This window comes from Rhizophagus irregularis, chromosome 12 (assembly GCF_026210795.1).
Source record: "Rhizophagus irregularis chromosome 12, complete sequence".
NCBI classification, from domain to species: Eukaryota; Fungi; Glomeromycota; class Glomeromycetes; order Glomerales; family Glomeraceae; genus Rhizophagus; species Rhizophagus irregularis.
This window is the reverse complement of record NC_089440.1, coordinates 2,798,819-2,913,616: the sequence shown is the minus strand read 5'-3', so window position 1 is coordinate 2,913,616 and position 114,798 is coordinate 2,798,819. Positions and strand designations below refer to the sequence as shown.

The window sequence follows — 114,798 nt, the reverse complement described above, 5'->3', positions numbered from 1 at the left end:
ACATGCCTTCTACCCGATCTGCAGCTAATTTTGTACGTCTTTGACTATAAAACCACCCTAAAACTGAAAATGAGCGCTCACAAGAAGCACTATGTGGAGATACGGCAAACAGTCGAAGTGCCAAAGCTTGTAACTCCCATTCTTCTTTTGAATTTTGAGCTGTCTCCCACCAAATAGTAGGTGTATCTGATTTATAATTATAATTTTGGTTAAATGGCGTTTTCTTTTTCATATATTTTCGCAGTTGAGTAAGTAGCTTTGCACATGAGTCTTGATTATGGCCCCATATCCTTTCAAATCTGAGCTGCTTTGAGAGTGATATTATGAAATTGGTTCGGATTTATACCATTTCCTAAAATAAAATGATAAATTATGTTAAAATATTAAATTAATTAATTTAAATACCAAATTTTGAATCTCAACTTACCATGATAATGAGGATGCAAAAAAAAAGCCAATAGAAAAAGATCATCAGAAAATTCATGAAATCTTTCGTTAAATTTAATTATACAATGATTTTTAAATTGAATGTTTTGGTTTGACATTCGATAAATAGCACTTGCTAATAACAATAAATGAACATAACAGTCTGCAAGCGTTGAAGTTCTTGACTCTAGGCATCCTACAGTCACCTTAAGAGGATGAAGAATAGATGCAATTATTCGACAATTTTCATAAAAATTTCGATCATGAAGAATATCTTTTACCCGATTTTTAATATCATTTTCATGTTCCGAAAGAACCTAAATAAATAATATAATATTATAATAATAAAATAAATATCTTAATAAATTATAAAACCATAATTCATAAATCACATTAATTAATCACTTACCCTTGCAAAGGCAAGTTCAAGTCTTACAATAGAGCTAACACAATCCCACATTGTAGACCACCGTGTCTTTGTATAACTTTTTAATCCTTCTCCTTTAATTTGTAAAATTTTGACAGAATCTTTAAGGAATTGGTATGGAGCATGAGACATTGTAAAATACTGGTGAACAATGCCAACTTTTCGAATTGTATCTACAACAAATGAATGTTTACACAAGTCCTTTGTAATCAAGTTAATGCAATGAGCCATACAACGGATATTTAAAATGTGGGGATATTTTGCACAAAGAATTATTTGTGCAACACGCGCATCTGGTGCATTATCTGAAACTACAGCTGCCAATCTTTCAGGTCCAATATTATCCACAATTTTAATAATTTCGTCTCCAAGAAATGCACCAGTGTGATGAGGAACATTAGAATAATCCTTTGAACACCATAAATATTCTTTACGATCTTCAGTAATCAAACAATAATCATATATTGATTGTCCAGTGGGTTGGTCCATCCATTAAAAGCAATGGTCATATTATTTTCTTCATTAATTATTCTGTTTACTTTGAGGTTAATTCTAGAAATTTCTTGAATAATAAGAGTTTCTGTTAGGACCTAACGGCTTGGAAGATTATAGGTAGCACATAAAGTTTTAACAAATTCGATAAAGAAAGGATGCTCAATAAGAGCAAACGGTAAGTTGCAACATACAAACATTTTAGCCAATGCTTTGTTAATTTGATCTTCTTTACCCAGTGGAGTAGGAAAATTTTCATAATGGTCATCAATATGAGTTTGTGATCTATCATTTGATTTTCGTTTCTTAGATTTAGTGGTTGACGTTGTAGAAGTATCATAACTATTATCTTCTGAATCATCACAGTTATTAGTTAGCATCATTAAAATGCTGATTTTGGTATCAGAATCAACTTTGGTACATTCATATGCGAGATGTTTCTTAAGTTTTGCCACCTTAACTGTGAACCAATGATATTCACAAAATGAGCACGTCGCTGAATAATATCCTTTAGAATTAGGCACTAGATCACCTTTTACAAACCACTCCCATATCTTACTAATAGGACGCCCGCCTACTTTCCTTAAAGAACTGGACGACATTTATTTAAAATTTTTAATAGGTTATATTGTTATACAGTTATAGTGTTTAACTGTTTATTATAAGAGAATAAGGTGGAAAAGATGAGTAAAGGAAAAAAAGACTGTAGAAAATAAAGAAAGTATGTGGGTTTATAGGTTATAGGACAAACAACAAACTACAAAGAAAAATGTTTCGTGAGAAAATTTTTATGTAGATTTAGATTTTAGATCGATCAGTTGATCGATTTAATGATCAATCATCAATATTTCTATTTTTAGGTTTCGGACTTATAATAATAGGTTTATTTCGACATAGTTTCAGATTTCGCTGGGCTTTCGTTTCGAAAAGCAGTTTTTGAATACCAATACTGTCCGAAACCTGAAACTGAAACTAGGCCAAAACTAGGGGGGTTTCGGCTACAAGTATAGGTCATGGTATCCTTCTAACGTTCCCTATGAGGCCATTGGCATGTGCGCAGTCCTGTTCTTGAGGTCACTACTATACCTTGGGGGGACTTCCTGTTCAGGTAGTCACTTTACGATACCACTTGGGGTCAGTAATGGCTAGATGGTCGTCCTAGATGGTAAAGCTGAGGGTGCAATGTCTTAATGGTAGTTTGACCTTCTGTTAGGTCTTAGACCAACCACGGTGTTCATGCACAGAACAGATAGCTTGGTGATTGGGTTCAATTTCCTTCTCTGATGGGCCCTGGTTGGTGATTCCTGGTGGTTGATACCCACCATAAGGGATGATCCTGGGTAACACCTACAAGCTTACTGTCCAGATGGTCACTACAAAAGTATACCACTTGGGGATTACAACTGTACTATCGGTGGTGGGAATCGCGGGCTGTAGTGGCCTTTGAGTGAGACCTGTTACCTAATATGGTGGTATGGAAGGGGTCTAGATGTTTGAAGGTTATCTGACGAAAGTCCTCCGTGACAGTAGTAGTGGTGAGGGGTTTATAATAGTAGCCATTATAGTATCATGCAACGGATTAAAGGACGAGTAGGGTGGTGTTCAGCAGATTCGAAGGCCTTTGGGTCTCTGGGATAAGTCCTTGCGTTTCAGTTGTGGTGTTGAATTGTCCCTGTTTAAGGTGGTGGAGATGGTTACATCATGGCTTAGTGAGGATGATGCTACGAACGACCTACCTCCATAACCTTCAATAGAGGGTGCGGAAAGTAGTGGCCACTAAACGTACAATACACTTGTAAAATAATCACCAAATATGGACTGTCCCAAATGTGTGACTATAAAGAGAGTTGACTGTATATATTAAAAATTTGTATCTCAACTTTAAACGTAAATATCTCCAGATCTAATGATCCAATCGGCAAGCTCTTTTTTCGATCATATAGACCAGATCAAGGGCTTTCCGAAGAGCCTAAATTTATAAAAAACGGATCAGTGGATCCCAAGATATTTGCATTTAAGCATGTTAAAAAGTTTGTACCTCAACTTTAAACGTAAATATCTCTGGATCTAATGATTCAATCGGCGAGCTCTTTTTTCGCCTATAAATTCCAGAACAAGGGCTTTCCAACGAGCCTAAAATTATAGAAAACGGATCAGTGAATCTTGATATATTTGCGTCTAAAGATGGTAATATAAATTCCGACATAAAATAATTATTTTTATTGTTTAAAAATATCTATTATGATACCATCTTTTATATGATATTTTTATTATACTTTTATAAACATTTATAGCTACTAAGACTATATAAATTTTTATTTTACTTTATATTTTATTAAAATATGCTTACTTTTTAATAATATATGTTAAAAATTCCACTAAATTGGGGAACTGATCTGAAACTGGCTCAAAATTCGGTTCAGTTCGGTTCGGATATTAGAACTGAAAAACTGGCGGTTCAGTTCAGTTTAATCTGATTTTTTATAAAAATGTGAAAAATCCAATAGACGCCCATCTAGTGATCGTACAAAGCCGAGCCATATATCATTGGATTCGTCTCAATGAGACGCGTCGAATGGTGGTAAGATCGTATCTCTAGCATCAATAGATCACACGTTAACCCACGCTAAATAATTTATCAATAATTGGAATTATCAAGCTATCTATCGATGCTAGAGACATGATCTTAGCGTCATTCGACGCGTCTCAGTGAGACGAATCCAATGAATATAAATTCGTTTGTGTATGACTACTGGATAGCGAATAATGTCAAGTTTCGCATTTTTTTAAAATTTTTGAGCGTTAAAAATTAAAAATTAATACATGGGTATTCATTATCCAATGGTCGTACAAATATGAATTAGGACTTATTGGATTCGTCTCAATGAGACGAGTCGAATGGTGGTAAGATCACGTCTCTAGCATCGATAGATAACTTGCTAATGCCAATTTTTTATAAATCATTTAGTGTGAATTAACTTATGATCTATTGATGCTAGAGACATGATCTCACTACTATTCGACTCGTCTTATCGAGACGAATCCAATGAGTTCTAATTCATATTTGTACGACCATTGGACAACGAATAAATTTATGTATCGGAATTTTTAATTTTTAATGCTCAAAAATTTTAAAAAAATGTGAAACTTAACATTATTCGCCATCCAGTGGTCGTACATGGACGAATTTATATTCATTAGATTCGTCTCACTGAGATGCGTCGAATGACGCTAAGATCATATCTCTAGCATCGATAGATAGCTTAATAATTCCAATTATTGATAAATCATTTAGCGTGGATTAACATGTAATCTATCAATGCTAAAGACATGATCTTACCACCATTTGACGCGTCTCATCGAGACGAATCCAATGATATATGGCTTGACTTTGTACGATCACTAGATGGACAGCTATTCAATTTTTCACATTTTTATAAAAATCGGATTAAACCGAACTGAACTGCCAGTTTTTTGGTTCAGTTCTTATGGATTTTAGCTCTAATCCGAACCGTCTATAATCTGGACCAAACCGACCCGTTCAGAGCTTTAATAAAAATATCTTAATTAGACTATTAATAATATAAAATAAAAAATTATATAATAAATAAAAAATAATTAATACATATAATTGTAATATTGAATACTAATTGTGATTTATAATTTTTGTTATTTAATGTTCAATAAATAATATTTAATAATAGTATATTGCATTTTACAAAAAAAACATAACATTTTATTTAAAAAAATAACATTTTAATAAAAAAATGTAATATTTGACTAAAAAAAATATGAAATTTACTAAAAAATATAACATTTGATAAAAAATATGGAATTTTCATAAAAAATGCACTATTTATCAGAAAATCAGAATATTTGACAAAAAAAAAGTAAAATTTGATTAATAATATCTTTATAAAAAGTATTATATTTAAAATATATTTAAAATATATTTAAAATATACTTAATTTAAAAATTGCAAAATACTTATAATATATTTTTAATATATTTTAAGTATATTATAAGTATTTCGCAATTTTTAAATTAAATATATTTTAAGTACTTTACAGAAACTTACCATTTTTAATCAATATAGAATCGATATCATTAAGTTTATCTTAACGGTATCATTTCAATATCATTTCAATATCATTTTAATATTGATTTACTTAAAGATGTTGTTTCAATATCATTTTTATTATCATTTTGATATCATTTCAATATCAATTTAATATCAAAATGATATCGCAGTAATAATACTTTATTTCGATATCGTATCGATATTAAATCGATATTGAAATGATATTGAAATGATATTGAAATAATATCACTTGAAAACTTAAAGTTTCTGTAAAGTATATTTTAAATATATTTTAAATATATTTTAAATATAAATACTTTTTATAAGGTATTATAATAATATTATAAAATATTATGATGATATTACATTTGAAGTTTATAAAATTTACTAAATTGGATAATATTATAACAATACTATTCCAAAAAATTGTTTAGCGTAATGCAATATTTCTACAATTTTCCATTATTTTCCAAAAAAATGTAGAATTTAAATTTTTTGAAATTTAGACAATAATACTTTTTTAATCTATGATTATATATACCTATTACTTTGCAATAAGAGTAATATTTTTAATTAGGATATTGCTAAATCTCACCAGTAGTGATTATTACTACTGACAATTATCACTATTTAATTCTGGTTAAAAATTACAATTTGATCAGAGTTATAAATACTGGTGCAAAATTTTAATTTAAATAATAAATATATTAATAAATATTGATTTAATATTAATCATGACAAAATTTTAAAATTTTTATTAAAAAAAAACTTTAATAAAGTGAAATCAAATTTTGCATTTTCTTAAAAATTATTTTTTTTAATCTTAAACAAATTTCTTCTTCTTATAAATTAACTGTTTAATATGTGCAATTGATTAGGGCACTGTCAGAAATTATCTAATATCACTTTAATATAAGAGTTTACCTCTCCCCCCTTAAGTAAGATATATTATATACACTACCCTACAAAAAGTATTCAGATTTTATAAATTTTACTTAGTAAAACATAGTAAAATTGATGATTTTCAGGTTGCACAAAAGTTTACGGATTTTCAGTAAATCCGCCTGAAATTTTTTTTATTATGAAGCTGATCAATTGTAGTTTTAAAGTATTGAAACAAAAAAAGAAGTTTTTTTTTAACATAAAAAAATGTTCTCATTGTAAAATATAGGTAACAATTTTTATATATGTTTTTTGCGTTTTTACATATAAAATTATCCTGTCTATTACTTTATAGACTAACATTTTTTTGCATTTTAAAGATAAAATATTTCTGATTATATTTTTAAAAACTATAATTGATTGGCTTTCAAATAAAAAAATTTCGGATGGGTTTTACTGAAAATTCACAAATTTTCATGCAACTTGAAAATCATTAATTTTACTATGTTTTACTAAGTAAAATTTATAAAATCTGAATACTTTTTGTAGGGTAGTGTATATAATTCCTTATATAATATTGTATGTAATTTAAGATTTTTAGTTACCTCCCCTTCCCCTAAAATATTAGGTAATATCTGACAGCACTTAATATTAATCTTATAAAATTAAAAAAATTGAAATAGTAAAAATCACCTGTAGTGATAATTACTACTGGTGACATTTTGATATTTTCTTTTAATTTTAGTCAAAATTATGTGATTGTTGCAAAAATTTTCTTTTTTAGAAAATTTGCAAAACTAAATTTTATTTTTTTCAAAAAGAAAATTTTCTTTTTTTAAAAGTTTATATAATATTACATAAATGAAACAGTTCTAACAATATTTTCAATTTTAGTTAGAATTATATAATTGATACAAAAATTTCTTTTTTAAAATACTTGTAAAATTAAAAGCATATGGGCTGATTTGTTTTTGTTATTTGACTTAAAGTAAAGGTTCACATTTAAGAACCTATTTATAGCATGGTAGTCCATAGGTACATTTAGTTGACTAACGTATACCAACCAACTGGTATGCGCAACCCTGACCAAATATCACTACAACTGCCATTTTAGTTTGACCTCAGGATAGTCCTATTCATCGACGGAATACTAACTGGCTAGCTATAACCCTCTACTTATCCTTTATCCATTCTAGAGGCAAGACAAGCTCGAATTTATATTATGCCATTCTGGCCTGTCTTAGTAATGGAGGACTTTCAGTATCAGATGTAATGGCAATCATCTAGAAACTCTTCTGTACCAACATTCACACTTCAGAACTGAACTAAGGCTCACTCAAAGCTGTTACAACCCTACGATTCCTTATTAGCCCCAAGGTACAGTTGTGAATCCCCCAATGGTTTAGTAGTGATCACTGAGACAGAGAGAATATGAGATAGTACAGACTCGCTTGTTTGGGATTATCCCAGTGGTGTCCTACCATCCAAGCTGCCATCCAGTACCCGCCTAGTGAGGAGTTGAACCCCATACCTCACCTAGTACACCTGTCTGTTTGGAAATATCCTAGTTGACCTAAACCTATTAGAAGGTAAACTACCACAAAGTTATTGCACCCAGAATTTTACCATCTATAATAACCATCTAGCCATATTGGACTCCAAGTGGTATCATTTGAGTGACCACCTGAACAGGAAATTACCCCCAAGGTATGCAAGCAGTGACCTCATAGACAGAACTCCAAACATCCCAATGACCTCATAGAGAATGTTAAAAAGACACCATAACTTTTTGTTGAAATGTGCGGCCTAACTGTACATACTAATTCACCATGGTGCAGTCTAACTACCTAATTCCTGTATCTTCACGCTATTAGTGGTAGCGTCCACAGTAAAATTCTTTTTATTTCCATGATCATGGGAATCGAACATGCGACCTCACCATACTCAGGCTTAATGAGGGTCTCAGTAACCAACTACTGATTATAAAATTGCTACGAATCACTAACAGTGATCATCACCAGTGGCATGTGATTTTTAAAATTTTGGCCAGAATTAAGTGATCTACATAAAAATTACCTTTTTGGAATCTTATGTAACACATTTCTCCATTTTTTAAGTATAGCGGGCTTTCTTATTTATCACGTTAATTTGCTAATCATTTTCTGATTTTATCACATGATATAAAATGCTATTACAAGACATTGCATAAAATTCTACATATTAATATGACCTCAAATATTGCAAATAAATTTATTGCACTTTAAATTTTAATCATACAAAGTTTTATTCAAATTAAATTATTATTGACCGATTTTTACAAGTAGTAACTTTTAATTTAATGCATTTTACGTAATTTTTTAATATAAACTAGGAAACGGGAACCGTTGTAAGTTCGGAGCGAAGTATAATAAATAAAGATTTAGCGATATTCTACTAATTAGTAGCATAACGCCTTGGAATTCTGGTAATTTTCTGCTGATTAGCAGCATAACGCCTTGGAATTCCTGGACAGAGAAACTCACGTGATTGAAAATTTACACGTTATTTCCATAGATCATCATAGTGCGTAGACATATATAGTCCTTCGCTTCGCTCCGGACAATGACTGGCAGATTTAAAAACTTATATAATAATTGTACTTTAAATCTTGCAAATTAATAAATATTAATAAAATATATTTGCAAAAAAAATTTTATTAGAATCTGAAATAAATTCAAGAATTTTTATATGTACCTTCCATATAAATTAAAAATCCATTATAATTCCTGTTGCTAGAAAAAATGAATTTATATTTATTTGAAAGGAGAGAATGAGATCTATTCAAAAAGTTAAAAATCGCATTGATTGAATCATTGGTTCCTTAATAAATATGCTCAACACATTTACTATCAATTTGACATAAACTCTTGCATTTAAATGTAAATATCTCCTTATTTAATGATTCAATTTGCATGATTTTTGATTCCAAAATTAGAGCCCATTTATACCTTTCAAAGGAATATAAAATTATTCATTTAGCATATATGTATGTTGATAAATTAACGATAATGTCATTACAATCAAAATCTGACCCAAAATTTAAATTATAGTTCTTACCAATAATTGTAGCCATAAAATTCCTTTCACTTTATTTAAAGGATGTTGTTTAAGCAGGACCCCGGATATCTCCAAAACAGGTCATAAGTCACACTTTTGGGCAAACATGGCATAGCAGCCTTTATCTTTATTAATTATTTATCAAACTTTACAAAATTACATAATAGAAAAAGAAAATAAAATAAAAACTAACTAAAAACAAAGCTATATAGTCTCCTAGAAAGAAATTAAAATTAAAAGAAAATTCAAAAGAAAAATCGCTAATACTAACACTTCCTAGATCTCTCCCCTTGATATATTCCAACCAAAGTAGAAGCAACTATACTAACATAATAACGAATGACGCGCCCACTATTAAAATCGACACTCCATCCTGCAAAAGCGGTTATTAAGTAGCACCGTTAGATGACCCATAAAACCCGAAATGTGATCAAACCAAGATAATCCATATTGCATCGAGTTTTTTAACCAATCGGTTCCGGAGTTACGTGAATCAACATGGGTCGGAGGTGGTAAAAACGAGTAAGGTAAATAAGAAGATTTGGGCAAACCTTTAGGCCTTGAAGATTGTTTAAGTTTTGAAGAAATGTTCATCGCATGTTCCCATAATCCTTTATCATACAAACGCGGATTTCAAATTCGTTTACAGAATTTGTTGACAAAATTGTTATGTATGACGGCAACCACATTCATAGCAGTGAGGCGAGGAATACCTAAGTTTTCAAAAACTTCCAAAAAGGCGGTAGGCAAACAGCCACAGACAAGACTATAGGAAGACCAGTTGTTAGATGAAAAAGTCTAACAAGGGAGGGAAGTAACTCTATCAACTAAAGAAGAGTAATCGCAATTGGCATTATCACCCGCTTCTTTAATTTTTTGGGTAAGGTGGTGGAGATATGATGTTAAAATTTGGTGAAATTTAATGCAGCGCTTTTTGCATAAAAATAAGTGCATAAAATCTTCTAGGTGGTCTTCACAAGAACGACAAGTTAGGATCTCTACGTATAAATCCGGGCGTGTCCTTTTCAGTGATTCTAAAGTAGGTAAGTCTTCCAGAAAAAGTTGAAATTTTAACGTGTGATGTCTAGAGACATTTTCCTTGGTAAAGGAATTATCAAATTTAGGTTGGAACATTAACGTATGCCAGGTAAGAGCCCAATCAACCACGTATTGGGATGGATCTATTAAAAGAGAAATAAAACGGAAGCGAGAAAGGGCTAAAAGGTCTTTCATATACAACATCTGATGATATTGTTTGAACAGATGTCTCGGATTGGATTCACAGACTACGTCATCATAAATCATAATATAATCATGAACCGTGGCAAGATCGAGACGGGAGATAAGAATAGCATCGTCAGATGTATAGGCAGTATTGGCAAGAGAGTTAGCGAAGTCATTCCAATAAAAATTAGAGTGAGTTTTAACCTTGAAAGGTAAAACTGAAAGTTGTTTATCCACAATCAGTTGTTGGATAATGGCCCAAAGTTCAAAATTGGTAGTCTTATAATAAAGACAAGAATCTGAATAATCAGATAAGAAACAATATTTCAAACCCTCGATGGAAGACTGTGAATCTGTATAAATGTGAATTACGGAGTTGGCAGGAGAAGCTGATAAAGCAGCATAAATAGCAGCAGCTTTGGCTCGAGAAGAAGAAGGCCAAGCACGAATAATACCCCGCTTATAAGTGGCAATAGAATTAAGAAAGCCAGAATCTTTGACAATTTGAACCCAGCTCCATCCCATAGAAACATCACTAGTTCCTAAATTGATAAGAGAACCATCAGTGTAAAAAATATATTGTGAGTCTGGAGAAAGCACGACCGATGATGATGCAGCAACATCGCCAGCCGTAAGTAAATGTGAAGTAGGCGAAGCCTTGTCAACAGTATCAAAGGAAGTATGGGGAATATCAGCAGCAAGCATCGAGCGAACTGAAGGATTGCAAAATGAAGTAACAAAGTCCATGATTTCCGCCCATGACACCGTAGCAGTCAAGCTGGATGTGTGATTCAAAATGGATGATTTCTTCATAGGTAAGATCCATGACTGATGAAGAGAGGCCGAATAGGAACAAGAAACAGAACCAGTAGTAACTGATTTCTTTGAATAGGAAGATTTATTTATATTTAAATTGCAGCCAGGACAAGGTTGTAGAGTAATCAAATCGCTCGGACGAGATAAACAGTCTGAAATCCAATATACAATAGTACAAGTGGAGCGTTTGGGTTGGATCTGGATCTGTTTACTGAATAAGGAAAGGCTATTATTATCATTCATCGTGATAATCCAATTCTTCTTATAACCAGAAGGAGGAATGCAAGGAGCAAGTTCTTTTACAATCTGGCTCACAGGTCGTTGTTCAGTCATAAATCGGTCTTTTAACAAACCAGGTTTATCTGGAATCGTGACATTAGCAAAAAGATTTTTGTACCAATTGGGAAGACGGGCATTACCACGCTTTTGAACAGAATTAGCATATATGACAGACCAAGAGAGCAAATGTGTTCCTTGAGATGTCAAAAGTTGCGAAAGGTAAAAAAGGCCATGTTTTCGAAGTCTTGTTAAATTGGCTTTAAATACATCCAAAGAAAGACATTGATAAATGGGAGTATGGCCATTGGGGTAGGTTAAATCAGGCACAGACGATAAATTAGCGCGTGACAAATGAAAGGGAGTTGAGAGTAACGAAGCTAGAGTATTAGCAATATAATCTTGTTTAAAAATTATAAGAGAAGACCAACAAGTCCAATCCAAAACCATCAAAGGAGAAATAGGAATTAAACAATAAAATTGAATAAATCTCAACCTATAATTAAATAGTGATTTCATAAAAACAGAAGAAGAATTTGCTAACAAAAATAAATTAGTAAAATGACTTTGTTGTTGAAATGAAAATAAATTGATCAAACCCAAGGCATGTGTTAAATATAACACCACATTAGGAATAGAGCGTGATAATTTGGCCTTGTGCTTAACTAAGGCACGAACTGAAGAAGTAATAGTAGAGCATTCAGCCTCAGATAAATGTGTAACTTGCATTCGATAATCCAATTTCAGAGTCAAAACAGTATTATAAAGATACACCACTTGTTGAACAGTCAGTTTCGCAGGGCGAAGAATTGCAGAGAAAGAATTACATTCTCGTTTAAGTTGTTGTCAGATAAAGTTCCTTGAGCCGTTAATATTAAACCAAACTCCTAAAAACCGGAAAGATGAGGACATAGGGATAGGAGTAACAATAATGTTGGGCGTGGAGTTGAGCGATGAAATCGATAAATTAAAGGCTATAGGAGATAAATCTTGAGAAACAGCAACTGCATTAGTGGCTAAAACATATTTGTTATGATTGGCTGAGGTATTGTTTAAACAATAAAATTCTTCAGTAATAGACAACATATGTTCCATTCCTTCTTTAAAAGAAGAAATCAAAGTAGAATCATCCATGAACACCAAATTATTAATTTCTAAAACATCAAGAGAATAAGAATTTGATGAAGCAGTATAGGGAACCAATGGAGAAACCAAATGATAAGAGTCTTTCTTTTCATTTCTGAGAGTTGTAAGCAGAGGGTCTAAATAAATAACCCATAAAAGCGGAGAGATAACTTCACCTTAGTCTATTCCAATTCTAACTCTATATGGTGAAGTAGGGCCATGTGCAGTAATGACACGGTTAGAACGTGACATAAATAAAGAGAGTAAAAATTGAATTGTATTTTGAGGCAAACGTAAACGTTGAAGAGCAAAATGCAACATAGATAAATCTACAGAATCAAATGCTTTTGAAATGTCTTGAGAGAGAATCCATAAGGGTTGTTTAGTGACTACCGAATCATGGATAATAGATTCCAAAGTAATAATAGGATCACAGCAGGAACCTCCAGGTAAACCTGCAAAGTTACCGCCTTGGAGAACATAGTGGGAGGCAAGCAAAGGAGCGAGACGATTGTAAAAAAGTTTAACCAAAGCCTTACGAATCACCTCCAATAAAGTGATAGGACGTATATTTTTAAGTTGGCATTTCCATTCATGCGGTTTAGGAATAGGAAAAACAGTAGCTTGTCTTCATAAATCGGGGATATTTGCTTCTGATAAACAGGCACAAATTAAGTTGAAAAGCAAAGTAGAAGCAGAAGGACCTAGGTGTTTTAACATCTCATACGAGATCATAGAAGGACCTGGGGCTTTATCATTAGGCATGGAGGAAATTGTTGAAGACCATTCATCAAGGGTAGAAGGATCCATTAATGAATCAAAAATAGCTGGAGAAACATCTGCAAGTGGTGCATAAGTATTAGACCATCGATCAGGCAAATCCTGTATGGAAAAAGGAGGAGTAGAAGTAATTGGAACAAAGTTTTGAAAATGTTCAATAACTTTTTGATCAATAGCATCTGGAGAAGTTAATAAAGTAGGGTGTGTTGGATGATCAATGAAGACACGATCAAAAATGATTCGTCATCTGGTTCGTGACAAAGCAGATTCAATAAAAGTGGAAATATCATTGGTGAAATTATCATTCCGAGCATCAATTTTTGCCTGAATAGAGGAAGCTTGGAATTCTTTTACTTTAAGCAAAAGTAAGCTTCGCAAAAGTAAAGTCATATTTTCTAACATACGAAGCAAATTAGCAAAATCATCAAATCTTTCATCTCGAAGAAGAGGAGGAAAAATAATAGGTGTAACAAAGGTTTGTTTATAAAGGGATAATATATTATTAAGACGTATATAATATGAAGACCACTTGGTTTCATAATGCGTAGAGTATGAGATAGGGGTCTTATGAAGGGAACGGATAGTTTTAACCACTTTAGACAAAAATCTATAAGACTGGCATAAACTTTCCAAGTCTTTAGGCTTCTTTGGAACATAGGTATTGCCCACAGTAACTGAAGGTAAGGTGGAATTAGCAGCTTTGATAATCCTAGAATGGAGATATTCACACTTCTGATTGAGAGGCCAAGCGTCAAAAATAAGTGGATCAATTGGACATAATTTATCCAAATTATCAGCAAAAACAGTCCACTGTTTAGTAGAAATGGAATCATATTTGAAAACACGTTGAGTATTATGACCAAGTTGACGAACACGTGCAGATTTAATAGCATCTGATAATAATGAGACGTCAAAATAAGTAATAATAGGATTGTGGTCAGAAATGTGTAAATCATGAGCATCAAAAATAGATGCTGTTAACATATATTGGCGAAGGAGTGGACAAGACCAAATAAAATCAATGCGGGTAATAGTATCCAAATGGTGATAAGTACCTAAGGTACCGGATAGGTTAAGGGGTGCAGTCCTCGTAATTATGAGAAAGCAAATAGTGAAATAATTTGTGAATTCGTTTAGCAGCAACCTGAGGTTGATGCAAAAAAATAGGGTAATATTTCTTCAGATTCATATTAAAATCACCGCAAATAGCATGGTAAAAATTTTGAGAAGAAGTTTGGGAAATTAGAGAAATTAATTGATCAATGACTTCGTAACGAAGAACAAGATCATTTGTAGGGGGAATATAGATGACAAATATACGCAATTTAACATTGCCTTTAAAAAATAAGTCTACAAAAAGGATTCAGGAGGAATGGGATTGATAAAATTGAACATGAGTGGCTAAAGAGTTATGTATGAATAAAGAAACACCACCAGAAGAACGGCCGTGTTTGGTGGAATCCAAATCAGAATGAAAAGAAGTATAATCACAAACTCGTTTAGACAAAAATTTCATTTGTTTAGGCGATAGATGAGTATCAACAATACTGCCAAAGGAAATGTGATTTTGTAAAAAGAAAGAAGAAATTTAGTCCATTTTAAAGGAATCTTGACCAGGAGTTTTAAGACCATTAACATTAAAAGAAGAAATGTTAAAAGAATTGGGATGGGGGAAGTAGAGGAAGAGGAAGAAAATAATGTATCAGATATAGGATCATTAAAATATCACTAAAATCAACGGGGTTGGGGGATTTCGCACAAAGGTATCATAATCTATATTATTGTCCATCATTATTACACTATGATAAGAACTACGGGGTGAGAGGAGGAGGATAACAAAATAATCAGACGAAGTCTTATTGACTAAGTCCGAGGAAGAGCCACCAGAAATGGAGCTAATAAATCTTTCAATAGAGCTGGATAAGTGATCGAATTTGTTATCTAAAGATCGTTAAAAGGAATAAATTTCAGCACGTTCTTTATTAATAGTCGCTTCATCAGCAGTTTTGGGGATGGGGGAAGAAGAAATGGTGAAATGGAAAACAGGAACCGTTGGGGGAGGGAGAACTGGGCCAGAAATAGGCCTGTTCGAAGTGGGCGGGTTGGATTGTGTTAGATAAAGGGGTGCATTGGTGGTTGTCAACAAGCATATGTGAAGAATCATTGGGATCAGGTGAGAGAACATCGTCATGCATATGTCCAAAAACACGAAGTTCCAGCCGAAACATTCTCTGATTAGCTAATTCAAGAGCATAAATTCTAGCACGTATACTAGCTATATCTTCTTGAAGGCTTTTGAGCACCGAAAGGATCTCTTGAATTTGGGAACAATTAGGATCCACCAAGGGAGGTTTATGACCAGATGAGTTGGAAGTAGAGGTACTATTGCGTTGGAAAGTGGAAAAGGAAACTGAACGGTCTTTGCCTTTACGCTCATTAGATCGAGATCGTTGTGCAGACTGGGTAGAATTATTGGAGTTAGGAGAATTGGGCAAAGAAATATTATTGGTATTATTATTGTGCCGACCAGTAATACTGGCTGAACGATTACGTTATCGAGAATTAGAACGTTCTTTGGATTGAGAACGGGAACGATGTCTATTGCGATTAAGGTTGCTTGTCTAAACCTCTTCAAAATCCTACGATTAGTTTCGTCAAAATTTTACTATAGATTTATTATAGTTTCGGCAGAGTTTCGGCAGTTTCGGCATTTATAATAAGTTTTGGCAGTTTCGCCTTTCTCCAAAGTTTCGCCAGTTTTTTAATATAACTTTAATATAGTTTCGGCAGAATTTCGCTTTTCGGCGAAACGCCATCTTGCCTAAACCCCTAGGTTTTGGCAAGCAACCTTAATTGCGATTAGCAGAAGAGTTATAATTATTCGATTGTCTGATATTAAAACGTTCTTTTAAGTGTGCAACAGGGTTACGAGCAGTGTTGTCACGGGACAATGTCCAGGACATATTACACAAAAAAGAAATGATAACCCCTCGAAATTTTTCTATGATAACTTTGTTCGATACTTAGCAAAAATGTTTAGCATCCAATTATGCATAAATATATATAATTTTTGTAGAGTTTTTAAGTTACAGAAGAGTACGGACAGAGTGCGGATATGTCTGGGATAACTAAAAAAAGCTTCAGACATCAAAAATGTACAATACTGGTTACGAGTACGTGAGCGACCTCGAGAGTTATTCAAAGGGCATGCAGTAGGGGCGCAGCCAAGTTTGCCGCATCTATGGCAAAGCTTGTATGTATTCTCTAGGAGTTCCCATCGGAGCCTATAGCCTTGCAGGGCGATTGATTGTTCCATTGCGGTGTCCATCATTTGTTGTGATTTAAAAGTGATGTAAGCCCATCATTTAGGTTTGTAGGAATTAAGAGATAGGGAGATATTAACGGCCATAGCGCCAATTGCTCGTACCAAAGGCGCTAAATACACATCTTTTGTGTTTGGAAGGAGCTGAGATAAAACAGCAACGAATTCACATCGTAATTTCTTTTGTTCAAGGGTAAAAGAGCATGGTGTAATGCGTAAACAAGTGGAATAACAATAGATCGCCCATTGTTTATCCATGAAATGTTGGATGGAGGAAGCATCATCATAAATGATACGAGCTTGTTAAACTTTGGCATTGGTACGTGTATGGAGGTAACAGGATTGTATGTTACCATATTTTTTGAAAAGAGCAATAATATCATCTTTTTTGATGAAAAATGGGATGTCAGTAACTGGGATAGCCTGGAGATCTTCATCAGTTCAAAGTTGCTGAGGGTCATGTAGAAAAAATTTGAGATCGGAAAGATCATCATGTCGGAGGGAAAAGCAGGCATCACGTTCAGTAGTTGAATTAAAATGAATGACTAATCTTTTGAGGTCACCAGAACCAGACATGCGAGCACGGCCAGTGTAAGAGTGATAAGTTTCCAAAAGGAGATTATTGACAGCATCAATCATAGCCTGATTGGTAGGATATTTCTTGACAAAATCAGGGGAGGTGTTAGGTGCTGCAGCAGCCTGAAAATCACGCCTAAGAATGGAAATAGTAGGCGTGTCAAGGGAAAGAGGAGAATGAAGTATCATTGGTATCCATAATGTCCTTATTAGGAGATGCGTCTAAAGGGGAAGTTTTTTTGTCTTTAGGAGCATGCATGGACGCATCGGTACCAGACGTGACAGAACCAGGCGCAGAAGGCGCAGTAGTATCTTTGGGAGGAGGAGACGAAAAATTGTCAGGCATTATTTTGTTGAGGAGGAGTAGTATTACTACTTTCCAGGCGTCGGCCGGCGAGTCGGCGATATTGTTCTCTTCCATAGGATTTTCTGGGAACATACGGGTACGTTTGGAAGGGTTGTTTTTATTGTTTGTTTGTTCGTTGTCAGAGTTTGAAATGTCAGAGCCAGAGTCTTTATTTTTGTTTCGTTTGTCTTGTCGCTTAGCAGGTTTCCCGTTAGGATTATTGCCAGCCTTTTTGTTTCCTTTGGGAGGCATTTTAATAGCAAAATAAGAGATGTGTTAATACAAAGAGTAAAAATTTCTTCCGCGAAATTTTTGACCAAGGATCTACAAGAAAGAGTTGGCAGATCGGGATCAAGTCACACTTTTGGCAGATTGGCCCATTTTTCAGGGGCTCAAAAAATCATTTTTTGTAAATATTTCGACATCTAGTAGTCCAATTTTGATGAACATTTTTTAAATCGTAGAGCTAAATAAGGGCTACAAAATAAAAAAAGGTTCATTAAAATTGAATCACTGGATGCTGAGATATTTACAAAAAACGATTTTTTGAGTTTCAGCAAAAAGGGTGTTTTTGGCCAAAAGTCCATTATGACCTTTATATTAGATATCCGGGGTCCTGTTTAAGCTTTTAATAGAATATACTGATGAAATTCATAAGTCAACTCCTAAAAAAAAGAAAGAAATAATTAGTTTATTAATAAAGAAAATAAAAATTCTAAAAATCCTATCTGATCTTTTAAATAGTAAGGAGTTCTATCAATAAAGAATTTTTTTGACACTAAACTTATTTAAAACTTTATAATTTACACTTAAGAAGAACCTGGAGTGTCAAAATATATCTTTATTTGATTCCAACTATTTTTTGTCAAAAATTCTTTGTAAAGCCATATACATGCCATCCAAATTATTTTGGACTGCCGTAATTATAAGTAAAATCCCAAATTCAATTATGACATCCCAAATTATTTTGGCACTTTACATAGTAAATTATATATAAATTGAATGAATTACGACATCCCAAATTATAATTATGCCATCCCAAAATAATTTGGGCAGCATGTATATAAAGCCAAATAATATAAACGTACTATACTTATTTTCATTTTATAAGAAAGTTTTAAGTATTTGTAACTTTTGGATTTCATCTCCAATAGCCAGATTCCTTCGTAATACATTTAAATAAGACCTGAAGAATCAAATTTTTTTATCGTTCTTCGCTATTAAATTTTTTGTAGCACAATTAAAATAAATTAGTACAGCTATCATATATGCGATACATATGATACCCAGTTAATAAAATACATATCTATATACAAACAATTATGTCAGTATTACATCATTTAAAAATTACTAGAATATGTGATTTATTATGGTGCCATAACAGATAATTTATTAAATAAAAAACTAAAAATAATACATATGCCGATCATCATATGATTATTCAAAAATTGGAAAGCCTACTATGTTCATTTTTTATGGGAAACAAAATTGCCTTTTTTGGATCATGTAACATTATTCAAACTCCATAAAAGGGAATTTATGTATTAATTCCTTAATTCTGGCCAAATTTTATAAAATTATGTGACACCGGTGATGATCACCGCTGGTGATAAATAGCAAACTCCTTTTTATTATTTTGCAATATTTATGATATAAAAAAAAAAAGTACCAAGTATAATGTGATTTAATAAAGTTGTTGAATAATTTGTTTATAATAATTGAATAATTTTACAAAAAAAAATTATTTATTATGGTAAATTTAAATGTAAAATCTTCTATTTAATGGTAAAGTAACTAAATATTCAGTTTGTTTGTATTTAAATTTTGCTGAAATAAATCTATCTAATGTATGATAAACTAAAATTATACTATTAATTGAAAAATTAAAAAACTCCTTTTTTTAAAGTTCTAGATTATTCATAGAGCTCCAAATGGGTCAGGTCAGGTCAGGTTAATTGATAAACCTGACCTGAAATTTTTTTTCAGGTCAGGTCAGGTCAGGTTATATCAGGTTGTCTGTTTGACCTGACCTAACCCGAAACCTGAAAAATTTCAGGACTATTTTTATTAAAGTATTGAAAAAAAATGGTACAAAACTTTTTTTTTTTAATATAATATTATGAAAAAAAATGTTTTTGCAACGTTTTTTATTAAAATATTGAAAAAAAATATTGCAAAACGTTTTTTTTAATATAACATTATGAAAAAAATATTTTCGCAACGTTATTATTGAAATATCAAAAAAAAAATGTTACAAAACATTTTTTTAATATAATATTATGAAAAAATGTTTTCGCAATGTTTTTTCTCAAAATATTGCGATTCAACATTTTTATATTAAAATCATATAAAAAAGTGAATCCCAATACTGCAATTCACTTTTTATATTGATTTTGTATAAAAAAAGTGAGTTGCGGTATTGCGATTCACTTTTTTATATAGATTCTATATAAAAAAAGTGAGTTGCGGTATTGCGATTCACTTTTTTATATAGATTCTATATAAAAAAAGTGAGTTGCGGTATTGCAATTCACTTTTTTTATATAGAATTAATATAAAAAAGTGAATCGCAATATCGCAACTTACTTTTATTATATAAAATCAATATAAAAAAGTGAATCGCAATACTGCAACTCACTTTTATTATATAGTAGAATCAATAGTTTCAGGTCAACAGGTCAATCAGGTCAGGTCAATCTTCATACCTGACCTGAATTTTTTTAAAAAATCTCATACCTGACCTGAATTTCAGGTCAGGTCAGGTCAGGTTACCTGAATTTGGCTGACCTGTTTGGAGCTCTAATTATTCATAAAATTATCAAAATCTTCATTAAAAAAAATCCAATATTTGCAATTATATATTTATATTATTTTCACATTGTTTTATAAAATATACTAAAATATAAGAGCTTTTGATATACCTTTTAAATAATATTAACTCAAAATATTTTACACTGATATGTAATTTACTATATTGTATGATATTTCCAATTACAATAATGTAATTTTTAGTTGATAAAGAAGAATCTAACTATAGTTAGCTAAAATTAGCTTTTTAAATATATCTTAAAATGCCTGTAATTCCTTACTTTTAAGAGATTTATTTTTATTATTGTCAGTTTTATTATTTAGTTATTTAAATTAAGTATTTAAAAAATATCCTGATAATTTAAAAACAATATGTTGAATTTTATTCAATTTGAAAATTTTATATTATAAATTACATAATTTCTAATTCAATTTTTTTTCTACTATTAGGTAAACTCCTTATATAATTGTAAAATTATAAATAATAATTTTAAATAATTTGAATAATATTATTATAAATACCAATCAAAAATCTTATTTATCCTTTTAAAGGAGAAATACTAAAATGAATAAAGAGAACTATAATCTTTATAATATTCATTCAAGTACAGTTAAACTTAAAGTTGGAATTGGACAAGGTTGGAATTGGACCTTGTTCAATTTCCGGTAATGGACTATTGAACTTTAGATCTAATGAAGATGTTCAGTCCAATTCCAATTCCAAATGGACTATGATTTATAATTTTATATATTATAATTCTGGCCAAATTTATAGCGTTAGTCTAAATTAAAATGATTATATGTTATTTTGGCAAATCACAGTTTAAAAAAAAGTACTGCTGCTATAGCCTATAGTAAATTTAATAAAAAATTCTAGTAAATATTAATATACAGACTGTATCATAAATTTTATAATTATTAATTACAAATTGCTAAAATTATATATAAATCTATAGCCATTGAATAAAGGCTATAGTCCAATAGTCCAAATTTTAATGGAATTGAAAATTTGAAATAGACTAAGTCTAGTAATCCAATAGTCCAATGGTTTAAAAGTCCAATAGTTCAAAAGGCCAATACTGGTTAGACCTCTATATACTGATACTATTATTTTAGAAAAAATATATCAGTATATCAAATTATTATTATATATACCATTAACAGTAAATTATAATGTAAATTAAAATCAAATTCTTACTAGTATTATGCAAACTTCAGATAGCTAATATATTAAAATATCATGTAATTTGGATGGAACTTTTATATTAACTCTGCAAATTTATAGTGTTAACCTGAATTAATACCAGTATAACCTAAAGTATCAGTATATTTTACTATAAAGATATTAGCTGTAATTTAAAAAAATGCTATAACACAAAATTTTTATATGCTGTAATTAATTAAGATTATAAAAATTTTATAGTTGTAATTTAAAATTTTTTAAAAAATAATTAAAGCTAACATTATTAGGAAGCTTACACATATTACGTAATTATTAAAGGAGAAAACCAAAATCTTACATTACACTTAATAAAATTATATAATTTATAAATATTATAATTTGATTGGTTATTAAATCTGACAAGAAGAGGGGAAGTAAGTTTATATTAAACTGAATATTACGTGATATGTGTAACTTCTTTTATCTTACTATGTATTAATTATAAAAGGACAAAAAAAATATCAGTATATGTTACATTCAACATATGAAATCTATTTGTAAAATTTGTAATACTTTTTAATTTTTGCAAATTATACATAATTCTAGTTTATACATATATAGTACAACTTATAATTTTAAAATTTTATATTTAAAAATTTAAGATTTGCAAATACAGTATTAGATGTGCAAATTGGATTTGTTTTGCACAAATTGCATGAGACTTTTTGTTACATATTACATAAAAAGTAATTGACTTGAATTTTATATACTGGTGAAATATATAATATCAATATAATAAGATTTTTTTATTAATTATAAAGTAGAATATAAAAAATTTATTGGTACAGGCAATTATTAGTATATAGAATATATATCAGTATATAAAGATCTGACTGTATAATAAAAAATGTAAATTTGGTGTTATTAAAACTTCTCCATAATTTGTTTTGATAAGTTTTAAAATTTCAATTAAATGTTCATATATATTATCTAAATTTTTGATTGTAACTATTCTTTAAACTAATACAGAATAAAGTTTGGCTGAAATATACTAAGATTTTCTGATTTTTCTAGTCCAAAAAATAACTTTGGCATAAATTAGAAAATTGATATTTACAGTTATACTCTAAAACACGTCAGTTATGAAATTTTAATCCATTTATCCTAAACTTATCTTAACTTTAATTTTAACTCTAATTTTTATCTAATCCTAATCTTAACCCTAATTTTCTTATTTAACCTTAACTTTAATTCTAAATTCTCTTGTTAATAAGATAATTATTAGTGAGACATTTATTTTTTGTAAAATAACTCTAGCTATTGGTAAAATATCTGTTAATAAGATAATTGTTAATAAAATAATTATTAGTAAAATAAATATAACCTATTATAACAAGAGTTTTAATTTTTAAGATTCTAAAAGTTTTTTAATCATTGTTATAAACTTCTGATATTATATAAGAAATTTTACCTTATAAGGATTTTTTAATTTTTATATAATTTTAAAAAGCTGTTTTTTTATAAGAATAAACAGTCTATTATAAATAAAACAAGTTATAGGATTTAATATTAGGTCTTTAAACCTAAATTTAGGGATTTATCAAGTTTAGTAAGATATTTATTATATTATATTACATTTCATTAGGTAATATTAGTATTATATGATAATTGCTCAAAAATCAAAACATTTTTATTAAATTAAAAGTCAATTATAGGATCTAGAAATTCAGCACTTTAGGATTAATTGTAAGTATAATTCCCAAGTATTAGACCTTAACATCCTTACATATTATCATTTGTATTTACATTACTAAATATGTCTATAATACGCAAATTGAATGCACTTTACATTTTTTTTATTTATTATTAATATTAATATTAATATTATTATTAGTATTAAAATTATTATTATAAATTTTTAATTTTTTTTTTTTTAAAAAAAATTTTTTATTCTTTTTTTTTTAACTCCTCACCCAACCGACCGATTAGCGTACAATTAACTTCTCATATAAAACAGAATATATGCCGACCGATCAGTTGGTTGGGTGGGATTCTCCACTGAAGCAACCTCTTCCAATGATATTGGAGAAATTGCTGTATCATCGATGTGAAGCCAGTCGTTTTGACAAAGTATATCAGCAGTGTAATGACCACCAGTGGCTGACTTTCCATGATGATAGACAACTAATAAATAATAAAATTAAGTATTAAAAAAAAATGAAATTAAATTTTGGGGGAAGACATATAAATATTACCTCCGAAGAGTCGGTATTCTATCGCCTCTTTAGGACGGCGTGCTTGAGCCATGATATCTAGTAGATAAATAATAATTTAATATAATTCTACGCGTAAAAATTGCTATGAAGGAAACGTGAATAAATATTTACCAGGTTGGATTGACAATGTTGTCGAGTATCCAATATGTTTGCTGAGTTTTTGCGTCCCGCCAACGTTATCATAAATAAATCTTTTCAAATGAAGAGTTAATATTGGTGGTAGCGTCTCAATGTACAAACGTTTTGTAGCTTTCACCTGCAGCGTACAAAAAAAATGTAAATATAGTCACAAATATCAAATTAAGAATATAAAATACAATTGTTAAACATACCAAACCATTTTTGGGTGAGTAGAAATCATCCACACATTCTGAAACGGTCAAATTTTTTAGAGCGTCCCCAATTGTCTTTACATCATCAGGCTGAAATAAAAATAAATTGTCTGATTTGCTATAAATAGTCATTAAATATAATGATAGGAATTTACCTGTATATCTAGTTGTAAAGACTGATATGGTTGCAGTGTGATGGAATCAAAGCTACCAGGACATGTTAATACTGATCTGAAATTCCCACCGAATATGCGACTAATAGGAGTTTCTTCAACATTTGTCTAATATAAAGGAAGCCGTTTAGAATTTATATTCATAAATTAGAACTAAATGTTTATCAACATACCGTTCTGGTAAAACATGTTTTGTTTTTGCGACCGACTTCCATCCAATCGTCTTCTTTTTGATTACCTGCCACACTAGCTTTATCAGATTGTTGATTCTTAGGATCAGCTCTTTTAAGAGCTACATATATAAGCGTATGATCAAAATTATACATTTTAACTCCTTTTCGACAATAATGGCATAACATTAAACTTTACAAACCTGCCAAGAACTCTTCGTGTAGCCCGTCAAGGAGGAACCCAAGAAATTCTTCGGCATCTTCTTGACGCCCTTTCATGGAGTCGAAGCGTTTGAGTCCTCGTAACGCGTCATATACATATTCAGGAGAGAAAGCTTCTCCAAATTCTATTATGATTAAAACAATTTTAATAAAATTAGAATTTCGTATATAATACATAATTGAATTTAAATAATTAAAAAATATACCTTCGGAACTTTCGGTGCGTTTCATTTGTTTGTATTCTTCAATGAATCTCACCCTTAGATATTGTAAAAATTGAACAGAAATATCATTAAAGAAAATCCATTGATAAAGTGGATATAAACACTTAAACTTACAAAGAATCAACTAGTGGAGTCGTACTATTGAAGCTATGTGCGACGTCTTTATAAATGCGTGTGAGTAGATTACAGAACGGTGGACAATGTGAAAGCGTTTGTAATATCTTTTTAAAAAAAAACGAATAATTATAAATATTAAGAAATTAGATACTGCATATAAACTTGAATTATTATTTAAAAAGCTTGAACATACCGCATTCATAAAACACATGTTACCATTATTTATGAGTCCTCTCGGACTCATATTTACATTTTGAAAAGACGGATCGAAGTCCTTCAGCAAGCCTAATAATAATTAAATCTTGAATAAATAATAATATAATTGAAGTATAAAGTGTAAAAATATTATATAAATTAAAAATATTGTATTACCCGCCAATCCTCCTACTTTAGGTTTTCCGTTCGTTAATGAAACATCTGGCTTTTGTGGCTTTTGTGGTTTAACTGGAGGACTTGGTGACTTCATGTTTGATTTAGAACTTTCAGCTATAACAGTATTAAGCTTTTGGTTTTCATCTTTCGGGAAAAGACGATGAGCCCAACTAATGTTAGATGATACCGCACCATTTGAATTAAGCTGACTTGTGATTGATTCTGAAGGTCTTCTAGAGACAGTTGATGTACTGGAAACAGATGGCATATTGCTCTTGTTATCTGGTTCTATTTGTCGTGCTGAAACATTTTTAACTGATGTCTCTTTAGGTACAACAATTGTATTAGGGTTATGTGATGTAGAAGATCTTCTTGAACCACCAGGGGTATTAGATTGTGATGGTGTATTTAAACCAGATGATGTCTTACTCTCATTCTTTTTCTTATGCTTTGTGTTATTTTTAAGAGTTGACTCTTTAGTAGTGGCATTAGTACCATTTGATTCAGAAGACCTTCTAGAGCTATTTGGTGTACTGGTAAAAGATGAAGTATTGTTTTTGTTATCTAACTCATGTTGTTCAACATGCTTGGCCAAACAACTTGATTCCTTCTGGAAATCATTAGTACTCATTTTTTCAGCAGTGCAAGTTAAACTAGTGTTGGGTCCATATTGCAGTGTCTTAATGACACGTTGATGTTGATAACTGGTGATACTGTTTGTATGTTGAGACCTGACAGCTGTCGAACCAGGAGAAAATTCTTTCATAGCACCAGTCGGGTTAATAATTTTTGAATTAATCCCATTCCATACGGAGGCCTTTCCAGAAACTCCGTTCTTATGTTGAGGTTGAACATTTAATGAATTTGGGTTCGTAGCTCCATCGAGGTTACTAGCATTATTTTGTTGAAAAGTTGACCCATTAATCGTACTCATTGGTACCTTTGATGTGGAACAATTTGTTCCGGAAAAATTAGTGGTGCCGTTAACTGATGTTGATGATAGGCCATCATCAACTTTAGCAGCATTATATGAAGGGCTAGGTTTGTCGGGTGAAGATGAACGGCTTTGAATATTTGCCGAGGTCAATTTATTCGATATCGACGATACAACCTGTGAAGAAGGTCGATCTACGGAAGGTTCATTGTCTAGAGAAACTTGTGTCGTTATTGATGGTTTGGATGAACGGTTTCCATTTGTTATAACCGTTGATGATGTTTGTATTATTATTTTATTTGCCTGGGTCGGTGACGTTATTTGCATGGCTCTCATAACCGCTTGTGAATATAATACATTTTGTTCATTACCATAAATTTGTGGTTTTGGAAGTGTAACTTTTATTTTAGTACCACCTAGTTGAAAGTTTTTTGAAAATTTTTAGTAAATGATATTAAATATTATTATAAATTTAGTTTCCAATTTACCTCTTCTTATATATGGAAACCCTATATTAAATGGCACCTAAGATAATATATTATTTATATTTCAATTCCAAAAATTAGCAAATCAAAATTTAAGGTTGTTAAAAAAAAGTCGTAATCACAATAACCATTTACCTTTAGCGGCATGTCTTGTGTATTTTTTGTGACAACTTCGATATCTTCTCTCCCTGAGAACGACCCGTATGTCGGCTTATATTCCTTCTAACAATGAATTTAAATATTTTTGGAATGAGATTTATCTAGAAAAAATATTCAAACTGCTACTGATCAAACGTTTTGTAAAGCTTACCTTTTGTGAATGCATGTTTATATAAAAATTTTCTTTGAGTGATAAACGTAAGAGAAAATAGCTTTTTTAATTTTATTAAAGATTTGAAAACTCTAGCCTTATAATAAAACTAAAATTATTCAATTATGTTAATAAACTTATCACTGAGATAAAACATGTACACGATGCGAGTTACAAAATTAATGCCTATTTTATACTTTATTCTTTACCTATGATAGCTAAAAAAAAACTGACAAATTTTGATAGATTGTCTTTTTTCAAAAATGATTTTCGTTAAAAAAAAGCTACCATTAAGCAGAAAATTAAAATTGTTTTTTTTTTGACTTGCTAGAGCTATAAAGAATTGATTGATAGGATTATGTAAATGATCTTAACGACTCTTTTGATGCATTCCTTCGTAATAATCACAAATTCTTCATTACTGATTGAATGATAAGTTTAAGCAGATCAATCACGTGATTAATACATATCACAATTTCCCTCTTTATTATCAGACTTACAGTGTTACCTTTATGTTTCACAGATCTTTTTTTACATTGTTTTTTGCAACAATGAATGGTTCTGTACTTCATAACGGAAATAATTTATAAGAATTCCGTCTTTCCTAATATAGAATTATTTTTATTAAATAAACCGGCTATTTTCTTTTTTAAGATAGTTGAAAAATGAGAGTAGAATATAATTATATAAGAAATTTCAAATTATGCATTGCAGCAAAATTTTAATACATATATGTCTAAACTTTAAAAATTTATATACTCATATAATCATATAATTAAATAATTGTTTTGTTTAATTAGTAATATACTTATAATTAGTAATATTGTTATTAATATAATAAATAGAAATTTTCTGGACATTTTCATTGCACAGCAAGAGTGAAAGGTCTTCAAAATTTTGTAGTTGAATACAACTTTTATAAATTTAATAAAGGCTCTAACCAGTCATACTTGAAACAAAAAAAAAAAATAATTAAAATTATTCTTTTTATTACTAATTATATTGTTATTAATTTATTTTTCAAGTTATTATAGAGTTATTAATTAAAAACTTAATATATTAGATTATGGAAAATATTGAAATATCTAAAGATTATATCAGTAAATTTGTGTGATTATATAATTTTCCATTTCTATAATAAATTATTATAGTCAAATAACATATAATTATACAAATCTACTAATATGTTATTATAGAACTATAAAGTTAAAATAAAATATAAAGGTTAATAAATAAGTTTTAAAAGTTATAAATATTGATCAAATATTTTTATCAGTCTGCAATTTTTTTTTTAAATCTTATTTAATATAATTTAATATATTCAAATATTTAATATTTGACATTATTTTTTACCTGCTAATCACTTAGTTATTTTTCAAGTAAAAGTTACTGAAGAAGCTTTTCTTACTTGAGTAGTTATTGTCCGGAGCGAAGCGAAGGACTATATATGTTTACGCACTATGATGATCTATGGAAATAACGTGTAAATTTTCAATCACGTGAGTTTCTCTGTCCAGGAATTCCAAGGCGTTATGCTGCTAATCAGCAGAAAATTACCGGAATTCCAAGGCGTTATGCTGCTAATTAATAGAATATCGCTACATCTTTATTATTATACCTCGCTCCGGACTTACAACGGTTCCCGTTTCCTAGTATAATGCTTTTAGTATTTTTTAAAGATTTTAAGAGGATTTTTTTAAAATTCAAATGGACTTTAAACTCTCAGTTTTGGTGAAGTTACTTAACTTAGAGTAGTTCTTATTAAAAATAATTTTATTTCTGTAAAACTTTTCTTTCACCAAGTTCCTAAAAGTTGTAATAGTTATATACAACTGTTATGATGCCATTTTATTTCCATAAAGGTAGGTAAAATATTTTTTTTGCAACTAAATGCTTACAAAGGAAATAGAAACTATGGAAATATACTGGACAAGAATATATTCAATTAATTGTATCAATATGGTATCTCTCATCCATGTCAAATTCAATGTTTGTATTGACAGCTTTGTTCCAATTTTTTTTGAAGGTTTGCCATCATGTTAGAAAGCTGCATTTTATATAGTACTGAGTTATTTTGAAATCAAAATCTGGTACTAACTGCTTTATAAGAATCTGTATAAGCCAATCAAAACGTGATCTATTATAATTATATTTATAATTATATTTTAGTACTCGCCAATGACTTTTAGTAATTATTGTAGTTCTAGCCAAAGACATAGCTGATAAATATGCTAAATGAGCAAAAAGCTTCCAGTTCTTCTTGTTATATCAGTTTATAAAAAGTTATGATTGTAACAAAACTAATATATTTCTTGTATGCAATATTGATAAATTTGTGTAGAATTCCAAAAGGTATTTTTTGCTACTAAAATTAATGGATGCATAGTTGCATGTCTTTTAATTATATCTATAATTTCTTTGATTTTATTATTTAGATATAAGCTTTTAGTATTACTACTTGAAATTCATAATGGATCAATAAAATTAAACTGCTGGTAAGCTTCTATTGCTTTATTTTTTGAATAACCAAATGATTTTTAACTTTTTATCTTTTAAGTGTCAGTTAATAACATATTCTAAATGCCAATAGCAAAGTTATAAATTTGCTGTTCATGACCATGCTTCTTCTATAGCTAATATTTCTCTTGCATCCTTATCTATCAAAATAAATATAGGTAGTAATTTTTCATTTCAGAGACTTGTAAAAAAATCACATAAGGTTTGTACTTTAGTATTAATTTGATTCTTTGGATTATTATATATTTTTGATGTATTATCACATGTCAAAAAATAAAAATATGCTACTGGCATACTGTATCTTTCACAATTTGCATTTATAATAAAGAGTTCAAACTGTTCCTGATTTATTTTAAAAGTAGAATCTACAATAATTTCCTTCAAGTTTATAATACCAATATAATTAAACAATGGTGTTGTAAATTCAAGAACTCTTATAAAATCATTTTTTAAGTAATAGGTAATTTTAAAATCTTATTTGCTTTCAAAATATTTCTTTGCTGACAAAAACTGATTTTTAAGATCAAAAATATATGTATTTTTACTAAAAACTATTGCCTAGTAATATACTTGCTTTTTAATACATCAATAAGATTATAAAGTTAAAGGCATTTATACAACTTAAAGGTTTGTAAATGATATTCAACATTAATTTAGATCCATTGTTTTGCTACTATTAGAAATATAACTTTCCTATATTGTAGATGTTCATGTACTTGCTGATAATTACCTTGAACAAGAACATGTTGTTATTAAAAATTAATAGTAATAAAGTGTAATATTTTCCATATAAGCATATTGATTTATAGGAGCATAGTAGGATTCCGAAAAATACATATAATACTGAGATCCAACTTATTATGTAATTTCTTAATAAGTCATATGTTCGAAATTGTATAACCAAATAGCAGTTATGCAAAAAGTCAGATTTTATTTGTATAACAATAATGATTTTTACTATAAGTAAGATTTTCATTTTGTATAACGGATATTAGAATTTTTTTTATATACGTTTAAAATTTTTTTAGTTTTTTTTTATTTTTTGTTTAAGAAATTTTTAAGATATATTTTAATAAAGAGTTTTTTTATTTGTTTTAAAAAACACTTGAAATATTTTTTAATAGAAATTGTTTTTTGTTTGAGAAGTTTTTAAGGGTTCGTTTAAATACATTTTTTTTTATAAAAATGAAGAAATTTTTTTAAAATTCATTTACAAAATTAAAAAAAATACATTTTATTACCTATCTCGGCATCCAGTGATCATAGAAAAACGAAACACTACTTATTAGATTTTTCTCAATACGATGAGTCGAATGTGGTAGTTTCATATTTCTAGGTACGATAGATGCCGAATTATATGATAAAATGTAAAAATGCATAGTGGATGAAAATACAAAGTACTGATGTGTGGTATAGCTTAATATCTATCACATCTAGAAATACAAAACTACTACCATTCGATTTGTCTTATCAAGACGAATCCAATGAGCTGTGTTTCATCTTTTTACAATTACTGGGTGGTGAGATATATAACAAAATGTATTTTCTTTTATTTTGTAATATATACCCAAATTTTTGCATAAAACTTACTATATTATACAGTCTAACCTTGATATACCGATATTCGATATACCGATATACTATTAAAAACTTGTTATACTGATAAAATTTTATTTTCCCACTATATGTGAGGACATATAAATATCGGTATAACTTTGATATAACGATATTTTCTAAAAATTTCATATATGTCCCGACATATCGTTATATAAAGGTTTGACTGTATATATTGGGCATCAATATCTATAAGGTATTTAAAATTTTAACATGCAATTTTGTTTAAAAATTTTATTTAAGTTATTTTTTAATAATTTTTTTTTAAGAAATTGTTTAAGTATTTGTTAGAATTTTTAAATAATTTTTAATAATATTTATTAAAATTTTTATTTAAAATTTTTCTTTAAAAATTTTTTTTTATATAAACTCAGATTTATAATTGTATAATTTATAATAAAATTTGAACTTATGTGATGATTTTGTATAAAACTTCTAATAAAATTAGATGTATAAAGTTATATTAAAATTTTGGATTTGGATCTGAGTTGTATATGTATTCTTCAGGGTCCTAGCCTAGTATAGGCTTCACTTTTTCTTTTTACTAGCAGATTCTTTGATCTTTGTCACTTTCTGTTTTTTTATTATATACATTTAAGATATGCTGTAGCCTGTAGTATTACCAGTCAGTATGCATGTCTCCTGATCAGGTTGTATAACATTTTTAATTAAGAAATCTGCATGTTGCATATCATAGTAAAAAATCCAAAAACATATAGAAACCCGCAAAATTCAACAACTTTCCACTTGTCTGTAACAAAATATTACATCATATACTGTGATAAAAAGTGGTTAGGTTTATTGTTCGAGGTATATTAATATTATTATTGTTCGTTTTAATATAATATTATTCCACATTTAAAAGAATCTTAACGTTAAAGTTTGCATAAATTTTAATTTATTGATATGGAGACTTATGAAATTACTTTTGAAGAAAAAACCTCTTTATATTATAGTAGTCAAGAAATATTTTCAGAAGAAACTGAAGAAGATCTTGACACTTCTTTTAACGAACTTTCTGAGTTAAAATTATTTGAATTTAATGAAAAAAATTATATTAATGTGCAAAATGCACTAGAACAAGAAGTTGTGAAATATTTAAGTGATGAAAACGAAGAAGAATTTGGTACATATGAAGACCAAGAAGTTCCTCCACCTCCTGTTGAAGATGCAAACAAACCTGTATATAGACTTAATCCAGCCATGTATACAAATTTTTCACCATGTATTCTAGTTGATTATTTAGATAATAAATTGCAAACTTGTGGTCAAACTAAAAATGTTAGGAATTTATGCCAATTAGTTGGAGTTTGGCAAATAGATGTAGTATCAGAATACCAGTCAAAAGGAATACCGTTAGGGATGTGTATGAATCATTTTAATTATGATCAAAAAAATTATAATGCATTTATAAAACAATTGCGGAATCCTGAACAAAATGAAATTAGCCGTTGACGTTGCTTATTGTATTCTAAAAATTTTCATTTCTTTAGCCGTGGAATTGGATGTAAAGATCATTTATGGAAAATGTGGGGAAAATATATCCAAATTCCATGTGTTGGTCTCTATACATGTAATGCAGTATACGAATGCCAAGGTAGGACCCCGAATATCTATGATACAACTCACATTTGGATTTGCGTAGAGTTTATATGAGAACATATTTTAAACCCATAAATTGAGTTTGTGTAGATCGGTCAATTTTTGGGCAACTCACATATTACGTTTGCGTAGAGTTTATAAATATGTGAGATTTATCTTTTAAAAAATAAATAATTATTATATACCAGAATTTTATAATTTTTTTTAATTACGATTTTGATAAAAATCTATTGTATGTGATGGGTGATCAAATTAGATCGAATTATCATTTATCGATCTTTTTTTTGAAAATTTATACCGAAATTTATTATTTGTTTTTATTTTATTTTATTTTTCTATTTTTTTTCAGTTTCTAAAACCGAAATTTATTTTTTTTATTTATTTTTTTTTGGTTTTTTAAACTGAATGTTAATTTTTTTTTATATTTTTTTCAGTTTCTAAAACCGAAATATAATTTTTTTTTATTTTTTTCGGTTTTTTAAACCAGAATTTATTTTTATTTTATTTCTTTTTCAGTTTTTAAAACCGATTTTATTTTATTTTTTTATTTCTTTTTCGGTTTTTTAAAACTGATTTATTTTTTTTACTTCTTTTTCGGTTTTTAAAACCGATTTTATTTTTTTATTTCTTTTTCAGTTTTTAAAACTGATTTTATTTTTTTTCAGTTTTAAAAACATTTTTTTACTTTTTAAAAACCCGTTTTTTTAACTTTAGAGATTCCAGTCAGACTGTAACTTGAAAGTGAAACGGTAAATGTTTATAAATGGTGAGTGGGTGAGTAGATTATGATAAATATGTAAGAATGCTACTAACATTCTTTACTTTGTAGGTTTCAGACTGGAACTTAGAATTTTAAGATGGTAAGGTTTAAAAGTTTTAAAGGAGAGTTAATTGATTTTAATTAATTTTTCTTGTATAAAAACGTTCACTAACATTCTTACTTTTGTAGGTTTTGGACTGAAACTTAATATTAAAGACAGGTGGATAGTGTTTTTAAAAAAAAGAGTGTGCTGAATTTTTTTTTTTATATGTAAGACCATTACTAATGTTTTTTTGGCTTTTCTTTTATAGGTTTCGGACTGAAACTTGGAATTCAAAACAGGTAAATGTTTTTAAAGGAAGAAGAAAGTGGACTTTAGATTTTTTTTTATATAGCTAACATTCTTTAACATCTTTTTTTGTAGGTAAATGTTTGGAAGAAAGAAGCGGGATTTGGTTCTTATACAAGAATGTTTGCTACTTTACTAACATTTTTTATTATCTCTTTTCTTAGATTTTAGACTAGAGCTTGGAGTTGGAACTTAATATTATACTAGTAGAAACAGAATTTCGAATATAAATAAAAGAAAATTTTTATTGATAATAAAAACTATAAATTGTAATTTCTACAAATAAATATGTTAAAAATAATACATTTTATTATTTAATTGCATACGATATAACAGTAATTAAAATTAAAATATAAAAAATGTTAAATTGGTTACAAAAAAAAATTTTTTTTTTAACTAAGATTTGAGTTTGCGTAGCGTTACTATGAAAAAAAAGTTGCGTAGAGTTAATAGTAAACGCATGCTGATCATTTGTGAGTTATATTAGTATTGTTCGGGGTCCTGCCAAGGTATCTTCTAGCAAATTTTTGATGATGTTTCAACAATTCGATATATTTGTTATAATTGTTATGAATCTTATGGTGGGCATTTAAACCGTCAACCTAGTTCTGGCAAACGAAAAACAACTTGTGAACAACATAAATTGCATAAAGAAGATACATCCAAAAGTTTAAAATTATTGGCTCAGTGGCTTACGTATGTAGTAGATACTGAAACAGAAGAAAAAAAAGAAATAATTCTTGCTTCTATGTTAGTTCCAGCTTTAAAATTTTTATATACTCCATCTGAAACACCCTTAAAGTATGAATATTATAATCCTAAAGATAATACACATTATTTAAATCTTGATGAATTTAATAATACAAATAATATTGATGATTCAATTAAATTTTTAATTGAAATTTTACCTAAATTGCCCAGTTACTTTTTTTTTAAAATTATTATTAAATATAAATTGTATAATGGATATTACACAACCAAAATTAGACTAGACGGATGATAAATGGAAAGAAATTGGGGAAAAATTGGGAAATGAAGTATGAAATTCGCGTAAAATAATTACAGATAAAAAATCAGAAATACAATTACCAATTTCTCTTAATGCATATTATAAAAGTTTTCCAAATTTTCTAAGAGGGTTTTTTGATGGGCTTATTGGTGAAATTTTTAAAAAAAAATTAATAAATTTAAATAAAAAATGATAACAACGTGAAAAACCTTTAAAACAATTAGATGTTGAATATATTATCAAATGTGTAACATTTTTTGCTTCACTTATAATAAGTATGGCATTTCTTATCTTGGTGTTTAGTTTACTCAGGTAATGGCTAGTATGTCTTGAAAATTAAAATCACGCCTCTTTTTTTCATTTCGCCAACTCTTATCTACTCTTCATATAAGTGGTCATACTGATAGTAATAGTAATGAACACCGAATAGAGAAATAACGAATGGATAAAGTTAATCCAACTGAAAGATTAATAAAAGGACCAAATACAGTCAACCCTTTATAATTGCACGCTCTTAGGACTGAGCATAAACGTGAATTTAGAGAGGATGTGCATTTATAGAAATCACATAATTATATATAAACTAATTATATTATAATATTTATTAAGAATTATAGAAATTATGAAATAACAATTATCATTATAAAAATCCAAATAATTATTTAAAATATTGATTTATAGTAGTTTGTTGCATTGAATTGATTTGTTTATTTTTAATGAATTTTTCAATTTTACCCATCAGTTTAATTTGTTCACTTGCATTTTCCTGTTGAAGTAAAAATGAATTCACAATTTTTAAACCTTGTAATGCTTTATTAACGCAAATAATTTCTATCTTAGCACTATCATCTATTTCATCTGGATGATTTGTAGGGCCATTTTTAAACATATCTGCAAATTTTGAAATGTCATCAGGAATCTCATAAACTATATTCTCTTCAGAAATAGTTAAAAATTCTTTCACCTCCATCATATTTGGTAAACAAAAAGTTTTGATGGCCTTGTTAAGTTCATCATCAAGTATCAGTTTATCATCAAGCATTAGTTCATCATCTTCATCATCAATCATCCGTTCATCATCGCATAGTTAATTTTCGATACGATTCCAGCAATTTCTGATAGTATTAGCTGTAACTTTACTCCAACCTTGAATAATATATTGAATTGCTTGCAAAACATTCATTTTCAGATTTTGTATGAACTGTCCATCTTCAACTTGTTCTAGCAACCATCTAATTTAAAAAAAAAATGTACAGTCAACTCTGGATATAACGAACCTTCCATTCCAGAAGGTTTAGTTCGGTATATAGTGAATTCATTATATAATATACCGAACTAGTTTTCTTTATAGGCAATTTAGGCCAAATTTGTAATGCTGGCCAAAATTATAATTTCTTTTAACATAAATTTTCGAAAAAATTACTAGTAATTCTGGCCAGCACTATAAAATTGGCCTGGACTACTATATAGTCACATAACCGTTCATTATAAAAAGTATAAAGTTATTATATAGCTGATATATAGGGGCTGGTTAAGTTTGGTTCGGATGCGTTATATATAGGGATGGGAAAGTAACGGTTAATTATAAATTTGGTTAATTAACTGGTTAATTAACGGTTAATTAACGGTTAATTAACCTATAGTTAACTAATATATTAATTTTTTATAAATAATAAAATAAAACAATGAAATTTATTTATTTATTAAAATGATTATAATAAATCTTATATATTTTATTTATTCTTCATCATCTAAACTTATTACATTTAATTCAAATTCAAGTATAGTACTATTATCAATCAGTACCACGTTCAAAAGTTTTGGAGCAATAATTACAAGTTACAGAAGGATGTTTTTTATTATTACCTTCTGTTTCAGTAACTTTCCAATGCTTCCAAACTTTTCCTTTTTTTTTCCCATAATTGCAAGAATTTTTTTTAAAAATTATGTAAAAAGAAATGTATTAAAGAAAAAGAAAAAAAATCATAAAAAAAAGATTATCAAGTTATACAAGATATAAATTATAAAATTTATTATTATTTATTTATTTTAATTAAGAGAGGAGTAACCAATGAAATACATAATAGATATAAATTATAAAATAAATCTATACCATTTTTTACCAAATTATAATTAAAATCACATGTCTTAAATTCTGCATTTTTATTAGTTGTTTTAACGGTTAATTAACCATTTTAAACTAATTATAAGTAACATAATTAACGCCCATCCCTAGTTATATAGTGGTTTATTATAAAAGTTCGTTATATCCAGTGAAATTATTTATAAAAAATCAGTTCTGGAAATTATGATTCGGTATAACGAGGTTTCAGTACAAACAGGTTCGTTATAACCAGAATCGACTGTATTTAAAAAGTTGTAAAATAATAAAATTAAAATCTTACTTACTTGATATGATGATATCGATAATGCTTTTTAAAGGACATAATTATTCCAGAATCCATTGGTTGAAGTTTTGAAGTTGTATTAGGAAGTAAAAAACAAACTTCAACATTTTCAAGAACTAAAGTATCTATCTTATAGCTTTTACAATTATCAAGAAGTAGCAAAATACGTTGTTTATTGTGTTTTATGCTGACTTGATAATTAAATTCCTGAAGCCACTCTTGAAAAAGAGTTGTTAATATCCAGGCTTTGGCATTACTCCTATAGGTTATTGGTAAATTGCCGATATTAATATTTTTAATAAAGCACCATGGATTTGTATATTTACCAATTACTAAAGGCGGCAGCTTATGTGACCCATCAGAATTTGCACATAAAGCAACTGAAAGCCATTCTTTATTTTTTTTTCGTCCAGAAAGCTACTTTGTAGCTAATATTCGATCTGATTCTAACCTAAAAAAAAAGATTATGATTATCAAATGCAATTTATTCAAATCATAAGAATATGCTAAAAAAGTACCGATAAAATAATCCAGTTTCATCCATGTTATAAATTCGATCAGGAGGATATTCAGCACATTTATTTTGTAATAATAGTAGAGCTTCAGCAATGGCATTTTCATTTGCAGAATCTGCTTCTCCATGAAGTTTTACTTGTTAAATACCATACGCTCCTTAAATTTTTGAAGCCATCCTTTGGAAAACTAAATTAAATAAAATTTAATGGAAGTTAGTTAAAGTCAAGTTTATGAAATTAAATATTATAAAAATAAAAAAATACTTAAATAAAAATGAAATAATTTACCTGTAACATTCCTTGAGGAACTTCCAGTTCACTGGCTAATATTTTAGCTTTTTCAATTAATATAGCGTCACTTAGAATTGTTTTGTGCTGATAGCATAAGACAAATTCCTTGAGGGCAAGCTCAAGTACTGGAACAGTTACAGGTTTATGGTGTTTTGCTTCAGATTTTGTAATTTCTGTAGTAAGTTGCTTCTCTTTGCTTTGTAAAATCCATGTAATTGTAGATTCATTAACTCTAAATCCCCACTTTTGCTCAATCCAGTCTACGTATTGAGTTCTAGTTTTCTTATTATTATGAGCATAAAGACAAAGCTCATATTTCTGAATATCTGTTAAAGCGGTATTTTTATTAGGCATAATGAGATGTTTATCAAATTGCAAATACTGCACGTAATTATATATTGATGTATAGATCAACAAATCACGTGCATGCATTTATGGAAATCATCATAATATGATCGTTTTGTGAAATCATTGCATGTGCAGAGTATAGAGGGTATGCAATTAGCATTATAGTCCCAAGTTGGGACTAGTCTAAAAAATGTATTTATGAAGGGTGTGCATTTATAGAGTGTGCAATTATAGAGAGTTGACTGTATATGGAATTTGGCGGTTATAGATAATATTGATTTCAAAGAAAAATCTTTACATACGGAAATATTTTTAACACTACACGCAAAGTTCTCATATAACGCTACTAATGGCATTTCAAATGCGAATGCCAATTCCTTTGGAAGAAAGAGCAGATGATAAAAAAAATATAACATCTCCAACAGGTCTCTTTGGTATGAATGATCTGATGAAAGACACAGGTCGAAATGCTAAAAATCGGCAAAAAAAATGGCGCGAAAAGCAGTGGCTATTCTTGGCTATTCTTGGCTATTCTTGGCTGTTTTTGGCTATTTACGAATTAACCTATACTATTTGTAAATAGTTTATACAAATTTGCGAATAGTTTATGCGATTTGCGCCATTTTTTTTGCCTATTTTTGATTATTTGACGTGTGAGACACATGGAATAAGTTTGACGATATTATTAATAATCTCTTAAATTTTTAAACAAGTTCTGAAAGACAACTTCTTTACAATACCGATTTTGATATGACAGCTATTCACCAAAAAATTTTTGAAAATATTGATCACAGTTGTTTAGCTGATGCACCTAATATAGTCATATTAGAAACTGGCAGAATTCCAAGTTCAGATGAAGGAATATTTCAATCCACAGAAATGTACAAACAAGACTTTAATTTAGGACTGGATGACTACTTGGATGTGGTAGCTGATGAAGCAATCTTCAGAAGACTAATAAAACAGAGAAAAATATGGCCAAAACTGCGTCCTATTCTTGGCCAGTGGCACACATCCAAAGATATGTGTGGAGTTTTAATTGTATTGTTTTCGAGCTATAGAATTTTTGAACTAGCAAAAGTATCAGGAGTTAAATTCTTGGATAAATTGGACAAAATTGTTGATTATCATTTTACAGTTTGTGTTTTAGAGTTAATATGGTGTGCAGTAACTATATCTATTTGCATATATATGAAAAAAACAAACCTTAATAAATATAATATAATGGATTCAAATAGTGGTGCCAATAATACAGTCAAACCTTGATATAGCAAACCCTTGATATAGTGAATTTTTCAGACAACTATAATAAATTTCCCCTTGCTATAACGAATTAACCAATCAAATCTCTTAAAATCTTCACTATAGCCCTATAGCGAAGTTGAGGTCTGGAACCTAGGGTTCGTTATAACAAGGGTTGACTGTATTTTATGAATATGGTATCTTTATTATAAATGGGCATCAATTTTCAAAGCACATCATATAGGAATCCGTGTTGGCAATTATAAATTGCAGAAAAATGCTTTGGCTTGTTTTGCTGATTTATTTACATCAGCAGGAAAATCAAACTATTCATCATCAGTTACTCAATATTTTGGAATGCTAGCTCAATACCCAAAACTTGAAGAAAAATTGAAATGTGTTTCGTCAGTTAAAATTGATAATGATGAAAAACGAAAGGGTCATTACTTCACATTTGACGAAGCCCTTGAAACCTTCGGAATTAAGTTTATCAAACAGAACATTACCGGAAATGTAGTTGATGATAATAAATTAAAATTACAAGTCAAAGCTGCCCAGAGTGAACGAGATTGTATAGGAATTTTATTATCAGAATATCTTAATGATCCATTAGACAAAGAGCTGTAGATACCCGTAAAATGGCCATGTAGAAACTAGTAAACGAACTTTTGTTAGCATTTGAACATTCTGATGATTATAATTGTTATTAAAATCCTTTATGGAGTACTACTAATCTACTAGGACCCCGAACAATATATATAAAGGTAGGTTTTGAGTTTGCTTAACCAACATATAAAAATTTTTCCTATGTGAGATTTATTATTGCTTATTTGATACCATAATTTTTAAATAGTCAGATATAATTATGCGTAGCAAAGTATTAAATTATTAATAGTCAGATATATATTTGCGTAGCAGGATAGATTTTTTTAATATATATATAATATAATATATATTTACATTTTTCACATTAAAAAAATTTAATAAAATATGTAAACAAAGTTATAAACATGTTTGTGTAAAAAAAATTTACTATTTTTAATACAAAAAATAAGTTAATTGTATACGTAATACAGGAATCATTTTTAGACGTGATTGTGTAATGTGTTTTTGATAAAACAAATACACGTCCGCATAACATTAAAATTATAAATAATATACGCGTCTGTGTAATAGTAAAAAAATATATATTAAAAATGAGAGCAACGGGTGGGTGGGAAAAATGTGTTTTTCTGTTTTTTTATAATTTTACACTATAATTTTTGTAATAATCAGTAAAAGTTATTTCATTTTTACTTAGAAAATTTTTTAAAAATATTTTTTTTGACAAATTTTACAGTAAATTTTAAAAATAAAAATTCCGCGTATTGGTGGCGTTACAAAAAACATGAATAAATCCATAAATATCTATTCAATCATGATAAAAATTTATATGTAAGTAGATTCGAACCTGCTGAACAACTTTACTTAAGAAGTTTTGGATGTTTCCTTTAACTAAAGTGCCTAAATTACGCTCTGAAGTCACAGAACAGATATACGAAATATTAATAAGAAACATTTATAAGTTGTAATATTACAAAAAAATAATAATAGCTTTATCCATACTTTATTTCAAAAATTTTTGTTTTTTTAGTTTTTTTTATATACATATTTTATAAAAAAAATTATATATAAATATATATATGTCATAAAATAAATTGCTTAGCAGTGTAAAAAATTTATGGGTTAGATAAAAGTTTGCTTAGCAGACATGAAAAATATTTGCTTATTGACCTTAGTAAATTTTGAATTTTTTATCTGACCTATATATATATTGTTCGGGGTCCTAATCTACTACTCCTGATCATATTACGGTGGACAGTATTAGACATCTTGAAAATTGTTTTCCTGATGGAATTTTGAGAATAGAAGAAATTTTCCTACAAGATGTCATTTCAATACAAAAAAGTAATAAAGTTGGAAGGAGAAAATTGGGAATTACAAGATGAAAACCTAATGACCAAAATTCAAAAAAAATAAAAACAAAATAGTATCGAGTTTAAATACAGAAAATTCTATTTCTGATTAACAGGGGCCAACTAATTTGATACCTCAAGTAGTAATTATAGATAAAGATGGGCCGCTAATAAAAAGCCAAGACAAGCATATCGTGAAACTATTAGTGACTTGTTCTGAGTATCCGAATTATGAACAAATAGAACAAGTTAGGGAATTGCTAGGAAATAAATGGGATAAGGATCGAATTTATCAATATATATCTCGTCATACATCAGGAAATTATATAGTGCGAAAAGTTGCGCAAGTTTACACATCATAATATTTCGTAAGCTTTCAGACCTGCCGCAAGTTTGCGTAAGCGTAATATTTTGTAACTTTTTAAAATATTTCGAAATATTACGATATGCAAAGCTTCGTAATTTTACGATTTGTAATATTCCGTAATTTTGCGGTTCGCAATATTTCGTAATTTTACATAATATTTTATAAGTTTTCAGACCCGCCGCAAGTTTGCGTAAGCGTAATATTTTGTAACTTTTTAAAATATTTTGAAATATTACTGTATGCAAGGCTTCGTAATTTTACGATTCGTAATATTCCGTAATTTTACTGCATAATACTTCGCAACTTTTTAAAATATTTCGAAATTCTATGATGCGTAATGTTCCATAATTTGACGATTCGTAATATTCTGTGATTTTACACAACTTAATATTTCGTAATATTTCAAAATATTTCGATAAATAATACTTCATTTTCTGTACTATAAGTTTATATAATGTATGTTTTATTAGATATAATTTTATTAAACCATAAAAAATTACAAGTATTTATTAATATATACAGAATACATAAAAGTAAAAAAAAGAAAGAGTAGAGTAACAATATTATTAGACGTAAAAAGAAGAGAAACAGCTATAGTAACGTTAGTATTAGATATAAAGATAAAAGAAATATTGTTATTATTGTTAGTATTAAGGTAAAAAGAGTTAAAGAAACAGTAAAAGGAGTAAAAGAAACATGGATATTATCGTTAGTATTAAAGTACAAGTAAAAAGAAATAAAGGAAACGTAGATAGTATTGTTAGTATTACGACATAAAGTAACAAAGAGGTAAAAAAAAACGCGTTAATATTAAAATAATTAGTATTAATAAATAAATATTTCTATACCTGCAAAGTAATTGAACAAAAGAATAAAGAAATAAAGAGAAAGGAAAAAATAAACATGTTGTTAGTATTGTTAGTATTGTTAGTATTAAAGTACAAGTAAAAAGGAATAAAGGAAACATGGATATTATTGTTAGTATTACGATACAAAATAACAAAGAGGTAAAAAAAAATGAAAATAATTAGTATTAATAAACAAATATTTCTATACCTGCAAAGCAATAAATTATGAAATATATGTAAATATATTGTATATAATTAAAGAAATAATAGAAAGAAGAGACAAAAAAATTAAAAATATTGAACAAAAGAATAAAGAAATAAGAAACAAAAATAAATAAGACAAAAACGCGTGCGTGATTAAATGACTAAATGATTAAATCGCATGCAAGGATCAGCCTAATTTTGATTGGCCAGAAAATACGATATCGTAAAATTACGGAAATCCGCATTTTAAAAAATCACAGAAATTGTATATGCACAATTACTAAATATCATCCCCTCGTGATAAATTAAAAATTATCAACACAAATTCAACACAAATTTAACAAATTTAACGAAATTTGGCCAAAATTAACAAATTTTTACCAGAATTATCAACACAAATTGAACACAAATTGAACACAAATTTCAGCCACAATTTATTTATGTCACACCCGTGTTGTTAAGAATTAATAACCATTTTATTTATTAAAACTATATTAATTATGGTAAAAAAATGCTATTACGTGTGATATATATAAAAAATAATATTTATTTCCTATGCAACCCATAATTCTCTAATAAACTATTTACATACCGACCTTCCTCCTCCGTGTTATAAGAGTCAATAGAAAGTATATCATCGTCAGCTATGCCATCATTGGCCACACCATCGTTGGGGCCGTGGACCATCGTTGGAACGCATCATCGTTAGCCGCACCATCGTTAGGCCTACCATCATTAGTCACACCATCATCAGCCGCACCTGCTCTATCGTCAGCTGCTCTCGATTGTACCACCATCATCTACATCATTACCATCATGAGAATCATCGTCCGAATGTGTAAATTTATCCCTATTTTCCAACTTTTGCTAAAAATCAATAAATAAATAAATAAACTGTAATTCAAATAATTCACATTTTGCAAATTGTAAATTAAAAACTTACTAAGTTGTTGATTATCTTCGACTTCATTATACTTTTGCTCATTTGAATGTTTTGATTATTAGGATTTAAGTACGTTTCACATATGCTAATCGCATACGCTATTTGTGTTTTTGAGGGATTTTTATTTTCTTTTCGCAACTTATCAATTATCAGCGACATATATGTCGTAGGTTGCCCATCTTTAACCTTTTTAAATAGGTTGTTGTAACATCTTTTCACCTCCGCCTTACTCTTCCATTCCTGAATCTTTGACAGACTAGCCTGAGTGTTAATAGACGGTAATTTATGCCCAGTCGCTTCAAAAACAGAATACATAACGTCTTTGACTCTAGACGTGAACGTCCTTCGTATGCTTATGTTGTTGTACTAACTCTTATTAAAAAAAAATGTTAGTATGAAATTTAATAAAATTCATAATTGCTTTAACTTACAGTCGGGGCAATTTTTTTTTCAAAAAAAATAATCCATTGATTTTTTTTGAACTGGCGCATAAATCCCGGATTTTTGTCTTTTAAATATTTTTCGGTAGCGAATTTGTACTCGTCTTGCGAAGGATAAACAAAATTTTCAAATAAAATTTTCAACACCTTCTTAACGAGCTCCTAATCAAACGAGGTTAGCATTTCAGGTTTACATTAAATAATATTCATCTTTATTACCTTTACATACTCCGGATCTATTGTATTATTATTATTTTTGTTATTATCGTTGAGCTTTTTTTCTATGCTCGAGAGACAGGTTTTGAGATTTTTTTGTCCGGTGATAAGAACTTCAAGCTTAGAAATTATCTGCGAATTGGTTCTTAATAGTTTTTCTATTGTTTTTTTATTAACTTTAACAATAAAATATAATTTAACTATATATTATATAATTTCTTTTATAAAGAATATGATACATATCATGTCATATATACCATCAACGCTATCATCGGATATTCTCACTTGCTTCTCAGCTTCGCTACCCTCAGTACTACATTTTGAAAATCTTTTATTATCATCAATTCTTCGTTTCTCGCCACGCTTTGTAGCCATTATGATAATAAATTTGAAACGAAAATATGAGAAAAAGGAGGAAATATATGAGAAAAAAGAGGAAATATATGAGAAAAAGGTGAAATAGAAAATTCGAAAAGGATGAGGAAAAAGGGGGAAATACATGAATCAGAAATTCAGAAAAAGGAGGCAAGCTGTCATAAGGTAATTTCCGCCATTCTATACTAAAAAAGAAAAAAAACTTGCGAAATATTGCGAAAAATGGATGAACTAATGCGAAATATTACGAAAAATGAATGTACTAATGCAAAAATTTTGCATCGTGATATTACGAAAAAATATTGTAACACTTTCATAAGAGAACTTTAAAAAAAAACTCTCGTAAAAGCACATAGTACAATCGAAATATTAATCAAATCCAATTTATAAAAAAATAACATGTTACACATGTTGGGGCTTTTATGCATGGAAAAAAAAGTTGCAGCCAGTGAACTCATTTGGCTGATCAGATTGATAGTGATCTTGAGCGCTTTACCTGATTATCGCATAAATTTGTGGCTGATCATCCGTCCATTATTGTAAAAGTGATTTGCCGTGTTAAGCCAATAAATTTGCGGCTGATTATCAGATGATTAACCGATTGAATAAGCCATCCGAATTCTTACAGCCCGTTACAGCAAATTCAAAATATGCAAAACACTCAGCACTTTTGCTGTCAGATTCACTTGGCAGGTTGCCGGCAAATTGAAATAGTAAATAAAATAATAAACAATATTTATATGGTACATCATAGACTTGTTACATTTATTTTTAGATTTGCCAACCCACGAACTTTGCAAGTTCCCGACAGCAAAATTGCTGAGTGTTTCGCATATGTTAAATTTTGCTATAATGCGTAAAATTGCGAATGATTCCGTGATATTAGCCACCAGATTTTTACAGCCAGTTCCATTCATTAATGCGTAAATTTGCGTAGTCGTGTCTATTCAAATAACTCAATCAATTGTAATCCATTCAATTAATTCATTAAATTTTTACAATGAATTTGCAATATAATTTTATTAGCACACATAATCTCATATAAATTAAATAGTGAATTGATACTTTTCATCAAATTTGACGCGTTAATTTAGTAACATGAGTTTCAAATGCCCCCTTTGTATGCGAATATTCAGTCAACGCTTTGCATATACTCAACACGCCCAAAAATGCTTAAAAAATGTAGAAGTAGAAGTAGAAGATGATGATGATAATAATGATAGTGAAAAATATAGCAGTGAAATGGATACAAGAAGTAATCTAAGTAGTGAATATGAAAATGATAAAGTTGAGGTAATTATGTTATTCCAGATTATTCTTTTTAAAGAAAAAGCTCAATAATTATGTTATTCCAGATTATTCTTTTTAAAGAAAAAGCTCAAATTATACTAACTCATTTTGGTTTATAATTTTAGGTGGATGATGATAATAATGTACAAAATATGTCATTTGACAGTATTGGAAGTGCAATATCGAGATGAGCCTTGAAGATAGTAACTTTGAAAATATATTAGATTCATCTAAAGAGCCTGAAATTTTTGAAGAACCCAAAAATCTCAATACCAAAACTTGCACAGAATTTCCTAATGATGCTTATAAAGATCTAATGTTATTAGTAACGAAATATAAAATAAACAATAAAGGTGGTAATGAAATAATACGTTTTTTTAATAAACATTCAAATCTTACAGAATCACCATTACCAAAAAATATTGAACAGGGACGAGCATTTATGAATAATATGAAGTTTTCTAATTTAGAATTTAGTAAAGTTCTTATAACAAAACGTAAGGATAAAGATTATTTTCTTTATTATCAAAACTTAATACAGTGCATCAAAAATATCTTAACTGTTCCTGACATAACACAAAATTTTGCGCTATCTTACGAAAACTATGAGGTAAATAGTAAATATTAGTTAATTCAATAATTTAAATAATATTTATTTTAATTTATTTATATTATTTTATAGTATAATAGAGAAAGTATTTACAGTGAACAAAACACTGGAAAATGGTGGAAAACTACGCAAGAATCCTTACCTACTGGTTCCAAATTATTATCAATTATTTTATATTCGGATACGGCAATACAGATACGATTAGGAAAAAGTCAATTGCATCCAATATATATTTCATTAGGCAATATCCCAATATGGCGTCGTAATAAACAGGATGCAAAGCAACTTTTGGGATATTTACCAATTTTAGAAGCTGCAAATAAAGATCTGGTTCGTGATACCTTTCATAAATCTTTACGTCATTTACTTAAAACCAATTATTTTATTAAAAGATGGTATAGACCTTTTTATAAATAATGAAAATACCTGGTTTTATCCTAGAGTTTCAACTATTATTGCAGATTGGCCAGAAGCCGCAAGTTTTTGTTTAGTTTATAAATCCTTCAATTCAAGCCTTCCATGTCACTCCTGTTTAATTAAAAGGGACAATCTTGCAAATATAAACTTATCGGTTAATGATGTAATACTAAGAACTCATGATGAAATGCGTAAATATTTTGAAAATGATACACAAAAATCTGTTTGCATAGAATCTGTACCTAATTTTTTTTGGGATTTGCCGTAAGTATGCAAAAGTAGAAATAATTATAATAACGTATATATATATTAATTATAAATATTTATATTATCAAGGAATATAAATATCTACTTGGCTACTGTTCCTGACAGAATGCATCATTTAGATTTGGGTTTATTTCGTTATCAAATTATCTTCACGTGCGATATCTTAAAATTGCAACATGTTAATGGTAATAAATTAGTTGAAGAAGTAGATCGCCGTCAGCAGCAATTCCATGTTTTCCCGCCATTAAAATTTTTTCCAATGGACTGCAGTCAATTGCAAGATTAACTGCTAATGAATATCGAAGTTTGATGAAAGTCATGATATTTGTTATTGATAATTTATATGATGAAAATAATAACGAAGTAGATAATTTTGTAAATAATGATGATCTTGTGAAATTGTACGAATATTGGAATGAAATGTATATTTTAAGTAGATATGAAGAATTTAGTGAAAGTGACTTGGAGAAATTTAATGTATGTATTAAAATTTTAGTAAAATCGAAAATTTAAATTAAATAAATTAAATTAACATTTAAATTTTAGGATGCAATACATAGATGGGCGCAGATGTTTATCAAGACTTTTAAATTTGTTTCTCCTTCCAATTTGAAGTTGCCTAAATTGCATTCATGGGTTTATCACATTATTGACTCAATACGATTTTATGGCGCAATAAATGGCTATACCACAGAAACTTACGAAAGTCTTCACAAATATTTCGTTAAAATACCCTACCGAATTAGCAATAAAAAAGATATCGAACCTCAGCTTTTACGAACTGTAAGTATTTGGAAATTTATTTATTGTATATATTTATTATATAACTTAAGATGGAAATTAAATTAATAGATAAAACGTCAAGCAATATCTATTAGAATGTCTCAACATTCAGTGAATCCGGCAAAAACACCTCGCACTTGTAAATTTTCTGCAAGACTTCTTTGATTTCTCTTTACAAGATGCAAATACATTTTTTAATGAAAAAAAAGATTCCGTAGACAATAAAATGCAGACCGGTTTTGCTAGATTTATAAGTTGTCTGGATTCATATCTAGATTTACTTGATGGTTTCACAATTATTGGTGAAACCCGAATAAACATATACGGATCAGTAACACTGGAAAATGGTGCCATAATGTGTGCCACAAACAGGTATCATAATAAAGTATGGTTTAGCGACATAGCTATTTCAATGGATTCTGAAGAATCAAATGATTATATATCAGACAAAGGACTTTGTTATGGACAGGTATTTTTCCAATTTATGTAATAATTTATTATAAAGTATTAATAAATATTTATTATTTATAGGCCTTATTGTTAGCAGAAGTATTAACAGACCCACCGCTAAATCTCGCATTAATTCAATAGTACGATTTTAAATCTAAAAGGAACCCATATTTATATGGATGTCCTCACTTAAAATTGATAGAATTATATAACTTTGTAGCTATAGAGTCTATACATGGTGTCGTTCGCATAGTACGATTTGATAAACAAAATGAATATTTCGTAAATAAATATATTTTTTAGTCACTTGATATAGGAGTTTTGATTTATTTTAATAAAATTATATCGCTTAAAGAATTTATGGTCGCGTTTCCATATCATAAATAAAATGCAGATTTATTTATTTAATTATTAACACACGGGTGTGACGTAAATAAATCGTGACTGAAATTTGTGTTCAATTTGTGTTCAATTTGTGTTTATAATTCTGGTAAAAAATTATTAATTTTGGCCAAATTTCGTTAAATTTGTTAAATTTGTGTTGAGTTTGTATTGAATTTGTGTTGCGTAATTTTTTATTTATCACAAGGGGATGATATTTAGTAATTGCATGTACGATGTACAAGATTTTTTTTTATGATTTTTTTAAGAAATGTACGCAAAATATTTAATCAGAATATAATTGTTTTATTTTTAAATATAATATTTTGATGATTTTTTTTTTAAAAAAAAAAATTGATTTTTTTAAAATTCAATAGAATGTGCTAATAATAAATTGGTTTATTTTTAAATATAATATATTGATATTTATATTTAAATAACCAAAACATGTACATGATTTTTAATTATTTTTAATTGAAATCAAACTAAGATTTTTTTTTAAAAAAAAATTAAAATAAATTAAGTGATTTATATTTATATTTAGAATCATGATATTTATATTTAGATAATCCATATCCGCATGAGATTTAATTAATATGTTTAATGATGAAAAGTCTAATAAATTAAATTTTAATTGAAACGAGAAATAAAATCAAACCAAAGAGGCATTGTTCAAATTTTATTTAAAGTGACATTTTACGACTTTCTTTCAAATTTTTACTCATCCCAAAATCAAATTATAAAAATCAAATCTAATCTAATAATGCCTCACCACACACGTCGTCGTTCCCACTATAACGTCCATTGGAACTGGGCTATGATGGACGAACTTGTTGACATACGCCGAGACAGAAACTGCGCCTACCACAATATTAATGGTAGAAGCCGCCAAGATTTTTGGGACTCTGTTGCCAATAGGTTCATATGACTAATATCTATAATTTCTTTAAGAAAGAATTTAAATTCAAATTAACCAATCCATTTAATTGAATCAGAATAAATAGAATATTTCGAACGAGGGTTTCCGGGCAACAGTGCAGCCAAAAGTGGAGGAACCTCGTCAGGGATTACCATGTAAGTAAATAAATAAAATTACATTCATATAAATTAAATGTATTTACCGAATATTCAAACTGATTTTGATATTTAGAACTATGTCCTTTATCGTAATGGTAACTCTGGGCGGCGGCTGTGGACGCATACCGGCGCAAGATATTATCGTGAATTTAGAATGAGATTTTGGGAGAGGCCGGGTAATTATACTATAATAAAATTTATAATTAATATTTACGTTCATGTTTTAAATTTGATAAATTTGATCAATTTTAGTCATGCGTGACAATCGTAGGGCAAGGAGAAACTTACCTACGTATCGTAGAAGAAGATAATTATTTTTATTTTTTTATTATTTATTAAGTGAGTAGCTAGGCCCAGTCCGTACCAAATATCGGCTGGAAACTCACATTTTTTTTGGCTGTGACTGATACTGACGTCCACGCCGTACAGCCTGGGTACTATTTTATAAAATAGTAGCGAACAAGTATCAAATGTGCATTTTTTTATTAAGTTATAATAAAAATTAGAATTTACTTTAATTTTTAACATAAAAATTGTAAATAATAAAAAATTCGTAAATAAAAATAAATTTGCTTTCCAAACTTAAAAAAAAAGGTGTTTATATAAAAGAAAAGGTGTTTATATTATTTTTGATTATTCAATAGTATTACATGCCCCTTGTATATGTTCTACTGCATATGCAGTTTACAATCTCGTAAATTTTTAAAATATTTCAACCGTAATATTACGCAGGTTTACAGTTTCGTAAATTTTCGAAATATTTTAACCGTAATATTACGCAGGTTTACAGCTTCATAAATTTTCGAAATATTTTAACCGTAATATTACGCAGGTTTACAGTTTCGTAAATTTTCGAAATATTTTAACCGTAATATTACGCAGGTTTACAGCTTCATAAATTTTCGAAATATTTTAACCGTAATATTACGCAGGTTTACAGTTTCGTAAATTTTCGAAATATTTCAACCGTAATATTACGCAGATTTACAGTTTCGTAAATTTTCGAAATATTTTAACCGTAATATTACGCAGGTTTACAGTTTCGTAAATTTTCAAAATATTTCAACCGTAATATTACGCAGGTTTACAGTTTCGTAAATTTTCGAAATATTTCAACCGTAATATTACGCAGGTTTACAGTTTCGTAAATTTGCAGAATATTTTGACCATAATATTGCGTAAATTTTACGATATTGAAAACTTACGTAATATTTTAACCGTAATATCACATAAATCTTATGAAATTGTAAACTTACGTAATATTTTGAAATTTTTTGAAATATTATGCCATAAACTTTCGTAAACTTACAAAATCGTAAACTTACGCAATTTTTCGCGCTATAAAATTTCCTGATGTAGACGTAATAAAAATAATAAACATAAATAATTTATTATATATTACCTTAAATAAACTTGGTCTTTAATAGAAAAAGTCTTCAAGGTTTCATTATATATAAAAAAAATGCCATTTTTCATTAAAAAGTCCTGTTGTATATAGTTTCTTAAAGTGGTTACGTCAAAAGAACTGCTAAAAACTAAGTTAATTGGGTACTTTTTTTTTATTTAAAAGTTGGTAGCAAAAGAATCTCAGGCTTTAGTGTCAAAAATAGGTAAATTTCCTGATAGGATAAAATTTCACAGGAAAGCAGAAAGAGCCAAACTTTTACTTATTTTAATAGAAAAAATGTTGTTGAAAAAAGTTTATCAAGGGTGAAGAACGATTATATTGTGGCTTAGAACGAAAGTCTTTAATGGAATATCTTGAATGAATGTTACACAATAATTTTTAATATGATTGGCAATGTAAAATGGACATGCATACTGACTGTTATCTGTAAACTTCTTTTTTCTTGTATTAAAATGTATTTACTGCACTTTCCAGTGGTAATCAGACTTATATTCAAATGGCAAAAGAAAAACATTTACTAATTTTCAATAAATTTTAAATTAAACTTAATTTCAAATGCTAACTTTACTGGTTCATTCAATTCCTTTGCACTTTAAAACTGCTTAGAAATTAACTTTTGTATCTTGTCCAAATCATATAAAAGTCTATCAATAATTCATCAATATTATTTTTATATTGGTCATTCTGTATAGTATCATAATTTTGGTGCTTTTCAGACGAACTACCATCTAGTTCAAGATTTGTGAGATTAGAAAAGATAGTTTGATTGAAATCAATATTTGTTTGAGAAGGCATAGTGCTGATATTTGGAATTAGTGCATTTAAATTAACTTCAAATTTTGCCTTTTTTTTGAAGATCAAATCTATTTCTTTTTATGTATTCTTACATTTTTTACAACATTTATTGCAAGTTGAATGTTCATATGGCAGATTATTACCATGAGAATGAAAAAAATCAGTTTTTTTTTATATATAAATATTTAGTACATTTTTTCTTATCAAAATTTATGTCAAAGACTTCTATTATTATATAAATATTTTATAAATTATAATTTATTCAACAATTGATTTTTAATTATATTATTTATATAGCATATTAGTGTAAAAAAATTACAAGATAAATTATAAATAAATACTTTCTCTTAAGTTTTCTTTATTTATTGAATTATTTTGGATTTTATTGTATTTGTATATAGTAAAACTTTTAATAAAATTTTAAGTTGCATTATATATAAATAACTGTAAAGTGTAGATTTTTTCTGTTTGTTATTTATATGTTCATATACCATCTGAAACGTGAATTTATGAGAATTTTTTATTTATTCTGATATATTATTACCGATATTTGCCATATACTGATAGACACATATTTTATTATTCAAATTGCACTTTATACTTAGTTTAGATTTTATTATTACTTTACTTTATCCTTCAATAGTTCTTTATATTTTATTATTTTTAACATTATTTTCAAACTTAAAGAACTTCCCCATATTTATTATTTCATTTTATTAATTTAAATATTAATTAACTTCTAAGCAAATAATAAGCATATTCAAAATAACTTTTAATAATTAATATTTCTTTATTTTTAATTGAGTCAAAAGATAACTGATAACTAGAAAATTTCTATTGAATTCTACTCCTATTTATAGCAATTTACAAAATTTATTCTTATTTATCTTTTTTTTCTATCTTTTATTTCTATGGCTAATTATGACTCATCTCTTAGCATTTTTAAATAATGACTATTTTCATTCACACAATCATTTCATTGATACAATGAGTTTATTGATACAATAATAAATTATTTATAATTAAACTAATAAATATAAGTTATATAATTAATCTAAATATAAGTAACTATAAATAACTAAACTATAAATAAATATAACTAGTGCTTTTTGCATATAAAGAAATAATTAGCAATAAGTCACATGATTTATAAATAAATATTGTGTAATAAATATTGCATCATATAAATTATTTTATTTTTCTTATTATTCTTCCTTCGATCAATTACTCATCTTTTAGTTAAATATTTATCCTTTAGTTAATTATTTATTCTTATCACATAACTATTCTGATATCTACACCCTATAAAAAATTTTTATCCAAATATTTCCATTATTTCTCTGTGTCTTCCGTAAAAATTCCGTGAAAATGATACATTCACGGATATCCGTGTTAGCGAGATGAAAATTTCCATGATTTAGGGCTATAAATTCCATTAAAATGATACATTCACGGAAAAAACATGGAAAGATAAAACACAGATCAGATTTTTTACAGGGACAGTTACAATGTGAAATTTAATTTTATATTTAGCTCACATTTTTTTTCATATAAAAAAAAGATTTTTGTGTTTATTTATTTATAAATATAAATTATTTTAATTATTTTTTTATAATTATATTGAAGACATTTGTTTTTTTAAAAATATATATAATTCTGATTAAATTTCCAATTAGATAAGGTCAGATCAGATTGGTAATCATGTGTCAACCACTTTTTTTTTGTCATGATTAGGATACTAGCACCGTTTAATTTTACTGCAGCTAATTTTTCAAATCCAATATTATTTACAATTTTAATAATTTTATCATCAAAAAATACACCAGTATAATAAAGAATATTGGAATAATATTAAAGATATTCATTATATTTTTTAGTAATTAAACAATAATTATAGATTAATTGACCAGTAAAATTTGTTTACCTATCAAAAGAAATTGTGAAATTAGTTTCTTTATTAATTATTTTATTAACTTTAAGATTAATTCTTGAAATTTAAGAATTACAGATAGATAGAATCTAATATTTGAAAGATTATAAATAGTATGCAAATTTTTAATAAATTCAACAAAGAATAAGTGCTTAATAAGAGTAAATGGTAAGTTGCAACTTGCAATATACAAACATTTTTGCCAATGCTCTATTAATTTGATCTTCTTTAGTTAATGAAATAGAGAAATTCTCATAATGGTTATCAATATAAGTTTGTAATTTATCATTTATTTTTCATTTTTTATTAAATTTAGAAGTTGATAATGTAGCAGTAATATCATTATTTAAATTCTCATATTAACTTGTTAATATTAAATTTAAAATATTGATTTTAGTATTAGAATCAACTTTATTACATTTATATACAAGATGTTTTTTAAGCTTTTACTACTACTTTCAAGAGCGTCTAATTGTATTCACAGAAAGAATATGTTGCGTAATAATATTCTTTAGAATTAAAAGATTAAATCTACCTTTATGAATCACTTCTATATTTGCTAAGAAAACGTCTACCTACTTCTTTGACATTATAAACTTTTAGGAAAAATATGCAGAAATAAAAAAATTTTTTTATAAAAAACTTAGATTTAGATTATATTAGATAATTTAGATATTTAAATTTCCTTCTTTTATTTTAAGATTTCAGTCTTATATAGAAGTTTCAGATATAGTTTTAAATTTTGTTAAAAGTTTCAGATTTTAACTGAGATTTTAGTTTCAAAAAAAAGGTTTTAAAATCCAAAACTGGCCAAAATCTGAAACTGAAATTTGATCAAAACTAGGAAAGTTTTAGATACATGTATAATTTATAATATGTAATTAATTTACATATTTTTTTATTTTGAATAATTTTAGGTTTATCTGAATAAACTCTATTTACTTACTTTTTACAATTACAAATTGCAAAACATTTAAAATTATTTACATTTTTTACATTATTTTAGATTTCAGTTCACCAGAAATTATTTTATAGAAATTCTTTTAATAAAGCTACCTATACTCCTTCATTTTATAGTTTTAAAGTCATTTTATTGAGATTAATCAAAATGGTAACTGTAATGTATTTCTTCTATATCTTAATTTTTATTATAAAAGGCATATCAGAAATCAGCTGATTTCTCTTAATTAGTAGTTTTAACTCTCCACCCAACTACCCTAGTGTTTTTAAGAAAAAAAGCATTTAGTGGCTGGCATTATATAGAATTATGTATTGTTATATGAGTAGTGCAATAACAAATAATAAGTAATGAATAAAGTTTTTACCCATTTGAAAAAAATTAAGTCTCTACCCCTAAATAACATAAACAAATTGTAAAACATTGAAAAGTGACGCGATTGATGCGATACTTTACACGATTATATATCAAAGCGCTTTTTCTTGAAATGCTAGGGGAATAATTCCCTCACATATCCCGCCTACTACAAGATAGCCCTTCAGAAATTTCTGAAGTGTAGCGTTTACATATAAAACTCTTTAAAGATTCTACTATAAAAAGAAATTTTATATTACATTGTTATGATTTTTTTCCTTTTTAGTTAATTAATCAATAGAATTTAAGCAAATCCTAAGATAAGGTTTTATATGAAAGTAAAATTTCTACTGGTAACATATTTTTATAGTAGTGGTGGGGTCCTTTCCTCATCCACCTGATTGAAATCTGATTGGCTAAAAAAATTATTATTATTAAATATTAAATATTATATATAATAATTAGTATTATATAATTATCTTAGCTTCTAATAATTAAATTTGAACAAACTTTTTTTTGTTTTGTAAAACTAGATTTTTAAAGCTAAATGAGAGTTATAAATTAAAAAAAGTTTATTAAAATGGATCATTAGAAGTCAAGATAATTGCATTATAGTAATTATATATAAAAATAATTAAATTACTTATATTTATATTTAGATATATAAATGTCATGTGATATATATAAATCTGATTTGAAGCTTGACCCTCTTTCAAATTAGCTGATTTCTGGAATACTCTTAAATTATGTGATTTCAAGTTTTTAAGTAATTAAAAATTTTAAATTAAGATTAGGTAAAGAGAATTTTATAAACAGTTTTGATAGATTCAGCTGAAATCTTATCACAAGAAATAATATTAACATAAGTTGTTTACTAAAATTAAGTAATTTCAGATAAAGCGAAACTTTTTTTGTACTTTAAAAGTTTAGTAATCAAAAATAAATTTACTAAAATTTATAATACTGAAATTATTACCAAAAATCTAAAATTTAACCAAAATTATTGATATTTTTAAAATGTAATTCTGATCAGAAAAATAATTAACATTTAAAATTCCTTTTTTAAAAATTTGTATAATTATTATATGACTGATTTCTTTAATTTTAAGGAAATTGGTATAATATTATGTGACATTATATCATAATTTTGGCTAAATTTTAATTTTGGCCAAAATTAAGGCTGAGTTTCAGCTTAATTTCAGAATTGATTTTAATTAACTAAAATCTTTTTAGAATTTTATTTCCTTTTTAATGTTTTGAATGAGTTGAGTCAGGTCAGATAATTTGTTTTATCTGATTTGAAAAAAAAATCAGGTCAGATTAGATTGGATAACTTGTCTTATCCAATCTAATCCATTTGACCTATTTAACCTGACATAATATTTTAAGTCAGATAGGTCAATTGGTTAAATATGTAAAAAAATGCTGAAAATTTTTTTGCATTACTATTAAGAAAAAAATGTTTCAGTATTTTTTCATATAATAAATTAAAAAAAATGGCAAAAACATTTTTTTTTTGCATTATTATTAAGAAAAAAGCATTTTAGCATTTTTTTATATAAAATTATTAAAAAAATGCTAAAACGTTTTTTTTGTATTAGTTATTAAAAAAAATGTTTTAATATTTTTTCATATAATATTATTAAAAAAATGCTGAAAATGTTTTTTTTTATCATTACTATTAATAAGAAAAAATATTTCAGCATTTTTTTATGTAAAATTATATAAAAAAATGCTATAATGCTTTTTCTTAACATTAATTATTATATAATTTATTTTTTTAATAAAAAAATATCAGGTTTGATGTTTTTATTAACTAAAAATGTCAGATTTAACATTTTTTATTAAAAAAAGTTTATTTTTTTTGTTTAAAACTAAAAAATATCAGATCAACATTTTTTTATTTTTTTTATTTAAAACTAAAAAATGTCAGATTTGACATTTTTCATTAAAAAAATGATTGCATAGAATATAATAAAGAAATAAGTATAATTTTATGGATATTTAGAATAACTTTAACTTAACCTTTAAGAATGGGTTTGCTTTGGTTAAGCTGTTGAAAATAAATGTGGCACAGTAATTTTTATGGCAAAAAAAAAAAAATTCTTATAAACTTCAAATATTAAAAAATAGGTTAATAAAAATTAATAATTATATTACTTCATAGTTCATACCTTTATACTACCTGTCAAATTTACTTAAAAAAGAGGGAAAGAAAAGAGGAAGAAAGAAGTGTATAGTTTGTTTTGACCCGTTTTTTTATATTAAAACATTTAATGTTCGCAACGTTTTTTATTAATAACTAGTGTTCACCCGTTAACGGTTAATAATGTATTAAAATGGCATAATTCCGGCCAGAATTAAAAGATCTGCAAAGAATTTCCTTTTTTGGAAATTTTGAGCAACACAATTTTTTTAATTTATCTGAAAAGTAACAGAAGATAAAATCTCCTTTTTTGGAAATTAGCGTAACTGCCAATTTCCTTTTATGGAATTACGTGTAACCCAAAATTCAGTTTTTCGCCAGAAATAAAAATTCCCTTTTTTGGCCTTGTGTAACATTTGCGACGAATAGGAGTAGGGTTACACAATTCAAATGACTTATTTATATGGTTAATCTAAACATAACGCCCACGTGATTGCAGTGTTTTTTAATAGATAGAATAGAAGATAGATAGATAGATAGATAGATAATATAAAAAAATGTTGCGGAACGCTTTTTTATATTAACAATGTTTTTATCAATAATACAGTACAAATGTATTAAATGTATTGATTGTTCTTGACCCGTCACGCGGTATTGACTTGACTTGCATAATATATTTTACCGATACTTTTGCATCAACATTTTGAAAAACAGCAATTTAGTAATTTTGGAAGTTTTTTTTTTTCTAAAAATATTTTGTAAATAAGTCGATTCAGACGCCAGGAATTATAAACATAATTTGACCAGCATTTGAAGAGATTCTTTATGTAAAATTAAAATAATTTTGCTCTTATTGACCGCTTAATATTAAACTCTTCTAATTTGGTAATTTTTAATATAGATATTTTAGACACGTAAATCCATAATGTTTATTTATGTTTCACAAATTATGTTAACCTACATTCAGATTTAGAACAACCTACCTTAGGATAAGGATGCTCAAAAATTTAGTCGCGTCTTTTATTTCAATTATATTCCAAATTTCAGTGTTTTATTTAGAAACATAACATTCGCGTCTTTTATTTTCAATTATACTATAATTCCAAATTTCAGTGTTTTATTTAGAAACATAACATGTTTGTCTTCAAGAGAGGTTTGTTTAATAATTTTCTTACTAGACAGGCAATAATTTACAACTTTTTTTAACAAAAAAAACTCCTCTTTAATTAATAGATGGTCGTAAAGAACGCGTTGCTTTTGATAAAGTGATTAGTTGACTTTACTTTTAAAGTGTTTTATTTTTTTAAGAGTTTTTAACTTAAAGAATTGCTTTCGCTATTTCCAATTTAGATTACTGCGCGTATTAACAAATTATGTTATGGCCTTGATTTAAACTTTGTTGATCCAGTAGCTGTCACTCAAAAGGTTTGTAAGTCAATAAAAGCTAATTTTTATTGACATTCTTATATCAAAATTTGATAATTGTCACGTTTATGTATTTCAAGGTCATTTCAGGAGTTTATCAAGGTGTTAGCACTGTTGAATTAGATAATTTGGCTGCAGAAACGGCCGCGTATATGACGACTAAACATCCGGACTATGCCGTCCTTGCTGCTCGTATTGCTGTTTCTAATCTTCATAAAGAAACTAAAAAAGTTTTTTCCAATGTTGTTGAAGATCTTTATAATTATATAAATCCGAAAACAGGGAAACGCGCGTCAATGATTTCTGAAAAAACTTATAATATTGTGATGAACAATTCGGAAAAACTTAATTCTACGATCATTTATGATAGAGATTATAAATATAATTATTTTGGATTTAAAACTCTTGAAAGATCTTATCTTTTACGAATAGGTGGAAAAGTTGCCGAGCGTCCCCAACATATGCTTATGCGCGTAGCGGTTGGGATTCACGGAGATGATATCGAAGCTGCTATTGAAACTTACAATCTGATGTCAGAAAAGTTCTTTACTCACGCATCTCCGACTTTGTTTAATGCTGGCACACCTAGACCTCAACTTTCGAGTTGTTTTCTTTTAACTATGAAAGATGATTCAATAGAGGGAATCTATGATACTTTGAAAACATGCGCAATGATTTCTAAGACTGCAGGTGGTATTGGTGTGAACATTCATAACATTCGTGCGACAGGATCTTATATTGCTGGAACAAATGGTTATTCAAATGGAATTATTCCTATGTTACGCGTTTATAATAATACTGCTAGATATGTTGATCAAGGAGGAAACAAACGTCCGGGCGCGTTTGCTATTTATTTAGAAACGTGGCATCCTGACATTTTTGATTTTATGGATTTAAAAAAAAATACTGGAAAAGAAGAAGTTCGTGCACGGGATTTATTTTATGCACTTTGGGTTTCGGATCTTTTTATGAAAAGGGTTGAATCAAATGATAATTGGAGTTTATTTGATCCGGCTGAAGCTCCTGGTTTAATGGATGTTTGGGGTGATGAATTTGAAGTTAGTATGATCGTAATAAACATGCAATTTAATAAAGTAAATATATAATTATACCTTGATATTTTATTTAGAAATTATATGAATCATATGAGCGTCAAGGACTTGCGCGAAAGGTCGTTAAAGCTCAGAAAGTCTGGACAGCAATTCTTGAATCCCAGATCGAAACGGGTACACCATATATGCTCTACAAAGATTCTTGTAATCGTAAATCTAATCAACAAAATCTTGGTACAATCAAATGTAGTAATTTGTGTACAGAGATTGTTGAATATTCGAGCCCGGATGAAGTTGCTGTATGTAACTTGGCTAGTATAGCATTGCCCATGTTTGTTGAAAATAAAACTTCGTATGATTTCAAGCGTTTACACGAGGTATAGTTATTATTATTTAAAATATTTGCGTATTATTACTATTATTAAAAAAAGTGATCTTAATCGTATTTAGGTTACAAAGGTAATAACTCGCAATCTTAATAAAATAATCGATATAAATTATTATCCCGTTGAAGAAGCCCGCAGATCCAATTTCCGTCATCGCCCAATTGGTATCGGTGTTCAAGGTGCCATATTTTCGTAATACATAATCTTACAGTTTTTTTTTTGTTCTAACAAGGATTTTTTTTAAAAAAAAGGATTGGCAGATACTTTCCTTGCTATGCGTATTCAATTTGATTCTTTACGCGCAAAGGAACTGAATAAGCAAATATTTGAGACAATGTATCATGGTGCATTAGAAGCATCATGTGAACTATCACAAAAATTCGGCCCGTATGAGTCGTATCAAGGATCACCGGTTTCCAAAGGCATTTTACAATACGATATGTGGAATGTTGAGCCTACTGATTTATGGGATTGGAATTTGTTGAAACAAAAAATATCAGAACATGGTGTACGAAATTCATTATTGCTCGCACCAATGCCTACTGCATCTACTTCCCAAATATTGGGCTTTAATGAATGTTTTGAACCTTATACGAGCAACATTTACCAACGACGTGTTCTCGCTGGCGAATTTCAAATTGTTAACCCTTGGTTATTGAAAGATTTGGTAGATTTGGGTCTGTGGAACGATCAAATGAAAAATAAGATAATTGCAGACAATGGAAGCGTTCAGAAAGGTAAATTATAAAATTGTATAAGATTGTAATTTTATTTATCTATACTTTCATATTTATAATTGCATAATTATACTAGTTAACGGAATTCCTGACGAACTCAAAGCATTATATAAAACTACATGGGAAATATCGCAAAAAGTTATTATTGATATGGCGGCCGATCGTGGTGCTTTTATTGATCAATCTCAAAGTCTTAATATTCATATTGCGGAACCGACTAAAGCAAAGTTAACTAGTATGCATTTGTAAGTATTCTCATTTTATATGATCATTCACTCGTATATAAAATTAAATTTTTTTATTCGTTAAGTTATGGATGGAAGAATGGGCTGAAAACAGGCATGTATTATCTAAGAACAAAGCCCGCTGCGGATGCCATCAAAGTAAGTGATTAATTATTAAAGTGAATCTTTTATTGGTGCTTATAAGTTACTAATTTTATTGACATTTTTGATTAAGTTTACTGTTGACCAATTGTCCTTAAAAGAAATTGAAACAACTGAACCTTCTGATAATTCTCGAAATAAAAATTCGACTTCCGACGCTGCTATTGCATGTTCAATCGAGAATAAAGAAAATTGTCTTATGTGTAGTGGTTAAAAAAAAAAAGGAAAGATTGGAAAGATTTAAATCTTTGTAATAAAAGTTATCATCAAGATTAATTTTATATAAATATATTATAATCTATATTAACCGCGATATTTTGCTGACTATTTATTCATTCGATGAAAAGTTTATCCAAATTTCGACTTGAGATCTAATAGTCCAAGTGCATATTCCACATACTTATCCAAGTGATAATTATCAATATAATGTTTCAAATCATCATTCTCTTTTAAGTAATCTTCTATTAAACTTTTTATTTGTTCTTCACTTAAAAGAGGAAACCATTTATGGAATTGTTCTATCGTGCTTGAGAAAAACGCTTCAGCAGGTGGATAAAACCACTGATTTAATGGAATGCCTAACAAATATAAAATTGGATAATTAATTAAAAATACTTAACAACAGTATGAAAAGTAGACATACCAGTAACTGAGCGATTCACAATTTCTAATGCGACATAAACAAAAGTACTTTTAATGTGCTTGTTCAATTCTTCATCAGATATATTACTGGTATCTAATAAAATCTCCCAGCTTGCGGTAATTTAAATATGTTAAAAGAATAGAAATAAGATGAAATTAAATGATAAAAATTGTTCATACTTGTCATTAAGATAAATCCTTCGCCATATAGTTTGCAATATTGTACGACGATGATCTTCAGATATCTGCAATTAAAAAAGTGAAATAAAATAGGTTCATAAAAAGTCAAATTGCGAAATAAGATCAATGTTAACGTGAAATAAGTTTTATTGACCTTATTATCGTTTAGAGTAAACTGAAGCGCGAAAGGAAAAGCATTCTCCATTTTTTTATCTGCAAGTGTCATAACTTCAACCAATTCACTTGTTGGAATTATTTCGCCATCTAAAATTTTAATTACTTGCTTTTCGTAAATCTGAAACAATAAATTGTTCTGATAAATAATTGAAGTTTATATGTAATTAATGGAAAAAAATGTATCAGTAACCTGTGACAAAGCTGGTTTATGATGCTTCCAGCTACCCGCAGTTCCTTCCATAATCGCGTTTACTTGTTTAGGTTTTGTATCATGATATTGTCTTTGTGAAGTAAGAAAACTAACAAATTCCTCTTGCAGGTCAGAATAAGCTTTTAAGAGCTCAAATCCATTATCGATTTCTAACAAAAATATAAAATGTATTAGTACATAATTATATTAATATTAACATTTATGGGATAAACACATTACCATCCAAATTCCTTTGTACATCTTCATTTTTCAAGTCAATTTCATCACCAAGTTCAGCCAAAAAAGATAGTTTGCTCATACTTAGAAAGGTCTAAAAAAGCAAAGTAAAAAAGTAAAAAAGGAAAAGAAAAATATATATATATAATTACGTCATTTAATCGAATAACTTTGTCATTTATAAAGCTTTTTACCTTATTTCGATTTACACGAGATTGGTTTCTTGCTAAATGACGCAACTTAATAGAAGCCTCACCATACCGATTTAAATATATATCATGCATCCACGAAATACCGTTCAAATTACGCTCATTCAAGAACTTTTGAAGACTGTCTTTATATTCATATGCATGGGACTGACTTAATAAATCAGCGTATAATTCTATCATTATAATTTTATAAAGTTAACCAAAATTTCGATAAATATTGATAAATGATTTTACCAACCTTTTTCGACATACCACTCATATAATGGATATTCAAAATTTTCTTGATATTTATTCACATATTTTTTTATGTAATAATCTATATTTTGACCATGAGACATGATTAAATCCACTAATATTTTATATTCTTCATAAGTTTCGCTAAGGACAAAAGCATCGTCACTTTTTCCGACTCGAACTAAATAATGATAAAGTTATTTCATATATATATTAATCAAATGAAACATATGAATACCTACCAAGCTTTTTTAAAATAGTTGTCCATTCATTACGATATATTTGTGCATCTTCCCTTGTCATTGAATCATCACTTTTAAAAGTATTAAGAAATGGGATTATCAGGATCATTTTGTTAGCTTCGCACCTAAATTAACTTACCAATTTAAACGTTCAGAGGTAGCTCCAAGCAAAATATCAGCTAATTTAACTAATTGGTCTTTTAAAGAGTCAATTTTTTCACCGTCATTTTGAATATCCGAATCTTGAATAATATCGCTAGTCTTTTCGAATTGCTGATAAAGTACTTTCAGAAGTTCAGGATGAACTATCCCATATAAGTCAAAGAATTATTAGAGTATAATATTAATAAGCCTTGAACAATGAATAAAGAAATTTACTAACACGTCCAAGATTCTTTTAAACAATTCGAAGTGATAACATATAAATCCTTATTAGTTCTTCTAAAATTAAATGCCGCTTCGAATGAAAGCTAATAAATAAATAAAACCATAAATAAATCTTTATCTAAGCAAAATAAACTAAAACGAAGTTATTAAATTTGATACCAAGATAATATTATTGGCTTCGGGAATTAACAAATTGCTATCCTCTTGTTCACTTATGACTTGTTCAATATAAGTGAAGATGAACCCAATTTCTCGTACCTAATAATTAATAAGATAATCATTTAAGTATAGCATTGCTTACTGATACGATTTTCTTTAAATTTCATCCTATTCATTATATATAAATATATATATATTCGTTGAATGTTATAATAATACTTGCATGAAATCGAAAGAAAAATCTGACAATATCTTCATTAGGCTTTATCTGAATTTCACGTTCTTTTAAATAATCTCGAATTGCACTAACAAGTAATTTGCGTTGAGATTCTTCGGTTTGGCCTCTTCTAATATAGACAGTCCAAAAAAAAAGAACTTAACGATTTCGAAATCAAAAATTTGCATTTTGATATATTTTTACATACAAAGATAAGGAGGAATTATAATATTCCCATAACTTTAGTGCACACGCCATTTTTTCTGCGTTCCAAAATAAATGTTGACGAGTGGAAGGGTATAACTATTATCGTGAAAATTATGCCAAAAGATATATTTTTAGAAAAGAATTTGAACATAAAATTTTGTTATGGTCACAACAAATACATACCTTATCAAGCATGTTACTAAATTTGATTATTTGAATAAGTAAAGACATTTTATTGCATCTTTCATTAAGCTGTGATTTAAGCTCAATGAAATCAAACAAGTATTGCGAACCTTAAATATGATGAATTAGTTGAGGAATTAATACTAGCATATTCATATAATTAAGTAAAATGATGCTAATCTTACGTGAATTCATTATCTCATCGCTAATTTCGATAGCTGCAGAATTGATGTCACCATCATGTTCACAGGAGATATAATTTGTTACTGGGACCTAATTAACAAATTAACGCATGACTTGTCAGAAATAATGATTGAAACATAGATTATGAAAGTAAATGTACAGAATCATTGCCTGCCTTTTCACTTGTATTAAATACTGCTTGTTCCAACATCCTTTTTAATTCACGGTCTCTCATTTCCTAACGATCATATATTATAAATATAAATAAAATTATAAGATTGAAATAATGACCAATAAACAATCCATTACCTGTGAATTGTCAAGGTTCATTTGATCGCTATAAATAAAAAAAAAATAAAATTTTAAAAAATAAAATTATATATTTGATATTATTTAGATCATTTAATTTCTTACTGAGTATGATCTCTTTCATCCATTATTTCCATCAAATTTAATTTGCAAGTCATAATACCAGTTTTGGCTGTTAATATATTTATTCGACTAACACGATCAATATTTCTATCATGCCATGACTTAGATCCTTCGCCACAAAATCCAATAATTCGATCTCTGGTCTGATCTTGCAAACTTACTATATTGCTGTAGTTGGAACCTTTATATGATGTGTAAAAAGACCTATTGAGTGTTTTTGTGAGCTATTAAAGAGTTTAAGCTTATTTCATTAAAATCAATTCACCTTCTAATATTGTTGTAATTATAATCGCTTGTGAGAAAACCACGAAAACAGCCGGACCTCCATTAGGCATGACTAAATTTGCTTGTGGTCCAAGTGAAAGATTCTAAAATCCAGTATAGTTCCAGCATTAAATAATATTCGAATGGCTAATTCTATGTGAAAATTAGCTATATATTAAATGAATAACTTACGCTTTGATTTTTGAGCCTATGAATGTTGTCCACCTTATAAATTACAGCATCTGAAAATTGTACCTCTTCAGTGCTTAATATTACCAATGCGTGAGATAAGTTTTTATTTTCTACTATCTCATTTTGATTCGATCCAAAAAAATAAGATACAAGAATGACCAATTCACCATTCCTATTTAAAGATCACCATTAGAAAGATTAGAAAGACGAATATTTTTAAAAAGAACTCATAATTTATACCTTGTAAATTCTATGTCCAGTAATTTTAAATCTACCTGATCAGTTTTTTTTATTCTACTATCACTTAAATAAATTTCTTGGATTATATTGTTGTATATATCTTGTCCTTGCACATACTTTAAAAAAAGTATAATTATATAAGAAATGAGTTAATTGAAAAACTAATGTGTAATAATAATTTAACCTTATTAACCGAACGAGCTTGTCCAAAAGCCCATTTCTCTAGTGATTTTTCCATCAATACAAAGACTTCACTATAGTCACAAAAAAAAAAGAGAATTAGAAATTCAAAACGCGTTAGTTTAAAATATTTTTGTTTAACAAACCTAAGTAAATTATTCTCCAGCCTGTTTCCTAATGTTGTAGTTATAATTTCTCCTGTATCATATTTACTGCTTAACCAAAGGTATGAACTAAAGTTCTCCATAATTCCCACAGAACGTGAAAGTGAAGAAGAACTCATTCCCGTTTTGGAAATATTAATACGATATAACACAGATCGTGCTGAACCGAAAATTATAATACAACTATCTTGTGATGACTGGTGGGTCTATTTAATTAAAAGAAATACTATAAAATATTATTATTCCTATATTTCTTAAGATAATAAACAAATTTGTACCTCATAGCAAGCCAAATGTGTTCCATAATCTCCTTCCTGAAGATATACTTTCAAGCTCGAATAATGATCTTCAAAAACACTTTCTCGTGTTATATCCTCCCAATAGCGAAATTCACCTCTACGAGAACAAGCAAGTAGACCGGGTTTTTGATGTTGATTAGATGGTATAATACATACTAATGGTAATTTAGGATGATTATTTGAATCATCTAATATATCGTCATCATCACATATGGGCATTTTAAACTTGTAAATAGATGTTTCTCGTTCGAAAAGTTGCTAAATAATAAAAAATAAATAAATTTTAATTTTAATCATAAATAATCCTAACTCAAAAACTAACCTTAAAATTATCGACACCGCCGTAATCCCATACAAAACAATGGGTCTGAGTTACTACTGCAGCATGTTCAGTTTGCCAATTAAGTACGCCAATGTACGCCTCTAATAAAAAGCACTCAAGTAATGAATCAAACAAAGTTTCCGAACAAATTCTAAAGCCCAACAGTTGCTTTAAAATGACGCGACAAATTGTTGACAAAAACAAACCCACCAGTATCACGAGTCAATTCCTCTACTTCTTTAGGTAAAGGGAATGTGAATTCTACTACATGTTTTTGAAACTCCAAGTTTAAAAGTGGTGTTTGCGATGTTACAGCTCTATTATCTGTAGAGGAAAATGAGTTGGATAGTGACATTTAAACGCGTGGAATGTTCAAGAGAAAGTACATGAAAAAAATTATTTTCGAAAACATTATTATTGAATTTAGTCACGTGACTATTTAGTATGTCGTTAATGTTACACCGTTGATCATTTTGCAGATTTTACTAGATTCATGGATTTTATTAAACTTTGGTATTAAAAAATGGTAAAAAATAAAATGGAGATAAAGAGATGGCATTGAATATTGGATTAGACTTTTCGATGGATTGATTCAATATTTCAAAATTTATACATTAAATTTCCCACAGGTCTGAAAAATTGCATAACAGTAATTCACTTTTTTTAATAATTACTCATAATAACATAATAAATACTCATTAATTATCATATTAATCATTTCTTAAAAGTCTATTTCATTATTAATCATGATGAATTCAGAAAGGTTTTTACAAGTATATATTATAAATCCTTAACTTTCCTTTCTCTAAAAAATACTTTATCTGAAATTCTTTTTATTGCTTTACAGAATTATTTACAAATTAATAAATTGTTTACTCTTAGAAAAGACTTCTTTTGATAATGCTTTTGTGGTTCGTAAGCAAACAAAAACTTTAAAAATTTTCACTTTTTTTATCCGGTTTATTTTTCTTAAATTTTATTTTTTAAAATTTTGAAAGTTTTTTAAATGTTACATTTTTATTGTTTAGTATAAACTTCTAGCACTATAGTTATCTGAAAAATTCACTATATCAAAAGTTCGCTATATCAAAGTTTGACTGTATTGATAATGTAAATAATTGAATAAATATTATTAACAATTTTTATATGAATAATGTTTATATATAACCAATTTTTGTATGAATGCTGTATAAATGATGTTTATTGTATAACTGATTTTTGTATGAATGCTGTTAATTATAAATTATTTATTTAATATGATATTTTCTGTTAATAGAATTAATTGCTAAATATTCTACTGCATTTTACCAGTCTGAAATTTTATATTTTACTGGAATAAACTGACCTAAAATATGATGTACTGGAATAATGCAGTCACAACTTTCATGATAAAATTTGGATCTTTATAGTTCAACGGTACAAGTTTCGTGTTTATCGTCACTACTAAAATAATATCAAACATCGCTAGAAGCTACATATTAATACTATCATATTGAACATAAGTTAGGAAATATTTAGCAGATTGATTTTGCAAATTAATTGTATGTTTAAAAAAATATTGTATCTGGTCAGGATAACAATTGACTTCACCATTTAATGTCACAAATTTGGCCAGAATAAACAAACTATTTACATGTTGAAATGATATCGAAGAGCCAAATATTTCAGAACCAATTCGACATTTTTCGAATTTGTTCATTTTGACATTAATAATTATTAAACCTTCTGGCTCTTCTTCAAACAGCTTTTGAAAATTGTACATTTCGTAAGTTACATTTGCAATATTCTACCATCCTCCAAGCATATCATCTGATAATGCAATATTTTCAGTAGATGGTTTTAACATTTTGTCTGGAAATGGTTTTTATCCAGTAATCGGTGATTATCAGATATCTTGCAAATATAATAAATATCTTATCATTTTATCTAAAGAAAATTCGTTAGTTTCTGAAAGTAAACCAACTACAGTTTATTGTATTATCAAGTAAATCAAAACCTTTGTCTCAATCTCAAAGCTTATTAAATTAGCTATTTGATTATTATTCATTAATCGCTGCATAATTTCAGGTTCAATTTTTTGATGACTGTTTAGAAAAGAACCTAAAATAACAAATATTATAATCGGCCTTTTTTAAATTGTGAATTATAAAATATTAAATTTGAACTTACCTAACATACCATTCATACGCTTAAATGAAAAACACCAGAAAGCATAAAGGGAACTAAAGTTATATATACATTCATATAAGTGAAGAGAAAGATGTAGGTTTGGCGTTATCATATCTTAACTATAATGGTTTTTTATTAATTTTATGACTTCAATTAGTCTTTGGTAAGCTTTATTCATAAAAGCAGTTTCCACAATTCAATTTACTAATATTGAGCATATTCTTACATAATGTGTAAAAATCTTCCTATCTACAACCAAAAGATGATCATAAAGTGCTACAGTAGCGTAAATATTAAAAAATAATCACCATTAGTCTGCGGTAAAATTAGCAAAACCTTTACCAGAATAGATTTTGCCTGGAATTCAATCTAAATCAAAGGGTATTTGAAATTCAATCATCTTTTTCTGAATTATTTTTAAAGTTTCTTGTAATAATATGTCTGTCTCTATTCAAAGTTATTTAACTATTTATTTTGCAATGCTTAAGAATAGACAATGCATTAGATCTACAATCATGAACATAATTGGATCAAAGTATGGTAAACAAAGTAAGATTATCTGACTTTAGTCTATTTCACAAATCAATTTCGTAAAGTATTTGAATTACAACGTCTCCATCTTAAAGCGTTTTGACAATATTTATTCGAATTCTGAGTAATGAACCAGTCATCCATATTCTCCATATGACCATACCTGCAAAATTATTTTTTCTGTTTTCATAATTTGCGTGTTTCATAATATATACTGATGACAAGAGGCAAGTGCCAAAACATGACTGCAAATTTTTCTTGTGACAGGTATGTCACTGGTATGTCATATGACTTAACCTTTGTTCTTTATTTTTTCCCGAATAAACATGAGAAATATGTGAAAAAAGATCTATATGCAACACAGGACCTACCCCATAAGTAAATAATGCCGACAAAAGCTAATCATACCGGGCAAAACTGAAACCTTTCGTCACATGACGAAACCGAAATATATTTCGTCACTATACTTAATTTCTGAAATTCTGAAATGTTTCGTCATCTGACGAAATTATCACATGACGAAACTAAATATAGATAGATCCGCATAGATAATCAAAGTTCAAAATAAAAATTTCTCTAGTACTCCGAGTCTCCGAATATACAATATAATGTAATGAATATATTATGTAATAATGTGCTTCTATAATCTATATTATAGATATTTCGTGATGAGTACGTCATACGTGTTGTATTGCTTCTCAACAAACTGACAAACAGACAAAGAAAGTCATTGAAGATTTAAAGTTAACATGTCTAATGAGAAAAAAAGAAATCTAGGTGGTCGACCCCAAAGTGAAGTATGGAAGCATTTTGAGAAAACACCTCTTAAGTCTGCCGGTCATTTTTCAGCAAAATGTACTTATTGTACAAAATACTGGCCTCGTGGTACTCCAAATGAGCTAGAAGCACATTTGGCAAATGATTGTAAAGATGTTTCAGAGTATATTCGTTCTTTTTACTTGGGTGTAGTCTCTGCACGAAATTTTGGAAATGAGAATGCTTCTCTGTCAAATAGTAATAAAAAAAGAAAGACCCAAAACTTGGATCAGCGTGAAATAACTGAATGGTGTGAACCGACCACCTTACCCTCTTCAAAAATAGCCTCTATCACTCGCGCCCTTTTGCGCGCATTTGTGTGTTGTGGCATTCCTTTCTCGGTAATTCAGAATCCATTTTTTATTGAGTTTCTTAATGAGATAAGACCGGGATATGAACCACCTACAGATGAATTACTTAGCGGTAGACTTTTAAGCGAGGAAACATCAAGGATCAATAAAAAAGTTGATGTCATTATCAAGAATTCCAGCAATTTAACGCTTGGTAAGATAGTTTTTAAGTTAATTATTTTTTTTTTTATTTTAATATATTTTTAAAATCTAATTTTTTAAAGCTCTTGACGGATGGACAAGCCCAACTGGCACCTCTATCTATAATTACATAATTCTAACACCTGATCGAGAACAATATCTTTATGCCCTTCACGATTACTCTAGTGATCATCATACGGGGGAATTTCTTGCAAATGGAATTGCCGATGTTATAGAAAAAATTGGTCCTAAAAAAATTACAGCATTAGTTACGGATAATGCTGCTAATTGTGTTAAAGCACGAGAGATAATTTCAAGTCAATATCCAAATATTATCAACATTCGATGTATTGCTCATTTTGTTAACTTGATAACTAAAGATATTATGGGTATGTTTTAAAATTCAAATAATATTATAATTTACAATTTCTAATTACAACTTCTCTAATTTTACTAAATTTAGGTCATGATTTTGCTAAACAAACAATTAAAAGTTGCAATCAAATTGCATCGTTTTTCAAAAAATCTCATACAGGAGGACGTTTATTAGCCGATGCTGCATTCACGTTAAAAATTAAAGGCGGAAGTCTCAAATCATATTGCGAGACTAGGTGGACCTCTATGTATGAAACTACCAATTCAGTTTCGCGTTTACAAGCAGCTTTAGAAACTGTAAGTTGTATTTATTACTCATCTTATTTTACAAATTATATTACAATTTATATTTTAATACTATAAATAATTATAGGTTTTATTAAACAATCCTAATGATATTACAAGCAAAGCTGTTAAAAAATATATCCGAAGCTTAGAATTTTTTGGAAATGTTAACAAATTAACAGAGGTTTTAAAGCCAATTAAAACCGCAATTACTTTACTTGAAAGTGCAAACACTAATCTCTCAGACTGTTTCATACAATTAATTTTATTAGCAAATGCTATTAAAAAATTACCTTCTCAAGGAATGATGGAATTTCATCAGCACTGTATCAAAGCGTTTAATAAACGTTGGGCTAATTTTGATCCAAAATTGTATATACTCGCGTACTTCTTACATCCGGGTTATCGTGGTTAGTATAATTATCTAATTTTTTTTGAATATTATAAAACATAATGTAAATATATAATCTAATGATTCTAATCCTTTAATATCTTTAATAGCAACTGGATTAAAAATAGAATATTGGAAAATTATAACTACCACTGCAGCGCAAATTTGGCAAAATAATGGAGGGGATAAGAGATCATGTGACCGTCTCTTAGCACAAATGCGTAACTATGAATTGCGACGTGAGCCATACGATCAAGAATTTGATAGGCAACTTGAAACACCAATGAGTTGGTGGCTTTCAATCAAAGATAAATATGATCATCTTTGTGATTTGGCCATAATGATATTTTCTATTACTCCACACAGTGCGGGGTGCGAAAGAGTTTTTCTACTTTAGGTTGGTTGTATGGTAAGCGAAGACAACGTTTAGGACTTTCAAGAGTTGAGGCTATGGCAAAGATTCGTTCATTTTATATATCCAATATAAGAGCCGAGCTTGTTTATGCTAGCCAAAAACATATAGTGGATGAATTACATGAAATGGTTAATGATTCGGTATTTTTACAATTTGAAAATGTGGATGAAAGTGAAACAGCTTCGGAGCCTTTAGAAATTCCCAATCACGAAGTTCAAGTTTTAATAATTGAGAAATTTATTGATTTAAAGAAAACAGTAAGGGAATTAGATGATGAAAATAGTGATACAAGTGCAAGTGATAGCGAAATTGATAGCAGTAGTGTTGATGATAATTACAGTGAAGACGATAGTGACAATGAAAATGATAATTTGGAAGTGGAAACTGATGGGTATAATATTGAAGAATTAACTAATAAATATTTGCTGGATAATGAAGATACGTTGTAAATTGTAGTTAGAAATTAGAATAATAATCCAGTCAAGATTTTTTTTTTGCGTATTAATAAATATTATAAAAAATTAATGTTCTCAATTGTAAACTTGAATTATTAACGCAAATTGTTTGTAAATTTTATTGATATTAACGAAATTGTTTCAAATGAAACATAAACTGACCATAATTTAAAGTTTTTTTATGATTATCATGTGTTTATTGTATTATAATCAGTTACGTTTTAACCAAAATTGGTTTCGTCATTTCGGATAAAAGATTAAGTTTCGGAATTAGTTTAGGTTTCGGAAAAGGTTTAGTAACTTAAAAAAAATCCTAAACGTTTCAGATTTGAAAAAACAGTTTCGTCCGGAATCATTAACAAAAGCATATGTTATGAAAGGCTGAGGGACTCGCAATTTCGAGATCGCCAGGCGTAAAGCCAACTATATGTCTTGCAAGGTAGATCTACATGTGAAAAGGTATGAAGATTCCATTTGCATGTGTCTTCAAAGAACTCTTGGCATCATATGACAATGCTAATCACTATTCTTATCTCCTTATCTTTTTTCCCAGCAAGATATAAAGCATGTAGAGGTATGTGGAAGTTCAGCCAACTTTTCGCAAAAAACTTTTCCAGAGAAAATAACGCAAAATAAGGTATGTATATGCCCTAAATTATGTATGTATAGGAGCGAGTTTTTCTCACTATGGGCTCTTGAATTTAGGAAATTCACTACACAATAACTGATAACAATGGTATCGAAATCACTCTCAACTGCCTTATTGTTCCTGTAGGGAACCTCATTGGGGTCCCATGTAGTGAAGTAAATCAAGCGATTACAATTAGAATAAATTGACCAGTTAGTGCACTTGAAGGAGCAATTCAAGCAAGATTGTGTCTCTAAGCATTCGTCAAATTAATCCCAGTAGTGTTTCTGAAAGACCTATGCAATAGCAGACTTTGATTTCTGATTTTTTTAATCAACCACCTGAGGCAGAATTCTTTCATGTCACCGTATATTCCCGTTAATAATTTACAGTACCATGTAGCGATAGCCATTAAGGCGCTTCGCATAGTCGCAATTTTTATGTATTTTAGGCGGCTACTGGCAACGTTTTTTATTTCATAAATAAAGTATTATTTTATCGAACGTATATGAAAAATGGGTCACGTGAAATGATGCAATGCCTGTGCTACATAAAAAGCTATATTAACACCCAGTATTTTCTTTCCCGAACAGAAATAAATTTTTATCTTACTCCGGAAAGTAACACTATTTTTTTGTCCGAGCCTATTATCACTATAAAAACGTAACACTATGTCTGAACCTAGTACACCTTATACTCCAGCTTCCACCTCCACTACTGTTGCTAGAAATGAGACGCTTACGTTAGCGGACAAAATCAAAAAATATGACACGACCAAGCTTGTAGATTTATTGCGTGAGGAAAAAGACTTAGGTCTTAACGATGAAGACTTGGAGATAATTTGCAAGAGGAAAATTAATGGCTGGGCTTTCCTCAAGATGGACCAACAAGATTTCAGAGATAGTGGGTTTAAAATAGGAACAGCAATAGTACTCGCGGACTTCGCTGAGAAGTGTAAAGAGAAAAAGAAGCGTGTCATACCGCAGTTTAGAGGAAGTGTTAGAAAAATACAGCATTAAGAGTAGTAGTATAACGAGCATCTCCCAATTCACACCAGGTAAGTTATGCTCATGCCAACCTTTTTTCGTCATAAATACCAACTCACGTATTCTGAATTTATAGACCCTTACCCAATCGATGAAAGTTCTAAGGAGTTCAAGCTCTGCATAGATGACATTCTTCGTAGGATAAAAAATATGGGGCCAGTCGTAGATAGTAATGAGGCTATGCGTTGTAAGTACATTTCTACGATTCTTTATACCGCTGTTAGCATCCTCGGAGGATTGGTGATCTTGCCTCAGATGAATGTATCTGGTGAAGAAAATTCCAGCTGTGTAGATTATGCGATCAAGAAAATACTGGATGATTTGCTTGAAAAAATAATATGCATAACTGAAGGAAAGCAAAACCAGCTGGGAAAAGGTGTGGCACAAAATCTAATGCAATGTCGAAGTTCGTGCGAAGTAAGTAATACCATTTTTTTATGTCTAGCCTCCATTCGACTATCCTTCTATCAGAATATACTAACCAATCATCATCTGTAATCATAGATGAATTTAGATACGCTCAAGAAAAAGCGTAAGACTGAAGAAGCATTCAAGGAGTATGAATATGTCTATGGTATCGTCACAACAGGTGAGAAATGACTCTAGTGAATCTGTTTTTTATTCCTTTGGTCTTTTGCATCACTAACTTGTTTTATAATTTCTTAGCCACAGACTGGTATTTCATTCTACATAGCACCGAGGCTATCTATTGTACGAGCAAGACTGAGTATCACATCTCCCTAACTGAAGACGCACTCAAGGACTCAACCGATTTACGTAAAAATGTGAAGAGGATTTTAGAGGTTATAGTGGGCTTGTTAAAAGATAGGGTAACAGCTAGTGAAGAATTTGCAAATAAGAAGCGCTGTGTAAAAGAGATAATAAAGAAAAAACAATTGTATAGGAGACTAGTGTAGATGTCATGTATCACGGGCTAAGTCTCGAACATTTGTATTTATTTTTCGCATGTAATAATAAAATTTTTCTTGGCAAATTTCGGCGAACTCGGTTCACCCAAAATCACGTGTTTTTTATTTTGAATGCTTATATACATTGTATTAGTTATATATAGATAATGTCATCCGAGCTTAAATTATTGAAACAGCGCATCACTGAACTTGAGGCTGAGAATACAGAGCTTAGGAAAGAGAATACTGAGATCCCCTATCTTAGAAACAAGCTCTCTGAAATAGCTGAACTTAAGCGCAGGAATATTGAGTTTCTAAGAACGAATAAGGAATATAACGAGAGGCGTGATGCTGAAAATGCCAAACTCAAGGCCAGAATCGAGGAGTTGGAGAAAAACAAGGAAGATTCTTCAGCTGAGAATGTTAGGCGTGATGTTGAAATTGCTGAGATTAAGGCTGAAGTAGTGAAACTAGCTGAAGGCGCTTAGGCAAGAGATAATAACGAAGAAAGCAAACAGTTAACTTCCCGTCAATCAGAAGTTATTTCTAAAGAAATGATTTCAGGATATGATCAGAATACTATAGATGAGATAGAGCCTCAAAGCTCTGCTTTCTCGAATACTATTAATCTGGCATTGAATGTATATGAGAAGGAGGATGTGAGTGATCATACTTTAGCGCCTTTAGCTAAATCATCGGAGAAAAAAAAGACAGATGCTTTCTTGAACGAGGTGGATAAGAAAATGATTCATGACAGGATTAGGCAAAGGAATAGAGAGAAAAAACTTCAGCGAAAAAACGAACAGGGTTTGATTCAAGAAATTAATTCATCCATGAAAGAAAAACACATCCTCTCGGCTGTGACTGAAATTTCAGCGAACCAAGTTCGCCCAAATTCTTTAGCAGAGAGAAATGAAGAGCGAGCGGTCCTCCCTGATATTATTAATCTATATGAAACTGCATGCGGTGCGGAAAAGAAAGCAATCGAAGCCAATAGAAAAGAAACTTTGCATTGGTGTTTCTATGCTAGAGAATTCAAGAGAATGTATAAAGATTTTATGATCAACAATAAAGTTGGGGAAAAGAAAGTGAAAGGTCAGGTATATGATTTTATTATCAAACAACTTCCCGATACTAAATGCAAAACTTTATGTAGGCAAACACAGTAAGCTTTGAGAATTGATGATTTATTCAAAAAAATAGGAATAGACAAGCTTCAATACATAAAAACATATAGTGCAGATACTATTTCGAAATTTACTGATCCTCAGATTCAAACAATAATAAATCACTTCACCGAAAAGCCTAATATGGAATTTATTAATGATACTGAAGATGAAAAACAAGATGACGATCAGAATAATGTATTGGAGGTCTTGCCTCTAAATGAATCAACTACACCTATTACATTAGCCTATGACTCTGCGAAGCACCTTAACGGCAATTCTTCTGATAATTCCAAGGAAGTAGACCCAAGCAATTCACTCGAAGTTGGGGACGATTATTACAAAATGCTCTTGGAAGATTGAGACGATTCAGATGATAATGGATATAATAGATACGGTGGATATAATGAATATGGTGAACGTAATAGAGGTTATTATTATCATGATGGAGGATATGAAATATACTTGTAGCCAAAACCTTTTCACGTGATTTTTGGCCACGTCTTTAAATCAAAATTAAGTTAAAAAATGATAAAAATTAATCTCTACATTCAGCCGAAACTATAATATAAAGTCTTTGGAGTTTCGGATGGATTTCTGGATAGTTTTTAATAATTTATTATAATTAAATTACTGAAAGTCCGAAACCCTGTCCAGCTTCATAGAGGTTTCGGCTACATGTATAATATGAAAGGAAATCCTCCCCAATGATGAGTTCTATCATCTTTCCAGTAACCACCTAGGAGAATTATGTACAGCGCTCCAGCAATGTGATATCAGCTTGGGTGAATCGTATAGACTGAATTATTATTATTTCTTTTTCGAATCACGTGGATGGCTTAGATATCGTACACAGTAAAACGTCATCTATACTTCTACAGAAAAATGCTATGTGCAGTAGAGTAACTTCGTCATGTGGACCGTTACCTGAAATGCGCAAAGCACTGGATGCAGTTTTATATGATCACGTGAAATTTATTTATACAGTTTACAGTAGGATCGGCATCATGCATGAATTAGAAACCGTGCCCAGAAAATGGAGCCGCATGCGCAGAAAATATTCAGTAAAATGTGAGAATTTTGTCATATGATGATACGAAGCAGTTTTTCATTCACAGGTTCTGGAATTTTTTATGAATTCATGTGGTATTGAGAATAATTGATTGTACGATTAGAATCTAGATCACCGGATAAATGGAAGATTTTTATTTAGCTTATTGGGCATTCATTATCCCATTTTTGAAAAAATATGAGCGATTATACTAATAAATTGGGCTATAACGTTTATTTTACATAATGAAGGGAGCATAACTAAGGTAATAAGGGAAAGGGTCTGTCAATTCTTAATGGTGTTAATAATAAAAATCATATGTTGTGAAGAGTTGAAAACTTTACAATCTCCGAGATCTACATTAGTTTACTTTGTGTCCAAAGAGATTATCATACCAAAAAGGATAATCCCCCTATTTCCTATTGTCTGCAGGAATTAAGCATATTATTAGTTAGTGTTTTAGTAATTACAAAGGAAATAAGTATGAATGGGGAAATCTTTCCTCGAATGTAGAATATGCGCGGGTAAAGTGTGAAGAGATTAGTAATTGAAATTAAACTATAAATACGGTACTTGAAATAAAAATTCTGAAGCATTTCCCATTGATATTGACGAATCAGAGTTTGTCTCAGAACTTGGAAAGAAAATCAAAGAAAAAGTTAAAGAGCTAAAAAATGACATATGTTCCGATATTGATGACGGTGATCTAGATTTACAGCTCTGGAAGGTTAATATCTTTAATAGCGATGTAGACAAGTTTTCGAGCCTTCGTCTACAAGAGGATGAAAGTAAGGGTATAGAGAAACTTGAAGGAACAAACCTTATTAGTAAATATTGGGGTGATTTAGAAGAAGGATTTACTCATGTTATTGTTACCTCAAATTATTTAATTAATCAAAATTTGAGAGAAAAAATTAAAGAATTAACTGAAAACTTTGAGAATGTGTCAATTCAGTTTGAAAGTGAGTAGTTTATCATTGTTATGTTTTTGATCAAGATATAATAATACAAAGTTTTATTTTTAGAGGAAATGGGTTATTTTGGTCGACTCTTCGAAATGCTAACCACAATAAAAAAAACAAAAATCGTGCTGGTAAGGCCTCTTATCTACTTAATTCTAATTACAATAAAGATTATACCTTTTTTTTCTTGACTTTTTTTGACTTCTTAATTCGTCCTTAACAGAGAATTCCATATTACAACTCGCATATAGTGAAAAAATCGTTAGTGAAGGCGATGACATTTTATATAATAATATTAAGATTACCACTTTGAAAGTGGCAGAAGGATAGGCATACATTGAGTATGGAAACGAGTATATTACAAATATAACGGAATTTATCAAGAAAAAAGAGATGGTGAGCTGTCGCTAGTTTGAATAGTTAATGTATTGTCAACAACTCATAATCTCATATTATCTCGTAATTGTAGATAACATACCCTCTGGTGCCTAAACAACGTGAGCTCTTTGCTATAGGCAATAGATCTTATAAGAATATACGTGAGATTCTGAGACCAAAATTACCACAAAGAGGGAGGTAAAAAAAAGTTGTAAAAAATTTTGACTCTGTCTCTGTCTACTTTCATCTAATATCATTATGTAGTAGTCTTCCACCTGTATTATGTATTTTTTTCGATCAATAAAAAGCAATTAATTTACCCAATTCAGATATATAATGGAGTGGGTTATGAGATTGTGGGAAGCGAAGTGAGCGTGTATGCCAATATATTCTTTTATTGTACTGAGATTATCTAGAACTTGATAAATAAACCCACAGAACATTGCACGTCTGAAATGTGTATTAGGTTGACGGTGCAGTGTGGCACAGCGATTTTTTCCAAAAAAATTAAATTGCAATTTTTTTTATTTAAAATAAAACCTTTAAATTACTATACAGTCAACCCTTGTTATAACAAACCCTAGGTTCTAGACCTCAACTTCGCTATAGAGCTATAGTGAAGATTTTAAGAGATTTGATTGGTTAATTCGTTATAACAAGGGGAAATTTATTATAGTTGTCTGAAAAATTCACTATATCAAGAGTTCGTTATATCAAGGTTTGACTGTATTAAATGTATTTTCGTCCGCTCTGCAAATTTACTTAGAAAATATACGGGTGGTTTAGAAGGCCATTTTCAAGTAATTTAACAAAAACTGTTTTTTCAACAAATCCAATTTTGGAAATGATCAGCAAAGACAATAAAATCAGTTGTTATATACTAAAGTCAAAATCTACTTCCAAAACCTCCTTCCATTTATAAGTGAATTTTGTAAAACAGATGAAAATATATCTAATATGTAAATTTGAAAATATTACATTAAAAAGAAAATCTTTAACTTATTTTTTTTTGAAATTACTGTGCCATACTGCACTGTCAACCTGACACACATTTCAAATGTGCCGGAACATTTTAATATGATGTCACTCATACAGTATCACGCATGTCTGAAATGTGTGTCAGGTTAACGGCGCAGCGATTTTTTCCAAAAAAATTAAATTGCAATTTTTTTTATTTAAAATAAAACCTTTAAATTACTACATTAGATGTATTTTCGTCTGCTCTGCAAAGTTGCTTAGAGAATATACGGGTGGTTTAGAAGGCTATTTTCGAGTTATTTAACAAAAACTGTTTTTTTGACAAATCCAATTTTGGAAATGATCGGCAAAGATGATAAAATCAGTTGTTATATACTAAAGTCAAAATCTACTTCCAAAACCTCCTTCCATTTATAAGTGAATTTTGTAAAACAGATGAAAATACATCTAATGTGTAAATTTGAAAACATTACATTAAAAAGAAAATCTTTAACTTATTTTTTTTTTGAAATTACTGCGCCACACTGCGCCGTCAACCTGACACACATTTCAGATGTACCAGTATCACAGGTATATCCCGAACTTTTGTATTTATTTTTTACTTCTGTATTAATAAAAATTTTTCTTGGCAAAATTTCAGCGAACTCAGTTCACCCAAAATCACGCGGGTGGCTTAGACATCACATCATTATATGCGCAGTAAAACGTCATACGCCACTGGTTCATGTGAATCTGCAGAATATTCTATGCGCAGTAGTACATCACCAGCATCCGCAGTCATTATTTTTAGAGGATCGTAATAATAGCAAGCCAAAGAGCAGTATTTTTGTGTTAACATACTGATGGACTTTCCTTAAAGTTCTGGTATGTTCTATATCACTCATTACGCAGTTCTGAATTACTAATAAAAAAACACATCCTGATTTTCATGTGGATCATAAGACAGGGCGTTGTTAAATAGAAATTCAAAAATGGAAATAGAGCGAATAGAAACTATGATTTACAGATCCTCGGACAAACGGTATATTTTTATTATCCTACTGAAGTTAGCGACTTCAAATTACGTGTATGGGTAATAACACATTAATCCGTTTTTGAATAGGAATTAGTGTGACTCGTCATCTACAAATCTCGATCCATGATGAACAAATATTCCGATTTTTTGTGATTACAATTGAAATAAGGGTTGTGAACTCAAACAAAAATGCACCACATCCGATCTTCTGTTTCGCAAGAGATCTTAGAAACAAACGGAAAATTTTGAGATACAGGCACACGGCATTGCTCCATTAGTATTATATCAAGTTGTCATAAAACCGTAATTTGTCAGATTTTATTTTAAGCATTATTGTTAAATACGCCTCAAATTCAGGGAGGAAAATTTTGTTATTATTAGACAGGATTCAGGCCGTTAATATTGCTTTAGCTGAAAAAATATAATTATGAAAAATGTAATTATGACAAATACACATAATAAAGCAAAATAATTTTTATTAAATCAGGTTAAATTCTCTTTTCACGCATAGTAGGCAAACAGTATAAAACAAACCTTTTCTCAGCGCATTTACGCAAGAGATTGCATATTAAAAAAAAAAATCAATCGTTAATATCTAAAAAACTTGATCCACCAATAAAATCTCTTAATAAAATTACTACATATCAATTTACCTAATCATGTTCAGTTTGTCATTGCTCAACTCTTCGGAGTCATGCCTTTTTTGACCTTAACCGCTGTTTTTTTGTTCATCGGTCCATAGGGATTGCTACCATGTGGTCAAAAAATTTCCAATGAACTTTCTGCACGTGTCACTAGAATCGTTAATGATCTTGATACAAAAAATAATACACCGGAAATCGAAAACATCTTCAGTAAACTTACCGCAGAAATTAATGCTAAAATCACCAATAACTTTCCGCATGTCTATCTGAAGTTAATTCTACTTTCACTGGGGAGCTCGGCAGAATCAATAATGAACTTAATAAAATCAATTCACATGATTCTGGAACGTCACTGAGGCGCAGAAAATTTTATCGATAGTCAATAATGTGACCACAAGACTCAATAATATTGAAGAAGCCTGCCGTAATGATTTTGGCAACATTTCATCTGAATTCACTTCGATCAAGACCTCCATTGAAGCTCTCTGAAATGAAATGATCCAATGTTATGCAATTGCTCAAAAGCATCAATACGAATTTGATCAGCAGAGTACATCATCTGCTTCATCCAATTCATCTCTTGAAGAAAATAGAAACCGTTTAAGCGAGTTTTCGATTCGAAAAAGGAATTGGGAGCACTAATGACTATGCGTTTGGAACTGTGAGACGTGAAATTCGTGAACTTACTGGGGAAAAGATTGAGAAAGTTACTGTGAAAAGCTTTTATTATAGTGAAAGGGATCCAAAATTTAATACAGTAATGTTATGCGATGATTAGATAGTAAAGAAATTTCTAGTTTAGACAATAACTTAGATAATCAAGAGTAGCGGAAAAGGAACTGCCATTATATGAGTTAGGGCTCGGCAGGCTTAACAAGCAGGTGTGTTTTTTCATGTCTTTCCTCCCTTGAAACAACCTCTTACTCTATTGTTTTTTACTTTCATTTTTTCTTAGCCGGCCGGCCCTTTCTCATATTATTTTATGAAAAGAATATGTGTGTGTTTTATGTGTATATAAGTTCTCAAATATAAGTTTTGTGTTCGCATATCAATGAAAAATATATCTGGCTTATAATAAAAAAACTTGCCTCTTTGATAGCATCATAAATTTTGCTTACTTTCTAGCATTTTTTTATCAAGCTTTTATTTTTATAACTTTAGATTATCTAATTCATTAAAAAAACTCGCTCATAAAAATTTAATCTAATACAACTTTGTATATATTTAATAAAAATCTAATAAACACTCCGAAAAAAAAGAAAGTGAATCATGGTTGAAGAACAAAAAATGAATCATCAAGCGCAAAATCGCTCCTGCACACTGCCACATTATGAAGAATCCAAGCGGTACCGATTGGCTCCGGTTGAGGTTGAACGTTGGGGTCGAAGAATGCATTGGGGTATAGCCCGCGAATGTTTCTGCGCACAGTGTAGAGTTCAGTGGCATTTGGGAAATAGAAAATAGCGCAAGAACCTTCGTCTCTACGTCTATTATTAAGACTGTTTGTAGCAAATGCATTCATTACCATTTGATAATTCGCATACGTGTTTTGGTTAATCCAATTTTGATTTGCTACGATAATAAGTACGGGATCAAGGTCGTCTACTTTACTAAGTTGTTGCTCATATTTCTCAATATCTTTGTTTGAAGCTTCCGGGAAAATAGTCTCAAGGGCCTCTCTGGTAGATGAGAACATTCTAGAAATAATGTGAAAAAAGTTTAACTACAATAGCTTGGATAAAATTACGCATTACTTACTCGTTTATGTCATCTTCATTCATGTCGTTTCCTGCTTGATTATCATTAATGGGCTTCTTTCCTTTGTCGTTTCCTGCGTTATTTCCTACGTCATTCATGTTATTTCCTCCTGCATTCATGTTATTTCCTCCTGCATTCATGTTATTTCCTCCTGCGTTTCCTGCGTTTCCTGGTTGTGATAAATTACTGATTAGATTATCAGTCATAAAACACGTGAAATCTAATTTTTGATTACCTCTCAACAATAACAAAATAGCACCAATTATATTAGCAATAATAAAAGCAACAAAGACGAATGGCACAGCCTAAAGAATGGAGACAATTTAGAGAAGTGATATAGTTTAAAAAAGTTGGCAAAATGAGGGGACAGGCCAGCCAGCCGAATAAAGAACACATTGGAAGGATCGTGACATAAGTAAAAACCCTAACCCTAATCCTAACCCTAACCCTAACAGGTAAACCATTCGATAGGCGATAAAAGTGAAATGAATGAAACAATTTTTCGGATAACTCCTTGTAAAAACATAGTTTTGGAAAATTAAGAGCTACAGTATTTCAAGAATGGAGTTAGTGATCTAAAGAGTGAGAATCTAAAAAGAAAAAAGAAATATCAAAAGAATCATCTAGGGGTATTTAACTCCTACTTAATAATGCGATCACATGAAAAATAATATGTATTATTGTATAAAAATTACGAATTATATGATTTTTTTATGGTGATTTTTAAGGGATTCTCCCGAAATCCCGACAACCATAATCCCGATGTGATAAAATCTTGACACTCCTATTCCCGACCAAGACAATATCCTGAATGATTAAAATACTGAAAGAATTATATCCCGAATAGTCCAAAATCTGGAATTCAAAATTCCCGAAAGTTCAAGTTACTGATGAGTCAAAATCCCGACACAATAAAGAAAAGAATTTTTTCATGTGACCATTTATGTAATAAATCATAGTGATTGCACAATTGTTAATAATTTGCATAATTTGCCAAGGAGTTATTATGTCAATTACTACTGCGTGATCTCACTATATATTATACTGTAACATGTAAGTCATAAATCAAAATTGCAATTTTTTATCATTTAAATTGGAAATAGTGCATATGTATTGTATATATGATTGTATTAATTGTCGCAAATTATATAATCAGTAGGAAATGATCTTCCTAGTAAATAAAAATCAAAGAGATACTCAAAATTATAATATTGTGTCGGGATTTTGACTCATCAGTAACTTGAACTTTCAGGAATTTTGATACTTTCGGGATTTTGATCGTTCAGTATATTGTCTCTGTTAGGAATACGTGCCTCGGGATTTTATCATATCGGGATTGTGCTTGTCGGGATTTCGTGATAAACCTGATTTTTAATGTGATTGGTTGATTTTACTAATCAATGATTTATTATCAGCCGTGTGGACCTGGTTTATGGTACTAAAGATGTTCTAAAGCCTCTTCGACTATAAGAAGTATAATGGGACCGTTAAAAATACACAAGGCATTATTAGCATCAAGAGTAGGCAAGTAATATAGATTCTCAACAGGGACTTGACTAAAGTTATGATCTAATTTATTTCTGACACTGCATGTCTCGTATAAGTATAACTGATGACCGGTTTTATTTTATCCAGATGGGGACAGATTATGGAGTTAATGTTGGGTAATTGTGTTAGTATAGTTTAGGAAAGTGAAAACTGGTGTCCACATGCATTAGTATTAGTATAGAGACATCATTTTGCTTTGTAAAGCAAACCTACGTAGAATTAATAATTTGTATGGTTGCCCACATTAGGCTCGTTATTTTTAACATGTAATGATGTGGTGTGTGTGTCTGAGAAGTTTCTATTCGATTTTTTGTGTAATTCCGGATGAATAAAATTATAGTTGAAAAAAAACAATATTGGATCGTAAAAGCATTTAAAAGTTTTGACTTTATTCAATGAGACTCAACTCTCAAAGATGATTTGGAATTACTACGTAAGGATCCTCGTAATACCAAACATCAGGGAAGATTGCCAGCACATTGTGTGCACCATCTTCCCATATTTTTTATTCGATAAAGGGTTGTAGACCATTCATGACTTTGGCACATTTCCAAAGCATCGGGGTATCTGTATTAACATATTTTGTAGAAAGGCACTCCCCACCTCGTTTTTGTGCAATATTATTTGCTATATCAATATTGAATCATCGTTGTCTACGTTTCCGGTTCTGTGTATTATGTCTTTGGATTGGGGTGCATTCTTGTTCTGGTGTAATATGTTCTTGTACTGGGATAATCTTTCGGCTTGGTATAACACGTTTTCTGCCTGGTTTACTACACCTTCGACACCAAGTTCCCTTAAGAATATCCTTTGCTGAAGCCTTCCATTTATGGCCTTCTTTACACGATGATCCCGTCTATTAACATACTCAGTTGCAAGGCAAAGACTTCCTTTCTTTTCTGCAAACTTCCTCCTATCTTCAATTGTTTGAGTACGACGTGCACACTATAGGCACCATGTTTTTTCATTCTTTACGCTAGTAAGCCTTGCAGACCATAAATGATCCTTAGCACATTTCCAAAGCATTGGTATCTGACAATTGACATATCTTTCAGAGATACATTCACCTCCTCTGCTACGTGCAATCTCTTTAGCAACATCCAAAGTTAATTTTGCCATTAATATTTTACACTAAATTTCAAAAGGCCGGCGGAAAGCATGATATTATTTCATTTGTGCTTTATTCCTCCCTTTAAACGTGATACTCCAATATCTTTTATTAGTTTCATTTTTTACTTAGTTGGCCGGCCCTTTCTCATGTATACTTCACGAAAAAAATATAATAAAGAATTCATTTGATTTTAAAATATACTGTGTTTATTTTACAAGTAAAATAATTACATTTGCTTTTGTTTTTCACATATTACAGATATAATATTTCGCACTAGCGGACAACAGTAAATTAACGAAAAAACCCTAATCATCTTCTGTTTGAGCACCACCATAATTAAAAGTAACATTGATCACGTTTGCATTTTGCGAAAAAGAAGGTAATGTTGGAGTAATAGGTCTGGAAATATTAGGTGTTTCGACAGGATTTGCAAGTGATAATGATTTTCTGGAGACGCCAATGGCAGAACTTGATTTCTCTTTGGGCCGTTCAGGTGAGATTGAGGAGGCTGATGTCTCGTGAGAACTCGTCCTACTAACATTTTCATTACGCACTTGCTCGAATGGAAGTTCTAGCGAATGGTGATAGTATTAATTTAGAGATAATCACCCATTTATTTTCTACAGAAACATACCTGGTTTTAACCAGAACTTCTCTGAGAACTCTTTGTATATTTTTTTCCCACCAAACTCTTCTTGGTTCCAGTTCCTTCTCTATATCTTTTGGCCGTCTAAAAATAGTAAGTATATTAACCCTAGATTCCACATAAAATCCAAGTAGGCCTACTTACATTAAAAGCTTAAGAACTTCTTGTGACAGTCTTTACTGAGGAAAAAGTTGGTATTCTCTTGTTCGTTAAGCTTACTGGCAATATCGTCCTAAAAATCTTGTTTCTTCTTATTTGGGGTGGCATGATATTCGGAATTTCTTTATTTACGTTCGTTGATGAGAAGACGAAGCTGAGCGTCAGACCACTCAGTAAAAGAAGACATGTTTACATTGGTGAGAGAACTCCATAAAAATTGGGCCGGTTTTATGAAAATATCGAGTGATGTATTCTGATCATAGTGAAGGATGATTGATTTGATTTAATGAAATGATTAATCGAATAATAATGGTGGCTTAGCCTTTATTTTAATCCACATGATATGCTGATCACCCGTGATTTGAGAAACCACTCAGCGCCATGAAAGTGCCAGGGAAGTGTCATGGAACTGGTGGAGATCTCATGTGATACAAATTTTATAGTTTAGCCATTCATGGTGATCGGGTTTAATTTAACTGAATCATGACATCAGAGTTATAATATCTGTTTTTCACCCAAACAATCGAATAAAAATGAATCTTATATTTATTAGAGTATACTAGTGCTAAATCAGCTATAAAACAATAAAATCGCTATAATTTATTTATTGTGCATATTCAAGTGTATTAATATGACAAGTGTGATTAAATTTCCACTAGGCGATAGTTTTGAGAGTACTTATGAGGAGTATGTCGCACAGGTCAAAAAGTGAAAAATCAGGCATCAATTAGTCACCAATCGGTTAGCTAATTGGTGACTGATTGGCATTTTTGCCAAATACCGTCACCAATCAGGCAGTTTACTAACTTTTGATCCAGTAATCAGAAAAGAATGAAATATAGCTCATTGGAATCATCTCAATAAAATGAATCTAATGGTAGTAAAACCTATATATACTTCTCAGTAGAATTAAAAAGTCAATGTCAAAATATTACGGCATAGCCAAAAACAATTACGTCAGTACAAATGTTTACTAATAAAACATATAATTACGGCGAATTATGGCATTTTAATTACATCTATCATAATTCAAAAATTCAATTCCGCTGATAAGTATAGTAAACCCGCATTTCTAGGATTAATACGTGATGAGAAATTAAGTAAAATATAAAAATAAAAATATCTTATTTATATTTTATTTAATTTTTTATTACAGCAGATTGCAAAATTGTAAGACCACCCTATGATTTTCAATTTGAAAATTTGATATTTTGAATTTTTCAAGAATTAGTAAAAAAGCAAGTTTAAATACCTATTTTACACTAGTCGAACGATGTTAAATCGGGAACCAATCAGGTGATCAAATTCCACCCGATTGGTCCCTACACACGTCAAATGACCAAAAATAGGCAAAAAAAATGGCTAGAATTGCATAAACTATTCGCAAATTTATATAAACTATTTACAAATAGTATAGGTTAATTCGCAAATAGCCAAAAACAGCCAAGAATAGCCAAGAATAGCCAAGAATAGCCAAGAATAGCCACTGCTTTTCGCGCCATTTTTTTTGCCAATTTTTAGCATTTCGACCTGTGCTATTTTTTAAAAAATTTTCATCAATCAGTAAACCCGATTGCTGCCAAAAGATTGTGCAAAAGGAGGATACTCAGGTACCAATCGGGATATTCAATAGAGTACAATCGGGTATTAATAATTACCAATAGAATATTTACTATTTGACATATCAGTATACCAATTTATAGCTTTTTGATAAATTTATAACAATAAGAAATCTTCCGATTGCCATACATTTTTATTTAAAAATTTACAAAAATTTACGATTTTATTTAAAATATTTAAAATATTTACTATACTAAAAAATCAGTTTTATTGAAATACTGATACAGTGACACATCTATAAGTGCACCCTCTATAAGTGCACACACTATATAAATTCTCTTTAAGTGCACAGTAGACCTAATCCCAACTTATAAAAGCTCTTAATATTTTACTCTCTATAAATGCACACCCTCTCTAAGTACACATTATACTATTTTTTTACTATGGTCCCAAGGGGGTGCATTTAAAGAGGTGTCACTGTATTGCTAAAATTGTTATTTATATAATTTGACTACTCCACTATTCGCTGCTGATACTATCATATTCAGAGGAAACAACACTAACACTTCTTTTATTTTTATTTTAATCCTCTTCTTTGTCTTCCTGATTTTCGTCAACTTCTTCTAGATTTTCTTCAACTTCTTCTTGATTTTCGTCAACAACTTCTTGATTTTCATCTTCTTCAGCCTGATCATCTTCTTCCGGTGGATCCTGGTTTTCGTCAGCTTCTTCCAGAGGAGAGTAAGGTTGCTTGCCGAAACCTAGGAGTTTAGGCAAGATGGCGTTTTGCCGAAAAGCGAAATTCTGCTGAAACTATATTAAAGTTATATTAAAAAACTGGCAAAACTTTGGAGAAAGGCGAAATTGCCAAAACTTATTATAAATGCTAAAACTGCTGAAACTCTGCCGAAACTATAATAAATCTATAGTAAAATTTTGACGAAACTAATCGTAGGATTTTGAAGAGGTTTAGACAAGCAACCTTAGAGGAGAGCATTTATTTTCACTATATTTCTCGATAAGCTGTTTTAGGGATCCATTGTAGCCATCTTTAGTCCATCGTAGGGCGTTAATTGGTGCATCGATTTTGTTAGTTGCGTAATTACTATACTTCCGATTTCTTACACGTCAAGACTTTGATGAAGCTGCACTATCAACATAATTTTGAAGAAATGTACGTAGCTATACAAATAAAAATAGTATTAAATTAAGATACACCGATTGGTAAAAATTACTTGAATACTTATGGAAGATGATCTCCATTTGAGATCCTGAATGATGATCTTACATTTGTTAGGTTGTCTTCATCGGTCTCCGATTTTTCTGGACTGTGATATCGATTTTTGGTCTGAACAGGTCAGAGCTCGTCGTCATAGAATTTATTTACCAATCGATCCTTTAACGTGATTAGTTTGTCAATAATTTTTGATCTTTTTTCACGTTTCTAAATAAATAATAGGAAATATTTATTAATAAGAAAAGGTAATATCAAACAAAATAATTTAATATTTACATCACTTTATCAAGAATTTGCGTGCCGCCTTTTTTATCATTTTCTACCCAATTTGCACCACGTCTTGCATTAAGAAGTTCCTCCCATTGATGCCGATGACATTCATGAATGACATGTTTAATGACGCCATCAGTCACCAGGAAGAATTTCTTATTAATTGATTTTTGAACAACCGGAATGATATTATTCACTTTTTTTCGTTGACTTTCAAAGGTTTTTTTTATATTTAGACTTTTATCATCTGAAAGTCGGTCCATTATTCTGACTATTTCACCCTAATCGTGAGATTATCATAATTGATTAGCAACAATTTGAATAATTAAAACGAATTAAAATAAAATATGGTTCATAATTGATTAGCAGCAATTCAGATAATTAAAATGAATTAAAATAAAATACGGTACTCTTAAAGTATTCCTTTGATCCCTATTCATTTCTTCATAATGAAGAAACGATAATAAATTTGAGAATAGCGCTGAATTTGAGGATGGTGCCGATTTTGAGGATGGTGAGGATGAAGTTGATGAAGATGAAGAGGAAGAGGATGGGATGGGGATGGAGATAGTCTGCTTTGCACGCTTTTTGATGATCCCAGTATACCGTATTTTTGCACATATTTAGGCTTATTCAATGACCTGGTCATGTACTGGTTCTTTCAGCTCTTTGGACCTTGAGTTTCCAGATCCACGTTGGACCAGTCAATAATATTTTCTTTTGGATCAGTTACCTTCTGCTTTCCTTTTGTAACAGTCTTAAGCAGGCGAGTCAACTCCTCAACCTGCATCTGTAAAGCTACAAAAGGAAATCAGGTTAAAACTAAATCGATTTGTGATAGTTTTTCATATAACTACATACCGGATTCATTGGAATCATTATTTCTCTCATTCTATTGAGTCAATTGATCATTATTTCTCTCATTTTGTTGAATCATATCATCATTTCCTTCGTCGTCTTCGTCAACTAAATCAATAAAAATAGGCTTTTTGCCTTTCATTATTTCACATCCTTTAGATTCGTGATATATTGAATTCAATCGCGCATGATTAATGTAAATTTTCAAAATATACCACTGTTTCCCTTGTCCTGAACAATGTCAATTAAAGTGGGCTTTTGTTTTTTTGTAAGTTCTGATCGTCGTCTTTTTGTACATCTTAACTCAGGATCACTTTCATTAGATATTGATTGTGAAGAATAAGTAATATATTGAGAAATTAAAGAATTTGATAAAAATCAACCAAATTAAATTACCCTTGTTTGGTACTACTTTGCTTATCAGATTTTCTATCTGAATCACTATCTGAATGGTGACGTTTTTTAGATTTTTTTGACTTTTTGACTTTTTTATTTTTATTAGTCATATTTGAATGTATTTACAATTTCGGTAAATTTTTATGTATAGAATAATATAGGATTTTTTTATAAAAATCGGTAATGAGCAAAAGAGAAAAAAAAAAAGTCTGTTTAAAAATTAGACTTACTATATATATATATTTATTTAATAGTTTAAAATAAACTTTTACGAACTATTGATATTTATGATTAAACTTAAATAAATCAATTTCGTCAATTTTCACCGATTAATAAATAGTATAATATAAAAATAAATTAAAAATAAATTGTATCAAATTTTCTTAGGATAAATTATATACTATTGATATATTTAAAAAATAAATTGTATCAAATTTTCGCAAGATTAATAAATTATATACTATTGATATATTTAAAAATAAATTGTATTAAATTTTTGCAAGATTAATAAATTATATACTATTGATATATTTAAAAATAAAAAAATAAATTAATTGATATATTATTTAGAAATAAATTGTATCAATTTTTGCAATCTCTTTATTAACCGATTAAAATAAATAGTTTAATTTATCTAATTGTGGTAATATTCACACAATTCAATTCTGATGTATACAATAATTAATCGCAAAGCCAATTGATCAAATTTTCTTGCAAACCAACTGATTGATATATTTTAAAGAATTAATTGTAAATAAGCTAACTGATTGATGTATTTTGAGGAAATTTTGATTACAAATTGACGGATTGAAGATGACAAAATCAAAAAAAAATCGCATTAATAAAGATCGTACGAAAGTTACTGATAGTGCACCTAAAACTAGAAAATTTGTCGAATGCAATTGTTTGTTGCATTGTGGTGGTGGTAAGTTAGTGGATCCCAGAACATTCAGAAGACATCAAGAAGAAGTTAACTGACTTCAAACAATTGCTTCTGGATCTTAGAGTTCTTCTCAACTAAAAGGTACCAGGAACGAACTGTATAGTGTAGAATCACCTTCAGATGAAAAAGGAAAAAAAAGAATTAGAGTGGTAGAGAATACATCAGATGATGATGATGGCGATGATGATGATGATGGTGATGATGGTAATGAATCTCCCAATGAAAGAGGAAAAAGAAGAATTAGAGCGGTAGAATATTTATTAGATGATGATGATGAATCACCTCTAAGCGATAATGAACCAATGCCAGAGAAACCAGAAAGATGAAAGCGTACCAATAAAATTGACGATATGATTTCTGATGATGACGATAATGATAGATCTTTGACCGACAGGTCTTTAACAGAAAGTGACGCTAATGAATCCTTAACAGAAGATGATGATGAAACTTCTGAGGTATTTGGAGATGATGACCGTGATTTAAGTGAAGATGAAGTTCTGATCGAACAATTTACAGCTCCCAATTTTGATGACTATGATTATGAATCAGATCTTAGAAATCTTAACACAAACATTGACTTTAACGATTCGGGGATACTTTTGTGGATATTCAAATATCAGGTGAGATTTTGTCTTCCTGATGTTGCCATCAATAAACTTATTAAATTATTTAAGATAGTTTTATCAGATGTTGATAAATGACGATTTGAAAAATTCCCTACATCATCTTATTTGGCGAAAAAACTTTAAAAGATTGTTAAGTAAGAAAAGACATACGCAGTATGTCTAGATTGTAATACTTTGTATAAAGTTTCAGAAATTTTAATACAAAATCAAAATGTAGAGTTCAGATGTACCCATGTGGAGTTTCTGAATTATTTAAAGCACAGCAAAAGACAAGTTTGCAGAGTAAAATTAACAAATAAGGTCCCGATAGTTAAGGGATTTGCCAGAAAACCTAAAATGTTATTTCTGATACCTTCTCTAAAAACCTAAATAATATCAATATATCAGCGCCCAGGTTTTGTAGAGTCACTTCAAAAATAGACAAATCGAGTTAATATAGCAAATTTATATACTAATATTTATGATGGAGAAGTATGGAAAACATTTCCGTCTTCCCTAGACAACCCGGATACTCGATTTTTTACAAATGAGACAGCCGATTCTAATCTTGGGATCATGATTAATTTAGACTGGTTCCAACCATTTAATTCGTCAGCTTACAACTCCGGTATTATCTATGGAGTCATATGTAATCTTCCCCGTGATATTAGATTTAAATGAGAAAATATGCTATATCTTGGACTTCTACTAGGACCGGAAGAGATAAAATTACACAAGATAAATCATTATCTTAGTCCAATTGTTGACGAATTGTTAGAATTCTGGGATGGTGTTGATTTACCTTCCACCGATTTGCATCCAACTGGTAAAAGAATCTGGATGGCAGTAATTTGCTGCAGCAATGACATACCGGCTGCTAGAAAATTATGCGATCATATTTCAGCATTAGTTGGCTGCCATCGATGCTATAAAATAGCTAACATTAGCGGAAGAAAGCTTAATTACGGATGGTTTGATGACATGACCGAGTGGTTCATGCAAAAAGATCTAAATGAACATCAACGCAATGCTGAACGTTGACGGTTATGTAAATCTAAGTATGAAAGAAAAAAATATGTTTCCAAAACTCACGTACGTTGGTCAGAGTTGTTAAGATTGCCGTATTTCAACCTGATCAGATTTCTTGTGGTTGATCCAATGCATAATTTATTTTTGTGAATCGCGCATTAGATCGTAAAAAGGTTGTGGATAGATGGCAGAAAAATAACAAAAACCCATCTTAAATTGATGGAAAAAAGAGCAAAAAAGATCCAAGTTCCGGTTGATTTAGGAAAGATACCTTCTAAAATAGCAACCGGAGAAGGATTTTCTGGATATACAGCTGATCAATGGAAATCGTTTATTATGATTTATGCAACACCGATTATGTGGGATCTTTTGGACGAGGCTGATCAAAAAATTTTAGCAAATTTTGTAAAAGCCTGTACTTTGCTTGTTTGTCAAATTGTTAACAAAAGCGCACTGCTCGAAGATCATTACCAACTGACCAAGTAGCTCGTTTAATTGAGAAAAATTACGGACAGGAGAAAATAACTCCAAATATCTATTTATCTCTCCACATCATTGAATGTTGCCAAGATTATGGACCGCCTTATTCGTTCTGGTGTTATTCATTTGAATGAATGAATGGCGTATTAGGTAAAACACGTTGATTGTTAAAAATCAAAATTTCTAATTGGCAAATTGGTAACAGATAAACTTATTGTTTAAATAAATTCCCTTCCTAATAGTAAATGTACTATTGAATTAGAATTGTTGTGAATCATCGTGTAAAATTCGCAGTTAGACAGCTTAATATCTGCCCAATCAGATAATGCAAAATTGATGAATGCATTACCTTTGGTTCAATCTTGATTAACAACTGGAAGTTTAGCAGCTTATGATGGGTTTGATTTTAATGAACTTTACCATTTTATGCAAAATTTTCATTAAAATATCAATAACACGATTACTACTGGTAGCGAAGAATTTCCAGGAGAGATGCTTACTCCAAGAAATCAAGTATTGTTACTAAATACCACATATGAACTATTGGTGAAATATTATAATGATATATATGATTGGAATTTTACATCAATTGCTGATTTAGCTTCGAGTGATTTAGCGTCAGGAGATTCCAATCAATCAATCGTTGTATTGCCAATCGTAATCCAGTTTGGTCGTATTCAGATTGCTGCCAAAATTTTTGGGTCAAAAAGTACACCCCGATATTAAAGAAGTTCATATATTCTGGCCAAATTTATACAGGACGATGAGTCCATAGACATTTACTTTGGTCATGTTCAGTATTATTTCGAGCATACAGTACAGCTGCCAATCGGTCCTAAGATGCATCAGCTCGCTTTTGTCAACTGGTATTTATGGGTACCAAATGAGAAAACAAGGTTTCATTGCAGAATCGGCAATTGGGATGATAAAAGTTGCAACGTTGAATTGTGGAAATATGATTTCCACGAATTATCTAGAGATGCCATCATGCCGATTTATAGTCGATTCTTACCTAGCAAATTTACAGTTGGCACACGAAATCCAACTACTTATATGGCAGTCATACCAATTAATAGACAATTTCATTTGTAATAAAATAGAGTTCATTTACGTTTAAAATAAAAATAAATTTATAATTTACTAACAATCGGATTACAATTTGTTTTAAATTTATAAATTACTAACAATCGGTCACTATTTGTTTTAAAAAGAGCAATTGGTAAATTTAAACTAAACGATAGTTATCAATCGGTAAATTTAAACTAAAAGATAGTTATCAATCAGGTATTAATCTGATTGATACCCAATTGAAGTGTATACCAATTTCTAATTATTGAATAAATCAGGTGACCGATCAAAAAAAAGTTACCAATCGGGTAGGTACCCGATTAGTCAGCGTTTTACCTGTGTTAGTAATAACTTTAACTCCTTAAAATAATTAATATAGATTTTAAAGTAATTTATTTATATTGAATCATATGATATTTTTCTATTTTTATTTAAGGAGTTGAATAAACAGGTTTTTAACTTGATTTTTTACTGGTTTTTGAAAAATTTAAAATATCAAATTTTCAAATTAAAAAATCATAGGGTGGTCTTACAATTTTGCAATCTGCTGTAACTATTAATCCTAGAAATGCGATTTTACTACCATTAGATTCATCTTGTTGAGATGATTCCAATGAGCTATATGTCATTCTTTTCTGATTACTGGATCAAAAGTTAGCAAACTGCCTGATTGGTGACGATATTTGGCAAAAATGCCAATCAGTCACCAATCAGTCACCAATCAGCTACCTGATTAGTAACTGATTAGTGACTGATTGATGCCTGATTTTTCACTTTTTGACCTGTGTCGAATATATTGGTTTGCGCTTCATGATTGATGGTGAAACACCGTCTGAATAGAGAAATAGGATTTGTAATCACCTAATGTATTTTTGAAATAAAAAATACTATATATATAGTGAGAAAGATTACTTCTGCACTCATAAAGCTCTGTCCGTTGATGGACAAAAATTATTCCTGAAATGTAGAATAGCTATCTGCTACTCGTGCAATAAAGTTGTATATCTTAAAATAGAACACTTGTCAATTGGTGAAAGATCTGTTTATAATGGATTGGAGGGTAAGTTCATAACTGAAAGATTCAGAAATATTAGCTTTAATGGAGAATATTGGGTATATATTAATATTGAGCCACAGCTTATACTGGAAATAAGTTTTGCAAACTAAATTTTAAAGAATATATGGAAATAAAACAGCTGATCCTTTTGGACAAATGGGTGGCATTTCATAATATGATTTGCAAATGAATCAATTTGGTAAATATAGGCGCAGAGAACCATACACTATCATAATTGATAATAATTATATTAAAGATAAATTTGTCATCTATGCTGAAAATAAACTATACAGTTATACTTTATGGTTAGAAAATATTTCAAGAAGGATTAGACGTATCAGACAGAAATGTACCTAGCTTCATTGTTATTGATGGATACTGAACTTCTGTGCGAAAAATACAAGAAGATGGATTTGACTGAACATTAATATTATTCTTCTCAACTATATTTAGCTAACATAACATACTTTTTTTTTTTTGTGAAATGATAACTATATAAATTTATATGTATGGTCACTTAGTAAGTTGTGAAATGTTTCATTTGCATAATTTATGCATCGCTGTGTATATATAAAATTAGCTTAGCCTGAGAGATGATCTTATATAAATTCTAATCGAACAAAAATAAATCTGATATTTATTAGAGTATAGTATTGCTAAATCAGCTAAAATCGCTAAAAACAGTATAATATATGGACTGATTTGTTTACTTTGCATTAAAAAGAGTTATTAATTAATTTTCACAATTTTTGTTACTCAAAATTGTTTTGTAATACCAAAAAATCATCTGTTTGATGATCACTTGACTAAATAATAAGTTGAACAAAAATTTACATTTACGAAACTTAAATTATTAAATGTAAAAGAGCTGTGAACCCATTTCTCATATACTGTATATGGAATTTTTAACATATATTATTAAAAAGTAAGTATATTTTAATAAAATATAAAGTAAAATAAAAATTTATATAGCCTTAGTAGTTATAAATGTTTATAAAAGTATAATAAAAATATCATATAAAAGATGGTATTATAATAGATATTTTCAAACAATAAAAATAATTATTTTATATCAGAGTTTATATTACCATTTTTACATTCTGATTCTGAGTCACACATATCACCATATAGAATATAGGTATAAGCAGCAAAATTTAAGTGAAAGGATAGTAGGCTGTATATTTGTGAAAAACAAAGTTATTCGGGTTGGCAGACTTGCCAAATATATCTACTAGAAGCTATACTTTATTCACAGGTTGTTGTAGATTCTTATCAAATAGTGTTTTTAGAAAATCACTCTCAACAAATTGTTCAAGCTGAAAGGTAACATTCTGTAAAAATAGTTTCCTATTATCAGACCAACAATTCACCATATTTGACATTTTATTATTTTTTGCAGAAATTTTCATAAAATGTGAGTTTTTTTCAAATTTAATTTAATTTACACTAAATAAATAATATTATATATGCACAAATATTTGGTTATCTAATATAGTACTTTAAAATTATGATACAAATAAATAAATGAGAATCTGTGTATCAGAATATTTTACATATTTTTTTTTATCTTTTTTTATTCAAATTCTTTAAATCTTTTAATAAAAAGAAGTAAGTTTCTTTATTCCTACTTTTACTTTTTCTTTTCTTTGCTAGTTTTATTATTTTTTTTAGTTTATTTTGCTTTAAAGAAATCTTTTTTTTTTGATTTTTTTTTAATTTTATTTTTAATTTTGTTTTTTTTTGGATTTTTCAGTCCTTTTACTTGAAAAAACAATTAGTTTATCTTTATTAGTAGCTTTTTGGTATATTTGGATAATTGATAAAACAAAGATGAAATCTCTTTATTAGGAAAAATGGTATAGAAAATTAAGAATAATTTCGCAAGATACATTATTATCTTCAAATATTATTTAGAATATTTTGTTATTTTTTATCTTTTAAAATCTTATCTTATGGTTTTATTCTTCTAATCTTCAAATATATAATTTATTTTATTTATGGGAAATCTTTGTTGTATTTTTTTATCAGCCAGAAAGGTAAATTATCAATTTTTTTGTCTGATTTTTTTCTTCACACTATTTATTTTATTCTAACTTTTTTCATATCAATTTTTTCTTTATACAATATCAAAAAAATTGTATAAATAATTTTATTAAATAAAAATGAAATAATGATGATACATATCCGCCAATTTGTGAAATTAGCCAAAATTAAGATTTTCATAAAAATTTGCACATTTTAACAAGAATTATTATATGTCACAAGCTTAAATTATATGTGTTATATAATCAGATGATCTAAATCTATCAAAAAATAAAAAAAAAATTTTTAACGTTTATTCAAAAATAACAATGGCAACTACTTTCTTTTCAATCACTTTTCAATCAGATTTTTGTTAGGTAACTTAGAAAAGTTTATAGGCATATATAGCAGGTTTTTTTTAATCAGTAAGTAAGAAAACAAATATTAATAATTTATATTAATAAGAAAAATCTTTTTTCATTTATTTTTAACCTTAATTTCTTCTTTTTTTTAGTAAAAATATATACAAAATAAAATGTGAATTATGATTTAGAGTTTTTGAGATGTTTTTTTTATTTTTTACTATACGATTTTATTCTACTTGTTAATTACTTTTTAAAATTGATTTTATTAATTTATTCAATTTAAAACAGAAATAGCAAATAAAATCTTGTTAAGTAAAGTAAAAAGAGCTCAATAATACCTGTAAAAATCATCTTTTGGTAAAAATTATAATTTTAAAAATTTTTGTATTGGAGTTTTATTCAATTAACAAAATTGTTAATATCTCGGCATACATGCATGTTAAACACATATATTCATATTTATATGAAAGCCCAGAACCTACTCTACCTGAACGAAAAAAAATCATTCAGATCAAATTACTAGATGTGAAGATATTAATGATCAAAGTCAAAAGTTAAAAATAAATATATTGAACGTAATTATTTAGCAACTTGTGATTCAATTTATGCGATATTTGGTTTATGAATAGTACTTGATTACCTCTTTCTAATGAATATAAATTCATTCATCTAGCACACATACATGTTAAGTTATTCAATATTTTGTCATGACAATTATATTTAAATTTTTTAATTTTAATGATATTATTAAAAAAAATCAAAAAATAATATAATTAAATCAATTTTATTTATGTCAGCTGGTGTGAATCTATCATTTACATGTAACTTGTATTTGCATTTGCTTAATAAAGTTAGTTTTTTGAATATAAAAACTTAATTCCATAAATCAGCCTATATGATGTATAAATAAAATATAACATCTCAATATAAATTTACACTAAGAAAGTTGAAAAATGTGAATTGAATATGAATCAAATGAACCAGTTTTTAGTCAATATTTAATAGAATCAAAAGAATCTTTAATAAAAGTTGCTAATGATTACTTGCAAATTGGTACACTTTTGTAAATAAAACTTTTATAATTTTATTTATAAATTATTATTCTAATTAAAACAATTGTTTAATATAGAGAAAAACCCTAACACTTATGCAAAACTCTGGAATACATGTATTTGACCTTAATAGAATAAGAATGTGAAAGAAAAAAATGATCTCATTTCTTTTAAACCATTTGATACGTTAAAACTAATTAATCTCGTGCATTTTTTATACAAATAAATAAAGATTTTAAAGATAAGAAATCTGATTTAACATTTAAGATAGAAATTATTTAATTAATTATTATGATAAAGATGAAGAAAAAGAAAATCAATTTGTTAATGCATTTACAAAAGTTGTTGATTAAGGACCAATTTCCCATAATGCTTATAAAAACCTAGCTACACTTCAACCTGAACTGACACGAGATCATCATATTCTAAATGCTAGAAAAAGAATTAATGAAAAAATAAATCAAAAAGTTTCTATTTCCATTTTAACTAAAAAAATAGACAATATCACAGGTTTTATGAAAATTTTCTTAATAATACACATCCTATACTTTTAATTAAATATTTAAGAAAACTAATTGTAAAAATTATTATGGTGCAGCATGATATCCTTATAGATCCAAATTTTACAGGATTTCTAGGAGAATCCACAAATATACCTATACATGTTATCAACAATACATTTGATCATTGATTTATTATTATTTTATTTCAAAAGTAGTAGTTTGAGTAAGCAGAAGATATATAAGTATAATTAGTGCACAGATTGCAAACATACATCTCAGCAGACAGAGGTAAAACTATACTGTCTAAAACAATCTAAATACATTTGATAAAAATAAAGAGTTAACTGGGCCAAACCTCCTCTAAACTATAGGGCCTAATTTCTGTAAAATCTCTTTATTGCTTTAATTACTATTCTTGCTTTTTGAAGACTTCTTTGCCTTCTTCTGAGTTTTCAGATTCTTTAACTAATTATCACTTATGATAAAGGCTTTTGTCAAGGATTTCTTCTTATCCTTTTTTTAGGCTTATTACTATTTAACATTTGTTTAGCAGAGCTAGACTTTTTACTAGGAGTATTCTTAACTTTTAGTTTAGGTTGTGCTTTCTTTAAATTGGAAAAAAAGTGTCAATTCCTGTGGCATATTTACCCAACTGATATTTACAAAATAAAGAAAAAAATTAAAAATAAAATAGTTTTGAAAAGAAAATAAAATTTATTATTTCAAAAATCTTAACCAATACCTATAAAATAGAACTAAATAAAATTAAAAAAATAAAATTTTGAAGTGAAATAAAACTTTAAAACTCACCTATTTAGTTTCTTCTTTCATTCTTTATATTAAAGATTGGATTCATTTAAAAAAAATCTTTACTCAAATCACCTGGCAGATGGATCCATGGGTTATCCAGATAAAAGTCAGGTCAACCCAACCTGTCAGTCTATCCACTACCTGCTCATAATTCATATAAAAATTAATATTATTTTATTTATTTTAAAACTTGTAAAATATTTATATTATATATTAATTTCTTTTGTTATATACCGTATATCATGGGCAAAAATTGGAGGTTTAATCCTATACCTTAGGAGGACCCCGCTTACTTATAAGATAGGTTACTTCCAGGTCTAAAGTAAAAATCATATATAAAATTCTTTGCAAATCTTACTATAAAAGGAAATTTTATGTTACATTGTTATGATTTTTTTTCTTTTTAGCTCACTATTTCTTTTCACTCCATTTACTTCATTCCATTTCTTTCATTCCATTTTTTCTACTTTCACTCCATTTTTTTCAATTCCATTTCTTTCAATACATTCTTTTTATTCCATTTTGTTTTTATTTTCATACCTTTCATTTTTGTATTTCTTTTCTCATTGTATTTAATTCTATTTTCTTTATTTTCTTTTCCTTTTTTTTTTCTTTCAACTTCTTTCATCTCTCATTATTTAATAATACTATAATTTTTCATTAGTTTTTTAATTTCTTATTGTTTTGTTTTATTATTTCCATTATACCTCATTACCCATAATTTTTATCATCATTATGTTTTTCTTTTCTACTTTATTTTGGTTTATTATTACATCATATGATTATTTGATTATGATTAAATTACAAGTAAAAAAAATAAGTGAAATTCACCACCAGTTAGTGTTTTTTTAAATTTACCAATTTTACTGGTAAAATTGATTTCTATATACAGTCAACTTCCTCTATAGTCACTCCCATTATAGTTACATTCTACTATATAGTCACACTAGTTGAATGTTCAAAACACTTTATTATTAAAATCTATCTTATATAGTCACAATCTATCTATAGTCACTATCACACCTATCCTCAAAAATCTTATATTAAAAAGAACCATTTATAATCACAGTTATATAAAGAATATATTAAATAACTTGGTATCTAATAATCGTACAAAAATGTACCATAGCTTGTTAGAATCATCTTACTGAGACGAATCGAATGGTAGTAGTTATCCTTTTACTTTACTATAATTTTACGGCTAAGTCTCCATTTACTTCTTATGAAGCATCATCGGACTAGTATCCTATCATCCCCAAGGGGTAACCATACCACTGAGTACTTATTTTTCCTCAAGCAGACAGCACCATATATGAGGACATCTCCCATCAGGCCACATAGTTTTATCCTTTTACTTTTTGTCATATGACACTAGGATTAAAGTCGCATAAATCCTCTTTCTATTTTCACATTTGTATGTCCAATTTAGAGTTACACCACTTTAAAGTGATTCTAAATCATTAACAATTGAAGCTAAATAGTGATTACCATATATTGCGAGCCATAGTACCTTCCTATGCATAGTACTTCCCTTGAAAAATTTTATAGAATTGTATAGTACCCAGGGAGATATTTTACAATTATCTCGTGATCTAGTGATTAGATTTGAGCCATCTTTTTTTTATTTGATAGCTCTCATTGAGCTCTTCAAAATAAAAAAAGATCGTTCAAATTGGACTAGTAGAATGTGAGATATTTGCAAAAAATGGAATTTTTAGGCTTTGTTTAGTATCTGGGAGTACAGGATCAAACCCCCAATTTTTGCAAGATACCTGGGTCCTGGGGTACTGTAGTCCGCTATATACAGTAATTCTATGTAAACTCACTTCATTTGGACCAGGTAAAAGTTCAAGAATCAACATATTTTCTCGCTTAAATTGAATGTTTCTCAGAAGATTGCATATTGCAGCATATATAACTCCAGTGCTATATATTGTTCTGTTAAACAGCTGAAACCAGTCAAGGTTCAGCATCAATCCAAGATGTGAATCGGCAATGTCAGGACGAAAAAAATTATTTGAATTATCATTATCTTTTAAGATTCCGTCACCATACTTTTCTATTATAAATATCCATTAAAATGTCATTATGATTTGGACAATTTGCCTAGTGTTAAAGGGATTTTTCAAATTTTGGTCAATTGTACATTTTTCTCAATTGTTAACAAATTCCAGCAAATGATATATTAATTTAGGTTTCAAACTTAGTTTTTTGTTTGTTAATAAGATTCAGTTGTATAATGGAGTTTGATACCACTTTAATCTATGACTTGTTGAATTTGGAAATTCAATATGTTGACATTTCGTTACAGTAAGGTCTTTATCTTAATTAAAATTTTCCAATTCTTGTTTATTATATAATTTATGATACTTTTGATATAGCACAAAGCTATGAAATAAATCTTTAAGACCAAGCGCATTTTTTGCAAGAAATAAAGTGCTAGAAAATGGAATCTCTGATTTCTCTTAACACCAGTTTCATGAATTTTATTAATGATTCTGTTTCTGTTTCTGAAAGGTTAATAAACTTTATCTGAAATCTCATAATCCAGATTAAAATCCATAATATTTGATTATCATTCACCATCTCTGTATTAATTGATGGTTCAAATGGAAGACGTAAATAGTTCTCAAAAATTTCAGAATATTCATTATTTGCCAAATTATTATTATCATCAATACTAGTATTAGATTCGGTAGTTTCTGATTGTTCAAAGTCATTAATGAAAAGTTCAGTGAAAGTTGTTAAAAGTTTAGTATATCTTGATATATATTTCTGAAATAAATAATTAAAATCAGAATTGTCAGTTTCTTGATTTTCTTCTTCTATATATATCTTATATCAACAGTATCTTGTGAAATTTCAATTTATTAACTACTAAATCTAGCTGACTGAAATAACTTATTGTTTGTATTTTGTTAAGACGATTCAGCTTTGATATCTTTCTGAATTGACATTTGGCTTGATGAACTTGCATGTTTTCTCTGTGTGCAAGGATTGACCAATTTTTCTTCACATTTGTTACAAAAACAGTTAATTTTTATTCTTGTGCTAGACTTAATTGGTTTAGCAATTGGTCAAGAATCATCTTTGAGTACACTTAATATTGACCTTTTTCTTGTCATATAATTATTTTATGAAAAATTGATATAATTAACTGTAAAAGTTGATTTTAACATTATTTCAAATCAATTTCAACTTATAGGAATAAATCACTAATAAATCTAATAAGAAAAATTCAATCATCATAATCACAATAAGGAAAATTAAAAGATAAATTAACAATAAGAACAATAAGAAAAATTCGTAAGAATTAGAATAAATTAAATAATAAGAAAAATAAGATCATAATAAGTAAATTTAATCAATTGTTCGATCATGGTATCAAAAGTCAATTTTGAATCTATAAAAGATTTTTTTTTAAAATACAAATTTAAACTTTTAAATAAAAAATATGAAAAAAACAAAAAAAACAAACTGACAAACGAAGACAAAATTCGAACTCTTGAAGTTCAAGAGGCCCATTTGTTCTTTCAGTTAATGGAAAAATCAGACAAACTCCTTCATCAAATTGTCAAACTAAACAAACTTCTTCAATTACTTCATCAACTAATTTCATTGCTACTTCAAGTTTAAAAATTAAAATTCCAACATGTGAACAAGAATCAAGCGACAGTGATTTTTTTTTTTTGATTATTATAATTCATTAAACTTATTTTATACTGCTTACATTAACATTTATATGATTGTTAGATTTAAAATCCAAAAATGCAATTTTAAGAGTTCAAAATGAACAACTGCGCCAACAAGTGAATGAGATTACTGAACAATTGCAGACAGTCACTTTAAAATTCAATAGTTTACAAAAAGAAAATCAAACGTTATTAATGATTAATAATGAATTTGATCATAAAAATGACAAACTTTATAAAAGCCTTGAACGATATCAGTTAGTTAAACTTCTAAGAAGCTTACAAACAGCCATCTGAAAAGATTCCAAACTTAAATCAGATGAAGAAATTCGCCCACATAAGCATCAAAAATCTGAAAAAAAATAAAAGCATAAATAAAAAAAGAAAAATGACCGATCAAACGTAGCTATGATAATGAAAGCAGTTTAGAAGACAAAAGTAGTTCAGATGAAAGTGAAATGGATGAAAAAAAAGCAAGGATTTGTACAATTTTATTTGTTGTGCCAACATTTATTGAGTTTCATTTTTTTTTGTGAATAATTTAGGCAGAAATGAAAACGATATTAAAGATAGTACCAAAAATGTTAAATATGAATTATAACGAAACCTTCACAAGCGGCGCTAATGTAAAGATCTGCCAAAAATTGGTACCAGAGTTACTCAACTTTTTAAAATCAAAGTACCACACCACTGTCCCCATATATGAACAACTAATCCAATGGCTTAAGTCCCTACATAAAACTAGAAGAAGCAGGAATATTACAGAAATAAAGGCCAACTTGACACTAATAATTATTATTTGCATGTAAATAATAGGTTAAATGAAGTATGAATTTTTTGCTTTTTATATATACAGTCAACTCCCTCTATAGTCACTCCCGTTATAGTCACATTCTACTATATAGTCATACCAGTTGAATGTTCAAAACACTTTATTATTAAAATCTATCCTATATAGTCACAATCTATCTATAGTCACTATCACACCTATCCTCAAAAATCTTATATTAAAAAGAACCGTTTATAATCATATTAAATAACTTGGCATCTAATAATCGTACAAAGATGTATCATAGCTTGTTAGAATCGTCTCACTGAGATGAATCGAATGGTGGTAGTTTTATCCTTTTCCTTTGCAAGTGTTTACGGCCAGACTACCCATTGCCTCTTATGAGACTAATCTCGGGTCTGTGTCCTATCATCTTCAATGGGCAACCATTATACCGAGACTTAATTCCGTAACAGCACCTTGTAGCTATAGAAGACATCCCCCATCGGGCCTATTTTAGGCTGATCTGAAGCTAGGTACACGCCGCCTACTCATCCTATACCCATTGCATGATACTGATACTCAATTTATTTAACGACCTTTGAGAAAGCATCTACTTTCATGGAGGACTTTCGACAGGTAACATCAACCATCTAGTACCCTTCCATACCACCATTTTAGGTACTAAGTCTCACTCAAAGGCCACTACAGCCTGCGATTACCTAGCACCGATAGTACAGTTGTTTACCCCAAGTGGTATACTTTGTAGTGACCACTCGGACAGGAAGTAGCAGGCATCTGTCCAGGATCACCACTTATGGTGGGTATCGACCATGGGGATCGCCTAATAACGCCGAGTAGGGAATCGAAGCCCCACCAGCCATGCTACCTGTTCTGTGCACGAACACCTTGGTTGGTCTAAGACCTAACAGAAGGTCTAACTACCACTAAGACATTGCACCCTCAGCTTTACCATCTAGGACTAGTGCTCTATATGAGCCAAGCCAGCTTGCAAGCTGGCTCAAGCTTTTGGAAGCTTGAAGCCAAGCCAAGCCATGTTAAAATTGGCAGACATGCTTCAGAGCCAACTTAAAAAAGCTTGAGCTAGTTAATAGGCTTGGCTCAAAAAGCTCAAGCTGGTTCACAAGCCATTTAATCCAAATCAAAACGTTAAATAATTCAGTTTAAAAGTTAGTTTTATAATTTTTACATTATTTTATTTATTTAATGTTTACAATTATTTTTATTTACAATTTCATTAATCATTTATAATTATTGATCCACCAACACCAGATTTCCACCAGCCTTTAAGGCACATTGTTTCTCGTATTGTTGATTCCTTAAGGCTACATCATTTTTGAACAACTAAGTCTGTTCCACCCGAAAATATTCTTTCCATAGGAGCACTAGTTGCTATAAAAGATCAAAAATAATAAAATAATAATGTTATAAATTAATAAAATTAATATTATAAATAATAAATTAAAATAAAAAATACTATGAACCTGGTATTGAAAGGTAATCACGAGCCATTTTTGATAAATTCGGGTACTCAATTTCATGCAACTATAAAAAAAATAATAAATAAATAATAATATAATAAATTATATAATAAAATTAATAAAATAAACATTAGTGTACCTTCCACCACATTAAAATATCAGTTTTACCGGGAGCTACTCCTTCATTTAGATAAATGCTAAGTTCATCTTTTTCTTCAATTTTTCGCTTTTTGAAGATATGACCAAAAAGTTCATCATCTGCATTATCAGATGGCTCTACATTTTCTGAAATATTCGGTTTATACGTAGTTTTCCATAAATTTGTAACTTGTTTTCTTGCTTCTTGAATAAATGACTCTTCCCACATATTGTCTTTATAATATTGAAGCTTTATACGAGGATCTAGTACTATTATTAAAAAAACAACAATTAAATATTAACTATAAATATATGTATAATAAATTATGTAAAGTGGATAAATTTACCTGTTGCAGCCGTGTATATTAATCCACTTGTAAATGTATAATATTTTTTTATTTTTTCAATTGATTGTTTTAATGCACATAAAATCTCATCATTTTCGCTTTCATTATCATCATCACTATCATCATCATCCTCCTCCTCATCCTCCTCCTTATCAGATTCTTTTCTTTTATCATATTCATCCTCGAGTTTATCCAATAAAAAATTATACATAGGTATAGTATAAGATAATGTCGGGTATTGTTGACTAACACTTAAATCCGTGCATTTTTTATAATGCTATATTATAAAAAAAATTTAATTATTAATATATACATAAATAAGATATGTACACAATCAAAATAACAACCTGCAATATTCCACGTATTTCTAAAATACGTTCCCATTCCTCTTCCAAAAGTATGTATTTTTTTAAATCTTTATCTGCTGATGCTGTATTGTGCAAAGGCTGTATAATTAAAAATTATTAAATTTAATTATAAATTAAAATAAATATTAATAAAATTATATAAATCAAAACCTGTTTTAGTGTTAATGCTCGTTCTAACATAATCTCAGTAGAGTTCCACCTGGTAGACACGTCAGGTATCAGCTCGAGTGGTACCATATTTGCTGCAATACATTGTTGTTTGAATTTTTCCCGACGTTGGGATGATGCTCGAATCTTTACAATTACCTTACGAAGCTTTAATTTAATAAAATTAGTCAACCATACAAATTTTAACTATGCTTCACAATACTATATTACCTTGTATATGGTATCTTTCAAATTGTCTTCCGTGTCTTCGGCTTCTTCAAAAGAATTTTCATCTTCATATAGTAGTGGTACTTGAAGATTATCAATTAATTTCTTCGCAGCTAAATTTATTACGTGTGCAAAACAGCGAACACGTTGATTTTTTGGATCAAATGTAATGCTTTTTTTGGCTAAAGATTGAGAAATTTTATCAAGCATTACATCCATATTAGATGCGTTATCACATGCAACTGCTAAAATCTACAAACAGAACAAATCCATTAGTTGGTTAATCATAAAAAAAGAAATCATAGTAAAAATAAGTTTACCTTAGTTGCTATTCCAAAGTCTTCTAGTGATTCTAAAAATTTACTTGACAAGTTTATTCCCGTATGAGGACCTGACAGTATACAAAAATCTAACGTAGTACATTTCAATTCCCAATTTTCATTTATCCAATGTACACTAATACCGAGAAAAGGGATTTGATTTTTACTTGTCCATGCATCAACGGTAAAGGAGAGACGACCAGGTGTTTCCTATTTGATAGTTTTATTGATTTAAATAAAAACAAGTATTGAAATTTTAAATGTAATAAGATTATTTTATTACCTGTAGTTCTTGTCGAAATCTTTCTTTTGCATTTTTGAAATTTTCGGTTAAATCTCGTCGTAAAGTGTTAGCACAAGGAATGTATATGCCAGGCCGAATAAATGAAATCATATCTTTAAATTCTTCATTTTCAATAACGTTAAAAGGCTGATCATTTATTATGACCTAACGAACTGTTCTTTTTCTAAAACCTTTTTGACTAAACTAAAAAAGTGTACAATAATAATATTAATATTAAATTTAATCTTGATCAATAAAATATACTTGCATTTTCTTTTTCGGCAGTAACTGTATATTTATCCATTTCCCCAACTTTTCTCTGTTTTTGTTCTTTTTGTACTCTCCGAGCTTCAACAATTTTTGGATGTTTTGCGATATGGCGCCAAAGTGTAGAAGTTGATTTATCTCCAAAGTTCTTAGAGCAGTAATTACAATACCATCTTTGAGTTTTAAAAGTAAAATATTGATAAGCTTCCGATCTTTTATTAGATGATAAAGAGCTATTTTCATTTTCGTCAACTTCGATAGCAGGAGAGATTTTTGAAGATGAAGACATTTCGAAAGAATAAAGCAATAAAAAAGTAAATATGCCGTTCCTATACTCCGTATTGTATATTTTTTTATACCACCTGTATTTAAACAAATATACGGCACAAGAAAATAGCACCTGACAATATAAAAACGACATATTTAGTAATAGAGAATATTTTTTTTAACGTTTTTCGTTTTTTCTTTGTCAAATTTAACGTACATCAGTGTATGAACTGTATGATGTACCAATTAAATGCTTGAATTAGATCGATTCATCATGTGACATTCTAGATTGATGATTGATTATCGTATAATCAATCTTTTTTTCTCATTTACGATATAGGTAATTTTTTTCTTTTAACGTACAGCTTCTGACAGCTCGTTTTTCTCTTTATGAACACGAAATCTTGGTAAATATTTCTTATTTCTATACTTTTGTCTTTTAACGAACTATACTAACAGTTCATTATTTTTTTTTTCATTTTTGTAGGTCTGAGATTTCTATTTTAAAGACTGGGGTGAAACTGAACTCATTTCGAAGGTATAGTATATTCCAAAATTGTTTTTTTTTTATATTACGAGATATTAACTATTATCGCTGATTTTTTTTTTCTTTTGTAGTCTTGTATGCTTAACCTATCGACTTGTTAATACAAGGGGTTTCTATAAAGCATAAAGTGGTAAGTATCTTTGCAAAACTTACTGCATGTATTTATTTTTTAATAAGAACACATCTACATTTTTATTTTTTGTTTTTATAGGTTTATAGAGTATCGATTAGGAATGTTTGACATAGAGTCAGTTTCATTATGAAACTTGTTTTAAAAAATTTTGGAGAATTTATATATGTATTTTATTAAATAAAATATTTATAAACGATATAATAAAATAATCAATGAAATAATTTAGATATTTTAAACTATTTAATGATATAATGATTATAAGTACAGTGGATGATTATTGTTAATTTAACGTCCAATTAATTTTTTTCTTTAGTTGTTTAGCGAATAGCAATTATCGATGGATACTATCCGAAATGATCTCTATATAAACTTAAATAAAACTCGAGCCAGCTCGAGCCGCTTGTACCCCCAGCTTGACTCAAGCCAGGATTTTTCATAGCTCGGCTTAGCTTGAACAACTCGAGCCAAGATTTTTTGTGGCTCGGCTCATTACAGGCTTGACTTGCCGCAGTTTTCTGAGCCAAGCTCAAGCCATAACTCCTGCTCGGCCTCAAGCCGGCTCATGTAGAGCACTATCTGTGACGACCATCTAGCCATTACTGACCCCAAGCGGTATCGTAGAGTGACCACCTGGACAGGAAGTCCCCCCAAGGTATAGTAGTGACCTCAAGGACAGGACTGCGCACATGCCAATAGCCTCATAGGGAACGTTAGAAGGACACCATGACCACTTAGTTGAAATGTGCGGCCTAACCGTACACACTAATTCACCATGATGCAGTCCAACTACACTAATCCCTGTACCTTCACGCTATTGGTTGTAGCGTCCGCAGTAAAATTCTTTTTATTTCCATGGTCATGGGAATCGAACCTGTGACCTCACCATACTCAGGCTTAATGAGGGTCTCAGTGACTAACCACCGAGATAGGGTGACCAACCCCTAGTTTTATCCTTTTCCTGTGCAAACAGTCTATGACTTTATCTTTTATTTATATTTTGAACTTCGAAAAATAATCGAACAATATTACAAAAATAAGAAAATAAACTAATAAAAAAAGTTTTATCCTTTTCCGATCACTGGCTGACGAGTTATTCAACAAAATGTTAAAACATCGGCATTATAATATTTCTTGATTTACGTTTACTGCGCCATTTAACATTTTGCTAGATTTCTCGGTACCTAGTGATTGTAAAAAGACTATTTATAGCTCGTTGGAATCGCCTCATCGAGACGAATCGAATGGTGGTAAGCTCATCTCTCTGTGATCAATATTGACGGAGTTATTACTTAAAAACCATTTAATATTTTTTAATTTCGGAAACTGATCTAGTGATTGGATTTCGATGTATCTTATACCATTAGATTCGTCTCATCAAGACGAATCGAATGGTAGTAAGATCGTCTTTCTAGGATCAATATTGACAGAGTTATTACACAAAAACCATTAATATTTTTTTAATTTCGGAAATTAATCTAGTGATTGGATTTCGACGTATTTTATACCATTAGATCCGTCTCATCAAGACGAATCGAATGGCGGTAAGATCATCTCTCTACGATTAATATTGGCGAAGTTACGATACAATAAAGTTTTAAGTATAATTCTGGCTAAAATTATGTTAATTTTTGTCCGGAATTATGATATACAAATATAAGAAATTTTTTATATAGTCACATCTCTTTATAATCACCAAATATGGACTGTCCCAAATGTGTGACTATAAAGATAGTTGACTGTATATACATATGTATGTATGTTTACATTAACAGATTTCACGTACAATTCAGAAAAAGATTTAGCAGATGAAAAGTGCAAAGTCATTTTAGGACCCTGCTTACTTATAAGATAGATCACCCTCATGCCTAAGGTAAAAATCATATATAAAATTCTTTGCAGATCCTACTATAAAAGGAAATTTTATGTTACATTGTTATGATTTTTTTCCTTTTTAACTAATTAACCAATAGAATTTAAGAAAAAAGTAAGGTAAATACTATTAGTAAAGGGCTAATTTTCTACAGTAATCTTTATTATAAATAAGCAGAGTTCTGTCACTTTACGCAAATAATAATTCAGAAATATCAAAGTATAATAAAGAAGAACTATTAAAAATACTAAAAAATAGAAAGTACTATTCACTAGAAATAAGTGAATCAGACGATGATTCTAATATTCTATTAATCAAAATAAATGTATTATTTGCGTATACGATTTGTCTTGACGTTCAGATGAGGTTCGATGCCAATTTTTTTTTATTTTTATAGAAATTTTATACTTATATTAATTATTATTTATTTTAGCTAAAAACGCTACTTTGAGATATCTTTAATTCTCATTCATTCACAATACAAATCACTCATTTGATCAAAGAATGCAATTATGATGACGAATTGCAATCTTATAACCACCCCTATCCTTTAAATGCTTTTGAATGGTTTTACATAAAACAAATTAACCAAGTTTATGACACAGAAATTGAAGGTAAATTTTATCATCATATGTCAAATTATTAAACAGATGTAAATTTAGGTAGTAAAACAGGACTCCGCTTATTTATAATAAAGGTCACTGTAGAAAATTGGCCTTTTACTAATAGTTTTTACCTTAATTTTTTCTTAAATTCTATTGGTTAATTAGCTAAAAAGGAAAAAATCATAACAATATAACATAAAATTTCCTTTTATAGTAGGATTTGCAAAGAATTTTATATATAATTTTTACCTTAGGCCTGGGGGCGACCTATCTTATAAGTAAGCGGGGTCCTAATAAAACACCAGTTTACAGCGATAATGAAAATTCAATTGTGATAATATGCCAGTTTACAGCAATAATGAAGATTTTGACATGAGGAATAATCGACGAAGCACATGCCATGGCAAATCTTTCAACTACCGAGATTTATCTTCGTGAAACTATTTTAGAAGCCAATTCGCAACAAAAAGACAAAAATAAGAAAATTAAGTAAAACCACCAATATCTTTTGGATGCAATTTGGTTTTTTTTTACTAATTTTATATTACTTTATTATCTTAGAGACAATTTTAATTGAAATTTAGAAAATTACAAATTTGTTTCTTTTTTTCTTTTAAAATCTAAATAAAAATTCATCTATTTAGTAATAAATAATTTATTTATATAATTAACGATTATTGCTAACTAAAACTTCAGAATATTTATTTGTGGTTTTTTTTCTTAACAAAGTTTCTCTTTTTTTAAACAGTTTATTTTGAATATGAGATTTCAGAGATTTTTTTTCTATTTTAATTTTTTATTTCAAACAAACTGTTATTAACAGTTCTTTTTATAAGCTTTTTTTTTCTTATTTAAAGAATTCAAAATAGATTTACCGATTTACAATCTATATTTAAAAATTAAACTTTTAATATATAAGTCTAAATTTAGGTAAATTTTTTTCCTTATTTAAAATCGACTCAGACTTTCTATTAACTTTGGACTGGAATTTTTTTTTCTTCTTTTTGCAGTTTTTATAAACCATTAAAAAAAAAAATCTTTTTTTTTTAAAATTTTTTTTTAGAAACATATTGACTTTAGTCAGGACTTCGCTTATTTATAATAAAGGTCACTATAGAAAATTGGTTCTTTACTAATAATTTTTACTTTACTTTTTTCTTAAATTCTATTAATTAATTAGCTAAAAAGGAAAAAAATTATAACAATGTAACATAAAATTTCCTTTTATAGTAGGATTTGCAAAGAATTTTATATATGATTTTTACCTTAGGCCTGGGGTGACTTA

At 29.0% G+C, this 114,798-nt stretch overlaps 14 protein-coding genes across 14 annotated transcripts; 7 read left to right on the top strand and 7 right to left on the bottom strand.

Moving 5' to 3' along the window:
• Nucleotides 1–23,498: 23,498 nt before the first annotated feature.
• Nucleotides 23,499–27,469, bottom strand: OCT59_004142 (uncharacterized protein; the record flags this gene model as incomplete). Its single annotated transcript, XM_025320267.2, has 14 exons — nucleotides 23,499–24,023; nucleotides 24,095–24,151; nucleotides 24,227–24,371; nucleotides 24,448–24,537; nucleotides 24,603–24,728; nucleotides 24,794–24,912; nucleotides 24,994–25,137; nucleotides 25,219–25,271; nucleotides 25,351–25,457; nucleotides 25,547–25,638; nucleotides 25,726–27,075; nucleotides 27,148–27,184; nucleotides 27,280–27,366; nucleotides 27,455–27,469. The coding sequence occupies 14 exons, from the start codon at nucleotides 27,467–27,469 to the stop codon at nucleotides 23,836–23,838; spliced, it is 2,610 nt and encodes an 869-aa protein (XP_025171706.2). The 3' UTR covers nucleotides 23,499–23,835.
• Nucleotides 27,470–32,491: 5,022 nt separating this feature from the next.
• Nucleotides 32,492–33,040, top strand: OCT59_004141 (uncharacterized protein; the record flags this gene model as incomplete). Its single annotated transcript, XM_025327355.2, has 1 exon — nucleotides 32,492–33,040. The coding sequence occupies one exon, from the start codon at nucleotides 32,492–32,494 to the stop codon at nucleotides 33,038–33,040; it is 549 nt and encodes a 182-aa protein (XP_025171705.2).
• A 6,176-nt stretch (nucleotides 33,041–39,216) lies between these two features.
• On the top strand, nucleotides 39,217–40,736 carry OCT59_004140 (uncharacterized protein; the record flags this gene model as incomplete). The annotated part of the gene is made up of 4 exons (XM_066148095.1): nucleotides 39,217–39,371; nucleotides 39,581–40,004; nucleotides 40,236–40,290; nucleotides 40,342–40,736. 4 exons carry the CDS (start codon nucleotides 39,217–39,219, stop codon nucleotides 40,734–40,736), a joined length of 1,029 nt encoding a protein of 342 aa, XP_065996730.1.
• Nucleotides 40,737–44,127: 3,391 nt separating this feature from the next.
• OCT59_004139 (uncharacterized protein) lies at nucleotides 44,128–45,457 on the bottom strand (the record flags this gene model as incomplete). The annotated part of the gene is made up of 5 exons (XM_066148094.1): nucleotides 44,128–44,283; nucleotides 44,427–44,792; nucleotides 44,858–45,028; nucleotides 45,086–45,258; nucleotides 45,340–45,457. The coding sequence occupies 5 exons, from the start codon at nucleotides 45,455–45,457 to the stop codon at nucleotides 44,128–44,130; spliced, it is 984 nt and encodes a 327-aa protein (XP_065996729.1).
• A 13,914-nt stretch (nucleotides 45,458–59,371) lies between these two features.
• Nucleotides 59,372–62,623, top strand: OCT59_004138 (Ribonucleoside-diphosphate reductase large subunit). The gene is made up of 10 exons (XM_025326848.2): nucleotides 59,372–59,476; nucleotides 59,557–59,588; nucleotides 59,674–59,748; nucleotides 59,829–60,806; nucleotides 60,878–61,177; nucleotides 61,251–61,365; nucleotides 61,438–61,923; nucleotides 62,000–62,168; nucleotides 62,234–62,306; nucleotides 62,383–62,623. Exons 1-10 carry the CDS (start codon nucleotides 59,458–59,460, stop codon nucleotides 62,521–62,523), a joined length of 2,388 nt encoding a protein of 795 aa, XP_025174112.1. The 5' UTR covers nucleotides 59,372–59,457; the 3' UTR covers nucleotides 62,524–62,623.
• OCT59_004137 (uncharacterized protein) lies at nucleotides 62,604–68,228 on the bottom strand. The gene is made up of 27 exons (XM_066148093.1): nucleotides 68,060–68,228; nucleotides 67,850–67,950; nucleotides 67,507–67,785; nucleotides 67,211–67,434; nucleotides 67,069–67,138; nucleotides 66,885–67,000; nucleotides 66,645–66,816; nucleotides 66,454–66,556; nucleotides 66,171–66,369; nucleotides 66,066–66,093; nucleotides 65,932–65,994; nucleotides 65,759–65,846; nucleotides 65,574–65,683; nucleotides 65,392–65,486; nucleotides 65,190–65,313; nucleotides 64,967–65,065; nucleotides 64,803–64,890; nucleotides 64,560–64,725; nucleotides 64,421–64,491; nucleotides 64,183–64,359; nucleotides 63,930–64,117; nucleotides 63,739–63,829; nucleotides 63,499–63,668; nucleotides 63,286–63,426; nucleotides 63,132–63,196; nucleotides 62,953–63,062; nucleotides 62,604–62,887 (listed from the first exon to the last, which is right to left on the bottom strand). The coding sequence occupies exons 1-27, from the start codon at nucleotides 68,202–68,204 to the stop codon at nucleotides 62,658–62,660; spliced, it is 3,513 nt and encodes a 1,170-aa protein (XP_065996728.1). The 5' UTR covers nucleotides 68,205–68,228; the 3' UTR covers nucleotides 62,604–62,657.
• An 8,685-nt stretch (nucleotides 68,229–76,913) lies between these two features.
• Nucleotides 76,914–77,888, top strand: OCT59_004136 (uncharacterized protein; the record flags this gene model as incomplete). Its single annotated transcript, XM_066148091.1, has 2 exons — nucleotides 76,914–77,524; nucleotides 77,597–77,888. The coding sequence occupies 2 exons, from the start codon at nucleotides 76,914–76,916 to the stop codon at nucleotides 77,886–77,888; spliced, it is 903 nt and encodes a 300-aa protein (XP_065996727.1).
• A 1,175-nt stretch (nucleotides 77,889–79,063) lies between these two features.
• OCT59_004135 (uncharacterized protein) lies at nucleotides 79,064–79,868 on the top strand (the record flags this gene model as incomplete). The annotated part of the gene is made up of 3 exons (XM_066148090.1): nucleotides 79,064–79,100; nucleotides 79,170–79,538; nucleotides 79,762–79,868. The coding sequence occupies 3 exons, from the start codon at nucleotides 79,064–79,066 to the stop codon at nucleotides 79,866–79,868; spliced, it is 513 nt and encodes a 170-aa protein (XP_065996726.1).
• A 3,952-nt stretch (nucleotides 79,869–83,820) lies between these two features.
• OCT59_004134 (uncharacterized protein) lies at nucleotides 83,821–84,517 on the bottom strand (the record flags this gene model as incomplete). The annotated part of the gene is made up of 2 exons (XM_025326846.1): nucleotides 83,821–84,250; nucleotides 84,312–84,517. The coding sequence occupies 2 exons, from the start codon at nucleotides 84,515–84,517 to the stop codon at nucleotides 83,821–83,823; spliced, it is 636 nt and encodes a 211-aa protein (XP_025174106.1).
• A 2,758-nt stretch (nucleotides 84,518–87,275) lies between these two features.
• OCT59_004133 (uncharacterized protein) lies at nucleotides 87,276–87,962 on the bottom strand (the record flags this gene model as incomplete). Its single annotated transcript, XM_066148089.1, has 3 exons — nucleotides 87,276–87,504; nucleotides 87,605–87,752; nucleotides 87,908–87,962. 3 exons carry the CDS (start codon nucleotides 87,960–87,962, stop codon nucleotides 87,276–87,278), a joined length of 432 nt encoding a protein of 143 aa, XP_065996725.1.
• A 1,955-nt stretch (nucleotides 87,963–89,917) lies between these two features.
• Nucleotides 89,918–91,632, bottom strand: OCT59_004132 (uncharacterized protein; the record flags this gene model as incomplete). The annotated part of the gene is made up of 5 exons (XM_066148088.1): nucleotides 89,918–90,148; nucleotides 90,624–90,663; nucleotides 90,849–91,123; nucleotides 91,253–91,426; nucleotides 91,576–91,632. 5 exons carry the CDS (start codon nucleotides 91,630–91,632, stop codon nucleotides 89,918–89,920), a joined length of 777 nt encoding a protein of 258 aa, XP_065996724.1.
• A 102-nt stretch (nucleotides 91,633–91,734) lies between these two features.
• On the bottom strand, nucleotides 91,735–92,206 carry OCT59_004131 (uncharacterized protein; the record flags this gene model as incomplete). The annotated part of the gene is made up of 3 exons (XM_066148087.1): nucleotides 91,735–91,853; nucleotides 91,916–92,013; nucleotides 92,097–92,206. The coding sequence occupies 3 exons, from the start codon at nucleotides 92,204–92,206 to the stop codon at nucleotides 91,735–91,737; spliced, it is 327 nt and encodes a 108-aa protein (XP_065996723.1).
• A 703-nt stretch (nucleotides 92,207–92,909) lies between these two features.
• On the top strand, nucleotides 92,910–93,365 carry OCT59_004130 (uncharacterized protein; the record flags this gene model as incomplete). Its single annotated transcript, XM_066148086.1, has 2 exons — nucleotides 92,910–93,021; nucleotides 93,121–93,365. 2 exons carry the CDS (start codon nucleotides 92,910–92,912, stop codon nucleotides 93,363–93,365), a joined length of 357 nt encoding a protein of 118 aa, XP_065996722.1.
• A 24-nt stretch (nucleotides 93,366–93,389) lies between these two features.
• Nucleotides 93,390–93,740, top strand: OCT59_004129 (uncharacterized protein; the record flags this gene model as incomplete). The annotated part of the gene is made up of 1 exon (XM_066148085.1): nucleotides 93,390–93,740. One exon carries the CDS (start codon nucleotides 93,390–93,392, stop codon nucleotides 93,738–93,740), a length of 351 nt encoding a protein of 116 aa, XP_065996721.1.
• Between the last annotated feature and the right edge of the window lie 21,058 nt (nucleotides 93,741–114,798).

Bases quoted from the DNA above. Each gene is read 5' to 3' on its own strand.
- OCT59_004138 (XM_025326848.2), top strand. The intron at 61,366-61,437 runs GTGCCATATTTT...TTTAAAAAAAAG, and splicing joins AATTGGTATCGGTGTTCAAG to GATTGGCAGATACTTTCCTT. The intron at 62,307-62,382 runs GTAAGTGATTAA...TTTTTGATTAAG, and splicing joins CCGCTGCGGATGCCATCAAA to TTTACTGTTGACCAATTGTC.
- OCT59_004137 (XM_066148093.1), bottom strand. From the start codon at position 68,204: ATGTCACTATCCAACTCATTTTCCTCTACAGATAATAGAGCTGTAACA. The intron at 66,817-66,884 runs GTATAAATTATG...ATCTTTAAATAG, and splicing joins CTGGACATAGAATTTACAAG to GAATGGTGAATTGGTCATTC. The intron at 63,669-63,738 runs GTAATGTGTTTA...TATTTTTGTTAG, and splicing joins TGTACAAAGGAATTTGGATG to AAATCGATAATGGATTTGAG.